The sequence below is a fragment of the Carassius carassius genome, chromosome 43, assembly GCF_963082965.1.
Source record: "Carassius carassius chromosome 43, fCarCar2.1, whole genome shotgun sequence".
NCBI classification, from domain to species: Eukaryota; Metazoa; Chordata; class Actinopteri; order Cypriniformes; family Cyprinidae; genus Carassius; species Carassius carassius.
Genome location: NC_081797.1, coordinates 18,498,484 through 18,642,662, shown reverse-complemented (window position 1 = coordinate 18,642,662; position 144,179 = coordinate 18,498,484). Strand labels below are relative to the sequence as shown.

Sequence of the window (144,179 nt, the reverse complement as noted above, 5' to 3'; positions counted from 1 at the left end):
GAGATGAAGAAAAAATCAGTATGTCATCCAGGTAAACATATATAAACTGATCTACCATGTCTCTCAACACATCATTAACGAGTGCTTGGAAAACCCCTGGCAAGTTGGAGAGCCCGAACGGCATCACCAAATATTAGGGGTGTTAAAGGCGGTTTTCCATTCATCCCCCTTCCTGATGCGGACCAAATGATAAGCGTTACGTAAATCCAAGTTTGTGAATATGGATGCTCCCTGTAACCTCTCGAAAGCTGAAGACATCAATGGTAACGGATAGGTGTTCTTTATCGTGATGTTGTTCAGCTCTCGGTAGTCAATAAAAGATTGCAAATAACCATCCTTCTTACCCACAAAAAAGAATCCTGCCCCCGCTGGAGAAGAGGAAGGGCGGATGAACCTTCAGAAATGTATTTCTCCATGGCCTCCCTCTCCGGAATAGAAAGAGAGTAAAGCTTGCCTTTAGGCGGAGACTTACCTGGCACTTAATCTATAGCACAGTCGTAGGGACGATGCGGAGGAAGAGAAGCAGCATGGGACTTACTGAACACATCCTTCAGGTCCAAGTACTCTGCGGGCATGTTTGATAACACCATGGTCTTTTCCGAAAGACAGAAACAGGCACAACAGGACAAGCAGAAACCAGACAAGACTCATGACAACTTTCACTCCACAAGGTGACTGTGTTGGAACCCCAATCCACTCGTGGATTATGTTTGATTAACCAGGGGTGACCTAAAACAATGGGAGCTACAGGGGAGTCCATGAGGTAAAAGTATATGATTTCAGTGTGGTTGCCTGAGGTGAGCAGAGTTATGGGTTCAGTGTAGTGGGTGACGTGTGGCAGTTCCTGGCCATTGAGTGTGGTGACATGGATGGGAAGAGACACAGGAAGGACTGGAAGGTTCAGGTGATGTGCAAGGAGAGAGTCAATGAAATTACCTTTGGCCCCAGAGTCCGAAGGGCGTGACAGTCGTGAGTGTGGTTCTCCCACCACAGTTTCACTGGAAGGAGAGTCGATGATGTGGTTGAGGACTTCCCGGCGGAGATCCCACCCGATAGTAGCCTCAAACTTACTACCGGGCTGGCTCCTTTTACCGGGCAGGAATGGATGGAATGCTCCGAGCCACCGAAATATAAGCATAATCCTTGGGACCTCCGCCGCTCTCTCTCCCTCCGGGAAAGCCGAGCTCTACCCACCTGCATGGGTTCGTGATCGTAGACGGGACCGACAATGTTCTCTTGACTCGAGCGGCCCCTTTCCGGAGAGACATAATGGCGTGTAGGACTGACTTGTCTACCCAGGCGGTTAATCCGAGCGTCCACCCGGAGTGCCAGGTCGATTAGGCCGTTGAGCGTTGGGGGCAGCTCGGGGAGGTAGATTTCCTTCTGAACAAGGTCGGCCATCCCATGCAGGAATCGATCCCACTGCGCCGCCTCGTTCCACTGGCACGCAGCAACCAGGGTGCGCAACTGAATGGAAAAGTCCGCCACTGATGATTTTCCTTGTTTAAGGTCCGAGAGCTGGTGAGCGGCCTCCCTGCCAGCTGCGGCTCGATCGAAGACCCATTTCATCTCTTTGGAGAGGGAGTGGAACGAGGCGCAACACGGATGTTGATTCTCCCACACCGCCGTCCCCTATAAGGCGGCTCTGCCAGAGAGTAGGGGAAGACCAAACGCAACCTTGGACTCCTCTGTCGCGAAGGTGCGGGGCTGCAATGCAAAATGCATGGAACATTTGTCAAGGAAAGTCTTGCAAAAGTTTGGCTCACCGGAGTAACTCTCTGGCGCCGGAAGTTGCGGCTCTGGCCGGAAGTGGTCCTGGGAGGTCTCCCGGGGGACGGGCGGCGCAGGTGGTGCGGTGGGCGCAGTGGGAGAGGTGAGTTGATGAATCCGCTGGGTGAGCTCGGACACCTGTGTCACCAGCGCTTGGATCGCGCGTCCGGTGTTCACGATGCATGATCCATGCGGTTGACACTGTGGTGAATGAATTCAGACAGTGAAGTGGTGCTCGCTGCTTCCATGTTTGGTGAAAGCATTCTGTAACGACTGGGTGAAGGAGTGGCAGGAAACAAGTGCGAGATTAATGAGATTTAATGAAGACAATGAAACAATACAATACTGAGACACAAATAACGCTGGGAGGAATGCACAGTCCAAGATGGTGGTGATGAATGATGAATCCGGAAGGCGGAGGTGAGTTGGCAGCAGGAGAGGGTGACACAGGAACTGCGGGGAAGCGAGCCGAAGGTAAGTGGTGTTGCTTGGAGGTGGGTTGCGTAGAGTGGATAGGGTTCCGGGGAGACATGGACATCCAACGCAGAAACAACGCTCTCACGAACACAAGACGCTAGTAATGAGTGACAGCTGTTGCTGATGACAATTAACGGAGATGCCCACAAACTAATCAGTGCTGACGCGTAACACACAGACTTCACCCACAAAGTGCAAAACCCAGAGATCACGGTTTACCAAACGTTACACACACACCCGGAGCAGTGGGCAGCCATTTATGCAGCGGCGCCCGGGGAGCAGTTGGGGGTTTGGTGCCTTGCTCAAGTGGCACCTCAGTCATGGTATTGCCGGCCCGAGATTCAAACCCACAAACCTAGGGTTAAGAGTCAAACTCTCTAACCACTAGGCCACAACTTCCCACACAAGAAGACCTTAAACCATAACCAAATGAAACAATAGCTAAGAGATTAATGCCAGAACATGGTGACCCAGGAACTGGATGATCCTATACTGTTACCATTATAAAAGACAGTTAACTTAAGACTGCTCTGGGGATTGTGGTACAGTGTCTTTCCCTGCAGTGTGTTCATTGTACTCCAGAGTTAGAGAAAATGCCTCACAAACATCTCATATACCAGGGTGGGAATTATACCGCGGCCACGCGGCCATGGCCGCCGTTGCCCTACACTTTGGCCTTCATGCCCCGTGAAAAAAAAATCATCGTACGGCCACAATGGCCTGTGTGCCCTGGCCCTGTCCAAGTTCCATGTATAAAGTGCCAGTGCGGCATATTGGGCTTGCTTTGAATTACAGTGAGCCACCCAAGTAGTCTCTGAACTTCAATTAGTTCGTGGATTCGCGCAGGTGCAGTGAGTGTCATAATCACATCGATGATCTCGCGCCTCAAAACAGCAGTGCAAGAAGAAGCATGTAACGTCAGCACTAACAGAAGAACGACAGACACGCAGGTAAACATAAGCAAACAAGCTAAGCCGGTTTGATATGATACGTAACTTATTAATGTGGTAACGTTGGTATTTGACTGAACGTAACACTTAGTATTACCGGTATTTGCCATTTTTTCAAGCTAGCAAGCTACTTAGGACAACAAACATCTCAGGGGGAAAAAGGTCGGCGGCTGCAGCACCATTTAGCATTTAGTTTACTACCTGAGGCTGTGAATGTAACGTTAGCTAACAGTTAGTATTTTTCCTGCTGCCGTATTGATATTATAGCCTACATGACGGACGTATGTGGTGTTAGGTTGAACTGAACAGCTACGTTGAGTTGACTATTTAGAACTATTTGTAATCAACCCTCACTGCTTTTAGCTCAAAAGTGTGCAGATTTGGAGAAATATTGATATATTCTCAGTTAACATCAGATTTCTATTGACAGGAATAATATTTTATTGAATTTATAGCCAGATGCGTCGATGTAATCACTATGAGCGCTGTATACTGATGTGCTGTGTTTTCAATTCATACCAGCAGCCCGAGGGCGCTCTACTGAACATTATAGTCCATATTTAAAAACACATGAAGAAGAGCGTTCGACAATGCAGGAAATCCCAAATCCCCGACCACAAACAGAGCTAACAGATCGCTGTAACATGCAGATTATGTCGTTTTGAATGTCATTTTTGCAATGATATTTGACTTACCTGTGTTCTTCGAGCCATGTCAGGCATTCTCATAATAATAGATTATATGTAACGTATAATGTTATGCTAATCGATAGACTTTATCATCGTTGCATTTTACATAAAATATTATATTTTCTGTCAGATTTTTTTTTTATATGAAGCCAAATCAGATCACAGAAGGTTATTTAGAACACTCGACTTGCGTTATAACGTTTGGAGAACAAACATGGTTTTAATCTCATAAATTGTTGTGTATTGATGGTGTGCTAAGATAATAAATAAAGGCATATGACATGATCTTGAAAAATATTTACCTAAATAGAGAGTTTTAGACATCATCTTCAGATTTTAAGTATAACATGGTCAGACATGTCGCTTTAGCTGCAGTGCATTTCTAGATTGATACAATGCCAACTTCAATTTTATTTCATGAAGATGTTTCATAAAAAAAAATTCTCATAACTTAATTTTTTTTTTAATCTATCTATAACTATTTTTTTCATTTACAATAAACTACCAGGTGTCAGCTTTCAAATGAGATCATACTTCATGAACTGTATCTGTTTCAGTTTGGGTATGCCATTTCTGGGGATTTTTCAAAAGTGGGGTTGCAGCTGTTTTTTTTAATTAAAAAAGCCCTAATCCATGTCTTATTCCAAATTAGGATGTTATGGTATCAATCTGAATGGGAAAACCATCGAATTGTACTCAATGGCCTTTGTGCCCTGTCATATGGCCTTGGTGCCCCTAAAAAAAAGAAAAGGTGGAGGCCAAATGGCCTTGCCCCTAAAATTACATAATTCCCACCCTGTCATGCACTCTTGTACTTTAACACACACTTCCAATGACATAATGGGTACATTTAAAATTAATTGCTGGCCTGCTCCACCTGAGTCTCAACAAGTTAGTTTTGTTTGTGTTCAAACAGAAGTCAATTATGCTTCCACTGTATAATTATGGTAAAACTTTGGACACCTACCCTCAGCCAAACAGGGCATGGATGTCTTTGGAAAACCTTTCATTCATACCTGTAACGAAGACACATTATACACAATGCTGAGATCAAGGTTTTGGAAATATACTTCAAACACACTGAAGCATTGTAATGTCAGGAATATAATTCTGTGGTCATCTTGCTATTTTTATAAGGATTTTTGACTGAAGTTAGCATATCGCCTGTGTGCTGACACTACTTTAATGTGGCATGAATTTGGAAAACTGTGAAACTCCTCTTATCAAACATCAAGAGAGGGATAACGTTTTTGATTTATTTTGTCTATTAATGTATACATACACCACTCACTCAAATATTCTTATCAACTTATCAAGCTATTTATGTAATATTATTACACATTTTAATTTCACATATTTTCTCTGCAAATATGGATATATGTGATCCATTACAATTAATTAGTAGGCATTTAATTTTTATGAAACATGTTTTAAACAATCGAGAGCCCTGTTAAATAGAAAAAAAGTCAGAGTCAAAATCTCTTTTCGACTTTGTCCAATACAGGTCTCATCACATCACATTTGGGAAGATGCGGCCTGGTGGTTAGAGAGTTTGACTCGTAACCCTAAGGTTGTGGGTTTGAGTCTCAGGCTGGCAATACCACGACTTAGGTGCCCTTGAGCAAGGCACTGAACACCCAACTGCTCCCCAGGCACCGCAGCATAAATGGCTGCCCACTGCTCTGGGTGTGTGTTCACAGTGTGTGTGTGTTCACTGCTCTGTGTGTGTGCACTTTGGATGGGATAAATGCAGAGCACGAATTCTGAGTATGGGTCCCCATACTTGGCTGTATGTCACGTCACTCACTCATCACCTCTGGACACTGTAAACTGTTTTAGCTCCCCTATAGATCTCACAGAATGGACGGCTCCGAAATCCCACCAGTTGCTTCCTTGCTGTAAACTTAAGACAATGTATTTGTAAAGATGGATCCATGTAAGGTTATCAGTGTAGTTGCTCTGTTTTGTGTCCCAATGGTAACTATCCAAACATGGAGCTCAATCCTCAACAAACATTCCACCGTGTGACAATAAGTATCAGCATGTATAAACTGAATCCAGGGTATTTTATTAATATCGGCATAAAAAATTTATATGCACATTAGAGATTGACCGATATTTAAGCATTTTACCATAATCGGATATTGGTTTTGTAATATCGGATTTACCTATAAACGCCACCATCTTGTGGGTGTTTGAGACAACAACAACGGCATGCAGGTACTTTATTTGCTGTAGTTAGTAAACTTTATTTAACATAACAGCCAGTTATGCAAAAATTAAATGCATTACAAAAATGACTAATAGGTAGTTTATGCAGCTTGTCTTAAGAAAAATATAGACCAACTCATGGAGTCATGTTAAATAATCTGTCAAGTCCTGTCCCAATAAAGGCGTAAGTTATAAATAAATAATAATTTGCAACCATGAATGAGCCCATGTTTGAAATAAAAGCGCTGAATTTAATTCTCTCTCTGTTGTCTATGCTCATCGTTACTCTTGTGAAGTCGGAGTCACGTAGATAATCTGTCACGATCCTCTCCCAATAAAGACGTAACTTTGCATGAGTTATATAATACATGAATGAGCACGTTGGAAATAAAAGCACTGAATTTAATTCCCTCTCAGTTTTAAATTTGCTCATCAATTTGCTCATCATCACATTCACTCACTAGGTTGATGTGGCTGATGCTCAGGAAATGCTCCAGCACGGCCACCGCATGTAACTTTTAACAAGATTCACTTGTTTAAAACACCCTGAATTATATTAACATTTAATATTACTTTACTTTTACTTTTAACATTTACTAACCATTTTTTTGCTAATAAACATCAAAATAAATATTTATTATCTCTGTGAGCGATTGCAGTTTGAGTATAGTTCTGTGCAAATGCATAGATAAACCGTGCTGTCAGCAGGCATTTCATAATCTAGAAGGACAAAGACATTATTAATAATTTTGATGTAACATTCCAGCTGAGAAATGTTTTGTTTGTTATATTCCAATATTCCAGAAAATATTATTCAGTGAATTGACATTATCCAGTGAATTATTCTTGACTCTGTAGCTATTAAGCAACTTAAAAAAAAACTACTAAAACGGTAGCTTGAAAAAAAAGTTGATATGACTCCTGTTCTTCATTTTCTCCATTTGAAAATTTTAGAAATTCTACATTTATTTTGCTTATCGTTAATATTAGTTGTTGTTGCTGTCGATGCTTTTTATAAATAAAATGTTTTTGTTTTTTTATTGTTGTAATATAGATACAATTTTACATGAAAGACTAATTTTCAACAATTAAAAAAGAAAAGATAACTGAAAAAAGGAAAATCCAAAGTGAAGTATGTTCTTACTTCACTCAGTCATTTATTTACTTTATAACAGTAAATAAATATCGGTTCTGCATATCAGTTATCGGGCACATAAACATGCAAATAACTGATGTCAGTATCAGTTACAAAAAATATTGGTCGATCCCTATCATACATACTATTGGGTTTACGAAACACTCAAGCATGGAATTATTATAATAGAACCAAAGGAAGAATTTCAGACACTGCACCGTATCCTTCCAATTTTTTTTTTTTTTAAAGGAAAGTCCAGTCATTCTAATTCAGTCCCAAAGTTCTTTAGATTGAATGTGTCACTTCTCTCAAGCCATTTGTAGGTTGATTTCCCTGAAAAATGGTAAAAATTATTGCCAGACACAGCAACAGTGGCTTAACAAATGGGCTAAATTTTGGTAGTGGTCTGGTTTTCCGATCAATGGCAGAGCAGAGTGTATGGGAAACAGTTGCTTTTACAGTTTGAATTTTTTTAGTCATTTATATCCAATGTGCCACTCAGTTGTGTAGTCACATATATTTTAGAGTAGGAATTGTTTGAAGTTTGAAAGCTTGGTCAGAATGCATCAAACAACCTTTTGGGTTTGGTTTGACCTATTTTTACATGATTGATTTCAGTGCCTGGCAGTAACAAGCAAAAGAAACATGTTGGATATCCTCATCGTGTGACCTTAAACTTTGGCAGATTGTCTCTGATCTTCAGAGCTTTTGGGATTTCTTAACATTATGTCAAACATCAGCAGGATGAAGAACTTGATAGATGACATTTCTCTGTTTTCTCATAAAGCAGCATAGCCAGGGTGAGTTGCGTCTGTGAGGTCAACAATCTGTTTAGCTTCTGCCAAAAACCAAGATGTCTGACTGAAGCCGTTGCTCTGTGAGCAGGGGTTTGTTTGAAGAAAGCCAGCCTTGAGAGTTTTTTTCTTTCTTTTTTTTTTTCTTCTAGAATTCCAGAGGGGATTTCTAGGAATTCTGGTTGTGGTAAATGTGCCGTCCTTTGGAGGGAGTTTGAAGTCTTTATGTCATTAAATGTAAAAAGACATATATTTCCATGGTTTTTGCCAAAAACATACATCACACTAACCTTAAAAAACAAAACAAAGGGAATGCTGGTTAAAACAGACAGTTTAGTGTAAAATAACGATTTTATAAGCATCAAAGCATACCAATAAAATCAATATGGAAAAAGGTCATTCATAGTAAATATTTGTAAGATTGCATGAAAAAAGTGACCAGCACATTCTTCAGAATGTATCCTTTTGAGTACCACAGAAGAAAGTTCAACCGGTTTGAACTTAGTTTTTGGGTTTAAAGAAATCCCCCACGTATTTTGAACATATTAATGCAGTGCATTTTGAGTTAGAAAATGCTGTTTTATGACTGTCAACCCTTTAAAAAGTTCAATTGCTCTCTTCTGAGCTCCTTTACATCAGTTTTTCCTCAGCGTGATACAAAGGAAGGCTTGTTGCCAGTAAACAGCACACATGAATCATTTACTTCTATTTGTAATGCATGATCTGGACGCTACGGCAGGAGATGCTGGTAGAAATTTGTATGAGTGATTTTTATATTCACAGTAAAGTTATGCTCGACGTGGAGAAAAGCAAACCCATTTGCCAATTCACAATTATATAACTTCACATTTAATGGTGTGCAAAACATTGCTGTGCAGGAAGTACTATTTTACATTGTTTTTGCTCCCATTAAATGTTTAATGTTCTTGTAAAAGTAGGGGGAGAGGGGTTTAAAAGCACTCTCCGATCTGCTTACAAGGGAAAGCTGAATCATCTGACTCCAACCTGAGTCCACATATGACACGTAGATTCAGCACGAGTGTAAAACGTGACACGTGAACAGAAAAGATGACTGCAAGCTTACAAACTGACAGTCAGAGACCTAGTAAAATGCCTTGCTATCTATATAGGCAGCTGTCTTCTAAAGGTGTATCATGTTTTTGCATTAGGTTCAAGCTCGTCAAGAGAATTTGCTGCATTGACCAATAGAAAGCTGCTTGGTGATTTCCCCACTTAGATTATGTATTGCATTCAAGTTGTTTACTCAAATTTGTCACATTGACAGAAAGTTGCTTAGTTTGAAAGTGACTTCTTTTTGAGGATCATCACTGCAATATTGACAATGAATGTTTTTGCCTCCAAAATTTCTACCAGTATCTCCAGCCATAGATTACAGATTATCCATTTAGTCTTGTTTGTGAAATTTTTGCGGGTGACATCTGGTCATTTAAATAGGAATCCAAGCGAACTGGAAATCCGCCTGAGGGATGAAAGGTTTGCAACAGAAAGCTGCTTCATTCATTTGAAATAGTCTTCTTTGTAAGCTGTGCTTTATTCGTCTCTACACCATTAACAAATTATGTTTTTTTGCATGCAAAATGTTTCAGAATTTTCATTTACAGTTGTGGGACAAAAGATTTCCCCACTTAGATTTTGCAATGGGTTTGGGCACAAAAACAAATCAAGAGCTGCCAAAATTTGTCACGTTGACCGACAGAAAGTTGCGTAGTCAACAAGTCATCGACAAAGGACTTTTTTTGTCTGTCAAATTTCACAAATGCAACCCGAAGACAAAATTATAACTGAAATGACTGACTGGGAACATTGTAGATAGTCAGAAACACACTGTGGTACACAAAAAGCGTGTGAAGTTTGTGGCTCGCTAATAATCTCAATAGAATTTGGTGTTAATGTTGCCAAGCTAATGGCGGGTGCAATTATATGCATAACAATACATAGCAGACACAAATCGAGTAGTCCTTTTAATTATTATTAAATTTTTTTTTTTTTTGGTTTTTGTCTTTTACTATGACAGGACAGTAGCTAGACATGAAGCAGGACATGGGAGTGAGAGGGGGATGGGATGAGGAAAGGGCCGCAAACTGGGAATCAAATTTGGGACAGCTGAAGCGCACAGCGCTATATGTTGGCATTCTGCCCACGAGGCTATCAGCAAGGATGTTGTTTTAAATCTAATTAAATAATAAATTTTAATTACAATGAACTATTTTAATGAACATTGTTGTTGCAGTGCATAATGGGAATGCCTTATCAAGTTGTAGTGCAGTGTAGAGACTAAAAATTAATCAGAAGAATGAGGAAATGGTCAGAAAATAAATACTCATAACCCCATAGATTGACAAAATAAAAAAAAGTGATATCATTGTAAGTCAAATACTATTTGTATTAAATCATCATAAATCACTGCTGTAATGCTGATCATCCCCAACCTCCACGTACCCTCAACTGAGGTGAAGGTAAATAGTTTCAGAGGCTAGTCAGGAAAACAACTTTCAGTCAAAACAGATGGATTTGATGTCTGAATGAAGACATCATTGGGATGAAAAAGAAAAACATTTTAATTACAAATAGATTGGCTGCTATGATGTTGTTGTGTGGTCTTTTTGTAAACACCAAAGATTTACTTTGAGACTAGATGAAGCTGTTCCCTTTGTCTGCTCTCCAAAAAAACAGAATTACACAGGACCAGGCCAATGTTTGTACAGAACACCAAACTCAGGACACCCCCAGGGGCAGAAAATGTTTGGTCACATGCCTTGTTCTGGCCTCAGATTAGCGTAGCTAACGTTGTTTTTCCTTTTCTTGTTACTAAGTACAAAAGTCAAGGATTCACTTACAATAACATTAAATAATAGGCCGCTGTTTTTGATCTCACTGGCTTCACAAAAAGAAAAAAAACTTTTAAAAGTCTGACAATAAAAGCGTGAAGCACATTTACAGGATGGGAAGAAGGCCAGCTGAAATCTGCCTAAGAACTTTTTAGATTACAATCTTCTTTCTAAATGCATATAATGCCATAACATTTTGATCATCTCCTGTGTACTTTTTATATCATTAGATTGTGATGTAGCTCATCATCTTGACTTTCCGACCCCTGGAAAGCCTCTATATAAACATCCTCTCTGTTTACAACTCATTGAAGACCTGCTGTTGGTGTTTTTACATTTTCACATTCAAGCTGAAAAATAGGATAGTGGTTGTTTGTTGAGTATTTACTCTTAGAAAATGAAATACAGACATCATATTGCAACAAAATAAATAGTTAAAATAGACAAAATTGCTTGTTCATTTATAGCTCATACAACTTAATGGATTCCAGGTTTTTAATTTAATTTAATTGCATATAATTCTTCTAAAATCCCAAAGAGAAATAACAAAGTCAGAGGTTGAACAATTTTTGCATTTGCATGCATTAAAAGGATAGTCCACCAAACACTTCCTCATAGATTACAATGGATTTAAATAGATTTTTTCATTGTATGGGCAAACAAATTTGCAATCTTATTTTGTGTTCTTTAACTAAGAAAATTGTTGCATTTCGTGAAAGCATTTTTGTGTAAACTAATCAAATAGGAGCAGAATTTTTTTTTTTTTTTTTGAGATATTGTTGAGATCCTCTCAAACTTCTGATTCAGACACACATAAGATTTAGTTGGTGGTTTATTCTCATGAAAACAGTGTTTAAGAAGCATGGGCTTAAGAAATAATCTTAAATTTACTCTCCATTTAATCACATTGATCTCATTGATGGGTTCCTGATACATTGAGGATAATAAAATGGGTTGTACTAAAAAAATCCCCATTTTCCCATAAATTTCTTCAATGCTGTTACATTAGATCACCTTTCCTAATTTATTATGGCTCCTATAGGCCAAGCAGGCCATAGGTGCCGAGCTAGAAAGATGAGTCCTCAGTGTGCCGTCCAAGCCTGACATCTCACTTTGCGTGTGGAGAAGACAATAAATGCGATGGTTTTCATGGAATGTGAGACGGTTCTACAAACGAGAAGCCTATTCACTCCAACGACAACAGACCTGACGCTAACTCCCGGGCACTGTTCGTCTTCACCAGGGACTGCATGGCTTCTCACACCACAAAGTGCCAGCTGAACTAACATAACCTGGATTCAATTCTCCCTGCAACCATTTCCCATCCAGTATCCACTGTGTGCAATTAGTACTGAGGCGTTTCGCCCTGGCCAAGAATTGTGATTTTTTTTTTCTTTATTTTTTTAACCATACCAAACCCTGCAGCCGCCAAAAAAACAGTCCAATTATAAGGAACAATTCATCAAGTTGCAAGCACAAGTCTTGGAATGGCGACAGCTACAGAAAAACAAAAAATTTGCTTCTAACAGTAAGGGGAAATCTGTCTTTACAATCCCAAGCCTTCTCACTGCCAACTTTGTGCTGGCTGTTGGGTGAGCGGAAATGAAAGCGTGCTAGATTCTACCCCCCAGAGAATAACTCTAACCCTGCAAAGCGCAAATCAAACATACAATCGACGTCACAGGAAACCATTTTGAAGCCTAAAACCTCCCAATGGAAGATCCATTTGAGTGCCGCGGGTATGTACGAGCCGCTACGCCTCCCTTTTTCAAGGCTTCAGCCGCAAAATAACCCAAACCATACCACACCACCAGTGCTGAGGACAGGACCTTTCTCTTTCCCTCACTCCCTCCCTATCACAGTCTACTTTCTCGCCATCCCATTTCTCATTCTTGTACTCACTTCATCCAACACACGCAAAACTCCTCTTCTTCTCCCACTCTCTTTTGTCTGCTGCTTATCAACAAACATGTGATTGTTTTGAACAAAAAGGCAATTGTGGATCAAGTTTATGGAGACAAGAGATTGAGAAATGGCAGCTCTTGATTAGAAGCACCAATTTGAATCAAGAGGTCTTTTTTCGAGACTCCCCTGCCCGCAAACCAGGAGTTCTGGAGTCAGTAATGATCTGTATCGCATTGTGTTTAATTATCCAGGATCTGTGTGAGGCCTGGTGCCAAACCCTTGAGCTTTTGCCTTAGAGGACCACATGACCTCCCCTTCCAGGCTGCTTGACATTTGAAAGATCAGCACCCCCCCCCCCCCCCAAGACCCCACTGGCTGGGAAAAGGCTTTGCCATCACCTCGCATGCCTCCTTGAGAAACAAATGTGTCCTTAAAAATCATGGTGAGATGAGGCCACACATTTGGATTGATGCAGGGTAGGTACCAATCTTCACAGCTGAGCTAAAGGAAGTGGATGCAAATGAGAACCAGGACACATCACAAAGTTTCCCTCTGAGCTAAAGGTTGGCTGAGGTTTCCAAAAATGTACAATTCATGCACCGTCCCTACAAAAACACATGAAATTCTCTTGAGGGGGTTTGCATTCCAATCACCTATTGGTCTCGCTTGAATGAGATCAGAGGATGTGTGTGTGTGTGTGTGTATGTGTGTGTGTTTTTTTTAGTGATTAACAATGCTGTGCTGCCTAAACTATTCCAATGACTCTGTTTGGGTAAGGCCAAGGGGGGCGACACATAACCATTAAATAAAAAACCACAGCATTCTCAGACGTTCAAGAATCTCTAAAAGAAATCCTCAAACATTTATTGTATTTCCCACCTGATATCACTTAATCAGAGATGCAATTCAATTATCCTTTCATGGTTCCCCATCTTGCTTGTTGTCCTGGAGTTTAGGTGGGATGTTGAGGATTCCTGGTTTAAAACCCAGAAAAATCAAGCTCGCATTTGGCATAACCTTGCATTAGGAGAACCTACAATAGTAGGGCAAATCATTGCAAAAATAATGAACACTGTCTAAATGATTCTCATCTGCATGATTCCACTGATTATGCATTTAAAGGTGCAGGTTGGGTGGCCACATACTGTCAAGACCAAACCCCTAGTCTAAAACCCCTTTCTGTTACATTCAGAGCATCAAAACAGCCCCACCTCCTGTTTTTTGGGTTTCATTATGATTATTAGCTTGTTTAAAATGCAAATGCATTTCTTGAACAGCTGCTTTTGACAAAGACCACCCAGTGGGTATAAGGCTTTGTTGATTGCAGATAAGCAGTAATGGGGTGCCGGGGGATCTTATTTACTCCTCTAAGGCACACCACTATACAGGAGACTTACAAACACATCACTGGTAAAAAATAAAATGAAATAGTATCCCCATTTGAGTGTAATAACCTGTGTCAAGATTAAACCGATCTAAGGTAAGAAATGTGAACGTGCTGGATCAGACTTTTTTTTCTGTTTTGAAATGTACAACAAATACACACACTTTTGAGATTTGATTGATTACTTGATGTTTGGGATCTGCAAGCTCTTGTTTGAAGGCTTTTTCCAAGAAATAAATCAATGCAGGATGTCTCAAATCAACTGACCACGTATGCACTGCCATTTAATTATCGCTGCATAATTATACTGCTTATTCAAGACTTATTCAAGACTGTTTTTTACTGAAGGGAGAGCCAAACTGTGCAACTAAATTTACATTTAACTTAATAGTATTTAAATAACCAGACTGAACAAGATTCTTTCACCATTTACTCACCCTAATGCCCTTCCAAACCTGCCATGGAATACAAATAACAAATGTACTAGTCATTCTTTTTCACGAAGTTACATTGCATGGCTATCAAAACAGGTAAGCTTCAAAAACACAAAAGCACCATTTGCACTAAATATCAAGGCATACCTTTGTGCCATTATACACTGATTATTAATTTAAGAACTACTAAGAGTTGATTTGAATGAATGAATCATTTTGTGAACCTGATCAACCAATTTGTTGAAAAGATTTGACATTACTTGGCAGGAAATGTTTAAAGTATATGTGGCATAATGGGAAGTTCACATGCTCTGTGCTGGCAAAATTGACTTTCAGCCATTTCCTGAAATCCTGATTGTTTCCTCTCCTTTGTTAATGTAAAAAAAAATTTAAAAAAAAAATGAAAAAAACTGCATCATCTTTAAGTTTGGATAAATGGAGAGCAGATGCTGAAAAAGCATACACATCTGGTTGTCACAAATCATAAGGTCCTTTAGTTTAGTTTTGTTGGTATTGTTTCTTATTTTGATTAAAAAAACGTCTCTAGGTTACGTATGTAACCCTAGTTCCTCGAGGGAACGAGACGCTGCGTCAAATGCGCTTTGGGGAACGCGCTTAGCGTGAGTGACTCTGAATATTGTATGTAATCAGTCCAATGGAAGAGCGTGACGTCACAGGCGGGGTGACGTAAGCGACCAGGAAACTATAAAAGCACGTGCTGCGCAGCTGGCGTCAGCTTCGAGTACCAGCAAGCGCCGACAGGGGTGCCGGGGGTATGGCTCCGAGACACAGCGTCTCGTTCCCTCGAGGAACTAGGGTTACATACGTAACCTAGATACGTTCCTCTTCAGGAACTCGAGCTGCGTCAAATGTGCTTTGGGGAACGAGTACCAAACGCCGCCAGACTACCAAACCCCTGCCTAGTGTGTATCCGAAGAGCACAGCTTAGGACAAGAGGACAGAAGCGCCTGGAGTGACTGGCATATCTAGGCCATAGAATTTAACAAACGTAGAGGGCGTGGACCACCCCGCAGCATTGCAGATGTCCAGCATGGATACACCTGCTAGGAAGGCCTTGCAGGCCGCCATACCCTGATTAGAGTGAGCCTTGGCTCCCGACAGCGGGGGACGACCAGAGGACTCATAGGTGGCGTTGATATCCTCGACTATCCAATGACTAATAGTCTGCTTAGAAGCAGGAGAACCCCTCTTGGGGGGACCGTAGCATACAAACAATTGGTCAGTTTTTCTCCACAGGACAGCTCTGTGGATGTATGCGTCCAGCGCTCGAACTGGACACATACAATTTAGCTTCGTTTGGTCGGGCTCCCGAAAGGGAGGAGGACAGAAGGCCTGCAGCACTACAGGTCGTGGTGTAACAGAGGGAACCTTAGGAACATATCCCGCTCGAGGGTATATGAACGCTTTGGTCATGCCAGGTGCAAACTCGAGATAAGTGGGGGCCACAGAGAGGGCCTGAAGATCTCCTACTCTCCGCAGAGAGGTGATAGCCAACAGAAAGTAGGTTTTAAGCGTAAGATGTCTGTCTGAAATATCTTGAATGGGTTCAAACGGGGGTTTGCACATTGCCTCTAACACCACAACCAAGTCCCACGGGGGAATACGGGACCGTACTGGAGGTCTCAGCCTCAGCGCACCATGGAGGAAACGTGTAACAATGGCCGCCACGTAAACCTTCAGCGTGGAGTGGGTCAACCCTGCAGAGAGCCTGGCCTGTAGAAACTCCAGAACTGTACCAACTGGGCAGTTTGCTGGGTCTAGCTGGCGGTCTCTGCACCATGAGGCGAAGAGTTTCCACCTCAGGGCGTACAGTTTCCTCGTTGAGGGAGCTCTGGACTGGAGGAGGGTCTCAACAACCTCGGTTGAGAGACCAGCTGCTAATAGTTGTGCCCCCTCAGGGGCCACACCCACAGCTTCCACACCTCCGGGCGAGGGTGAATTATCGTGCCCTGCGCCTGTGAGAGTAGGTCTGTCTTGATCGGTATCTCACATGGAGAGCCGTCGAAGAGCGAGACCAGGTCTGCGAACCATACTCTGCCCGGCCAGAACAGGGCTACTAACAACAAACGGACCCCGTCCCGGCGTACTCTCGCCAGAACTACCGGGAACAGAACAATAGGGGGAAAGGCGTACAGACGAAGCCTCGGCCAGGTCTGTACCATAGCGTCCAGTCCCAGAGGAACTGGATGAACTAGAGAGAACCAAAGGGGACATTGAGATGTCTCTTGAGTCACAAAAAGGTCTACTTGAGCCCTGCCAAAAATTCTCCATATCTGCTTCACCACCTCTGGGTGAAGCCTCCATTCCCTGGGCCTCGGCCCCTGCCTCGACAGTATGTCTGCTCCCATATTTAGTTTCCCAGGAATATATACTGCTCTTAATGAGAGGAGTTTGCTCTGGGACCACACCAGGATCTGGTGCGCCAGCTTGTACAAAGGGCGCGAACGCAGACCTCCCTGGTGGTTGATGTAAGAGACCACCGATGTGTTGTCGGTGCGCACCAACACATGGTGACCCCTTAGGTCTGGGAGGAAGTGCTTCAGTGCATGATAAACTGCTAGCATTTCTAGACAATTGATATGCCATGTTAGATGGCGACCGCTCCACAGACCACGAGAAGGGTGGCCACTCATTACTGCACCCCAGCCGGTGAGAGATGCGTCCGTCGCTACTATTACACGGCGACAAGGAGCTCCCAGCACCGGGCCCTGATTCAAGAACCAAGGTTTCTTCCACATGTCTAAGGCACGGAGGCAGCGCCGCATGACCTTGATAGTGCGAAGTAGATTGCCCCTCGGGGAAAATCCCTTGGTCTTGAGCCACCACTGTAGGGGTCTCATGTACAGCAGGCCAAGTGGTATCACGTTGGACGCAGCTGCCATCAGACCCAACAATCTCTGAAATTGTTTGACAGTAAGTGACTGGCCTTCTCTGACTCTCTCGACTGAGATGAGGATGGGCTCGATACGAGCAGGGGACAATCGTGCCTGCATCACGGTCGAATCCCATTCTACGCCTAGATAGGTGGTTCTCTGAATCGGAGAAAGTACACTCTTCTTGGCATTCAGTCTCAAACCCAGCTCCCCCATATGTGCGAGAACAACATCTCAATGCCGAGCCGCAACCTGCTCTGACTGAGCTAAAATCAACCAATCGTCGATATAGTTGAAAATGCGGATGCCCTGCATGCGCAGGGGGATCAGAGCCGCGTCTACACATTTTGTGAACGTGCGGGGTGAGAGTGCAAGGCCGAAGGGAAGTACTCGATAGTGGTAAGCTTCGCCCCCGAAAGCGAACCTCAGAAACTTCCTGTGTTGTGGAAGGATGGATATGTGGAAGTATGCATCTTTGATATCTATTGTGACAAACCAGTCCTCAGACCTGATCTGAGCTACAACATGCTTGATTGTGAGCATTTTGAACTTCAATCTCATAACTGAACGATTTAAGACCCTCAAGTCTATAATCAGACGCAACCCCCCATCCTTCTTTGGAACTATGAAATACCGGCTGTAAAATCCGGACTCCCTGTCTTGAGGAGGGACCACCTCGATGGCCTCCTTCTCTAATGGGGTTTTCACTTCCTGTTCCATAACCAGACCCTGCCTGGGGCCGACTATCGTCGGGATGACCCCGTTGAATATTGGCGGCGCAGAGCCGAACTGAATACGGTAGCCTTTTTCTACTGTGTGCAGGACCCATTGAGATACATTTGGCAGTAGTTTCCACGTTGCTAAATAATCTACTAAGGGAATCAGTCTCTCGAGACTGACCTCAAGAGGTGTAAGAGGCCCCCACAGGGGCGGCGAGCGTCTCAGCCCCGCTACGCGCACGGGCGGAGGATACTGAGACCGATGCTCGCTGGGGACCGCTGCGCCCTGGAACACTGGCAGGGTTGACAGATCGGCCCCCAGAGGGCGCTGAGGCAAGACGGGCACCGTGTACTGCGGTGTGTACCGCTCTACCCCAGCAGAGGCTGCCCTCTGAAACCCTGGGCTTTTGGCGTCAGGGTTTCTTGGCCGAGGACTTCTTAGCTTCTATGACTGCCCTAAGATCTTTAAGCTTAGAAGACCTCGGCCGAGAGCGTCGCTGGGACTCTGGTTCCGACGTGGAGGAGCACGAGAGGCGACGCTCTGTTTCTGGGCCTCGCGATACGAGGAGCTAGGGTGCGGCTGGTGCATCTCCCGCCCAGATGCCCCGAGAGAGCGACGAGGGAGGAACTTATGGAACGCTGCCGCTTGTTTTTGGGCATCCTGAAACCTGTCGTCGACAGAATTGACTGTGTCGCCAAACAGGCCAGTCGGCTGAATCGGGGCGTCCATGAGGCAGACCCTGTCCTCCTCTTTCATATCGGACAGGGTCAACCATAAGTGCCTCTCCGCGGCCACCATAGCTGCCATGGACCGCCCAATCGCTCAGGAGGTCTCCTTGGTAGCGCGGAGGGAGAGATCAGCGGTCCTTCTTAGCTCTGAAATATCATGGGACTTGATCTCCTCTCCCTCATCTAGCTCTTTAAGCAGGTCGGCTTGGTACGCCTGTAACACCGCCATGGTGTGCAGACACGCACCAGCCTGACCTGCAGGCGCATACCCTTTGCCCACCAAAGCTGATGTTGTTCTGAGTGGCTTTGAGGGCAATGCCGGGGCCTTCAGAGACGATGCCGCGCCGGGGGACAGATAGCTCGCGAGCATCTGTTCCACCCAGGGCATCGCTCTATAGCCATGCTCTCCCATCCCCACCACGTTGCCGTAGTAGTCGGACGAGGGGATGTAGAGGCGGGCTGAAAATGGGCGTTTCCATGACCTGGCGATCTCATCATGCAGGTCGGGAAAGAATGGAAGGCCCCGGCTGGGAGGTGCTTGCTTCGCTGCGGTTCGGTTGTTTTTTCGGCGGGCCACTCAATGCTTAGTTGGCCACCGCACGAGTAACCACCTCCAAGAGCTCCTCATATTGCGGCAAATGGGGTGGCGAATCCCTGTCGACAGACTCCACATCGACCTCCTCGGAGGAAGAGAGGCGGAGCGTCGATCCCTCTCCCTGGGTGGAAGGAACCGCAGAGCGTGCTTCCAACTCCAGAGATTGGGTGCCGGATCTGGCGGAAGTGGAAGGAGATAGGGACTGGCCCGTCTCCATTCCCTCCACCAAATCCACTTGCGAACCCCACGAGTGCAGCCGCCGTTCTGCCTCGGCAGAAGCGGGACCAGCACCGCAGGGAACGCTGGCGAAGGCCCCCTCCTCGAAGAGGGCCCTACGGGAACGAAGCAGCTGCACCGACATACGCTCACAGTGCGGACAGTCGGCCCCCTCGAGAGCCGACTCAGCGTGTTTCGCTCCCAGGCAATAGCCTTATACCACGCATAAGCTGTGTGTATCCCCACCCATTATATATCGCGGGCAGGGAGGAACACACAACCTATAACGTGATTTGGAATCACCTTCACTATGTTTTGATTTCACCTTGCTCTTCGGCATGTCTAGGAGCTCTAACTGGACAGACAACAGTAAATAAGACTCACAAGACAAACAAGTGACATTCACACACAGAGCGCTTGCTGAAAGACGCGAAGCTGACGCCAGCTGTGCGGTACGTGCTTTTATAGCTTCCTGGTCGCTTACTTCACCCCGCCTGTGACGTCACGCTCTTCCATTGGACTGATTACACACGATATTCAGAGTCACTCACGCTAAGCGCGTTCCCCAAAGCGCATTTGACGCAGCTCGAGTTCCTGAAGAGGAACAACATTGCACACACTCTTATTCTAACCATCCCCCCCTCTGACGTGACAGTTGTTTACATTAGATACTCTTTATATGAGGGAAGTTCTTTCAGTATTTTTATTTGTAAACTACGGTATATTACTGCACATCTCCTTTAAATTCAGCTGTGCATATGTGCTTTCTGCTGGGCTAAAAACACTGCTGTTTGTGCACTAGGCCAAGACAGAAAATGTGAGGTGACAGAGTGCATTGGCTGAGCTCAAATGAACCAACAGAAACCTGGGGGTGTCAGGAATGTATATGGCTCCTGTCCAAAAATCCTTCTCACTATGGACCGACTCTGGTTGTCTTAGAGAATATCTTTCAGAGACACTAAAATGTGTAGTGCATGAAAAGTTTTTTTTTTTTTTCACAAGATTTGTTTCACAGCTATTTATATGAAGAGTATTTATCAGACCATCCTTTGCTGGAGGTGGCACCATGCCCTGGAACTAAAGGAGCATCAATTTATTTGCTGGTGTTCCTAAAGCTTGCAAAAATCGAACACTTGCCCATTAGCTTTAAGATCAACATTCAATTGAATGTTGTCAGCAAGAAATTCTGCTGGGTTTGAAGCTGTGGAGAGATTATGTTTTTTTTAAAGTTACAGATGTGTCTCTCCAAGGCCCGAGTATTACTGAAAAACAGCCACATCCATGAGTCAAGAATGACAACATATTTTACTATCAGGGGCCGGAGCCCTTATTACTGTATGAAACAGTGGACCACACATTATGATTGCAAAAGCTCACATTTATTAAATGAACAATAACTGTGAAATATTCTTATTGTTGAAAAGGTTAGTTTATCTTTCCTGATAGATCTTATAAATTCTACTTCTCGGAGAGAAACAAACTACAGTTTATAATACATCATCTGAATAGTGCGTATTTGGAGAATGCTAACAAAGATATTCCCTACCAGCTATGCACTTACGTGAAGCCAAAAAAAATGGCTTAAAATTGGCCCATGCACAATTTTATGGCGGAAGGAAAACGGAGTTATCAAACAGATGTATTCAATGAGGGGTTCTGCATGTTGATACAACATATTGTGGATTAAACAGTTAAAAAATCTGAATAAAGCATTGACAATATAATTTTATATTGCGTGATTTAGGTTTAGGGTTAAAATGGGTCATGGATTTATGGAGAAGCGAGCTGACAACATCAGTGACAATCTGATGTAGGCAAGAGTGTAGTGATGGAAGTCAATCTCATGTTACAGCTACTGATGGGAGTGTGCAGAGTTTCAATAACGTCATCTTCTATCTTAAGCCGATGATGTCATGTCAGTTCCAAACTTGGCATAAAAATAGGTTCATGCCCACTTTTCTTACAAGAGCCTGAATGAGAGGCAGAGAGAGTCTGTGTTAAATATTCAACCCTCTTCCATTAGAATGAACTGCGAACATGGCTCACACTGTCAATTTCTTAAGACATTAAAGAATGAAGAAGGCTAGAAAGGAGATTAGATGGGACAAGAGAACGTGTGCATCAGATGGATGGCACATCTAGTTTTTAGATAAGCCATAATGTTAGTAGAGTTTCCATAATTCCTCAGTTCTGTATTCTCTTTCCCGTACCTCTTAAAAATTCTGAGGTCTCATTTTTTTTTATCACCAGTAGGGGAGCATCATTTTAAAACAAAGCAATAATCTTGGAAAGCAACCATATAACTCCTATTACTGCTGCTCTGAGATCAAGGATAAAAGTCTTCCCAAATCCAGAACATTATGGTCAATATCAATGTGTTGGGAACATTATGTTAACAAATCAGGAAATCTGTGCCAGGTGTGTGAGTTCTCAGTTAAATGCATTGTGTTTCAAGGCTTTTATAAGGTTTGGGCAAGAAAGGGGGAGTTGATTGGGTTGTTGAGGAGAAGGATGAAGGGGGCCAACCTTGGCAACCACAACGAGACTTCCCGAATATAACGTATGCTCTCCTCATTCATTCAAGCAATGAGGATACTGGAAAAAAATTAAGGGTTCTTTCTTTGTTGTCCAGCTGGTCCCTTACAAGGCATTTTTTGTCTTAAAATCAAATTGCTTTATTGCAATGCAGGGAGTACTTGAGTACGAGCACAAAACAGTAGGCAAATGTTATCAATATTGACATTCACCCTGGTGAACAACAGGTTGGCTGGGTGAAGTAAACTGCTCTGGTATGTGAGCTGGCAAGTGGTTATCCAACACATTTGTGGGGAATAGCCAAGTTGAAGAAAACACAAAAATAAGTCATGCTGTACTGTTTTATTGGAATTGAAGTATGCAGTTTTTTTTAAAAGAGCTTTCAGGAACAACATTAAGAGTATGATTTTGCACAAAGAACTGGAGAGTCGCTTCATTAGATTGACCATTTTACCGCAAGTAGTTCATGAACTTGAAGATCAGCGAGAGCAAAAAGGAAAACATTGGAGGAACTTTAAAGAAAAGGAAACATGTATGCTCAGGAACTTTACAAGGGAGACCTTTGCTTGAGCAAGTTTCTGAGACCTGTGGGAGGAGAACATAACCTGAAAGACTTCCATGACATGGCAGATGCTCAGGAGTGATCACATGCTATGTAGACATCAGGGTTCATTGATAGAGAAAGCTTGGAAATCCATTACTCCATTAGAATCATGTGCTCTCAGACAATCTCTCTTTCCATCGAGTCAGATCAGATCTCTCCAAATGGCCCTCTATGGATGCTGGTCAGATCACTGTAAATGGCTCTTACTGGACAAATACATAATCTACAATAACCACATTCTTCATTCAGCTGCTGCCTCTCTGAAGTCATTCTTCATTCAACACTTCTCGGTCTAGAGGCCAAACCATTCAGTAACTCCTCCTCTTCTGGGATCTGATTTCTGCCTCTGACGCTCATCCTCCATGAACTTCTCCTGCATCTCCTCAACAGAGCCCTCCTCATGCTTCTTATCCTTCTCAGGAAAGATATCTGGGAACTGGAAGGTTTGCTGCTGAGCCTGTAAGAAAAGCAGCAATTGTTAAAGGTTTGAAGATTGTCTGTCTGTTTGTTATCAACTTTGTCATCCTTACTATGTTCCATTTAGTTTTTGTGAAACAGCAGTTTTGAAGAATGCTTTATGCTTCCTTCTAAAAGTAATAAATATCTACACTTGTAAAATCTTTAATGCTTAATGTTACAGACAGAAATTGTTCATTAAGCTCACTTCACCATTTTCTGGAGCTCTGCTCTCCAATGCGGTCTCTGAAAAACTTGCTGAAATAAATAGATCACCATATCTCAGGGGCCTAGCCCTTCTAAAACACTGTCAATATTTTTGGCAGACAGGAAGGGAGAATAGGCCTTGTGCATGATGACAGAGAGACAATGTGCTAATGCTACTGGTACGTCTCCATACCAGAGACCATCAATATTGTTCCAAAGATAAAACAAGGTATGGCAACAGCAGGAGAAAACAGAGACTGCTTGAGTTAACAGCTAAGAAAAAGCAGTGCCTTTCTGAAACAAATGCTTCTACTGGGATGATCTATTATTTTGGCCGGTTCTTTGTTACAAATGCAGTAACTTTTAAATGAGTAAAATGACCAAAGAATAGTGAAAAAAGAGGGGAAAAAAACAAAAAAACAAAAAAAAACAAGTGAAACTTAAAATCAACAGCTTGGCCTCCAAGGCTCAGCAGTGGCACTCCAACAATACCATCTAGGAATGCGAAACCCCACACTATAAACACAGAGTCCAGCCAAGTGAAAGTACAAGAACCAAGCCTATTAAAAACAGGACCTTAGTAACAGAGTACTAAAATGGATGCCAAAAAATGTCTGTTCCTTCACCTGTAGTACACTTTCCTTGAGAAAAAAAAAAAAAAAAGAAATATTCACTATGACTAAAGACCAGCAGGGGACCCATTCGCATGACAATCTAAGAGTGGAGTTGAAAAGTTTTGAAGCCCTGACAGACAGGATTATTAACAAAAACAAGTCACCATATGACTGTCTACCAAAACATTAATGTACCTTAAACAAGTGCCTTATTGTTGGCTAGCACTAATGTTTAAACATAATGTGTACAAACTCTTGTCTCAGGCTATGGCAAATGCTTCTTCTTCTAATATTACTATTTCAAATGTAAATGCAGCACTAAATGTTCATGTTCATTATGTAATAAAAGTAGTTGTTAGGAATAGCATGTAATACATTATACAGAAAGTGCTGGATGCATCAATTACGCATTGACATGTCTCATTTGACATGTCCCCCCTCACCCCTGTGCGAAAAAAGGAAGACTAAAGCATGGAACAAAAATGTTGTTGTTGGGTTTAACCCAACATCTGTCCCTGTTAGACTAACCGACTCCCCCTCCTCCACCCCTCTATAAGTCAAGCCCTGAACTTACACAATAAACTGTACATTTTACATCGGGGATAGACATGCATTCTGAGCCCTTGTGAGCAAGAGAAGTTTCTAATTATATTAGAAGTTAAATGACTGAAAAAAAACAGTAAATGTCAAAACTGTAAAAGAAAAGAACAGGAAACAATGCATTAATGTTTTAAATTCACTGGTTCATAATGATTTGTGAAGACCAATGTATTATTGCTTTTGGTCTCAAGATATTTCATAAAGTGGGCACATACTCATGTTACAGGAGGAACTTGAGTCATATCTAGCAATCAACATAAATAAACTTGGGGTTGGGGTTGGGCTCGGGCCGTAAGCAACCACCTACTAATGCCCAATAATTACTCAGAACACCATAGCAACTATCAAGCAACATCTAAACAATCATCCTGACATTAGGAACAACTCGGGACACCTATTAGGAAATGGAAGGTTGTCATAGTTTGTAGCATTGCACTGTGGTGGAAAATTTTATATGTAAAGGACCTTTCTGAATAAAAAAAAAAACAAATAAAAGGGGGAGTGTTCAGGAAACATTCCTTATTTTGCCAATTCTGTTTGCTGACGCTAATGTCTGAAATCATAGACTTCACCTTTAGTCTGATGTATATAGCATTTCCTAGCTCACCTTTAAAGATTCTTCGAGTTAGTTTCAATGAACAGAGTCTGCAGTCACTCCAAATCAGTAACCACCCTAACACTAGCACTCTTGGTGAACTCTAGTGACTCACATCCCACAATCACTTCCACGATCAGTCAAACGGGAACAGCTGGCATGAATTGGGCCAGTCTGAAAGCATTAGCAGTAGATGGGGTTTCCGTACATAAAGCACCACACTCTACCCTTTAGTCACTGCCTTATGTCCACTTTTTGCTCTATGACGATAGCTAAACTATAAGACAGAAGCAGAAGCTCCCATTTAAATGTTTCTCATGCTCTTTATATTCCCATAAATGAAGGGGGAAATTAACATTTTTATCTTCAGAAAGAAATGCAAGTACCCAAAGAAAACAGAATGAACTAGTTGGGGAGTATAAATTAAAAGGTTGTACGATTTAAATGTACTAGCAAGTTAACTAGCAAAACCCTTCAAATGAGAGTGAGATCAAGACCTGGTTGTTTGCCGATATCTCCTCAGAGACATTCATTTTTCTTCTCATGCTTATCAAGATTTCCCCTTGACCAATCACTGCTGCAAGAAATGGACCTATGACAAATTTGATTTATTTTGCACCAAGGAGTTAAAGTCAAACAAAATGTATAAATCTGATACATTCTTTGTATGTGACCGCATTTTCAGGACTTTTAATGATGAGTGCATGTTTGGGTAATGTTGAAAGTCTATTAACAAGTTCATTACCAGACAGGAGAGCAGGAAATGCTTGTAAACAGCTCCCTCTGTCAGTCTCACTGGGTGGGCCATACTGCTACTTCCTCTGAGCCCACAGTCTTAACTGACGACCGATACACACAAACCACAGATATTTGGCTGCCCTGAGACACCCCATATCTCTTGACACACACCATACCGAAAATTGAGCCTGAACTGAGCCAAAAGTTGCAACGATGGTGGGATAGTGGGGACAGGCTCCTGATAAAGAGATGATATGTAGCTTTAATGGTTCTTGCCAATCAAAGTGGTAATTCAGGGCAGCTCTATGGCTAGACAGGAATTCCAAGGCTAGTCTCAGTAGCGAGGACCCAGGTTGGGACAAACAAATGGAAAACTCCCAAACTTGACCACAAGGGAGGAGCGGATGGTCTCAATGAGTACATGACCTCTACACCATCTCAATAAACTCGCAAATTTGGTGTGACCTTTAAACCACAGTGACCAACAAAATGCTATGTGGATGGGTTTGTTTATATAAAAGTATAATTGTGTTTAAGTGGAATGCAGCCTATGTACAATCCAAAAAATGTGTAAAAACAATATAGACAATGGGACTATTTGGAACTATTGTAGCATTTCATATTTGATCTCAAGAAACAATAAAAATCATGGCTTTGAAAAAAATTTACTTGAAAATGTAAGTCACTTTGGATAAAACCATCTGCTAAATTTGTAAATTTAACATAAGTGAACAAAAAAAGTTGAGTACTACAACAGGTATGGAATGACATGAATGAGGCAAGTTTATAACATGTCTTTGTATCTGTTTTTGTGAAAAAGAGCACAGACCAATAGTGCTAATGTAAAGCGTTTCAGAGAGAACCAAGGATTTGGCCCATCTGAGGCCTATCTGGGCCTGTGCCAGTCGGTCTGTCTGCTCTGCTTCACTCTGACGCCTTGACTGCCTCCCAGCAGAAGACCAGCGTTTGTGCATAAACACTTCCTTCGGGCATGGGTATAGTGGCCCAGCTGTCAAAACCTGACTGGCCACAGCAGTAGAGAACATGATTCATGCAATGTGTTCCCCATGCCAAGACACAGCTGCCTTGCCAAAAATGTGTGGGGGTCCAGAGTCTTTGTTCCTAAAACCACTCTAACGAATCCTCAATGCCAGGGAAAAGTGTGCAGAGGGAAAAATTAAACAAAACATATTATATTTCCTCAATGAGGACAGCCATGAGCCAGACGTTTTTCTACCCATTACTGTAAAACAGAAGCAGGTTTCCACTGCAACTGGGGAACTGTTTCTCGTAAACACGGGCGTAGACAATCGGCTGGCACACAGTATGGCTTGTTAAATCATTACGGTCAAGCCAAGCGGTCAGTCTAAAGGAAGGGGTGGCAAAGTCTCCATTCAGAGCAGTATCAGCCCTCATGTCATTTTAAGCCACTGAGTCAGTCGTTCCATGTTTGCAGTGATGACAGTTGTGACCGGTTGACTTGTTCAGACTTGCCCAATTGCTGGCTATTTTTTAGTTCCCCAGGATATTGGACCCTGTCAACAGCAATCAAAGATAACCCCTACTTTTGCATGTAGGGTCCTGAACCTCTCCCTCAATCTCCGGTGTACAAAACACACAAAAGAAAAGAGAGGGGGAAAGAAACAGTGAGAGACAGAAGCAGGAAAATTGAGGTGGTACCATAACAGGAAAAGCATTACTAGCTTCTGAGTAATTTATTTTGAAAATGATACAGAAATAAAGCTGGGTGGTGCCTGGACATCGAGAGACTGATAAAACAGTAATGAGGTGGAAAAAGAATGGTGTTTCATGACAATGAGTGTTTGTAGTAATACTAAATGAGAGTGCTTTGAGGGAAATGCAAGAAATACACAGCTCATAAAGGACGTGGAGTGGAGGTGGAGGCAGGGCTTCAATATCATCTCCTTTGCTCACGTCTGCAGGCACTCACAGAGGCTGTCCCGTAGTGGACGTACATTGGGGAGCTGAGTGTGTGTGTGCTTGCTTCAAACAGGATGCCAGAGACCCCGCTGGCCTTTCCATTATTCATGCTGTGCTTCTTTCATCTGAACACAGCCTTACGAAAGTCCTTTTTGGTGGATGAGATATTGTACATTTGCAATTAAAAATGGTAGATAAAAAAAAAAAAATTCTGCCTAAAAATGCCCTGATCACATGCACAACCATACATGAAAAACAGTGTCAATGTTTTATACCTAGTCCGCCATTAAAAAAAAATAAATAAATAAAATGCCGGCAAACTTATTCTCTTAATTCTACAATGACAAAATTAGCTTCCATCTTTTTATCTACAAAGACAAATGTATAACTCGTACCTTTTTTGATGTACAATTTTAAACTTGTACTATATCTTTTCTATAATAACAAACCTAACTAGTTGCTTTTTATTGTACAGTATATTTTTATTTATATACTGACAAACGTAACTTGTACCTTTTCTATAATACAAAGATAAATTTAACTCATACATTTGCTCCAATGATAAACTCACCTCGTACCTTTTCAAGTTAACAAACTTACGTCATAACTTTTTGTTTCTACAGTGCAATGATAAATGAACATCATACCTTTTCTAATTGATGAACTTACCTCGCAACATTTCTGTTACACAAAATTCAATTATAAATGTGCCTCATACCTTTTCTAAATTACAAACTTACCTTGTACCTTCTCTGTTGCACAGTGCAACAATAAACCTAACTTGTGCCTTTTAAAATGACAAACTTACCTTGTACCTTTCTATTCTACTATACAATAACTCAGCTGGTACTTTTTCTAAACTACAAACTTACCTCATACCTTTTCTATTTTACAATTTTAAACTTAACTTTCTCAATGCTTGTGAAATCAGTATTTCAAAACGTGTTTGAAGGCATGAAACACATGAACTACTCAAAGACATTTCAGTTTTCTTCTTTCATTACTTTGGCTTACAGTACTCTGAACTGCAAGGAATACATGACAGCAATTTGTAGGGCCCTACATTCAATTAAGCGCCACTGAAGCCAAACGTTGCCATCTAGTGTTGATAAGATCACAACGAACACGAGCCATCAACTTAAAACAGCAAAAATGGAAAGGGTGTTAATTTGTGCATGGCAATCATTAGGGGAGATGTGTGTAACAGGAAGAAACCCATTTGAATAGAAAAAAATTATAGTATGCCTTAGCATGGTTGAGTTTCACTCGGTTTTGTTGAGTGGTAATTGAGCAGAGTGTGCTCAAAAGTTCAGGTGGAACATTGCGATCTGATCTGAAAGGTAGCCTGGCTACCAGCTGATCCAGACTGAAACACGGCCCCAAAAAACAACGACTCAGCAACAAGCTCTCAAACAACAACAAACATCTATTAGTACCAACAACAGTTGCCTTGTCTTGCCAAATACTGATACTTGCAACAAGACCTTCAGTGAGGTATATAATTAAGCAAAATGGCAATTTATATAACATTACAGATCAGTGAAATTCAGCATAGGGGGTAAGTAATTCTGATAGGAAGAGTCTATACAATAGCATGTGCTATATGTATTATGCCAGCCATCCTGGGAAACTACAGACGCAACATCAACAAACAGAACCTTTATGCCAGGAGCGAACAGGTCATGAACATATCATTTCATTTAACTAGAGCGTTACTTCCAAAGCGGTCGTACATAAAGCCTTGATATTGTCTCAAGATTTTATGTTGCTTAAGATTTCCCTGACCCCTGTCTGGACCTCCCTGTTCTGGCACAGCTCCATGGTGCCCTCGCTCACCTCGCTTCATGTGTCGACTCCATCCGTAACCCCCTCCTCCTCCTTGATGAACTCCTTCTCCTCCCCACCGTGGGGAGGTCTGATGAGAGAGTGGCCGTCAAGGAACTGTACTAACGCACAGCTTTTTCAACAAGCTTGGAGTTTGTACAATCTGGGGGGTTCGGGGGGGGGGGGGGGGGGTTAGTAGAGAGCGTTCCACACTGTACTGCACCTTGAATATTAGCCGATGTAGTGGATTGGTGGGGGGGGGGGGAGGGGGGCTGGCAGGGGGAACCATTTAAGGTATCCAACCACAGAGCACTCCCTCACATGTGGTGTCAATTAGGAACAATCTTGTTTTTACCCACCACTGAAAAGAAAGGAGGGCTTTTCTTGGGCAGTGTTTTTTTCAGACCTGCTAAAGGAGAAGAAAGAGGCCGGAAATTTGGTTTCATATCAGTGTTTTTCGCAGCGGTCTGAGATTTGTTTTAGTTGAAAGATTGGACAACAAGGAAGCAGTTCTCTCCAGAAATATTTAAGCAAATATGGCACTGTATTAGAAAGAAGACAAATGTTAGCAACAGGATGCAGTAATTCTCTGGATCCAAGTCCCTAACTGGGTTTATGAGAAGGTTAAATTGATGGCACAAAACTACACAGGAAGTCATTCAGCTCGTCAAGAGGAAGTTCACCTTTAAATATTAATCTCTTTTGCTTGTGTATCCCATTACAAGTCGCTCTGTTTTGACAAGTTTAATTATTTACCCCTGCCTTGATTGACAGCTGAAAAAAAGAGAGCAAATAATCCAATGCTTCTCTTGAAAACTAAAAACCATAAAGAAACAAAAGCAGCTTTCCCAAATGAATCCAAGGAGATCAGATTAAGGTATTTTCACACCAGCATACTTCAAACACGGTTGGTATCAACAGCCCAGGGCTATGCCCAAAAGCAGGTGTGAACCCAGCAGTGTGATTCGCCACTGGATTGTGACCAATGCTAACGTTCTGATGCCCCAAGAAACAACTCTATCTGCCCATGATAATAACCATAGCTCTCTGAGAACTTTGTACTATAATTCCTACACAAAGTCTGGCATGTAACCAAAAACGACCTCTTGCCTTCTTGGCCAAAGCCAGAACACAAACTGCTGCCTTTCTCAGGAAAGCAGGGGAGAATATGTGGGAGAGACAGAAACTAAACAAGCAGCGATGGGACTCAGGGAGACGAACACAATAAAGTGAGGGTTTCGCATTCAAAGAGTACCAGTGCCTTGGGTTTTCTAAGGGAACATAAGCTGTTTTGGGCCCTCAAAACAAAGAAGAAACAAAAATGCAGTGCTTAAATGTCTAAAAATTCCATTTTTTCAAGGGGCAATGGTTTTGTTTAATAATTTCAACTAAGACAATCCATCTGACCCAAGCACCCATAATCTATAAAGTCATAAAAAGGGATTAAATGGTCCTGTGCTAATGACGGAAGCATTTTCTGATTGGCAGATGTACACACAGGGACTTTAACAATGCATATCAGGCCCTTTCAAATCCAGGCCTCAACAGAATAACACTCACCAGTTGAACGTATGCCACTTTGTAATCTGGCCTCTTCACTCGCTGGTTTGAGTGGTTTCGTTTCTTGTTTGTACCTTGATTGAAGAAAAAAGGAGGTGATGAATATTTAGCTAAAAGATTATTATAATTATTATTCATTTACAATTGCTCATTCTCAATAGCGTAATGCAAAACTTATTTTGAATTTTACTTAGGAATTATGTTTTTAGTAAACAATTATGTTTGGTTGCACTAGAGGAGGCACAAATCGCAGATATAAAGTTAATGAAAAAGACTTGTTTTTACTTGTCTAAAAAAAGCACACTGCAACAAAGCAATACTATCAATGTGTTTGTTTAACAATGAATAAATCAACCAGTAATATCTGATTAATGTTGACTAGTGGTGGTTAAGGAGATGCTATTTAAAATGTAGCTAATTATTATAATTGTAGTAAGACCTCAGGTGATATAAAAAATAACCTCTCCAACTGTATTGCAGCGGAGTATATTTAAATCTTCAGAATTCAAAAAAGATTATTATGTTTTGCAGAATATCTTAGATACCCAATATGTATTTTAGGGTAACAGGGTGTTGGGTTTATCTGTTAAGAAGCCCATGTTTTCAGACATGTTAACTGTGGAATGCATGTTAACCTTTTCCCAGCTGGCCATGATGTAATTGCGCAAAGCCTGCTGGGTGATATTCACAAGAACCCAGAGAAAGAAGTCAAGAAATACATCTGAACCAAATCACTTCCAAAAAACAAGGCAGTGCAAGAAGAGTAAAAAAAGATTCAATCATTAAAAACATATGACAGAACACAGCATTGTTTTACTTTTAAACTTTCTGACTGAATGAACCAAATGTCATGCAGTAAAGATGTTTTAAAGGTAGTTATTATTACGTAGTATTATGTAGTTTTTCATACTACAAGTTCATAGTGACCGTGTCTACTTAGCTCAAAATAAATACATACAAATTAAATTTAAATGTGATCCATATAATCTGTGCTACATTTCAGGTCTTCCGAAGCCATACAATACAGGCCAAAGTTTTGAAGCTTAATAGCAGTATTGTCACAAGGAACTGTTGTTATTCAAAGAAGATTTTTCTTCCACTGACGAAAGATCTCCAATGATATAAAGTCTGAAATGATATGAGAGTGGTATTGTAATGTCAAGATTTTGCAGTGAAATCTCTCCTTATACCCTGCTCAACAGAAGTTTAAATGACGACCTGTGTGATGGGTTTTCTTAAACAGGATTGGCAGTCTTCCTTTACTAGTATAAGGAAACCCTAAACACACAAACACTCCCTCCATTTAGGGTTAAATGAACGGTCAACCCACAAAACAGGTGAGAAGCACTTTTGTTCAAGTATGCGACCTCTGTTTCCATTCCCGTACTCCCACCCAACATTATATAGTATAAATAAATATTCAATCAAGCTCTCTTTTGAGGTTGTGTGTTGGCTGGCTAATATTATGTTACAAATCCCAGGCCTGAGGGGTAGTTATAGAAACCCCTTCCAAAATACTCTGTAGGAAAAATAATAGACGCCTTGAGCCCGAGGGTTCGACCCGAGCCCCCCTTTTCTCCATACCCTTTAAACCATCAGCAGAGTGGAGCCCATGACGCAGAGTGGGAAACCTTCTCTGACGTGGTCTATTTCACCTAATGGTTGTTCCGCATTTTTTTTCCGCCTTTACGTTGTGGCTGTAAAAATGGCCACTTTGCTTATTGGCCCTCTCCAGCGTTGGTGTAGAAACCGCACGGAAAAATCCCAGTGGCTTAAACCCAACTGGCAGCTCGTAAAAGTGGTTCCCTCTGCGTTAACCAGACGGTAAAGCCTATAATAACCCCGGCATTATTTACGTACCCTTAGGTATTATTGTTTATGTTATATTGCCGTAACCTTTATGCTTTTAAAGGAATGGTTCCATGTTTTAAATTATGTAATTTAGTCACCCTAATGTTGTTCCAAACCCATAAAACCTATTTTTATATGAAAACTAGATAAAAAAATAAATAAAAAATTCAATCTTTTCCATACCATGACAGCTCAAAGTGGCCACAGCTGTTAAACATATATATGTATATATGTATATGTATATATATATATATATATATATATATATATATATATAAAATTTTAAATGCACCATTACAAGTAGTCTATACAACCTAAGTACTGGATTCAATGTTTTCTGAATAGATATTTAAATCGATTATTTTTATATTTATGTGAGGAACAGACCTAAATTCTATTCACTGATAATCTTCTCCACAGTTAAATGTTAACTTTTGGAACCAGCGAAAATATCACTGATTTCAGAACTTAGACTTGTGGATGAACTGTTTGTCCGATTTGCCAACCAGATCAACCAGTTCACTGAAAAGAAAAAGCTCAAAACCGATAATGCCTAAATCTGTGTGTAATGATTTGGTGTAATTATAAAACATCATGAATGTTTCTATCCACTGGTTGTTGGTTGGACGGAGGCAGATCTGAATGCGAGTTTGCAGTCTATAGAGCACAATAGTCTCATTTTGGAAGTAAAAACAGCTTTGTCCCTGGTGAAAAACTACATTAATAATCAGCATCTTACAGATGTGATACATTATGAACTGTCATTATATGAAAAAGAGATGTTTGTGAATATTTAAAAACAAAATCTCCATTGTACATTGTAATGGCATGATAGTATATAAATGCCGAAAGTTTCTGGTTTGGATGAATTCCTCCTATAATAATGACGCTTTTATTATATATATATATAAATTAAAAAAACACGGTTGTGTAAGACTTCTGGCAAACTTTGTGAAGAAATAAACAGGGCAGGGCATCCTAGGACAACTGTTGATTGGAACACTACAGCCATGGATGGAGAGATAAGCAGCTGTGAGTGGAATCACGCAAACCACTCCTTCTTTCACTTCCCTCTCCTTTCCTCCCTCAGTGTCTCCCACTTGATTCGAATTCCGCAATACACAGTTCCCTGAATTAGCCATATGTTTATACATAAACTTCAGTAAACTCCCGCTCGGCTGTCAAGTATCTCCAAAACATCTTGTCAGTATTGATCATTCTCATTGACTAACACTCATATTACCCCTATCTAGGTGACCGACCACCCCAGGAGCGCTAACACAAGTGATAAACATAGAACATTGGCGAGTTGTTGTATAAGGGCTTCATAAAGTTCAGGCCAGTTGATGGCACTGCTGCAGTCAGCTGAGTTTGGCTTGCGATGTTAGTCAAGTCGACAACAAAACAGAATGAGCAGAGGTGCAAAAGAGTGAAGGGAGCTCACAAGACATGCTCTCGCATGCAAAAACAGCTGGCCAGAATGGACTGGAATAGACCAGAATGGAGAGGCCTTGACTCTGCGTTTTATTTTTAATCAAGTATTTAACTATTAGAGCACAGGGTACTAAAAAGATCTGACACTTGATGCAACTGGAAGTTTAACACCATAATGTTTCATTTTCAAATAAAGCTGTGTTATTTAACCCTTGTGGGTTGTTGGGGACGTTTTCGTCCACTAGGGGGTAAAGTTAAGTCTTATTTTGGCCACAACTTTCTCTGTGTTTGAGCTAATGGAATGATTTTTGGTGACAACTCTTATTTTGAAATTTTTCAAAAACTCAACGGTACACTCTGGGAAAATTCACTACCCTCTCGGGATGTTCGTGGATGAAAACATCCACTAAATTAAACTGCTGTAAAAATGTATCAGATAAATATTTTTTTCAATTTTTTTTGCATAAATCTATTAATCAACCTCAGTCCTGATCAAAACTACCAAATTTATAAAAACATTCCAAACATTTTTAACTTTTTAATTACCAAGTTCATAAATGATGTCACTGATTTGGGAAAAAAAACCACAAAATTACATATTTTCAATATAAAAAGTGATTGTGGACTGGATTTTTTTTACCTTTTATCACAGTCTTGGGCATGTCAAAGATTAGTAACAAGATTGGCTTTGATGCATTGTTAGTTTTTGTGCAGCATTAGATTTAAATTTCTTCTCCCTAATTAGCTGTTGGTGGCTGTTTTTGCCCCATTGACTTCCATTATAACGACATTTTTTGATTGCAAAGCCATGACACCATATAATCATGCATTCTTGATTGTTTGTGGTTTTCACTTTTGGGAAGAGGTAAAAAAATGTATTTTTACAGTTGATCACTAGGTGGGACCATTAACCCTTTAAATAGGCCTGTGCAAAAAAAGGCTTGGTTTCTGGCTTGTATATGGAGTTATATGGAGTATAACAGCAAATTATAGTGTTTGTGTGTGTGAGAGATTCTTGATTGTTGGTGGTTTTTCCTGTTGGGAAGAGGTAACATTTGTTATTTTTTACAGTTGATCACTAGGTGGGACCATTAACCCTTTAGATAGGCCTGTGCAAAAAAAGGCATAGTTTCTGGCTTGTATGGAGTTATATGGAGTATAATAGCAAATTATAGTGTGTGTGTGTGTGTGTGTGTGTGTGTGTGTGTGTGTGTGTGATAGAGAGAGAGAGAGAGAAAGAGGGGGTGTGAGAGAGACCTTTGTGCACTTACCTTGATGTACAGTATTTGAAAAAATCAAAATATGCACCTCATGCTCTCAGAACTACATGGAGTAAACAATAAAAAAAGAAGTGTGTTTATGCACCTGCTTCCTTTTGATGGTGAAAAGTACAGATGGCCTATATGTGAAATGCTCCTCTTTTCTTGATGGTAAAGCCAGTTTAAAACCTTAAAATCCTGTAAAAAAAATCTACTTCGCATCAAATTTATGAACAATGTATTATGAACCAAAATGCAATACCAACTTCAAATAAGCTGCAGCTCGCTGGAGGGGTCACGCTACATAATCATTTCTAAAACTTTGGTACAAGTCAAGCCCTTTCTCGTGTTGCTTGCTGCTCTTCTCACTATTAAATATCCAGCACGATGGCATGCAAGTGTTTAAATCCACGTACTTAGCTTTTGTTTAGTCTATTCGCTTATTAAGTCTGACGTCACGTAGCAGCGCTTCCGTGTCCAAACACTCTATCAGTTACCACAAGAAAACAACAAAAGGTGCTAATATAAACTCACAATGTGATAGAATACTAGCGAAAAAGTTATAATATTAACCTTTAACTCCATACCGAAGTACCAGATAGCCAGACAATAAAAATATAAATATAAAAAAAATATCTAAAAATTATTTGTGTTTGGGATGCTGTGAGCACGGAGACTGTAGTGTATATCGTAAGTTTGAAAGCATTTAACTTAAATTATTAATATGAATAAACAGTGCTCATAAACGGCTGCTGAGGTCATATTCTCAAGTGAAGCAAGTCGAGGCCTGGACCCGGAAACAGCGCTTCTTACGTCATCACTTAACAACCGAATACTTTCACCACCATTAAAAGGCAGCAGGTGTATAAATACACTTTTGTTTACTCCATGTAGTTCTAAGAGCTGAGGTGTACATTGTGATTTTCTGAAATACATTAAGGTAAGTGCGCAAAGGTCTCTCTCACACACACTCTCTCTCTCTTTCTCACACACACACACACACACATACACACTCAATATAATATGCTGTTATACTCCATATAGCTTCATATACACGTCAGAAACTAAGCTTTTTTTTTGCACAGGCCTATCTAAATGGTTAATGGTCCCACCTAGTGATCAACTGTAAAAATAACAAATGTTACCTCTTCCCAACAGGGAAAACCACCAACAATCAAGAATCTCACACACACACAAACACTATAATTTGCTGTTATACTCCATATAACTCCATATACAAGCCAGAAACTAAGCCTTTTTTTGCACAGGCCTATCTAAAGGGTTAATGGTCCCACCTAGTGATCAACTGTAAAATTAACAAATTTTACCTCTTCCCAAAAGGGAAAACCACAAACAATCAAGAATGCATGATTACATGGTGTCATGGCTTTGCAATCAAAAAATGTCGTTATAATGGAAGTCAATGGGGCAAAAACAGCCACCAACAACTAATTAGGGAGAAAAGAAATTTAATTTAATGTTGCACAAAAACTAAAAATGCATCAAAGCCAATGTTGCTACTAAACTTTGACATGCCCAAGACTGTTATAAAAAGTAAAATAAAAATCCAGCCACAATTACTTTTATATTGAAAATAAGTCATTTTGTGTGTTTTTTTTCCCACAAATCAGTGACATCATTTATGAACTTGGCAATTAAAGAGTTAAAATCTTGGATTTTTAAAAAACATTTGGTAGTACTGATCAGGACTGAGGTTGATTAACAGATTTATGCAAAAAAAAATTGAAAACAAATATGAATCTGATACATTTTTACAGCAGTTTAATTGAGTGGATGTTTTCATCCCGAACAACTCGAAAGGGAAGTGAATTTGAACAATCCACAAGGGTTAAATTGGTATTACCTATTTACCAACAGAAACACAAATATAATTTAATAAACAAAAATTTCAAAAACAAAATTTAGTAAACAAAATCATAATCACATAATCACAGATGCAGTTTTACACTTTTCAAAACATCAGCCGAGAAATGGCATACATGTAATTGTTTACATATAAATAGGATAAAATATATTTAAAAAATTTTGTAATGTAGTCTAATAAAAACAAACTGCAAAAAACTGCTTTAAAATCTTTCATTAATCACTCTAGATCAAATATAATGACAGAACGTTTTACTCACAGTACTGGATCCTTGTGCGTACAGCTGCAACAGGAACACTGTAGATCTTCTCTAGATAATTTCTGACATCAAACTTGGTCATTCTTGAAGAAAATTGAAATGGATAGAAGTTTAGAGTTGCCATGGAGTAAGAGAACAAAATATGAGAATCTATGGTGTACTGAAGACCTTAAGATTCATGTCATATGGAAGTATTTAAAACAGAGATTCCCAACCTTTTTTTGGTCCACAATCCATCTTTTAAGTTCCAAAATTCTTGTGACCCCACAACCCCATCCCACCCACCTACATAACAAAATTAAAGATGAATGCTTTAGGATCTCACCGGTGGCAAATAACATTCATCTGCATCTCTGGAGACCCTAAGGCTGAGAAACCCACATTTAAATTTAGTTTTTCGAGGACTGTAATGACGTAAAATGCTTTATGTGACATGCTTTCATGAACAAACAAAACAAAATTGTATTATTATGTTTTCAGTTACTGAAAACCCAACGAGAACCATTCAGAAAACATGACGCCGGAGCTAACGGGAAGAACATTATGATCTGCTTTGAAAAACAAGGATGTTTGTTCACAAGTCAGTCCATGTAATTTTTTTCTTTTGTAAAGGAGAGAGTTTCCAAGAAACCCAGCAAACAGATGCTCCTTCGGAAAGAGCATTGTACGCACATCTTTCCGAGTCTGCACCAGCATGTGATGCCCAGATTTCAATAAAGTGGAGTGGAGTTTTGGCAGCTTAATTTATGTGAGAGAGGAGATGCGTACAAAAGCGCGTTTGTCTATGTGAAAGTGAGAGAGTGAGGCGATTCCTAGAGAGCAGAGCACTCGAGCCACAGTGAGACAAATAGCTAGCAGACATAAGTGCTTTCTGAGATCTTGGAGTGGAGATCTTTTTCAGTTCCGGCCTCCTGGTGACCTCGACAGCACTGCCAACAGGAAGGACCTTTGCGTCCCCATCCACGTCTAGTGCTGTATAAAGCTAGAACATCTGATGGTAATGTACAAGTTAAATGACAAGATTAAATTTTCTGTCAGTCTCTTTTTAGGCTTTTTTATGGAGGATTGGGAAAGGATGTGGAGTGGAATCGACCCCACCTGAGCAGCACAGCTCAATGTTTCTGCTAAATGCATTAACCACCACTAGGCCACATATTTGAGGCTTCATATAGGAAACAGAAAAAACATAGCTTGGGAAATGCTGGTTTGAGTTTGACCTGCAACATATTTCAATGATATTTTCTTTCTTTCCATGATAATTTACTGCCATTTTTCAATTTATCTGTTAAATATATACAAAATAATGCAAATATTAAAGGATTTTTTAAACTGGGGATCGTGAACACCTGGGGGTTTGTCAGTTGATGAATTATATAATTAAAAAAATGAAAATATTCCAAATAAAACACTAAAATATGTAATATTTTGTTAGAACAGAAAAAGTTATAACAGAATAAAAAAAAATTGGTCAAAAGGGACAAAGCAAACTGATTGGACTCAAACTCACATGAGCAGCACAGCTCAATGTGTCAGTCTGTAAAATGAATAAAAATCACTAGGCCACATGTTTGACTCTTTGTCTTGGAAAGCAGAAAGACAAAAGAAAAGATTATAATTTTTTGTCATTTTCCACTTCATCTATCATACACAGCAGGGTTTCCCAAACTAGGGTTCGCACCCATGTGGGTTAATGTGGGAACTGCAGGGGGTTTGTAATAATTTATTAAATCATAATATTTTTTTATCTTAAAATGGTTTATTTATTTTTATTATAAAATTAAAATAAATCATTATAGTGTTACTGATTTAGTGAAATATTAAGTTAAAATAAAAAATATTTTAGGTCAGAGGTGTTTGGCCCAAAAACAAAACAAACAAAAACAACTGGGAATCCCAAACACGAGGACATAACAGTGAAGAGTGGGAATTTAATTGCAATTTTAATAATCACTTAATTTATACTGTACATTTTTTATCTGTTTGGACGATGCTTCTTAGTTCTACTCCATAAAATCAATTAAATGAAGCACTGGGTGACACGGTCATGACCTTCAGCTGATGTAAACAGTGCCTTGCGCCTGTGTGGCTTATCTTTTGTAAGTGCTGACGTCTTATAAAGATAGAGACCTCCTCGTTGTTCAATCCTGTCTACTGCGAGTTGCGCCCCACCCTTCACACATAAACAGTCCAAGCTCGTCTCTAAACTTGTGCGCTCAAACAGCCCATTTCAAAGGCTTTCCAAGTAGGTGACTCAGAAGCAGAGAGAAAAAACACTCCACATTTTGAGGAAATCCAAAAAAAGGGGGATCTTTTGTTAGCTGATGACCTTTAGGTTACATTCACACCACTGGGACTATAAAGGCGGCAAGAGAGTGGACAAATAGCTTTAATGAACTAAGAAAAGATCATTAAAATGAAATTGTTCAAAAAAGAAAGTAAATAAAAAGATGAAAGATCAAATGTTGACGATGGACCAGATACTTAAAAGGCCTATAGAACGGTAAATAAACGAGATTAAACAAATCCTGCAAAGACAAACACTTTGTAAAGAGGCCCTCTTTCACAAAAACAAGTGCTTTGAAATTCTTTGGCTCTGATAATCACTATGCAAACCAGGTTGGTTTCAAGCAAAACAACTCCTTGCCAAAGTGAAGGGTATCTTTGAGAAGTAGAAAGTGAAGAGGGGGATGTTTTAATGATACTTCTGTTGCTTTGTCTACTTTCATACTGTTTGCGATGGGACTGTGTCAAATGCAGCTCCAGAGGAGACAAAACAGTTCTTGATGTCCGAGGCGACAGTGGTTCCAAAACAAGAAAAAAAAAACACCTCTTCCTTTGATTGCACAGGCAGGAAATGTTTAGATTCAGGTGACAAAGATGCCTGGTGCGGATTAAGACACTTAAGATCACAAAACAGTCTGTAAAAACAAAGGAGTAAAAGCAGGTAAAAAAGGCTTCCTCTTAGCACTTGCGCAAGTGATAGCATATAGCCCAATTACAAACGTGTGCGGTTTGGAACACATACTGGTGGAATAATAACTAAGGAACAGGGCTCCACCGTCACTGCTTTAGATGTACGCCCTGAGGTTCTCCAGAAAACAAAGCAGACTTTGTCCTCTTTTCTTGTGTGGACTCTGATTAGACCCGTTATTAACGGTCTGACTGCCTGTTTCGTATTACACCGCAGCAATGCATTAATTACGGCTGTATATTTGGTGACGTTTAACAAACGTCATCAATAAAGGAACGAGATGTCGGAGAAGTAGGTGAAAGAGCTGTAAACAAATCTTGAGAGAGGCAAGGAAGCTCCGAGGCATCATCGGCCATGCAACCGCACATGGAAACGTCATCCCGGGTTTTGTTACGAAATGCTGCGTTGCATCTAACCGGTCTGCAATTATAGTTAAGCATCACTTAAGATGCTTTAATTCTTTGTGATCATCGTGCGCAATAAGATTCCCACTCTGCAATTAACAATGCCAAGATTAAATATATTTGTGGGATTTGTCTGCCACCTAGTGGATAATAATGCAACTACATCATTGAAAATTTTCAACCCTAACAGTGACACAATTGGTTTTATTGAATAAATGACATTAAATACTTACTCCATAGGAATGCGAAACTGTACTGTTTCAGGTGGCTGTTCTTTGCCGGGTCTGACCAGGGTTAGATTGAAGGTGGGCCGGAATATTCTCAGCTGTGGGTTACCAAGCTGGTATAAAGGATATCTGAACAAACAGGGAAATTACATAAAATAACATGAAAGGAAATTACCATTCCATGTATTTGTATTCCAAGGTATTATCATAGAACTTGTATAAATATGTAAAGAATATTTTTGTAGTCATGCAATTCAACAATTTATTTTATATTTTTCCAGCTATTTCTAATTAAATGTTCCAATAACTTACAAAATAGTGGAAGACCATAGTAGAGTTTTGCATATTTACCATAACACTAAATGACTGCCATATTCATATACCAAGATTTTTACATGTAACTAATGCGCTTCAAAGAATAACACTTTACTCCCTGTTGAAAAAAAACCCAGCATATGCTGGTTAGGTATGTTTCGATGCTGGGATGCTGGTTTATGCTGATCCTTTTCTGATTTATGCTGATCCTTTGCTGGTTTAAGCCGGTTCTTTGTTGGTTTATGCAGGTCCTTTGCTGGTTTATGCTGATCCTTTGCTGGTTTAAGCCGGTTCTTTGTTGGTTTATGCAGGTCCTTTGCTGGTTTATGCAGGTCCTTTGCTGGTTTAAACCGGTCCTTTGCTGGTTTAAGCCGGTCCTTTGCTGGTTTAAGCCGGTCCTTTGCTGGTTTATGCAGGACCTTTGCTGGTTTAGCAAGGACCTTTGCTGGTTTAGCAAGGACCTTTGCTGGTTTAGCAAGGTCCTTTGCTGGTTTATGCAGGTCCTTTGCTGGTTTATGCAGGTCCTTTGCTGGTTTATGCAGGTCCTTTGCTGGTTTATGCCGGTCCGTTGCTGGTTTATGCCGGTCCGTTGCTGGTTTATGCAGGTCCTTTGCTGGTTTATGCTGGTCCTTTGCTGGTTTATGCCGGTCCGTTGCTGGTTTATGCCGGTCCTTTGCTGGTTTATGCCGGTCCTTTGCTGGTTTATGCCGGTCCTTTGCTGGTTTATGCCGGTCCTTTGCTGGTTTATGCCGGTCCTTTGCTGGTTTATGCAGGTCCTTTGCTGGTTTAAGCCGGTCCTTTGCTGGTTTAAGCAGGTCCTTTGCTGGTTTAAGCCGGTCCTTTGCTGGTTTATGCAGGTCCTTTGCTGGTTTAAGCCGGTCCTTTGCTGGTTTAAGCCGGTCCTTTGCTGGTTTAAGCCGGTCCTTTGCTGGTTTATGCCGGTCCTTTGCTGGTTTATGCCGGTCCTTTGCTGGTTTAAGCCGGTCCTTTGCTGGTTTATGCAGGTCCTTTGCTGGTTTATGCAGGTCCTTTGCTGGTTTAAGCCGGTCCTTTGCTGGTTTAAGCCGGTCCTTTGCTGGTTTATGTCGGTCCTCTGCTGGTTTATGCAGGTCCTTTGTTGGTTTATGCCGGTTATGTGCTGGCAAATGACCGGCATAAACCAGCAAAAGAACCAGCATCCCAGCGCCAGAACATACCTAAACAGCATATGCTGTTTTTTGTTTGTTTGCTTGTTTTTTAGCAGGGCTGTCACATGTATTTACTATAGTATTAGCCAAATTATGTGTTCAAAATAAGTGTAGCATTACCATCCCTGCAAAAAAAAAAAAAAACGACTGAAACCAGCCTAAACTGGTGGATTGGTTTTAGCTGGTCTTTCAGTCTAGTCAAGGCTGGTTAAAGCAGGCTGGTTTTTGAAAGGATTTGTCTTTTGACCATTTCTGTTCAGACTGGTCTAAACAGCTAAAACCAGCTGACCAAGCTGTGAGACCAACTTGACCGTCTTAAACTAGCAAATGCTGGTTTTAGCTGTTTGTTTGTTTATTTGTTTTCTTTTTCCGCTGGGTCATTGGTACAAATACACAAGAACGATAGAATTAGTCTCATACTATGTCGAAATTAGCATGGTATTACCCTGGTATCACGTCAAAAAACATGGTATTGGTAAGCATAGTATTACCTGGATACCATGTCCAAAATATAATATTACTGATGTGAAAGAGAACTACAAGTGTAAGTACATACTGTAAATCTACACAGATTAACGTTAATTTACACATTCGGAAGGACAAAATATAATGTTATCTTCACTACTTTTTATACAACACATTGACTCATGTCTGCATAATTACATACTGTAAACAAACACGAAAACACTCACATTATCCGTTTCGCCATGTCCTGTAAATGTTCTTGATTTCTACAATCACATGTGCTGTTTATATTTTATTTTCATGTGCTCAAGGTCCTAGAAAACTGACTGCTGTGAAAACTGCGCAGACGAGCGTCAAACACTGTTCAAAATAAAAGTCTTTTTGCAAACACTGTTGTCGATTGGATTGCACAGTGCAGTTAAATGTGGAGTATTGTAATAGGATAATTAAATAAATATGTGTTTAATATTTACTATATGGGTTTTGTTTATAAAAATGTGGATATATATATATATTAAAATACTGTTAGAACTTTTATTTTGATTGAAATTTAATGTCACCTGACGTCGTTTGATCGTTCTCCGCTTTGCTGTTTCCTAATGTCACTTTTTTTTTTTACCCTTGTGAGATTTATACAATTTTGCATACATGGTTTAATAAAAATTTGTTGGAATGAAAAAAAAAGTCACATTTGATTTAATATAGTTTCAAATAATTTAATATATTTTTACAGATCTATATGCGTTCGAATATATAACTAGTTTTGGTGTCCTCTCTCTCCGAAAATGTACCCGTTTTTACACTACAAAAGCTCCGACCGTAGCCTACACGTTTCCTGAACACTTGTGTAGTGATTATTTTCACCAGCAGAGGGTGCACGAGAACTACATTGATTATTGCCGCCACCTCAGTCAGGAAGAACAGACCAGTAATCAGAAAAGATTCAAGGTAGTACTGACGTTAAATTAAAGTAATACAGTTTGTTTGTGCTTTATAACAGGGCTTCAACGTGGTATGGGGTTGTTTTTGAACACAATTTTCAAACGTTCCGGACAGTGCTGTCACGAACTAATTCCCACACAACGTTTATATAATAATACAGCGTGAACGCAGCCATATCTTAACTACACCACGTGTTGTATGGTGATCCTTAATATAAATATATAATTGAAAAAGGTAAACTAAACAAATTGGCTAAATAAAAAATGCAACAATAATATTTGCTGAAAGCATACTGTAATCTATAATCTAATATGCAAAATAATAAGGCTATAGAGAATGTAAAGCTAGGTGAAGAGTTGCATGCTGGGGTGACGCCAATCTGGGAGGATTAAAGAGATAGTTCACCCAAAAATGAAAATTGTCAACAATTACTCACCTCATGTCATTTTTTATAAAATCTGAGAGCTTTGACCCAGAAACCGATCGAGCCATCTTGTAGGACATCTTAATTCTCTAACTATACTTTGATTGGATTGAGGATTGAGCAGGTTTCCTGAGGAGTCATGAGTGACACTCGACTTCCTGTCCTGCGTGCTCTGCCCTGTAGTGCTGCAGAGCGCTCCGGCATCCGGCAAAAATAGAAGCTCTGCGTATCTGCTACGGAGGGCTGCGGATCGCCGGAGTCGGAACGCAGCTGTACCGCATTCAGTGGAAATACACTCATTGACTTTAATGGAAACCTATTGACTCCGCCGCCGCGCCGGAGCCGTAACGCAGCCGGTGGAAATTGGGGGTGAGAATACTCAGGTGTATCCTATGCCGAAGGCGGAAAAATTTACACACTTATAAATTCTCCTCCCCCCTTCACATCTGTCGTAATAAATTAAATTTACATTTTACCTTTGCAGTTAAAGTAAACCATATGTCATATATTTCAACAGGGCATCTTGCTTTATTAATATTTATTATGAATTCCTTAAATAACGAACTTTAACAGCATAAGGGCAGATGCGTTTAGGGCAGCTGAAGATGCTTTTAAGTGACATTTGAGTGGTCAAGAACTTTCCGGTGTTTATCCTCTTATTCCTCCATCCTCATTTATTTTCCTTGCATCCTTCCCTCAAATCCTAAAGGGGTGGAGCTAAAATGTGTGGAAAGGAAACATAGATGCACAAATAATGTTTGAAATGAGAAGCACCCACTGTAAACTGAGTAGCTCTTTGAGTGTCCGTACTGTAAAACCATTTCACAACAGAAGAGGGAAATCTTGTCCACTGATCCGCAAACCTGAACCAACATTGACTTTTTATCATTGGCATTTCATCATTGGCATTTTAAGGGTGTTAAAATAACCATCTCCAGACAATGACAAGAATATAATTCTTCACTGTTGTTACTGGAGGACCTGTAATTTCAGCTCTGAATCTTTTATTCAGGGTAAATGCGTGTGATTTTGCGATATTTACCACTGCCAAAAAACGTGTCAGAATTGTCCATTTGGAAATGAGTGTCTAGATCGGTTCTTTTATATTTTATGTCACTTTTGTTAATCTAAAAAATCTTATAATGTTTTTTTTTTTTTTCAGCAGAGACCTGGTCATGAATGTAATTGTTTATCGGGTACCTGAGTGAGATTAGAAAGTGCTCTTGGGGTTTGGACAGTTGGCTGACGCTCTTTGTCTAGGTGCCAATGTTTAGCAAAGGGTGGGTTTGGGTGGGTTAGAGGAGACGCACATATGCAACTTGACTCCTCTCAACCTTCAAGCAAAGGTCTGTTCACACACTGTTTTCCAATGCTGCCATTTATAGATTGGCCCATGCAGTTTGTTTGTGACTGAATCTGATGCCTATTCTGCTGTGGAGTAAAATGTGAAATGATCGATATTACTTCTTAATTAGCTTTAGTACAAAATAAATCTTATTCAGATTAATAAAACCCATAGTGCAAAGAGCTTCAATACCGCTGTCCTAAGGTAAATAATTAGATTACTGATGTCTGTGTAAATGTAGTCACTGTTAAGTTTTAAGTGATTTATTAATGTATTTTTCCCCTTTTTTGTGAGTAATAATTAATAAAAAGTGTAAAACTTTAATCAATTAATTAGTAAATTTCAAAAATAATGTTAAGTTCTGCTACAATTGCACCGCTACTATTTAAAAATCAGTTTCTTTGCATGGAAATTCGGTCAGCAGGGCAATCAGGATTAAAATATGTTTAGATTAAATATATGCACCAGAAAAAAATTAAAATACAATAAAGATTGGGGTTCACTGCGGCAGAGACTCCACGATTGCAGGTGCGAGAAAAGCCATGGAAACTTTCCCAGCTCGGGTTATATTAAAACCAATCCTTCCAAAGGGAAGGGGAAATTGTAAAGTGAAGATCCAGACAGGAAGATGGAAAAGTCTTTTGGCTTAAAGTGAATACTTGTAAAGGTCTGCAGGGTTTTTTTTTTTTTTTTTTTTTTTTACTTTTGTCAAACAATATTAAATATTTCCTTGAGGGACTGCCATGCCACTCATATTTTCTGTTATAGCACTGATTGGTATATTATGTTAAATGAATGTACGTGAAAGTGATCTGCAACTGTAAAAATCAAGGGGGCCAAAACATTACAGAAGACTTGATCCATGATAATAGAAGAAATGGATGCATATGCAGACGCAAAGAGTTGAGCACTTCAGTTTCATCTAAAATTTGTGATCACTATGAAAATAGTCTATCAATCGTTTTTCAATTCATTAATTTAATATTATTTATACAGTGTATATATATATATATATATATATATATATATATATATATATTTATATGCGTGTGTGTGTGTGTGTTTATTCAGATATAAAATAAGGAAATAAATGCAAAAATACATTATTTAATTTCAAATTAAAATGTATATTTACTTTAATAAAAATTTTGTATTTGTTTAAGTGCAAAACTGGGTAATAAGTACAAAAATTTTATGAAAGTTTTTTTTTCTGCTAAAATAATTTCAGATGCAAAACGTATTATTTATTTGTTTGCAATGACAAATTTTTTTATTTATTTATATTTTATTTAAATGCAAAAATGGGAAATGAATGTCAAAAAATTTGCTGCTGATAATTGTAACGAAACAGATAACAGAGATCACAGGTAAGTGAGTTCAGCAGGTTTATTGATGTCGGGATCAGAACAGGAAATTAGGTAAGTTCAGAATTCAACATAACATCATAACTTAACGAAGGAACTGGGAAAGTAAACAGTCTTTATCCACAGGTTGCGTATTTGGCGTGCTGTCCAGGGAGAGGGAGCCCAGGGTACTCCCCCTGTCCAGGGAGAGAGATCCAAACTCGGCGTATAGCCCGGACCCAAGCGGTCCCCAAAAATGCAATTAGTACAGGACAGCAGCCAGATATGTACATTTGCAACCCCCTAAAAAGCAGTAGCGCACACTGCTGCTGCAGTGGAGGAATACAGATAGAGGCTCCTGCGGGAGCGAACACTGCTGCGGCAGTAGAGAAATATAGATAGAAGCTCCTGCGGGAGCGAACACTGCTGCGGCAGTAAAGAAATACAGAAAAGGCTCCTGTGGGAGAACACACTGCTGCGGCAGTGGGGAAATACAGAAAAGGCTCCTGTGGGAGCGCACACCGCTGCTGCAGTGGAGAAATGCAGATAGAGGCTCCTGCGGGAGCGAACACTGCTGCGGCAGTGGGGAAATACAGAAAAGGCTCCTACGGGAGCAGACACTGCTGCGGCAGTAGGGAAATACAGAAAAGGCTGCAGGAGCGGGCACTGCTGTGGCAGTGGGGAAATACGGAAAAGGCTCCTGTGGGAGTGGGTACTGCTGCAGCAATGGAGAGATATGGAAGAGCTCCTACGGTAGCGGGCACTGCTGCAGCAGTGTGGGAAATAGATAAGGCTCCTGCAGGAGCGCGATGCTGCTGGGACGGCTGGAGTGGGGATAGGCCGTTATAGATGGATTAGGGGATGTTAGTTAGCTATGGTGGGTCAGGAGTTTGAGTGAACAGGGATAGACTGGTGTTAAAGGGGTTGGATGGTGAGGGTTCAGTGAGCTTCTTAGTTATGGAATCAGTCTGACCGCACGTAGGTCTTGAAGGCCTCTGCCTTCTGACAAAATCTGTGTCCTGATGTTGCTGGCTACAGGGGGTGGTTCCAAGGCGAGAGTGTTCGGAGGAGTGGGTAGCGGTGTGGTGGAAGATAGAGAGAATTAAGGGCAAGCATGAGAGGAGGAGGAGGAAAGATAGCTGCCAGAACCGCTTACGGAGGCGTGCTCATGCTCTGGACCGCTCCAGGAGTGGAAGAAAGTGGGGGAAAGAGAGAGGGAATGGCAGGCATCGGGGCCTGTGCCATAAGTGGAGGCATGCTCACACTTGGAACTGCTCAGGGAGGGAATGCTGAAGGAAAAAGGTGGGCGGGGAGATGGCGGGCGTCTGGACCTGCGCCATTATTAGAGGCATGCTCACGCTTAGGACAGCTCTGGCAGTGGGAGCGGAATAAAAGTATGGGAAGAGAGGGGGACTGGTGGGCATCAGGGCCTGAGCCATTAGCGGAGATAGCCTTATGCTAGGGTTGGACTGTGGGGCTGCAGGTCATGGGTAGAGGAGGGGGTTGGTAAGAATAGGGGTGTGGATTGGTCTGCGCCACTAGCAGAGACGTGCTCATGCTAACATCTGCTACGGGAGCTGGAGGCCACTGAATAAAAGGGGGTAAGAAGTAGGAGGAAAGTCTGAGATGTGAGGGCCTGTGTTGCAAGCGGAAGCAGCTTCACGCTTGCTTCACATGCTGTAGGCCATGAGAAGGGAGTCCTGAAGACCCTGTGTGCAGCCTGCACTGCTAACGGAGGCAGCCTCGCGCTAGTGTTTGCTATGGGAGCTGTAGCCCACTGAACAGAAAAATGGTTGTTAGTAGCATGAGGGAGTGGAAGAGATGTGGGTATGTGTTACAAATGGAGGCAGCCTCAAGTTTGCTTTAGCTGCTGTAGCTATAGGCCATGGGAAGGGGGGTGGGGTATGTGATGCCCTGAAGAGCCTTTGTAGCATGCACTGCTAGCAGAGGCAGCCTCATGTTAACGTCTGCTATGGGAGCTGGAGGCCACAAAAAAAGGGGGTTAGAAGTAACAGGATGGAAATACAGAGATGTGCGGGCCTGTGTTGCAAGTAGAAGCAGCTTCATGCTTGCTTTGGCTGCTTTAGCTGTAGGCCGAGGGAAAGTGGAAGGGTTAGTGACATTTAACAGGAAAAGCTAAAAATGCCTGGGTAGCCTACATTACATTACATTATTCATTTAGCTGATGCTTTTATCCAAAGCGACTAACAATTGCTATATATGTCAGAGGTCGCACGCCTTTGGAGCCACTATAGGGGTTAAGTGTCTTGCTCAGGGACACATTGGTGTCTCACAGTGGATTCAAACCCGGGTCTCTTACACCAAAGGCATGTGTCTTATCCACTGCGCCATCAACACCCCACTGCTTTGACTGCTGCAGACTGCTTTGATTATTTATAGGGGGTTTCCTCCTGCGCTGATTGGATTGTGATTACTGATGATGAATTGGCCGCGTAAATTATCTGTGTGTGCTCCTCACGAAATTTGTTAATAAAACATCACTTAAAGAGCCATTTTATGTTTTAATGTTCTACTAATAACCGTAAAGTTCAGCTGTCATAAAACCAAAGAGAAAGGCTGCATGGCTAGAAACTGCTGATCAACTGAATGCGCATAGGGCAGCATGGTAAAATGTTTTCAGATATCTTGAAACAAAGTCATTCAATCTTGGGCACAATACAGTAAATACAGTTTTTTGTAGCCTATGTTTTTATTTATTTGATTTTAGTTTATTTATATAGCATATTTCATACACAACAGCAATTTAAACTGCTTTACATGAAAGGAAGTAAAATTATCATAAAAATAAATAAATAAAAACAAGGAATTTAAAAACCTACTGTTAGTGATGTGATCTTAACACAAACAAACATTTTCAAGCTTTGTTCAGCCTCTTCCCCACTAAGTGAAAAATACTCCCAAAATACCTACCTATTCCACTACTTCATCCCCTATTTACTTTGACCATCATAGACCAAACAAATAGAACTCAGAGGTCCTACTTTCAACTGATTAACCAATAAACTTGTCTATCTTTGCCCACATTCTCTTTACCTTCATAGCACTTATTTTAACCTCCTGTTTAAACTTTTAAAATTATTAAAAAATCAATTTAAAATGAATTTATAGAAAATAAAAATTGAAAATGGAAAAAATATTATACATGCAGTGCAATTAGTTCGGACATCGCACAGTGCTCATTCAATAAATGCACAGCTAAACAGATGATTTTTGAGTCTAGATTTAAATGTGGTCTCTTCAATCTCTTCTGGAAGCTGGTCCCAAATGTGGGTGGCATAATAGCTAAAAGCAGACTCCCCTTATTTTGTGTTAACCCTTTGGTATTTCTACCTGACTGGATCCTAATAATCTGAGTGGTCTGTTAACACCAAGATGACTTCAAAGAACTTGCGGTGACAAAGCCGACAGTTTCTTGCCTCGTATTGGCAGCGTCAGACCAAAAAGCTTTGTTGGAACACACTGCACAAACTACAGCCGACGGCAAACTAACATGTGCATTCTGCGCAAGCATGAGAGGAACTAGCTGTTCATAACAGCAGCTATTAATAGTATATATTCTTCATTCAAAAGGAGAACCTGAAATAAAGACATGCGAGATAATCGCAGATATACGAAATGTAAATAGAGCTTGCTTACCATTTCGAATATCACTAACATTAATAACTTTAATAATTTTAAGTGGCTCATGTTTTTATGAAAACATTCACGTATTAGCATGATTGGGAATGATCACATAACATTTAAACAGCCTTCTGTCTGTGCCACCTTCATTCACATGCTTGTTTTCATGATGTTTTATTAACAAGGTTCGGGAGGAACATATCAGATACTTAGCCTAATTAGCACAGGTTCTCCCATTTAGATAATGAGGTCTATACTGGAGATTTTTCGGTTCTCTGCCAAATTTGCTGGCCCAAGGATCGCTCCTCCTCTACCAGACACTGCCGCCGAGCTCCAGACTTTATCGCAGCCGCTGCTCTCTGCATGACCAGCCACAAGCTCTCCACCACACCAAGGCTTAAACCTCGCCAATGTGCTGTTTGGTTAGCTTTTCAATACTTTCTTCTTTTTGTGGTTAAGAGGAAAATCCATGTCTTTTTAACATCTTATAACTTTGAAAAGTTGCAAAAAAAAAAAATTACATTTGTTGCTATGTGCTTGGGAAAACAAGTTGCTAGAGTAGTCTAAGAAATTTAGTCTAAGCAGCAATGGCTGAATTGGTAACACTGCAGGCTACTCAGGCATTTCAGTATTTCCCGTCAAAATGTCACAAACCACCCTTTCCCGTGGCCTACAGTGAAAGAACAAAACTTAACATAATGTATTTTAAACAATATAATGTACATGCGCATTATATCAAAAGCCTTCAAAGGGCACCAACGCCCCGATGATTGTTTTCTACATCAAAAGTTGCCATTTTTCAAAATTTTTCATTACGTTCAGCCATTTCACTGAAACAATCTGTTCAGCTTTCCCCAATAGGCAGTCTGAATTAAACAAGGGTTCATGATCAGCCATTTTGATGCCACGCCTTCTCAGTTTTGCATTAGCCCATTGGAGTGGCTACTTGGAGAATTCTGGGGTAAGAAACTCCTAATCAATCTGTCAGCTCCGCATATCTCGCCGTTTTCAAGCATAATCACCTCGATTGCTCTTGATGTATTCTCTCTCAACTGAAGAACATTGATCATGCAATCAATATAAAGAGAGAGAGAAAGAAAGGAAAAAAAAATTAATGGGTCTTAGCACTTGGCTGTCAAAAGTCCAGATTCATTGCACTTAATTGGGGTACACTGGCACAGGAAATTCAAATTTACCTTTCGAATACAAAGCCTCACCAAGATTTTCTGACATGTTATTCGAAACAACTTATTTGATTTGTTAAACAATTACGCAAAGTAATCCTCATAGCATCTACCCTTTTAGCAACTCAAATTGTTCTGAGTATCGAACTCCCTGTCAGGTGCTGCAAGTGTGCTCTCGGTGGAGCAAATATATTTCTCTTTCAACTACCAGTATTGATCTTCCCTTGGATGCCGCCGAGAGCCTCCCAGCCACACAACCTTACCTTTCTGTCTTACGGTCAGCGAGGCTTACCCGTCCGATGCCGTGAGTATTGAACTCCTGTCGGATGTTGGCGAGAGCCTCCCGGCCAGACAACCTGACTTTTTCTTCTCCAATTCAACCATTCCAGTCCATCTGCGAGTACAATTTCTCAGAGAAATTCTCAGACTAAATTCTCCCACAGACCACTATATTTATTGTCACTCGCATCTAGTTCCAAAACATCTCAAACCCGTCTTTTAATTATCGGCATCCCAGCAGAAAATTTCTCTAGCCACTCTTTCTGCATCGGGGCAGCAACATCAGCAGCCCAAAAAGGCCTCTCAAAACAGCAGATCCAAACTCTAGGAAGATGGTCTTCAGAAGCTTATCAAGGCTACATCAGAACTATCAGTTTCACATTAAAGGAGCCCACTAAACACCCATAGGTCATCAAACCAATTAAAGTAATCACTCCATTAAAAAAAAAAAAAAAATTACACGGTCAGTGAGGCTTACATGTCCAATACCGCGAGTATTCAGCTCCTATCGGATGCTGGCGAGAGCCTCCTGGCCATACAACTTTACCTTTCCGTCTTATGTCCGGAGAGGCTTACCTGTTTGATGTCATGAGCAACTGAGCTCCCATTGAAAATCAGCAAGACCCTCCTGGCTAGACAACCTTACCTTTTCCTTTCTATGGTCGGTGGGGGTTACCTTTTTGATGCTGCGAGTATAAAGCTCCAGTTGGGTGTCGGCGAGAATCTCCCAGCCAGACAACTTTACCTTTTCCATTCTATGGTCAGTGAGGCTTACCTGTCCGATGCCTTGAGTTTTGAGCCCCCATCGAATGCCGGTGAGAGCCTCCCGGCCACACAACCTTACCGTTTCCTTTCTTTGGTCAGTGAGGCTTACCCATCTGGTGGCGTGAGTATTGAGCTCCTGTCGGATGTCGGCGAGAGCCTCCTGGCAACACAACTTTACCTTTCTATCTTATGTCCGAAGAGGCTTACCGATTCGATGCCTTGAGTATTGAGATCCTATCGGACGTCGGTGAGAGTCTCCCGGCTAGACAAACTTACCTTTTCCTTTCTACGGTTGGCGAGACTTACCCGTTCGATGCTGTGAGTATTGAGCTCCTGTCGGACGTCGGCGAGAGTCTCCCGGCCACCTAACTTTACTTTCCTGTTTGACGGTTGGCGAGGCTCAGCCGTCCAATTTCAAGAGTCTCGACCTTCTGCCAAATGCTGTCCAAGCTCTCTCAGGTAAATTTCAAGTCTTTTCCTCCCTCCTGGTGAGGCCTACCTGTTCAATGTCCTGAGTCCTGATCTCCCATCGAATGCTGCTAGAGCCTGTGCAGTCGTGTTTTCCTTTTCCTGCTCCCAGCACGGCGAGGCTTACCCGTCTGATGCAGTGCCTCAACCGAGAGGACCCACACATCCGTCATCCTGACAATTGTACTGCTGATAATATAGTTTAAAATGAAAAATATTGTACTTTTTTTTTCATTAATTTGTATGTGTTAATGTACAAAATAGGGAAATAAATTAATGCAGACATCAATTTTTATTTATTTATTTATTTTTTACTGCTGATAATCTCATTTAAAATAGAAAGTGTTGTTCATTTATTTATTTATTATTTAGGTGCAACAGATGGAAATAAAAAAATTAATAAATAGCAAAAAATATATTTAATATAAAATAATTATTCTGCTGGTAATAAGAGAAGTAGAAGCATTTTTGCTGCTGGTCTCTGTCACTGAACAGATATTCCAATTACTGTACATATGAAAAAAAAAAAATCTAAGTTTAGTGTCATTCGCAGATTTTTTTCACTATATATACGAGTGAAACTCAGTCAGTGGAAAGTAGAGCCAGCTACCAATCTTTCAAGCTGTTATTTATAGCACTTCTCAACGGAGTCATATAGTTGATGTGTAAATTGAGACTCTTCCTTTGGACATGGCCCCAAAGCATGCTCAACTCTGACCCTGAGCCAAGGCCACTGTAAAGTTGAACTTGGCTTAGTCACACACACATAACCTCCCACACACATTTGCAGACAAGTGCAGGAGATGCAACTTGCAACCCTTAGCTGCCACTCTGGAACAGTTTTCTAAGTCCAAATCTAAACATTAATCGAAATTAGAGCAGTAAAAAATGGGGGCAGTCATTAGTCAGCTGATAAGTGAAGCCGTCTAGTGGTTATGTGATTACTGGAGAAGAGTGAACAGCCAAGGTGAGGTTCCCACAGTCTTATCCAGTGACCACAACCCTGCCAGCAGAATCCTGAGGTGCAAAAGGGCTGACTTACAGAATCTGAGCCAGTCACAACTAATCTTCAAGGCATTTAGGCTATTGGCCGCTTCAACATATCAGTGCTTCACTATCAGAAGCCCTTTCTTAGGAATAGATAGATAGATAGATAGATAGATAGATAGATAGATAGATAGATAGATAGATAGATAGATAGATAGATAGATAGATAGATAGATAGATAGATAGATAGACAGACAGACAGACAGACAGACATAGTAAGTAAGCCAAACTCAATGGCTGTTGCTAGATGAAATTCCATTGGTGTCATCTCTGGGCATCCATGTTTTCATGTCATTAATCATGTCATAAGTCATGAGGGGGATTCCTGCTGCTCCTGCTTCATATCTACTGCTCCAAAGAATCGTGCCTTGACACATTCTCCATGTTCAGTGTCAAAAAAAAACAAAAACAAAACAAACATTTTTACAATTCTACAGACTACTGAAGTTATGTGTCTTGTGATGTTAAACATTTCTACATAAAGATTGTTGCTGAAGTTCTCAGTTCCTTTGTTTTGCAGTATGTTGAGTAGATAGTGAAGATGTAACTGATTACATTTAATCTGGAATATGTAACCAGATTCCAAAAACTGAGCACACCTAATTGGATTATATTACATTGTAAAATGCTCATAATCAGATTACTGTTACTTTTGTGTATTAACATGATTACATGATTAACATGCCAGTGAACTAGTCATCATTTATTGATTTTTTTCTTTTCTAAACAATTTAGCTTTGACTATTCACAAATGTTGTGTATATAAATTTGCCAATCATGCTATGCTTTGCCATTAGACCATGCATAAAAACAATACTTATACACGTCACTATAGCTGTGAAATAGCTGTGAAACATATTTCTCAAATCCAGTGACCTTCAGTAATGTATCTGGAAGTCAGGACAAAAACATTTTAAACCTGGAGACTTTGGGCATTTAATGTCAATGTTAATTTAATGTTCTTTGTTCCTGCACGCATTTCCATTTTGTGTGTGTGTATGTGTTTGTCAGCCAAACTCCTAAAATATTGACTTGAAACTTTAAATCCAGTTAGTTAAAAAGTAATCTAAAATTAATTTACTAAATGGTAGTCATAATATATTAACTAAAATGAATAACATACATTATCTGCAATTTTCATAATGTAATCTGTTATCAGTAATAGACATTTTTTTTATATTCTACCAAGCAATAAATGCACTGTATTAATGGGGCATCTATTAAACTGTTCAAAATGACATAAAAAATGCTCATCAAATATGACGCTATACTTAAACACAAATATATATACATGAGTTTAGATTTTTTTTAATAAAAATTACAAATTTGATTATAGAAATTGTTAAATTGTTGGTGTATATTTACAATGCCAGTAATTGTGTATTGTCATTTATATTTCTTCATAAAATATTCAGAAAAGCAGTTTTGTCTGTTTGTATTTAAAAAAAAACATTTGTCCATCAAAGCTATAAGGTGAACGTGACAAGACTATATATATATATATATATATATATATATATATATATATATATATATATATGCAATGATTTTTATTTAAATATATATTTTATATTTTTATTTAAATACTAAAAAAAAATTCATTATGCTTAATTTTTTCAGTTGTCAAGAACAGCATCAATGTTTTTGAATTATACACAAAGAGTAAGATTGTCTGTTTTAAAAGATTTGTTTCCCCTATCATCCCGGAGATTTAAATTATCATTGACCCAAACAAAGACGCACAAAATACAATAAACACACACAATATATAATATACGTGGTATAGTAGGCCTCGTTTAGGAGTAACACAAACGACGCAATGCACAAGAATGATGCGTCATTAGTTGGTGCAATATGCAGCTTTGCAAGTTAAACAGAAATTTCAGCTTGTAATATTAGATCAATATATATAGCTTTTCTGCATTCTGATAGGTTCCATGTTCAGGTTCTTTATAGAACCATCGATGCCAATGAAGAACCTTTATTTTTGAAGAGTGAAGAATGAAGAGCACCTGCTTAAACAGCTACAGGCTGTGCGCAGGGTTGATGCATATATTGCTAGTTGATCGCTCTGCACGCGCATCTCCAATTGCCAAGCGCGTGCACTCAGTGAGAATGGGTGATTCACCGTACACTGCGCGCTGACCGGCTCCTGACCGGGGCCCCCGGGAATCGCAAAGCTCGCCTAATCACTTTCTCTCGTACCTTTCTGAAGAAGTAGTATGGAGTTTCATCACAGCAGCGCGCAAAGGTGCAGTCCAAGCAAATAAGACGCCGATGAGCTATTTGTAGGCATTGCTGCCAAACCCGGGTAAGGCTGCTCACTCTTCGGCGACCAGTGCTTTAAACCTGCTACAGCACTGGAAGCAGCATGCATTCTTTTTTTTCGATTTATTCTGGAATGATTATGTTTGGAGAACTTGACCAGGATCCGTTGATGACCGGCGGCCGCTGAGCGCAACAACGCAATTAGATCCAATTCAAAACTTCACGTTCACAGACATTCGAGCGCGTGAAGGAGCGCAACATGATGACGATTCTGCATGTTTTAGCAGAGAGATTGTTACTTTTTATCATCACGTTTTGATTAGATATTTTTCGTCTTCTTCTTTGTGAAATCATCATGCCACACTCTCGCAACAGGAACCCAAGTCCGATCCCAGAGGTGACATGGGACACGGGATTGAAAGAGATGAACGAGACCTGGAAGGGGGCTATTGCTTGCTTGGGAGTTGCTGTCTTTTTTGTCATGACAATTGGTATCATTTATTGGCAAGTTGTGGATCAGCCCAACAAGAACTGGATCCTGAAGGGGAGCTTTAGTGGGCTTATTTGGGAGAGACGGACGCAAACTCTTGTCATACAGACACTGACTGAGGACAAGACGTTTGCGGAGATAGACGTAGAGAACGTGGGGAACACCGATATTGAGGTTCCGTTCGTGAGGAACATGTGCTGGCTTAACAAAACCGAGTTCTGCTACACTTGGGACTCGGTCGCGGAGGTGAAGATCTCTCTGGAATCATCAGAGGAGGACTCAGAGACCGAGTGTTACAGTGTAACCTGGACTCCAATTCACTGTCATGTGGACCTGAAGGTAAAATGCCATTAGAACTTGTTTGAAACACTTTTGAAAACATGTTCAAAATAGACGAATAAGTGGTTCATAGCCTGACGTCATTGAAGAAATTCCACAAAAATAAACAGTTCTCTCTTTAAAATAACAAATCACTGTGTTTATTTCAAGAGCCTTGTAACATGTATAACCTTTATTCAAATTCTTTCAAGAACCATAGCAAGAACCTGTGTATGGTGTGAACATTTCTCGCACAGAAACCAAATAGTGACAGCACAATTAGCTAAACATCAACTAATATTTATAATATAGAAATCAATAAGTGATAACGTTTGTTTTGTTAGTGACGACCTAACGATAATCGCTATAGTTACCATGATGACCGCTAAGCAAACACGATTTTTGTTCGCTAGGGTTTATTTATCGCTCGATTAAAATACTCGACTTTTTTTCTCTTTTTTTCTCTCTATTTTTTCTCTCTCTCTTTTTTTGTGGTTATTGAGATCTGTGAAATCATAACTGATACATAGCCTAATAAAATACATAGGTTACCTCATATTTTTGTTTCGCTTCCTTTGGGGACTTCAAGTCCTAATTAAGTAGGCTATTTACAAACGATTATTTTAAAGGTTTCTTGTTTCAGAAGGATAAAAAGTTTAACTTTTGAAATCTGAAATCTGAATGGCTCTTTGCTTGCATTTAACTTATCATTAACTTTTCATTATTTAATTAGTGGCTTTTATTTGACTGTAAACCATCATCTTCTTTTTTTTAATATGGTCATATTGTTATTTGTAAAAATTGATTTACTTTGCATTCATACCTGCCAAAAAAGTTCTTAAAGCAGGGTTTAAAGTTCACCAGACTAAAAAGGCTGCAAAGATACATTTCACAGATTTCAACATAAGACAAGGTCTTCTTTGTTCAGTAAGCGCCTAATGCAGTTTGGAAGTTTTCAAGTTTAATCCTTTCATTTCCCAGATTTCCTACCTTCGTAATGCTCTGTCGTGTTTTATTTTAGATTTAAGCACTCTTTGTTCAGTCCAATCCTTTGACTTAAAGGTATTCTGCACCTGTTTTCATGTCTTATGAAAGCCAAAAGCTTCTTAGCTGGATGTCCAGATTGTGGACTAATGAAAACGTTATGCAATCTATATGAAGAAACTAAATCAATGACTGTATAATTAGTCAATAAATGATCTACCTATGGTATAGATGGACAATAACAATACAGTTTGCTGATAGTCATCCTCATTCCCTCTCAGGATTGTTTCTCCATGGTGAATATTTCGTGGTACGGAGGTGCCAGTGTCCATGCACCCAACTGGCCAATAAACGAAGCCAACATTTCCATGCAGCCGTTCACAGTCAGCGACCTTAGGGACAACCCTTCTGGCTTCGGATCAGTTTTAGAACGCTACTTCTTGGGATCCTCAGGTAAGCAAAGAGGAACTCTACATCTCTAAGTATGACCCCCTTAGCCAAATTTGCCCTTACCCTGCCCTTTCACACTTTGTTGACCAGTCCAAACATGCATTCACTTGTGACTATGTACACAATTCTAAACTGCCTCGGGCTTTAGATCACGGGGCTCTACTGTACATAGAGAGCGTAACACAATACGGATGGTTACTTCTGCTTGCTGAAAGATTGCAACACAAAGAACATCAGACTTGAGTCTGAACCCATTAGTATTTGTCAGCAGATGCTTGATGTTTATATCGAGAGTTGATTAAGCAAACAATCTCAGGCAGATTTAAATAACCATTGTGTTTATGTCTGGCTGTTAGTTTAATTCGAGGCACGGTGGGAGATGTTTATGGACAGAAGCGTAGTGGATTCAAACATTATCCAAACCGCTCAAAATGCAGTCTAGACTTGAAGTGGTTATTGTGAAATAAGTCTACAACATGAAAATATTTGCAATCTAATTTTAGATTAGATTGAACCCCCCTGTCACGGCTTATGCTGCTGGAAGGAACACGGAGCCGAGGGATAAACAAAACAAGGATTTATTAAATAAAACATAAACAAGGTAAGTCGTAAATAACAGGTGGCAAGAGGCAAGTGGCAAGTAACAGGTGACAAGTAGATATTTAGACCCGACCAAATAGAACTGAAAGGACAAGGCTTTTATAGAAGGGATAATTGGGGAAACACAGGTGGATGGCATGACTAAATTAACAGGGACATGGAACACATGGGGAAATGACTAGACACACCTGGGAACTAATCAAAACCACACACGGAAGACAGAAAATGGGTCACAGGGGAAAAAACACACAAAATAAGTCCAGGTGTGTGACAGTACTCCCCCCTCCCGGTAGGTGCGTCCTCGCACCGTAGAAACAACAAAGGGAGGCGTGGGTGGGAACTTGGGAGGAGGTTCCGGTGGAGGACAGCCTCCCAGGAGGGGGCCAGCAGACAGGGACTACAGAGGAAGGGGCCAGGGAGGAGATGACGGAGGGAGGAGCCAGGGAGGAGACAGGAAGGATGTGAAGCAGGAGGTACCCAGCAGGACCCAGGCCACAGCCATAACGGCCCAAGGTGGGGCCGACGGTGGAAGGAGCCATGGAGGAGGAATGGTCACTGACTCCAGGGACTCGACCCACGGCAACGGAGCAAGTGGAGGAGGAGCCCGAGGCGGAGACGGAGAGCCGAAGAGCCAGGGTGACGGGGAGGAGCCGGAGGTCCTAGGCGGAACAGATGGCTCTGGTGACTGACGCGGCGATGTGGATCCGGAAGGCCGCGGTGAGGCCAGAGTGACCGAGGACTGAGGTGTAGCCGAGGGGATGAAGGAGCCTGACGGAGCCGGAGGGACAGAGGGATGAGGCGAAGCCGGAGGAGTGGAGTCCCGAGGCATAGGATGGACGACGCCAGACCAAGGCGGAGCCGGAGGGACGAGGGAGCCAGGCAGAGCCTGCGGACTGCCGGGCCACGGCGGAGAGGAAGGAGCTAGGAGCCATGGTGGAGCCGACGGGTCAACGGGCCGAGGCGGAGTCCAGGCCTCAGAGGCTGGAGGCGGAGGTGAGGGAGACGCCGACCAAGGCGTCGCTGGAGGATGGCGGTCCCGCTGAGCTCGCACCACAATGATGGTAGGCTGAGGGCGAGCAGAGGGGCAGCCAGACGACAGCGGAGGAGGAGGCAGGAGTGGGTGGGAGGGTGGGAATTTTGGAGGAGCAGGCATTGGAGTAAGCTCTGGGGCTGGAGCCCGTCCTGGGCTTAACGGAGGATCAGGAGCCCGTCCTGGGCTTAACGGAGGATCAGGAGCCCGTCCTGGGCTTAACGGAGGATCAGGAGCCCGTCCTGGGCTTAACGGAGGATCAGGAGCCCGTCCTGGGCTTAACGGAGGATCAGGAGCCCATCCTGGGCTTAACGGAGGATCAGGAGCCCATCCTGGGCTTAAAGGAGGATCAGGAGCCCGTCCTGGGCTTAACGGGAGAACAGGAGCCCGTCCTGGGCTTAACGGGGAATCAGGAGCCCTTCCTGGGCTTAACAGAGGATCAGGAGCCCGTCCTGGGCTTACAGGAGGATCAGGAGCCCGTCCTGGGCTTAACGGGGGAACAGGAGCCAGTCCTGGGCTTAACGGGGGAACAGGAGCCAGTCCTGGGCTTAACAGGGAATCAGGAGCCCTTCCTGGGCTTAACGGGGAATCAGGAGCCCATCCTGGGCTTACAGGAGGATCAGGAGCCCGTCCTGGGCTTAACGGAAGATCAGGAGCCCTTCCTGGGCTTAACAGAGGATCTGGCATAGGTGAATTGGAACCCCCCTCATTTTGACCCATTTGGCGCTCCATATTTTGCTCCCTCGTGGTGGGCAGTGTCGCCGGCTCTCGCACCTGGTCTGACGGGATCCTCTCTGGCTCTCCGTCATCGGTGGGCTCGGGCTTATGCCTCGTACCGTGGGGAGATTGTAGGCTGGGCTCTGGGTCCAGAGTGGACCTGGCGAGATCCTCCATTGGGCCGACCGTGAGAGGTGACCCATTTCTCACCAGATTCCACTCTATGAATGCGGCGAAATCCTCCCGAGGACCATCTTCGGGCGACAACGCTCTGCACCTGGAGTTCAGGCTGGCGTGATAAAAGGTGCAGAGCGCGTGGTCCGGGTAGCTGGTGGCATTAGCTAGCCAGAGAAACGTCTGGTATGGTCCTCGAGAGACAGTCCCTCCTGCTCCAGCAGGAGGAGGAGGTATTCAGGGCGATAGAGGGGATCCATGAAACACTACGGAAAGAAAAAATACTGTGAAAAAAAACGGAACACAAAACGGAGGGAAAACACGCAGTTTTTAACTTTTTCAGGTCGGGTCTTCTGTCACGGCTTATGCTGCTGGAAGGAACACGGAGCCGAGGGATAAACAAAACAAGGATTTATTAAATAAAACATAAACAAGGTAAGTCGTAAATAACAGGTGGCAAGAGGCAAGTGGCAAGTAACAGGTGACAAGTAGACAAGTTGACATTTAGACGAGTAGACCCGACCAAACAGAACTGAAAGGACAAGGCTTTTATAGAAGGGAGAATTGGGGAAACACAGGTGGATGGCATGACTAAATTAACAGGGACATGGAACACATGGGGAAATGACTAGACACACCTGGGAACTAATCAAAACCACACACGGAAGACAGAAACTGGGTCACAGGGGAAAAAACACACAAAATAAGTCCAGGTGTGTGACACCCCCAGGTTTATAATGTTAATTAACTCAATATATATATATATATATATTAGATCTTTATTTGGCAGATGCACTGATCATGTTTTAAACCCTTATATGTGTTCTGGGTAAGTTTCACCCAAACACTTTTTTGAGTTGTCTGGTAAACCTAGTTTTTACTACCTTTTTATTCAAAGAAATGTACGCTGTGTTGAAATTGTAAATTTTCAAGAAGTTTAAAATGTGCATTATACTGGGACTCAAACCCATGATCTTAGCTAACGCCATGCTGTATTATTTGATGTTTCAGTAAAAAACATTTTTAAAATATATTTAAAATACAAAAAAAAAAAAAGCTGGTTTGAATCAGTTTAACAAATCCTTCACTGAATGAACTCTGAGTGAATTTGTCTCGAAATGCAGCATATTTTAAGTATTTACGTGACGTATTTAAGTATTTAATGAAACCTAAAGCAGTGGTTATTAATCTGAAAATGTACTTCCAGACATATTATTCGACCACACAGCAGAAACCAGAACCGCCTTCGACCTCCAGTATAGCGATGTGTTAATCCCTTTAGCTGGAAAAAGCTATAAAATTCAAGCTTCCCAGATGCATGCATCATTATTTACGTGTGAAGGAAGTTTGAAACCACTGAGACTCTTCCTAGAATTGATCATCTGCTAAATGTGGTATTCTAAGAATCTGGAAGGTCAGGGAGGTGACGAAGACCTTCAGATTACCTGTGTAAAGATGGGTGGTCCTGTTCCAATCCATCACTATAGCACTTCATCAATCAATGAGTTAATGAGTTCACAAACTGCGGTCTGTGAAGTGCTTTGGACCACGAGTTGACCAAAAAAACTAAACCTAACAATTGTAATTGACAAAGAATGTCAACAGTGAGTTGATTAATTAGCAGCTTTGAACAATTAGTTATATGATTCACTCATTAAGGTTAATTAGCCAAAAGTAACAATGTCTACTTTATTTCAGTGAAACAAGCAGCAGTCAAACCTTATTATGGATCTGTAGCTTTAAGACACAATTGGTTAAATGGATGTCAAATGGGACCACCTAATTAGATTTGGAGTAATTGGTGGTCTGTAATTTTTTACTGTTTTAATGTTTAAAAATAGCTCAGATGTGCTGTATTTAGAGCATGAATCGAGGTGCTTATGCTAAATTTTATGTTATTTTTTTAAAGTTATTTAAAATGGCCTCTTTTTGTCCTAACACATCATAATTTGCCAGTAAAAAGGCAGAGGGACCAACAAATTTAATATGATTTATTTATTTTTTTAGCATACATGTCATACCAGATGTACTAGAGCATTTGGTGTATATTTAAATTACACAAGCATTATACAAAGTGTTGTATTATGTGTGAGTATTCTTTTCGCAAATTCCTGATAAACTGCCACCAAATATCACTAAGAAAAAGGTCATTTTCTGCAGTAGAAGAATACACAGTTTTTTTTTTTTTTAATATATAAAAAATCATTTGCGCCTCAGAGCGTGCAGATGACAAACTAGTTCACGTTATCTTGCTTTTGGAAGCCAGTGCCTGCTGTTTGGTAATGCAGTGTATTACTGTGTATGTTCACCAAAATGAGTAACACAACATTGTAACGCATAGTTAAGTTTAACACATTTGACAATAAGCTGCCACTGTTACTCACATTTAAATTGCAAACAAAAGCCTGTTGGACTGACTTTTGCTTTTTATATGTTCAATAAATAGTTAATATATGTTTAATAAAATGAGTAACACAACACTGTAACACATTAATTTTAGTAATTAAGCTTCATAATACATTTAACAATAAGTTGCCACTACTACTCATACTCAGTGTGCAAACGTAGCACTTTCTGGGCCCCCAAAGCATGCCAGACCGTGTTTGACATTTTATATGTTCAGTAAATGATTAATATACTGTACGTTCACCAAAATGAGTAACATTGTAATACATAGTTAGGTGTCTTAACACATTTAGCAATTAGCTGCCACTAGTACTCAAACTCAAAGTGCAAACGTAGCATGTTTTTGGGCCCCAAAAATGTGTTGGACCAGCTTTGACATTTTCAATGTTCAATAAATGTTTAATATGTTCACCAAAGGGACGTTGTGACGACCCCTCGTGCTTCAGACCAGCAGGCGTGCCATGTAACGCTTGTGTGGGTGGGCAGCTGGTCTCTAAACATGGGTACCGCTCAGAGCCGAGACTCTCTCACCCTCTCACAGCACCTTGTCACCCATGCTCAATCCAGCAATTAATAACCGTATTTACTCAACACAGTCACGCTGCTTTTTTTGTATGGCCGCATTGTTTGCACCCGTATTGGTGTCTTCCAAATTTGTGTGAGAGCTTTCGGCAGCTGAAAGGTGAAAGCAGTAATTTGCGTCCCAGACAGCTGAACAGAATTAGATTAAAGCAAAAGGGCATGCCATCAGCTAAGGACATAATATTTGTCATGTGACATAAACAAAGGCCTTTTATGATTTCCTAGACCATTGTTTGGCCCACTGAGTGCTATGTAACTCCATGAGCAGTTTAACCAAAATGATCGCATGTTTTTAATCCCTTTTCCACCTTGCTAAAGAACGGCCTTGGTTTTTTAGAGACCTCTCAAACCCCTCTCTAATTGGCTTACTTTTAAGACAGAAATGTTGAGCTTCCTGCCAACGCAGCTGTCCCAGGTTGCCAAGTAACCACAGACATATCGTGGTTTATAATGCATAGTGTCATAACAATGACAGTCATGTTGGCTCAGATTCATAAGGCAACCCAGCAGCTGGCTGTGGCCATGGATCTTGGCTGCTATTGGTCGGCGGTGTTGATAATGAACATAATTGTTTTCCCTAAGTAGCCGCTGTGCAGCCAAATGGAGTGTTGTTGGGCAGGCCTGTAAAGCGAGCCCCCGGCGACCAGGGGCAAACCCAAAGGTAAACTTTTCAGCACTGTATATTTACATTTAGGCCTTTAAATCGGATAGTGGTTTTAAACAGGTTGGTGATGTGACGCTTCAGTCATGGGACGTCTGTCAAATAGCTTTGTCCACTTTGTTGATGAGAGACATTATTAAAGTATCTAGGCAAGTTGTGTCCTTTACTGGGTTCGTTGACAGTTGACAGTTGACAGTGTCTGGCCCAACACGATGACTGAAAGAAACTTAAAGGGACTGAGACATATTTAGATTTTGATGCTTTCCAAGTAATGATGTCAACCTTTGTCTACGTTAGCTATATGCACCAACAACAGCAAAAAAATAAAAAAATAAAAATAACATAAATAAATAAATAAAAAGAATTCATTAATAAAATGTATATAATTACCAAAGTTTACATAGTCACTGACCATAAAAGCATCAAAGAATATAAATTTAAATTGGTGTGTCAATAAGTTTGTCTTTCCAAAACGATATCAAAGTAAAATTTTATGTAATAAATTAAATTGCTCAAATTTTGTGTACAAAAAAATTATGGACACAGGAGTGTGAACACTTAAAATGTGAGTGATTTATTTATTTATTTATGGTTTGTTTATTTCCTTGTCAGTTGCGTTTCAGTAGCAATGGGTCAGGAAATATGTGTTTTTGTGGTGTTGCATTATCATGACATAATTATTTTGCAGCTCTAAAATAATTAGTTGAATGGAATTTATGCTTCTGGTAAATTATTTAGAATAAAAAAAAACTATTCACATAAACTCATGCCAAAATATTAAAATAACTGATGTCAAAATACAGAAAAAGTCCATGCAACCAGATTTTACCAAAAATACTAAGAATGTTAGATCAACAGTTCTAGTACATCTTTTTTGTAATAATATATTAATGCAATCTTCTATGAAAGCATTCTGAATTGTGCACAGTGAACCAAAATTACACTCATATGTTTAAATTTTGTATGATGGTGCTGTTACAATTTGCTACTGTGGAGGAGAAGAGGACACAAAGGAGCACGGAGAAGAAGGGGATTAACATTCAACACTCTTTATTTATCCAAATACAGGCAGGAACACACATGTAGAATGAGGGGTTTACAAACAATACTGGATGATAGACATGGAAAAACACAGGGCTTAAGTCCTTAGAACTAAAAGAGACACACCTGGAATCAAATTACATCATAAACATAGGAAACACCTGGGAACAATGAACAAAATCAGACCTAGGAGAAACTATGTAACGAGCATGTGGGGAGGGAAAACACAACACAAAACAGTCCATAATCCTGACATTAGGGAGGAGCCATGGTGGAGGAAGGGCTGATGACTCCAGGGGGCCGACCAATGGTGGCGGAGATGGAGAGCCGATGAGTCAGGGCGATGGGGAGGATCCAGATGACCAAGGTCGGAGAAGATGGTGCCCGAGGCGTGAATGAGTCGAATCCACCAAACTACTCTTATAAGCATGAGCCCCGTCAGACTGGTCGTGGCGGAGGTGTTGCAACAATATATAGTGATATTCTCAATGTTACCCAGAAAATGGGATACAGGTTTAACTCATTCGAAATACTTCTGCTAAATGTTACACTGTCAGACATGCAAAAGAAATCTAATGTATCTCTTGCTCTGGCTACTGTGTATAGACCACCAGGGCCGTATACAAAATTCCTAAAAGAATTTGCAGATTTCCTCTCAGACCTTCTGGTTACAGTTGATAAGGCGCTAATCATGGGAGATTTTAATATTCACGTTGATAATACAAATGATGCATTAGGACTTGCGTTTACTAATAACCTATCTAATAAACTCTTTTGGAGTCAAGCTAAATGTCACCAGGCCCACTCATCGTTTTAATCATACACTAGATTTATTTATATCGCATGGAATCGATCTTACTGCTATAGATATCGTTGTTACTATTGTTCCAGTCACCAAAGACAGATTCGCAAATAACCTGCCTGATCTATCTCAACTGCTATTTGTACCCAAAAAATACACATGTATTAGATGAAATAACTGACAACATGGGCACTATTTTCTCTAATACATTAGAAGCTGTTGCCCCCATCAAATTGAAAAAGGTTAGAGAAAAACGTACTGTGCCATGGTATAACAGTAATACTCACTCTCTCAAGAAAGTAACTCGTAGTCTTGAACGCAAAAGGAGAAAAACTAACTTGGAAGTTTTTAGAATTGCATGGAAATACAGTATGTCCAGCTATAGACAGGCTCTAAAAACTGCTAGGGCAGAGCATATCCACAAACTCATAGAAAATAACCAAAACAATCCAAGGTTTTTATTTAGCACAGTGGCTAAATTAACAAATTACCAGACGCCACCTGATTCAAATATTCCACCAACGTTAAATAGTAATGACTTTATGAATTTCTTCACTGATAAAATAGATAACATTAGAAATACAATAGCGAATGTAGATTCAACAGCGTCTAACACTTCAGTTTCATCCATCGCACCCAAAGATAAACTTCAGATCTTTACAAATATAGGACAGGAAGAACTAAATAAACTTATCACTGTATCTAAACCAACAACATGTTTATTAGATCCTGTACCCACTAAATTAATGAAAGAGTTGTTACCTGTAGCCGAAGAACCGCTTCTTAATATTATTAATTCGTCGTTATCTTTAGGTCACATCCCAAAACCATTCAAGCTGGCAGTTATTAAGCCTCTTATTAAGAAACCAAAACTAGATCCTAGTGAACTGGCAAATTATAGGCCTATTTCATATCTTCCATTTATGTCTAAAATTTTAGAAAAAGTTGTGTCTGCTCAATTGAGCACCTTCCTGCACAAAAATGATCTGTATGAAGAATTTCAGCCAGGTTTCAGGCCCCACCATAGCACAGAAACTGCACTTGTTAAAATTACAAATGACCTGCTTCTTGCGTCAGATCAAGGCTGCATCTCATTTCTAGTTTTACTTGATCTTAGTGCTGCGTTTGACACCATAGATCATGGCATACTCATAGATCGATTACAAAACTATAGAGGTATTCAAGGGCAGGCTCTAAGATGGTTTAGATCCTACCTGTCCAATCGCTACCATTTTGTTTACTTAAATGGGGAGTCATCTCATTTATCATCAGTAAAATATGGAGTGCCACAAGGATCCACCCTAGGTCCCCCTCTATTTTCAATATACATGTTGCCCCTTGGTAATATTATTAGAAAATACGGAATTAGCTTCCACTGTTATGCTGATGATACTCAGCTATATATCTCAACAAGACCAGATGAAACCTCTAAATTATCTAAGCTAAAAGAGTGTGTTAAAAATGTAAAAGATTGGATGAACAATAATTTTCTCCAATTAAATTTGGATAAGACAGAGATATTAATTATTGGACCAAAAAACACTACACAGAATCTTGTAGATTACAATCTGCAACTAGACAGATGTACTGTTACTTCTTCTACAGTCAAAAATCTGGGTGTTATATTAGACAGCAACTTGTCTTTTGAAAATCATATTTCCCATGTTACAAAAACTGCATTCTTCCATCTTAGAAACATTGCCAAGCTACGAAATATGTTGTCTGTTTCTGATGCAGAAGAGCTAGTTCATGCATTCATGACCTCTAGACTGGACTATTGTAATGCACTTCTAGGTGGTTGTCCTGCTTCTTCAATAAGAGTCCTTACCAGGTCAAGAAAATATTATCATATTACCCCAATTTTACAGTCTCTGCACTGGCTACCTATTAAGTTCCGTATCAGTTACAAATTATCATTACTTACCTATAAGGCCCTAAATGGTTTAGCTCCTACGTACCTAACTATCCTTCTACCATGCTACAATCCATCACGCTCCCTAAGGTCACAAAATGCTAAAAGCAAAGTCCACTAAAGGAGGTAGAGCTTTTTCACATTTGGCTCCCAAACTCTGGAATAGCCTTCCTGATTATGTTTGGGGTTCAGACACACTCTCTCTGTTTAAATCTAGATTAAAAACGCATCTCTTTCCCCAAGCATTTAAATAATGTATCTTAAATTGTGAGTATAGTTGTATCTGATCAAATGTGCATTCTTATTCTTTAGCTTGGGTTAAACTTATTAATTTTATTTGTTGGAACAGCAGCTATGCAAATGATGTCTCTATTTGTTTCTTTGTTTTGCCACGGGATTTACATCCCATGGTAACTAGGATTTACACAAGCTCCAGTCTGGATCCAGAACACCTGAGAAGTGATGATGCTGACCCTCAGAGGACCCCAGATGATGCTAACCCTGAATCATCAACAGAACTAACAAATATTGCTACAAGTGTGACTGCATCATATAATAATTATTAATTATTAATAATATTAATAATGTTCATCATCTGGCTAACTACGACTTGTATACATTTTTCTACAAATCCTGTCATACGTGCACAAACTGACAGTCACCACTTATAAGCTATTACTAAATATTGTAGAAACATAATTTTCTGTAAAGTTGCTTTGTAACGATTTGTATTGTAAAAAGCGCTATACAAATAAACTTGAATTGAATTGAATTGAATCCGAAAGACAGCGGTGGAGACAGAGGACTGAGGAGGAGCCGACGTGACGAAGGAGCCTGACAGAGCTGGAGAAACTAAGGGACAAGGTGCAGACGGAGGAGTGGAGTCCCAAGGAACAGGATGGTCGACGCCAGACCAAGGCCAGAGACAGAGGGACAAGAGAGCATGGTGGAGCTAGGCGACTGACGGGCAATGGCAGAGACAAGGGAGCTAGGAGCCATCGTGGAGCTGACAGGTCAACGGGTTGAGGTTGAAGGGGAAGTCGTGGCCTAGTGGTTAGAGAGTTTGACTCCTAACCCTAGGGTTGTGGGTTTGAATCTCGGTCCGGCAATACCACGACTGAGGTGCCCTTGAGCAAGGTACCAAACCCCCAACTGCTCCCCGGGCGCTGCAGCATAAATGGCTGCCAACTCAAGTATGAGAGCCCTCTCTGGGCTGGACATGGAAACTGGAGAACTCACTGGGTTGGACTTGGGGACCGGAACTCTCTATGGGCAGGACATGGAAATTGCAGCCTTCACTGGGCTGGACGTGGGAATAAGAGTAATAGAGGGCTCCGCAGCAGGAGGTAGGAAAGGTGCCAGATCAGCATCCCAGTCGATGAGTTCCCCTTCTATAACCTCTCCCTTGATGTCCAGCAGTCACAGATCCATTATCAGCTCACCATCCGTCGTGGTGCATCTTACTCTTGGCACTCTCACTGTCCACGCATTCTCCATGGTGGGCTCTGTTGCTGGCTCTCTTACCTGACGTCACTTCCAGCTCCGCGGCGATCCATTTCTCTGTCAGTCTATGTGGTAACAGCGGCGAGATTGGGCACTTCTGTCAACGGTGGGCTCGGGCTGATGTACCGTGCAGTGGGGAGATGGTGGGCTGGTCTCTGGCTGTGCTCTGGATTGGACGTAGACACTCTCCAGACACTGGATGATCACTTCTCTCCAGCTCAGTCCAGTGGTGTCTGGGAGGTCTACAGGGTGGTAGTAATTAGCTCCGATCCGGCCGATCCATCCGGTCGTCAAACACTGTAACCATGGCAGTTGACTGAACATGACCATACTCCCAACAGGGAAAGATCTCGAGGGCGGTGAACATCAAACAAACAAAAGACAAAACACAGAAACAAAATGGGGGAAAGGGGAGCCGCTTACTTTTTTCGGTTTGGTAGTCTGTCACAATGCGTCTACTGTGGAGGAGACAAAGAAGCGCAGGTTTATAATCCTGACAGGTGCATTGCTGCCGCATACATATGTTTTACCCATTACAATGGCATATGATACAATAAAACAGTTTGAACTTAAAATTTGGCCTGCCTGCCTGCTCCAGTGTTTAAATCTTGACCACACTGCTCAATAATATCATTGATATAATATCATGAAATAATGAGTCTATCATTAAAAAAAAACAACTAAATAAATAAAAAAAAACAAGCAATAGTTATTTTTAGTTTGAAAATGGTACAAAATAGGCCTGAATCTCAAGCTAGAGTTTTATGGGTGGTTGCTACTGTAAACCCTTTTCTAACAAAATTTAAAAGACACCTGTTCAATTATTTAGATATTGTTCAACTTTCTCCTTCAATGTAAGTCATTGGGTATTTGAGTCTCATTTGTTTTCTGCCAAGCCAATGCCGTATCACTAACCTTCAGAATAAGCAATAGTAATAGTGATGCATGGCCTGGAAAACGCCACAACTGAACAGTTGTGTGACACGTGAACCTGAAGTCATGTAGATTGTCAACCAAAGTTCATTAGGGCCCGAGCACCGATGGTGCGAGGACCCTCTTGTATCTGCTTTGTTTATTATTAGGGCCCGAGCACCGATGGTGTGAGGACCCTATTGTATCTGCTCTGTTTCTTATTATTATTCTTCCGCTTCTCCAAAATGAATCGCATTTTTGAGGGCTTAAACATGCTCAAAAATTCATTAAACTTTGCACACGCGTCAAACCTGGTGAAAATTTTCGTCTGATATAGGATTCAGAAGAGGGTGTGGCAAAATGGCTCAACAGCACCACCTATACTAAAAAAATCAACAGCCTTCCAGCTATGTTTCACGTACATGCACAAAATTGGCACACACATGTAACACACCAATACCTACAAAAAAGACTCTTGGAGCAAAATTCTAAACCCAACAGGAAGTCGGTTATTTTTAATATTATGAGCAAATTTTGTGCAATTTTTGTCATTTCCATGCGTTGTATTTTAACGAACTCCTCCTAGAGATTTATTCAGATCAACACCTAATTTGTAACGCCTGATCTAAAGGCCTTTGCGATGTTAAATTGCGAAGATCTTGAATTTCAGTTGAAGGGCGTGTCTGTGGCGGCCTGGCGAATTTTGATGATTCGCCATGAAAAATGAAGTTGCTATAACTCGGACATACAATGTCCAATCTGCCCCAAACTTCACATGTTTGATAAGACTCCGAACCTGAACAGATTGACATGCCATATGACAATGACATGACATATAGTCATAGCGCCAACTATTGGCAACAGGAAGTGACATATTTTACACTGCGAAGAACTACTCCTAGAAATTTTATGACATTCATATCTTTTTTGTGGTCAGTCTAATCTAAAGGCCTGTGCGATGTTCAGTTGTGAAGATCTTGAGTTTTCGTTAAAAGGCGTGTCCATAGCGCCATGACGAAGTTCGATGTCTCGCCATGGGAATAAAACATGTTATAACTCAGGCATAAAATGTCTGATCATCCCCAAACTTCACATGTGTGATAAGAGTCCTGGCATGAACAGATCTGAAGGCCAATATTCCATCGGGTGTGGCAAAATGGCTCGATAGCGCCACCTATATACTTTCAATGGAGTGCGCCTCGAGTTATGTTTCATTTACATGTACAAAAATTGGTATACACATGTAACACATAAATACCTACAAAAAAGTCTCTTGGTACGAAATTCGACTCCCAACAGGAAGTCGGTTATTTTGAATTTTCTTTGCAAAATTGGTGTTGTTTTTGCCATTTTCAGGGGTTTAACAAACTACTCCTAGAAATTTATTCAGATCAACACCAAACTTGGTCAGTGTAATCTAAAGGCCTTTGCGATGTTAATTTGCGAAGATCCTGAGGTTCGTAAAAGGGCATGTCCATGGCGGCCTGACAAATTTCGATGTTTCGCCATGAAAAAGGAAGTTGCTGTAACTCAGACATACAATGTCCAATCTGCCCCAAACTTCACATGTCAGATAAGACTTCTGCCCTTAACTGATCTACATGCCCATATTCAGTTATAGTCATAGCGCCACCTGCTGGCAACAGGAAGTGACATATTTTACGCTGAGACAAACTTCTCCTAAAATATTTTGACATTAATGTATTTTTTGTGGTCAGTCTAATCTAAAGGCCTGTGCAATGTTAAATTGTGTAGATCTTGAGTTTATGTTAAAGGGCGTGTCCATGGCGCCATGACAAAATTGTATGTCTTGCCACAGCAAGAGAAGTTGTTGTAACTTGCATAAAATGTTCAATCTTCCCCAAACTTCACATTTTCGATAAGAGTCCTTGCCTGAACATCTCTGAAGGCCAATATTCCATTATAATGATAGCGCCACCTGCTGGCAACAGAAAGATTGACACATATATGGAATATACTTTGATATATTTCACTTATATTTGTGACTTTAGATGCATATTTCTCACCGTTCACCTTTTTACTAAAGCCACTCGCTGCTGGTGAGCCCGGGTGCGAGGGCCCGTTCATCGCAGCGTGCAGCTTTAATTTTGTTTGTATTCGTCCAGAGTCGGACGATTTGAGTTTCATCCTTCAATCGCTCTGAGGCCCCATTCTTAAGGTGTGTATAACATGGGTTCTGCACAGAGGCGTATAAATAACATAAACATCATTCGCTGACGTTTCGGCAGACTTTCGGCTTGAGTTATGAGCAAGGTGGGTTCTACAGAAGCTGAAAAAGAGGGGGAGCTGTCTATTATTTTTAGAATAATTCCCTACGGTAACTACTACCAGCTTTCCCGAAATATTTTCCACTCTGTCTTTAAAGCAAAGATTAATAACAGCATTCCATCTCACTTTTTTCACTTTATATGGACTGGATGAGAGCAGAGAGTGGAACAATTTTTGAACAATAAATTAATGATTTGCAGAAGTGCTATTTCATATAAATAATAACAGAGTACCACATAACTTGATACAAGGAAAAATATGCAAAGGAGAAAACAATTGAAAACAACTGAAAAGTTGTTCTAAGAGGTTTCAGTCTTTACTTTGTCTTCCAATTGGCTAGTCATTATAAATTCTCTCCTATTTGCGCATTCAAATAAATCTTTTGTATGTTTGGATGGGATTAGTTGAACTGATACTCTTATTTTTCTACTTAAAGTGATAGTCATGATAATTCTGTTATCTTTACATGTCATTCCAAACCCACAGTGTTTCTACTGTTTTTGTCCATTCAGTGCAATGGGGTCCAAATCAACATTAGACTCCTCTGATTTTCATTGTAAGGAAAAACAAAGCACTGACGTATATTTATATATATGCAGGATTGGAATGCCATGACAGGATTTTTTTTTGGCATGAACTGGTTTTACTTATTCATATGTAAAACATATGCATAATCTTATGGTTAACAGTTTGGCTCATTTTATTCACTTGGCAGAGTCTACTGCAGGTGCTAGCCATGACAGCAGCCTTAATTTCTCTCCAAGTCTAATCTGCAGTGATAAATCGAGGGGAACTGGTGAAGTTTGCCAAAGAATCTATCTTATTTAAGAGACGTTTCTCAAAATAAAAGGGAAAAAGAAACTAACGAGACAACGAGAACAACTTTTTTATTTTTTGTCGACTGCATTCATTGTCATCAAACAAACTAATTTTTTACCTTAACTTTTTATAAGTTTACCGACATCTACAAACTTGCATTCATTCCCAAACTAGATTCCCTATATTGAGTTTAGCTGATTTCTAAAATCTATTCTAGAATTTATTCTTTTTAAGAAACTTTGACTACTTAGAGTAATTTTGATATATATATATATATAAATATATATTTGGTATATTTTGGTAATATTTTGCCATGTGTGTGGGGTAGCACGTAGTCTGGGAGAGCAGAAGGTTTACAGGTTTTGAGTTGACACTGTCTGTTTACAAAAAGTCCACAGTAAAATCATCTTTTTCTAATGTTATACAAAATTCCCCACGGTAATTTCAAATGTATATACAATTTGTATACATGCAAAAAATGTGATTTACATAATGCACAGTTTTACATGCTTATGTGTAACTTTTAAGCTGAGGCCTTTAATTTGTCAACATGATCAAAACTTTGTTGTAAAACTCCTAGACAATCTACTACATGCCTTCTGTCATATGAATTATATTTTATACTGTTTCTAGCAAGTAAAAGACCTTTTAATATACTGTAACTTTAAAAAGATCGCCCCTCAGGTCATGTTTTGTCTTTATGCTGTAAAGTCAAAGTCTTTTATATTGTTTAATATTTTAAGATGAACACTTACTGAATTGAAGCAACTTTTAACTTTGAAGTAAGGTTTTCTTGATTATACATACATTAATTTGTAATGAAAATCATGCTAAAATGTGTAAAAGATGATCCATTAGGCTTTTTGAGGAACAATTATTTGTTCATCTCACAATCATCAATGTACTGCACCGTATTAAATGTTTTCAAACTAGAGAGCTTTGATCATAAAACTGAGCATTTAAATATAATCTTACTAAGCCATATTTGTAGATATAGAGTGACAACTGATATTTCTATACATTTTTTGTAAGCATCTGCTATTCTGAAAGATCTCATTGAATTACAAGCTATCAGAATTGCTTCTTATTTTTTGGCCATATAAATATCAGCATGTGCACCAAATAGCATTTTTTCTCAGTTTGGACCTTGGGGTGTTTTATTTTTTATTCTTTTTTTTTTCTCAATTTTGACCTCCATTTTCTCAACTATATCATGCTATGTGAGCCATAAAATCCTGATCAACAAAAACATATGCAAGCTTCTGTTGTTATATTCTGGCTAAAGCTTCACCAAACTAACAGTTTTTGGTCTGTTGTATTGTATGTCATGTTTACAGGGTTAAAGGAATAGTACACCCAAAAATGAAAATTCTTTCATTAATTACTCACCCTCATGTCGTTCCAAACCCATAAGACCTTCGTTCACCATCGAAACACAAATTAATTTTTAATGAAGTCCGAGAGCTTTCTGACCCTCCATAGACAGCAATGCAACTACTATGTTCAAGACCCTAAAAGGTAGTGAGGACATCGTTAAAATAGTCCCAAACATGCATGGCGGTACTCTCATGAATGCATATTGAAGACTGACACAGAAGAGAAGAATTGGTTGAATTAAGTCACTATTTTTGTTTTCTTTGAATTATCGTTCTATTGAGTTATCGTAATCGTTGAATTAAAAGGGGTCATATAATGTAAAAATAACATTATTTTTAATGAAATGTGTTTAAGCGGTTTAAGGTACTTAAACTCATACTTTCCTCATAATTGTTTCTCCTTTATGCCCTGCCTTCCTGAAATGCTTTGTTTTTTACAAAGCTCATCAGTCTGAAAAACAAGGTGTTCTCTGATTGGCCAGCTATCCAGTGCGTTGTGATTGGCTGAATGCCTCAAACGTGTGAGGGAAAGTTACCCCCCTTGCCATATTGTGATGCCGTGTCCCAGTCAGAACACTGGCGCAACAAGACAAAAACAATAAAACCCATTACAAATTAGGCATTTGTTGCATCCAGTGGGGACATAATTACTGATTAAATTGACTTACTGTTTACTGTCTTTTTTTAAGCATTACGTTGCATCACACCACGTAAACATAAAACCATGTCTGCATTTGTGATCAGAGAAATGACAAACAACCAGCGCAACTCTACATTGCTCAAAGTGCGCATTTGAATCATCAGTGGCAAATCTTTTAAATATGTAAACATACTTACAGACTGTGAGTCAGAACAGCCTGGGACTGAACTGTTCTTGAACAGTGTTGTAAATACAACTTAACCACTGATTTCTAGTTGTGTCCTTTTTTGGGAGGCCAAACAAACTGCAGCAAAAATGATACAGCGAGAATCAAAGTTACGCCTTATTTCTTTGCGTGAACATTTGGGCTGCGTTATGCAAATCTTCCTACATAGTGACGTTGACTTAACTTTTATAAAGAATATCTTTTGGATTTGAGAATTTAGTCTTTGCAACTTTAGGGATCTTAGCTATTCACAAACAGCTTGTAACACACCAAGGAGAAAGGAAAACTTATAATTGCATCATATGTCTCCTTTAAAGACAAATAGGCGAATATCAGTACAAATTAAAAAATCAAACTGATTATCAGCCTATTTCTTTTGAACTACATCGTATCTGAATAATAAAATAATTAACCTAACTTCTGAAACAATGCAATGCTTATTGCTGGAAAACATTTGCAAAGATATATTGTTTCATTTTAAAAGCTCATTTTAAAGTCATGCTGTGAGTTTGGTTGAGGTGAGGGGCATTCAGACGGACGGTGCTGTGTACGTCTACACTGGGGTACATTGATATGGTGGTGAAATCCGAGAAGCAGGAGGAATTTCAGGGAGGGCAGCTACATCTGCGCACACCATTATCTGCTTCACATAATCTCAACTTTTCAGGTGCAGAAAGACATCAGAAGCAGCCCTCATATACCACCCACCTTCTCAAGAAGCTTTGAAAATATAAAGATTCAATAATAAATCCCAGTGTTTCCTGTTCCAAACATCCCAGTCTTGGAATTTTCATGAAACAGTACATCAGGCTGTAAAGGCTGCTTTACTGGGGCAGGCCGAAAGATGGATTTGGTTTCATTCATGCTGTGTCTGCCATTCACACAGAGTCACGAATGTAGTTACATGAGTTAACGTCTGATCTGAAATCACCTGACGGCTCAGCAGTGTCCAAGACTTGCATGTCAGCATCACTGACTGAACTGTTCACCTTGTTATTTCCGATTTCAGTTATTTCGTAACAGGAAGACATGCGCTACCATTCAAAGATTTTTTTTTTCTTTTTAAATAAAATTAATACTCTTATTCAGCAAGGCTGCATTAAATTGATCAAAAGTGACATTAAAGACATTTAGGGCCAGATTTGCTAAACATAGCAAATTAGCGTTAGAGCACTAAAATATATAATATGACTAAATATATAATCAAGTGAAACATTATGAAGTTTCAATAACAATATACAATACTATACCATTCAAAAGCTTGATGTAAATAATATAAATGTAACAAATAAATAACTGTAGGCTAACAAATGTAAAAACAATGCTGTTCTTTTAATTTATTCCCCCTAAAAAAACTAAAAAATATTCTCAGCTCTTTTCAACATTAATAATAATAATAATAATGATAATAATAACAACAATAAAGGTTTTTTGGTAGAAAATAAGATTGTTAAAAGGATTTCTGAAGGATTGTGTGACTGGAGTATTGATGCCAAAAAGTTGGTTTGAAAGTCAGCTTTGATTGTTCCTGATAAACTGTTTAACTGCTCCCCCAAGTGAATATTAAAGTATGTTGTGGGATAATTAAATATATTCTAAATAAACTACAAACATAAAATTATATAGATTTATTTTGTTCTCACATTCTTTCTTGTAACTCCTCACTCACAGTGGCACAGATGACTGAGAGGCTCATTATGCAGCTCATTATGCAGCTCATTATGCAGCTCATTATGCAGCTCATTATGCGGGCCTTTGTCTTCTCAGGTGTAAATCACAATGATATTCATGATATTTGACGCCTACTCGCATATGACTTTTACCAACAAAAAGTGTCTTAGAAAATGTAAATCAATATATTGTTTTCTGTGAGTGAGTAAACAAGATGATTTTCACATAATTTAGAAAGAAAAATTCTAGGCTACAAGCTCCAGTTCTCAAAAATCCCGGGAACCAATTTTCTCTATGTGTTTTTTTGCCTTTTTCAAGTGTTTTAACATTTTTAGTTCTTCACTAACCACGCATAATATTTTTTTTCTCAAAAACACAATCATGTACATACATGCATTTTACATATTATTATAGCCCAGTTTGTGCTGTTTACAGTGAGATTAGACTTTACCCATTCAGATATTGATAAGAAACTGAAAAAAAGCACAAATGTCAGGAAATGACAAAACTTCTCCAGGCCCCAAAAATACCCTTAGACTCCAGAGGGTTAAGAAATTAATTGACAAGCGCAAATTTTAGTAAATCGCCTTGCAATTTATTTAAATACTCTCCTCTCATAAATTTACCAATCGAATAGGAAACTCTTACAAATGCTTATTTAGTAAATTGAGTTGCAAAAATAACTGCATTATTTTTAACCTGACAGTCGTTTTTTTAACGCCAAATGAGGGTTTCCGCTGACGCAAGCTGTTAGTAAATCTGATTTTAAATGGATGCTGTTCTTTTGAACTTTCTATTCATAAAAGAACCATAGAAAGCCAATCAGAATTTTAGAATGATTTCTGAAGGATCGTAAGACACAGATGACTGGAGTAATTATACTGAAAATTCAGCTATCAAGCAATAAATTAATTACAATTTTTTTTTTTTTTACTAGGGGTGTAACGGTACACATATTTGTACCATTTATAAAAGCATAAAAAATTCTGCCATTATTAAGCTTGGAAGAACCAAGACATTTTTTAAAACTTACATTGTATTTGTCTGACAGAAGAAAGTCAAGGATGCATTGAAGGTGACTGAGGTTGACATTTCTGTGTGAACTGTCCCCTTAATTTTATGAATTAATTGTCAGTAGATCGACTGCAGAACTTTCCACTCCCATTTATGCTTTTATGGGGTTGTGCTCTTTCGCTAATTTAGCCCTATATCTAATAGAAGTTATTTTTGTCAACTTTTAGATGTACACTAGCATGTAAACGACCTCACAGTTAGCAGACATGGACTAAAAGCCACAAAACTTCAGTTTTGATGTATCTGGGAATTTAAAATGTGCAAAGCTAACCATTAGTAACCCAATGCTGTTGTTTTATTTTTGTTTTTTTTTCAAAGGTGTGTCAGTTCTAGTGGCCCTGAACATCCCGCTTCATGTAGGAATGGAGAGCAGACAGCAGTTCTGTTTGCAGACGCCGCCCAGTATGGAGCGCATGCCGCTGCAGTACACCGTGTGTGTTGGACACAACATTCGAGCTGTCCATCAGGAGTCAATGCAGCAGCTCTCCACAGCCAGACGAGAGCTGCCAAACATGGATGTCTTACGGTACTACAACTTTACAAACCCCTTTTCCTTTTTTATTGTTATTATTCATTGTTATCTTTAACTTTGCATTTATCGGGATGCATAAATTCTTTGTAATTATTAGCGCTTTGTGATTATCAGTACCTGTCCAATATTAGAAGCAGAGGCAAACCTATTTTAAGCATCACTTTTTTTAAGTGTCAAAATAGTTAGAAAGTGATTCATCAATTTTAATGCACATTCAATTTATTTCTGATTTATTCATTTTAATTGCAGATTTGTACCTTCATGTTTTTTATACATACGTCATTGTTGTCAAAACAACGGCCTAATCACACAGACTCACGGAAATTACTAAAAACGCTGTATTATATGCATTTGTAAGACATCATCATTTTAATATTCATCTTTTACAAATACGTTACTGTTTACAAAAGTTTTTAGAGGTTGCGTTAATTTTTTTTTACATCATTTACATAATTTTTTATCAATGACAGAAAAATCTGAATGCCATCCATCACAGTGAGAGATTACAGTGTTGGTGATGTATTGCAATTTATATTTGATCATCAACTCCAAAACAAAAATAAAACTGTCTTTTTTTGCCCTAGAAGGCAAGCCTGCAACCATTAGCCAAAAAAGCTTAATGACTAAAGCTAACGCTTCCGATCTGGCAGTATGTGGGAAAGGAGACCAGAGGCCGTTTTTTAAATGAATGTCAATGGAGGAGAAGCTTCTCTACGCTGAATAAACAGCTTTGTAGAGGATTATTTAATGAATTGACAGCCTATCTGCTAATCTTCAACATGTTTTACACTTAAACAATACTTTTGGATTGAACTATTTTTAGAGTTTACCACAAAAAAATGTCGCTTTATAAGAGAATTCACTGAGTTTTTGCGACTGGTGGGATTCAGTTTACGGCACTTATTCATTCCTATGGTATCAGTAATCTGTGATTGAGGGTCACACAACTCGTTGCGCTTTCTCCAATAGTTAGTAATACAGCGAAAGAGAAGATCAGTTCACGTGCACTGCCACTTCGCTTGTCTACAGCGATCTATCACGCCACATTACAGAGCGCCAAAATGGTATTTATTGAATTGAATTTCCCAATAAAATGGACAGCATTTGAAATCTGAGATTTAAGAATCAACATTGGTTCATAAAAAATTGAATCAATTAAAATCGATTTTTTGTTTTACCGACCCAAGCACATTTTGTTGTTTTAGTGGCCTCCACTGTCACTGTGGTGTGTTGTACATGAAAAGTGAGGCACAGTCTTTGTTCATCTGTTCTCATCATAAATAAATAAATGCATAGGCCTATATGCTCGTCCTGTAGGTTCATTATTAAAAATGAAAATGAGAACAAAAATACAAGCAATTAAATGTGTTATTATGATTAAAATATGAACATTTTAATGACGGGTAATAATAGATTACGACAGAATTATTACAGAAATCTAACGCAACCTCTAATACACACACACACACACACACACACACACACACATATATACTATATATGTATTAATCCCTTACTATTGCATGGTGCATTGTCATTATCACTGTTCCACGCACCCTAAATTTTGTTAATAATTTGAATTATACTGTACTTTCTGTTTTCATTAAAAAAAATTTTTGTTTGTTGTGGTTTTTTTGTTTTTTTTTGTCATTGTTAATCCATATAGTTTGTATAGCTATTACGTATACCATACTTTATTGGTAGCACTTTATTTTACAGTCCTGTTCCTAGTGTACATACTATGTACTTATAGTAATTACAATAACTATGTAATAACTAGGTACTTACCCTGAACCTACCCCTAAAACTAACCCTACCCCATGTAGTTACCTTGTATTACCAGAACTTTCTTAGATAAATACACTGTAAGTACACTATAAGTACATGTTAGTACACGTACTGTAAAATAAAGTGCAACCACTTTATTTTAAGGTGTCCTTGTTACAGTTTAATTATACATTTAAGTACTGATTAATTTTAGTTAATTAATAATACTCAGTACTTAAATGTATAATTACACTGTAACTTACAGTATGGTTAGGGATAGGGTTTAGGTTTGGTTTAGGGTTACTTGCATGTAATTATGCATAATTTATTTTTATTAGAAAACTAAGTACATGTAACAAGGACACCTTAAAAAAAAGTGTTACCGTTTTTTTTTTAGATTATTTAGTTTTAGTTATTTTGGTATAATGAGTTTGAAGACTCTAACAAATGCAATATTTCTCTGAAGGCTGCCTTTCTGGAAGCTTCTAGCAAACGTGGACTCAGGGGCCAAGCTAGAGCGAGAGCTGAGGACCTTCTCAAACCGGCTGAAGCGGCATCACCTCGGGGAGGGGGTCATCAGCCTCGACGAACATTCCACTGCTCTCCTCGCCAACATGGTGGGTCACGCGCTCTAAATCACCCTCTGCCGGCTTCCTGCTACACAATAACACCTGACTCTTCTGTATCAACTGGGGATTCATCATAGATAAATGTGTTTTTAAAACAAGTCTTTTTATGCTCATCAAGGCTACATTTATTTAAACACAAATACACAAAAAAGGATTGTAAAATATTATCGCAATTTCAAATTGAATATATTATCAAATGTATTTATTCCTGTGATGCAAAGCTGACTTTTCAGCATCATTTCTCCATTAGTAATAATAAAATAATAACACAATTATATAAAAGCATCAAATCAAGTAGCTTGTTGTTTTATAAATAATAATAAAACAATTAAGATTGAACCCCAGGTAATAAATAGGTTGTGAGAAAGCTGAAGTCATTCAGTGTCAGAGCGGCTGTGGTGATCTGCAGTGTATTCCCCGTCTCTGACCTTCAGCGTGCTGTTTAATCTCCAGCCGTCAGCGGCTCGGCCTCTGCACCTGTTGTAGTTCCGGGCCTTCAGGCCTTCATTTTCCGCCTCAACACCCCACCGGCTCGCACAGCCCACAGAGCCAACTGCACAGCTTCTTCTGCACATACTGTACATGTTGAAAGTTGTCATCTATCAATTGATTTTCTTATGGTTTATGTTTATATTTATGTATGGTTGCGTACAAATAAGTGCAACAAATCAGTAATAGAGTTATTATGGTTAACTATAACCATAAAAAAAAAACACGTTCATTGATTAAAATTTAAATAAATGTGTTCTGAAAAAAATAAAAAATAAAAAAAATTGTTTAGCTAGTCAACAAAGCAACATTTCTCGTCAAGCTGAAGTACTAATATAACTAAAGAAGCTAAAACTAATTAAAAAAAACAAATACTATAGTCATATTAAAAATGTGATTAATAATTTAAATAAATTAAAAGATAAAAAAAAAGATCATAATGCATAAACATTTTTTTTTAAACAATATATATATACACACACACACACACACACACACACACATTATATATATATATATATATATATATGTGTTAATACATAATAATTATGTTCAAATATAAAAGTGAATCTAAATTAATGAAAACTTTCAAGCGTTGAAGCAGCTTCAGTGTCAGCTAATGTGCACAGCCATGAGTAATTATATAAGTATATTCAAATCTGATTTAGATCCTTCTTATGCATTAGGCACTGTGCATATAGAACATTTTGTACTAAAAAGACTGTTAATTAATCAGATTGTGAACGGTTATTAGCCTTCAACCGAATTATAAAACATAATTCGCCAAACTATTTTGATCCATGCACTTGATGGAAAACCCAGTTTAAACGGACAGTTCACCCAAGAACTGTTTCAGTCGTCAGTAACTCACCCTCATTTTGTACCAAACCTGTATGACTTTCCAAACAAACTACTGACCACTAGTGGTGCATAAATAAGAGACTTCACTGTTAATTTTCATGCGGTTGATGGTGAGGTTTCTGAAGGACTCGTTATAATCACAAACACAGGCCAGGGTCTGGCAGAACACGTTTAGTTTCGATTCAGAGGTACATAACAGACAGAGTTACCTCGGGAACATTGTGTTCAAGCAGAAACGTCTCACGTTAAAAGCCACCAGCTGGCCTGTTAAGTTCATTCTGAGAGAACAAAACAAGTCCGAGCTGCTCAGTGGACATGAAAGGCTTCATTTTTCTAAGAAGAGAGGTCAGGATCTGATCCCCTGAGAGAAAGACACACATCTCTGGTTCACTGAAATACCAACAGTGAACTGGTTTACAATAAGCTGATACTTGCTGTGTTAAGAAGACTGATATGTTGTACTAGTGTGGGCCATCTGTGTTATGTTAGCTTTGTCTTCTTACCACTTTTTATGCATTTCTCAATGCTTTTATCAAGGTTTATAGTGCATTCAAGGTATATGTTTTATTATAACACTTGCTAATGCTAATGCTAATGGGTAATATCAATATATAGTTGGGTTAGTGACAAATAAAGAGTGCTAATGCTGGTTGCTAATGCTTTTATACCTCTTTCAACAAAAGTTTCATTTTAATGAGTCTAAAGATGTCATGTGGTGTAACCAAAAACATTTTCCTTGCACCGTGAATATATCTTTATTTTCAAGAATGTGTTAAAATATACTTTAATTAATTCATTTATTTTACAAATATAATGTATTAATTCATAAATATGACTTGTTTTTTGTCGTACCACATGACATTTTACAACTTGAGACTTACTGATATCATGCTAAAGGCATTTATCGGAGTGTCACATTTATGTTTATATGGTTTCACATGGTTTTGAAAAACTTTAATCTGTCTTTTTATAATAATTTTAATGGGTCTAAAGCTGTCATGCAGTGTAACTATGAAATAAAAAGTAATAACATGTTATCCTATAAAATAAAATTAAAAATATAAAATAAATTATTAATTCATAAATATCATTTGTTTTTGGTGAGCTGCACCGCGTGACATTTTACAAGTGGAACAACTGAGCTTTGCCATAAAAACTCCACATGACATGGAATCAGCGGAAAAGTTTTTCAAATATTAATGATTGCTGAAGCAGTTTTGTGAATATTTTATTAAAGAATCATTATTCATATAATATATCATTATTAATATTAATAATTCATAAATTATTATAGGTTATTATTATATATTAGGACAGTTATCACCCTGATATTTCTTACTTAAAAAAACAACAACAACAAAAATAGACATCTCTGTATCAGCCAGAATATATATTCATATAATATATATTCAATATATTCATTGATTGGGAACTACCGTGTTTTTCTTTCTTCAAATTGAATATATATATATATATGCATTAATATGCATACCTTAGAATTTTCAATTTTAGACGGTCTTGATTTATTGTTTATATTGTTTCTATGAACTCATTATGTTTTATGACACACAGGCTGGTTTAAATTTTTTGTCTAATCAGGGCATTGTTCTTAGGCATGCATGCTTGATTGATCTCAAAGCAGTATAAATTATAGTGAGCGGTTCGTTTCACAGCTGAATTCCTCTACAAAGATCAGAGGCAGGTGAAAGAGAAAAAAAAAAGCTAACTTTCTTCCAAGAAAAGAATGTTCTCTTTGTCTAAAATACTTAAAAGGCTTATCAGAACATTAACGTCAATGTAATGCTGACTACAGCCCTCCTATTACAATAACTCATGACTTTGATTTTACTCTTTTGAATTATTATTATTATTATTTTTTTAAAATTTTGTTCCTTTTTCCATACAACAGATTTTCCCTTCCATTACACTTACATTTTGCTATGTTGCAATAGCTCTATGTATTGAAAATTAGGTTATAGGCTTAAATAAAAAAAGTTTGATTATGCCGTAAAATAACAAAAAACTGGGGACTTCATAACAAAAATATCAGATCACCCACCATGAAGCAGAATTATGTGTGCTATCTAATACATGCACCACACTTTCCCATATCCCAACCGGAATAAAAGTCAAATACCACTAAATTGAAGTGGAAAACCTTCCCTTGTGTGACAGCTATACGAAACTGCAATTGGGAAACAATCCCAATGCCGTTTTTTTCTTTTCTTTACTAGTTTCCATATTAGCTTGAAATAACACAGTCATAAGCAGAACCAACAGCTTGACTTGGAATGAATTTGGTTATAAACACACTTGCCAGTATTCGCTATTTATTGCACAGATTCCTCATAAGCACAGCGTTCAGCATGTCTGTACAATATGATTAATTTAAATGACATTATTGTTATATTTTTTCAGACTCTGTGGCTCTGTTAGCAACTGTCATGGTAAAAACATTAATAGGGGCTGAGGTATTATTTTCAGTGATGGTAAAACAATAATATTTTCCATACTGTTAAAATAATCAACAAAAATAGAATTCTGAGACGTTGACGTTGATGGCTGCCATTGTCTGTAATATCCGACTGCCTACAAAAGCAGACTACAAACTGTGTGTGTTCAAACGGTGAGACATTATGAGTGTTTTAAAGGAACAGTTCACCCATAAAACTGAAATTTGTTCAACAGATCCTCTGCAGTGAATGGGTGCCAAACAGTCCAAACAGCTGATAAAAACATCACAATAATCTACAAGTAATCCACACCACTCCAGTCCAACACAAGTCCATAATTAAGACGTGTTTCACTTCAAACCATTGCTTTCAGCTAAAATATGACTCCTCCATACATAACATTGCTTTCTCCAGTGAAAAACTCATCTCGACCGAATCAGGAGAGAAATATGCACAGATCAAGCGCCTTTTTCAAGCAAAAACAGTCCAAAACGGAGTTGAAACGTCTAAATATTACATTTATTGTAATTAATTATGACGGCACCCATTCACTGCAGAGGATCCACTGGTGAATAAGAGGTGCACAATTTCTAAAAATATCTCATCTATATGGCCTGAGGGTGAGTACAATATAATCCAAATTTCATTGTTGGGTGAACTACTTCTTTAAATAATGTTTTGAATGTTTTTTTTTTCAGTGATGAAACGGGCAAAACAAGATTTTACAGTTTTTCATGTAACCAAAATACCAATAGTAAAGAAAAAAATTGTATGCATAATGCAGAATTATAAACCATGCCAAATTACAGCAGGACTCTGATTTTGAAGTGTATATACTTTACTACTTCCAGCTGCGCATTTAAAAATGTGATATAATATTTGCACTCACACAAACATATTTAATTACAATATACAATTAAGTAAACCTGACCATAATTCATCAACAGTAGATCATAAGCAATCATACACATGCAATATTCATTGATTGGGAACTACCGTGTTTTTCTTTTTTCAAATTGAAGACCTGGCTGCCATTGGTATCAAAAGTTTGAAAATCCCCTGACCTAAAGAATATGTTGTGTATGTTATGTCCAAAATAGTATTTTATTTGACTGAATTAGCCTGAATTAGGTTATACCAATGAAAGTTCATAATTTTTTTTACATTTTTAAAACATCAAGTTTTTCTATTCCTGCGTATGTCAGAAATATCTCACAAGCTTGATTTGTGAGGTTAAATCTATAATTTCTGCACCCAAATGTATGACTTTTTTAAACAGGTGCCATTAGACAAACAAAAAACTGATTATTTGCCGATTATTTTTTTGTCTTTCTAGGACCACAGCTACCTCAATAGCAAGAAAAGGACGTCTAAGAGACAGACGAGGGACCTCCCTTTTGTAAAGCTTCTGAACATTTCCATCACCCTGTCCCCGTACCTGAGTGTGGACTCGCAGCAGTTTCAGACCTCCATTCAAGAAGGCATTGAAGACTTCTGGCTGAGTCTGCCCTCAGGACCACAGGGCCGAGCGGTAAGACTGACCCATTGCTTGTCACTGCGTCTGTCTTTTTAATTTTAAAGTTCTATTTTTCTGTTTAAATCTCTGTAGAGTTTTAAATAATTGTGTTTATTACTTTTAATTTGCATCATTTTAGTTTTTTAGTACTTTAACTTAAAGGGAACATTTACATTTTAGGTTTTATTTGATTTTATATCAAAGTATTGTTATTACGTTTATCTAAACTTTTCCTGAAAATTGTATAAAACTTTCTTCAGAGCCATCTGAAACCAAGAATTTTCACGTTTTGAACTAAAGATTTTTCCTATTCTTTTTCATTGATACTCTGTTTATTCTTGACCCATATGCTTATCTATGCATTATTATTGTTGACTTTTAATTTGTACATAATTTCTCTTAAGGTGCCTCTGTTGACTCAGTGGAAAGGAAAGTACAGTGTGAAGATCAACATCAGCAACCCAAAAGCCACGAATTGGTTTCTGGAAAAAGTTGACAGTTTACATAGCCATTTGGGCATGGAGTATGTCATCCTGGAAGGCGGTGAGGGGAACCCTTTCGAGGAACAGGCCCTGCGCCCCCCTCTGGCATGGGTTGGGGATGAATACATCAGACTTTTGGCTGACCTGGCAGAAAGGATAGGGGAAAATACCATTGTGACCTCAGGAACAAGGTGGTTGAATGTTTTAAATAATCCCAATCAATTACTGTTACTTTGCCAGGTAGCACATGGGCCAACATCCTTGTGAGGTTTTAGGTTAGAGTCAGGGCTGGGACAGGGATTTTTAGGCCGTTTGGTTGAGTTTGTTTAAGGGGAATGTTGTTCAAGGATCCACTGAAGATGACAATCCAAGAATTTACCTCATTTGGCGATCATGACCAACCTACAACTTTGGGAACAATTAACAGACTTTGTTCAGACAGGGAACCAAAAACCAAAATCCATTCTTAGCATGTCCGACAAAAATCTTTCGTCTGAACCTCCAAAAAAATACACCAAATCAGATTTTTTTTTTTTTTGCAAGTCTGATCCAAACCACAGGCATACATGTGATTTAAAATCTATTTAACTCTTTCCCCGCCATTGACGGAATTTTCCATCTTTCCGTGTTTTCACTGTTGCATGGTAGGAGGTGCTATTACACAGCTTCTGATGAGTACTGAACATCTGGATCAAAACACGGTGAAGAAGATGCAGAAACAATTGATTACACATAAAAACAGATGCATATGTAAAATAACGTGGTCATCGAGATTTAAACAGCATATAAATCAAAAAAGTAGACCCCATGGAAGTGGTTTAGAATTGTGAAGTTTTGGTATTTTTAATGAAACTTGCCTACTTTTATGACTGATGTATCATGATAACAGCACTGTGGATATATTGTGTGTAGCAAGAGGCAGTTTTCCATCTTCTCTTTCAACAATGATAGTTACTTGTTGTTGTAGAAGACTGCTTTGTTCTGATTTATCCAGTTTGTCGTTTCCATGGCAAGATACTGATATTGATTATGGTTTGAGCAGTTGGATCCAAAATGTTCAGTAGACAGTCAATCATTTGAAAAACAAACTTCCCCATATGAATATATATATATATTGGATTTGGAAAACAAATTGGAATTGTGTTGTGGGAATTGTTTTTGACCTGGCTGATTTTGTCCGCACAGGTCCAGACACAAAGCGCTCTTCATCCGTATGAGTGCGCTGCAGTCAGACTGGAGTTACTCTGGCCTGAAGGGCATCATTCCATCCCTGCTGCATCACAGTCTCCTGGGATATAATTTCTTCATTCCTGATGCAGTAGGTAATACCTGCCCACACATGCATAATTACACAAAAATTCATAGCATAGATAAAAACAATAAAATTTAATCAACTGTCTTCTTTAATCCTTTACAAAAACGAAAGACCACTGGCACACAGTTGTACAGTACACAGTATGATACGAATAAATCTCATGAAATATGTCCAGAATATTCCCAGGTGGGGGGGTTAGGGGGCTTTTATGCCTGTTAGGACTCTATTAGATTTGTTACTTTGTTGCATAGTTACTCTGACAGTTAAGCACATTTTCCTTACATATTCTTAAAAAAAAAATGTATAATACATCATATGTTATAGTTTATATTTATTAAATATATTGACTTAGCTTTAACAAAAAAATACAGTAGATTTTTTGTAAAAAATCTACCTGAAACTGAACAGTTTATGGATCCTTTAGCAAAAAAAAAAAAAAAAAAAAAAAAAAAAACAGTTTACATACAGTATGTGTGTCATATTTGATAAATCGGGCTTTTATGGCCCGTATAGCATGAAAGACAAAATATGAAGCTCATATTTATTCAGAGGCCCAAACTGAGCAAAAATACACAATTTGGTGAAGATTCTGATAAATGGCCAAAACATAAGGTTAAATTCAATACAGTATTTTCAATTACATGAAAAAGCAATTTACTTAAAAAAAGTATAAACTATCAATCAGACAACAGAAGGCATGTAGTAGATTGTGTACAGCAGGTTTTTCAGTAAGATTTGATCACGTTTATAATTTAGATGCCTTAGAAATATGTGTATCACACATATTTTATTTTATTATATGTGTATAATAAAAGTAATATCACAATGCTAGAAAATCGTTATTGTCCACAAAGGTTTTTTTTTGGGGGGGGGGGGGGGGGGGTTCTTGACATGTGAATGCATTTTTGGGACTGTCAATTGCAGGAGGCTCTCTCTCTGCCGAACTGGTTGCCGATGACGAGCTTTTCGTTCGCTGGCTGGCAATCGCAGCTTTTCTTCCTGTCATCAGCTTTCAGACACCTCCATGGGTCTTTGAGAAGGAATGGGTGAGTGCCACAAGGGCGGGTCCTCGGCCCCATCCGGGTTTTAGCTTTCACTTCAGTTCCTTTCTCGTTGAAGTCAGAAAATAGGGAATAAGATGGAGCCAAGAGGGTCATACAATAAGAAAGACTGAGTTTTCAGGAAGCAAAACTGGGCGCAATATGTTGACCATTGAGAGTTAAATGCCTCATAATTAAAGACGTTTTCTTTTACACTCCTAACATAACATTGGAAACATAATACTCATTCACTCCATGGTGTACCATGAGAATGTTCTCCTGAAAGTACATCCTAAATACACAGCGGAATATTGAGTCCCAAGCACTGATATGTTTGAGCCCTAAGAGCAGGGTTTGAGTTTAGGACCGGCACAGCGCATCCTCCAGGTGGCCGTTTTTCTTGCATTTCATAGTGTAATTGCTTGGCCTTTCCACAACATCACCTGTGGTTAAGGGTCCATCTGGTCTGCATTAGCGTCTCTTTCAAATTTATGGCTCTCAATCTCAACTGCAATGAGAACCGCTGCACCAGGAATGATAATGAATCACTGGATAAGAGGAAAATAATCTTTCCAGAGACAATTACAAGTTTCATTAGTGATTTGACTTTACAGACTAGAATAAGTAATTGTCATGTTTTTTTGTGTGTGTGTGTGTGTGTGTGTGTGAGTGTGTGTGTTTTTAATCCCTGGTAGGAGATCTTTCAATGGATTTCATTGCTAGAAATAGCAAGAAGTAGAGGGAACCTCACCCTCTTCTTCCGTTGAATACAAAGGCCATGTGCAAACTGTAAAGATTCAGGTGCGACAGCCTCACTTAACTGTAGGAGTGGATCCCCTGAATTACAGTTTTGTGTGTGTATGGAACAGAAATCTCGAAACTACGATGCATTTGGTATCTGTAATTTTTAACTAAAGTAATATTACAGTAACCAAAGACTCATTAAATTTGATGATTTTAACTGTAACTTAGCCACCGCCTACAGAGCCATCAGGTTTTTTTTTTTTATGTTTGGAAGGCTATTTTGCAGTGTGTGCTCTTGAAGGGTTGCCATGTTAAATTCATATAAATTATGCGTTTTAAGCATCGTTGTGCTTGTTGTTTAAGCACGGTAAAAAGCGATCCATTTTATGGAGTTAAATAAAATATGCAGTTGCAGCCCAGGAGAGAAAAAAAACACACTTCCAAAATGTACTTAAAGTGCTTTATTTTTACACACTAATTTTCTACTTAATATACTAAAAATATACTAATATTATATAACAAATGCACTTTTTGTTTCTCCTGGGTGATCACAATATCTTCATATGTGGCTTATTTCCAAGATAACGTGTGTGGATTTGAGTTTATTGTGTGATTTGTTCTGGCAACACTAAGGAGTCTGACATACCCTGTGATTTCTAACACTGCACATGCAGAAAAGACTCTGATACACGTTTAAAAACATCATTAACAGCTAGAATTAAGAACTGTAATGTGAATGACCAACAAACTTAGCTGCAGTGTGTCCGTGGCCAAAGTGGGAAAAATTGAAGAAGGCTGAATAAAAAAACAACAACAACATATATTCTAAAAGTAATCTGTTCAACTGAAATTATAAAATAATTTTGATATCTCTCCGACTGCCTATGGAATGTTCATGAGGGAAGTAGTGTTGCCTGATAAAAGAAAGAATCATTCTTTTGAGTCATATCTTTCAACTGAATCAGTTGTTCAGGTCCAAAAAAATGATTCGTTCTCGAAGTCATAACGTTCTCATTTTGTGTTCTGAGGAAAATAGTCTGATGGATTTGGAACGACACGACGGTGAATAAATGAAGACAGAATTTTGGGTGAATTATCCCTTTAATAACTTTAGGACGTCGTGTTTGAACAGTGAGAAAATGGTATTGGAACATTCGTTGGTTTTGATCTTGGCTCATGGATATCATCTGGACAGTCCTAACCCTCTTAAATCATAGTTCATTAGTATTAATAGTAAATGTGTTGATCATACTGAAAGGCTTTACTTGCTGTTATTTTCCATTCTCTTTGGATTATTGCCTTCTGCAGGCTGTGTGTGTGTTTTGTGTGATTACCCAACACCCATTAGAGATCCAGTGACTATGTTGGGTCTAAATAGGAGGAAAAGGGGAATGTTTTCAGGCCTGTTTTCTCCATTCAAAATTAGGCCGAACTCAGGCAGTTATTCAAAATTCATCTCATGAAACTTTTTTTTTCATCTAAAGATTACATTTTTTATGAACGTGGTTTTCCTTTGTTTCCGTCACCAGAGGCTGGCTAGGATGTTAACTGAAGGATATGACCTCTCAAGGAATGTTAGAAACAAACCACAGCAGAACTAGATGAGAACGGTGTTGAACAAAAACGCATATCCTTTTTCATATATGTTTTATTAATTGTTCACTGACAGTTTCACCTTCTTCCTAGGTCCTAAACGTCACCAGATTCTACATAGCCAAACACCATGACTTTGTCATTCCTTTGATACTGAAATACGCAGAGGAATGGCAAGTTACCGGAAACCCCATCTATAGGCCACTGTGGTGGCTCAGTCCAAATGACCCGATCACGTTTACCATTGATGACGAGTTCCTCATTGGAAATGAGGTAAGCTGCTTATAGAACGGTGAGATATGCAAGTCACTATTTTACTAATTGGCCCATTTAGGAGAGGCCTGAGCTTAAGCGCCCTGCTCGAAGACATGGTGACTATGATTTTACCAAGTAGGACATATTGCTGAATCATTTGTTAGTTTTGGAACAATAGAGCCCAAACCTCCAGGCCTAACCTGAAATCAGTAGATTATATGTTTTCAGTGTTGATTTCGACATTTAAAGTTCTGACGAGATGTTAGTTAATGAAGGGTTTTCAAAGCCAGAATTTCAGTGCATGCAATTTTACTTTTTCCCGCAAACTATGTGCTTATAATGAGGAAATTCCCACAACCATTCACTCACTATAGCAATGTGGGTCGATGATTTGAAATCTCTCTCAGACTGTTTGTTTCTTATGCTATTGTGTGTACGGTAAGCTACTTTGCAACGAAAATGACACCATAACACCACCTAGCATCTAAATGCCAAAGTATACTTCTTTTTTATTTTGATAGCTAATTTCCCTTGGAACACTGAACTGGTTTTGTTACAAAGACCTGGCAACCCTGGCGTATACATACAGTTGACATGAAGCCTTTCATAGTATACTCCAACTTGATTGCACAAGTGCAGGCAGTCAACACATGCACTCTAGAAAACTTAAGAAGTTATGAGCGAAAATATTTCTTTGTACTCTTCTAAACTAGCATGGCAGCTCTCTCATAACCTCCTTCGCACAAGCACTTGTCAATGTAGGCGTCTGTTGTTTTTGCAATCTCCACTATTGTGGTGTTGTTGTTGTTGTTGTCCCATTTCTTTAGTTTCATATTTTCCTGTGAAACAACAGCCTGTGTTGCCACCTTGTGGAACTACTGATTAATGCAAAACAAATTCAATTGAAATGTGCAACCTGTGCATACGAAGTATTTGAGTGGTGCATGTAGTATGCATGTACCATTCTGGTGACAATTTTTATCACACATTTATGTAGATATCAGAATATAAACATTATTAAGCACCTCATGTTGTACATTTCTTAAAAAATAAGCGTCGCCATTTAGTTACTGGATCCAAATTCAAATCCTAACCTTCAGGGATTAACAAAGATGCGATGAAGTCCAATTTGGCAAAATTGTGATCACCAAATGGCAAAATAGTCCAGCTAGGCTACATATTCAAAACTGGGCTTTCAAGGTGATTCCTGTTATTGTATACTTGAAGTTTGAAGTTTTTTTCTTCTGCTTTTGTAGGTCCTTGTTGCGCCGGTTACTGAAAAAGGAGCTTTACAAAGAGACATTTACCTCCCGGAGAGTGACTTTCAGTGGCAGAACACTAACAATGCTCAAGTGTTTGATGGAGGAACGTTTCTGGAAAGTTACCCAGTCGGCCTTGGTGACGTGGCGGTTTTTGTACAATGGAGATCCTGAGGCTTATTTACCACTTTTTTCTATTTTTGAAATTTTCACTTGTGCTGGTCTCAAATTGCACTTTTCATAAAGACCATATCTGAGTCTCAAGGAACCTTGAGATTAGTAAGTAGATAAATTGCACTTTAAAAATCAAAGTGGTTTATATTTCTCATGATTTTTAGATCCCTCTTGTTTTCTCCGCTACTTGTTTTAATTCGTAATTTTTTTGTTTTTTGTTTTTTCAGAATGCAGTTTACATTTGATAGATTCTTACAGCCTCTTAAATTGTTATCATGATATGGAGCTAGAGATCAAATTCTTTGCTTGAGAACAATCAATGGAATTTTATGAAGACCAAACAATTGCAAAATCACAAAAATTGCAAAATTGAGAAAGACTTTACAAGGAAAAACCAATGCGCTACATGGATGGAGATGAAAATACGCTAAACATCACTCATCCCAGCGGGGTTTTTACTTGAACTTTGTTGAAAAGTGTAGTTGTGTAATATTTTATCTGTACCTCAAGTATATTTTTCATCATGAACTGTGAGAGAAGCACTTACTGATAGAGTAGACTGAAACTTATGGCTTTTAGAGTGAATAGCACAATTATTTTTGTCTACAAAACAAGAATATTGAAGATCAATCATTAGTAGTTGAATATGAGCCAATGCCAAACAAAATGTTCATAGCTGTACAGTCTTAGTTGAAATGCAACACACAACAAAGGACAAACTGTTATTTCATAATGGTCGTTTTTGAGAGATTTTGATATTATGCTGATTTTAATAATTATTACCAGATTAACCAATATGGTATTTCTAGATCTTAGGACATTTCAGATCAGAATTCATAGGACATTTATTCAAGGTAGAATTAGAGTTTTGTATTTACAGTATATCAATTCAGGCTAAACTTGATCATTCATTGCCTTAACATTAGAAAAACTTTGACGACTGTATTGGCATTTGTACATTTCGTCCCATGAAATCTAGTTGCTTATTGTTAAAAAGCTGAATTCTGCCATTACAAATAATTTGGGATAACAAATGTAGATTTCACAGCTTGAGGGCAACAGTTGTCCTGTAGAGTTGTGGTTTAATCAGTCTGGGCAAAATACAGATGCATTTTATAATAATTTGCTAGAGGTGATGTATGGCAAGCTGTTTTAAGTTTAATCTAAAACATATTAGTGTCTTTTTTCATGCTACTAGTGCTCTTAGCTGCTAGAATCTATTCCATTAGTAATACGTACTAATACGTATTCTTTGGTTTCTAGTGCTTATTCTTTAGGTACTATTACATCATTAAAGATACTAGTACTTAATCATTAGATTCTAGTATTAATTAAAATAAGAGTTTAAGAGTAGTTAAAGTTTTAATTTACTAGTAATATTTTTAATTGAACTCTACAGTGGCCATTCTGACTAGTCATAACATATGATGAGTAAAAAGCAGCTGTGACTAGTGTAAGATTTGTTACTAGTAACCGTTAAAAAGATACTAGTGTCTAATAAATAAGTACTAGTACTTAATGAATAACTAATAGTATATATTAAATAATATTAAATAGGTACTATTATTTAATAAATACTTACTAGTTAAATGTAAAAAAATACTAGTCACTATTGGAATACATACTACTCAGAACTGAATAGTTGATATCTGAATGAGATTGGTACCATTTTGAAATGTGTTTCTAGTAACTGTAGAATAGTAAGTGAAAGTGAAGTGAAAGTGATGTGACATAAAGCCAAGTATGGTGACCCATACTCAGAATTTGTGCTCTGCATTTAACCCATCCAAAGTGAACACACACAGCAGTGAACACACACACACACACCGTGAACACACACCCAGAGCAGTGACTAGTTACTATTAACTAGTTACTAATGAAATACTTACTAGTATCTAATGAATAAAAACTAGTATCTTTAAAATGTTACTAGTACCTAATAAGCACTAGTCAATGGTAAAAGTTTTAATTGCTTTACTAGTAACAGTAAAATACATACTAGTTACGATTGAAATAAGTACTAGTATCTAATGATAAATAAGAACTAATATCTTTAAAAAGATAGATAGTTACCAGTTACGATTGAAATACGTATTAGTATCTAATGAAGACAAACTAGTATCTTTAAAAGGTTACTAGTACCTAATGAATAAGCACTAGTCAATGATTAAAAAATGTAAATGTGTTACTAGTAATAGTAAAATACAAACCAGTTACAATTGAAATAAGTACTAGTATCTAATGATTAAAACCTATTATCTTTCTATAAGTTAACCTATTATCTATCTATAAGTTACTAGTACTTAATGAATTAGCACTAGTCAATGGTAAAAACTTGAAAGGCGTTACTAGTAACAGAAGAATAGTTACTAGTTATGATTGAAATTAGAACTAGTATCTAATGAAGACAAACTATTACTTTAAAAAGGTTACTAACACCTAAAGAATAAGTACTATTAACTAATGAATAGCACTAGTATCTAATGAATAAGCAGTAGTAACTAATGAATAAGCTGTAGTTGTTAATGAATAAGCACTAGTAGCTTATGAATAATCACTAGTAGTTTATGAATAAGCACTAGAAACTTGAAAAGCACTAGTAGCTGAAAAAATAAGTAGTGGTAACTGAAAAAAAAGCTCTAGTAGCTAGTGAATAAGTATTAGTAATTAATGAAATACTAGTAGCTAAAAAAAGTACTAGTAGTATTCAAATAGATGTGTTTTAGGGGGTTAAATGTTAATATGGCTTGCCATAGATGCTGCTACTTCCACTCTCATGCCTTGACAAGGTCCAAACTTGGAGCATTGGTCCCCGTGCTAAAACTCTAAATCACAATCACCTCCGTGTGAATCTACAGTGCAGAGAGAGAACGAGAACTTGATCAGTATCACCTGATACATGTGGCCTACTGGGAATGTCCTCCTAATCCTCACTGTGATTTTGAACGTTAACTGTATCTGCAGGTTTCTCAGGTCAACGATATCAAATCCAAGAGAAAGAAAATGTCTTACACCCCAGCACACTATTGATGTCTTAATCTCTTGATGCTCTTTTCATTTGAGCATTTACAGAGAGACTAATTGTGATGATCTTATGAAGAATGGTGTTTCGGGAGCCTTTTTTGCTTGAATTTTATATTAAAATGCTGCGCTATGAAAACGATATGCTGAAATGTTCCCTGCTGAGCAATCTTTGACTTTTTTGTAAGAATCAGTTGCCACAAGCCAATCAGTAATATGCATATATCATATGACTGCCATTTTCTGTCTTCTGTCAATCTGAAAAATAGAGATGTCAATCTGAAATAAAGTTTACATTTTGTTACTGTAGGATCCCATTGTTTGAAATCTTGCTTGCAGACTAAAATTACAAAAGTAATTTTTTATCAAATTATAAAAATAATATATACAAAGATTTTTACACACAGAATAATGGGAATTAATATCATTAAGATGAATTATGGTACTGATAATGAGCTTAAAGGTTCTGAAAATGTCACAATACAGTCCTAAAACATGCTACATTGCTGAATCAAATGTAATTTATTAATTCTTATTTTGATTTTGGGCTGAAAAGTAACTTAAATCTCAAATGCTTTCTTACTGTTTGCATAATAAAGTCATACAGTATGTGTAGTTCTGCATGGAAATATAAATACATTAATCAATAGATGTGAGCTGTTTGACAGGGTGTTGGAATTCCCACCTTTGTCATTGTAGAAGCAGCCGCCATCTAAGACCCTTCAATAAATTGTAAGCCTATATAGTTTTATTGCTTGTGTGCACAGGGATATGTAAGCGAGAGTCCATGCTCTCACAGTATCAGTTGCTCTGCTGACGATGAAAATCTGCACTAATTCCACTTAAACCCAATAAGAATTATTTATAGTAGCAGAAAGCATGCAAATGGAATCATATGGAAAACATATTCAGGGCCCCCAACCTTACCTTACACTGGCCCTATTCCATTACAGGCTTTTCGGGAACTGTGCAGCCACACACACACACAACACACAAAAAAAAGTTATACTTATTATTTATTTTTATACTTTTATAAAATAGTATATATTGTTTGATTATCATAGTATTGAATGCAGTTATGTCCTTGATTTTTAAAAAAAAATAAAAATTAATATTGGCCTCATTCAGTGTCACAAAGAGGAGAAGTTTTTTTGCCAATAAGGGAAAAACTACATTACCCATGATTATCAGAGTCACAGTGAGTGAAGCTTTCCAAAAGAGATCTTTTGCTCCCACCATTCTCATGAAGCACCCCTATGCTCTCAAACTAGTTCAATATGTGAATATATGCATGACTATTTTCCAATCAAGTGTTTGTGTTTGTGTCTGTTTATAGATACAACCATTATTTTGTATTTCTCCATCACTATGCTTTATGGGGTTGTAGTTCTTTCCCAAATCAAAGCGTTAAGTACACAGTTTTTCATGTTCTGATTCAACTCCTAGCTGGTTGGCTCAAAGATCCTTTTTGAAATGCTTTTTGAAAAAACCATATAAGAAAAAAAAATAAATGGGAAATATACATCTGGAACCTGTGCCAGCAAAAAAAAAAAGTGGGCTTGCACTAATGCACTCTATTAGTCAGTAAACCAGGTAGCCTGTCCCCAAATTCACACCACTGGTTAAGCCAATGCTGCTGTTACACTTTTCAGGGAGATCAATCAGTATATTAATGGCTTATAGTTATTACAGGAAAAATTATTTATATATATAATTTAACCCCTTTAACCCCCTCATTTTTTACAATAGACGTGACAGTGCACTATCCCAACTTAAATTGCTATAATTGATGAACGCTTCGGTACACAGCCCTAAGGTTGGACTCTTTTTTTTATATAGAATTTTTTAAAGACAATATGCAGATTATTGCACAAGTGGAAATATTGCAAAATATGATATTATCAAAAAAATTATAGAAGTTTAAATTTACTGTGAAGAAAATGCACTGTACCAATTTTTGTATTTCATATAAAATAAATATTTTACAAAATATTTCTGAATCCAAAAAAAGTCTTGTGTGTACACAAGTTATATTCCAAATTTGAAGCTGAAAAAGTTTCCTGTGTGATATTATTTAGGGCATTATACCACGAACAGCCACCGTGCCATCCAAACTCCATTGATTTTTTTAAATGCCTTTTTCTGACACAAATGTTAAAATTTCTCTGTCATATTACGTATATCACAAAATAACCACCAAATATGGAACCCTGAGACTCAGACCTTTCCAATGGTCTGCATTTTGTCAAAATTATAAAAAGTTTTTGTCCTAAAAGAACGTAATGCATTTTCTACAATGACACTTTACTCCACCCACTAATGGGGAGGATTCCACTAAAACATTTAAAGTACCATTTCCATGGTAACGCAATGTCCATTTCAAAATGGTTTTCACAGGATGAATTTTTGAAGTTTTATGCTTTCAAATTATATGTTATTTATGATGATTACTAAAATGTATAAACTAGAGGGAAAAAAAGAGTGCCAAGTGGCCTACAGGTGGGCCTGAGACACTTATGGGGTTAAGTAATGGTTAATGAACAACACTAGTGTTTCACATGAAGTTCAATGAGTTCATCAGCTGAGTCACATTCATATACGCCAACTCAATACAAATGTCTTTGGACCTCTCAGCTGCACACAAACCAAAGAAAGGTTTAAAGTGTCTGTTAAAGTGAAAAGTTTTAGTGTGAAAGTGGTATCTGATAATAATTGAGATGTGGTTTGGAAAAACGTTGGTTGTGTTTTGAAAAACAGCATGCAATAGACCAAAGGCTATTCGAGGTAAACCAGATGCGTGTGTGTGTGTGTGTGTGTGTGTGTGTTGATGGTGGTCTTGGCAGACAAGAACACAATATCCGAAATACAAGATGCAGCGGATATGAGTTAGTGAATCCATGTCTTCATTGGGGATCCCTTCATTGGGAAAGGTGTGCGCTTCCTGTTTTGCCCTTCTGATGTTTTGTCACCTTGCAATGGTTTTAAGGGTCTGGCTGATCTGAGGACCAAACAGAATCACTCCCTTCAGGGGTTGTGTAACTCTCTATGCCTTAGGATGTACCATAGTAGGACTACTTGCACACGATTGGCCTTTTGTAACATTTCAAATGTTTATTGACAAATGACAATTGACAATCTCATCTGTAAATTTGATTGCAAATTTTATGGAGGCCTATTATTGTTTGCTTGAGTCTTAACATTTTACTTAGTGTTTAAATTATGTTCTGGGCTCAATATATAGTAAGTCTCAACTTGAATCAAAAAACCTTTCGCTCTTAAAGTTTTTCCAAAGATTAGTTTACTGTTTATAGTCAAGGTTTGGGTTGAAATGCAATGTAATATGTGAAAAATATCACTTTCAAGATTCAAGATATTACCACCTACTAACTTTATAGTAAAAAAAATAATGGCATTTAGGAAAGTGGAAAATGATTTGTGTGTTTCTGTTGGAGTTAAAAATGGGGTATTGCATCAGTTTTAAAAAGCAAAAAACATAGCCTAATTTTGTATGATAGAAAAGAGACTGACACCAAGAAACTCTCCACAGTAAAACCACAGACTGCAATCGAATATGAGCATATTACACGTTAAATAGACGCCATATACTGGAGAAATCAACAACGTGCTTAACAAACTGACAGCTGCAATAAATACATTTTGTATCTACACTTTGAGTGGTCACCACTCAAAACATCAACTTCTGTTCAAAATAAAATGTAGAGAGGGACAAAGACGACAAGATGGCGCATGCTGTTCACATGTGTGCCTCGGCTGAGTGCTCCAACATGACGTCAAACTGTACAACCTTCTCATCACCAGGGGGACATCCAAAGTCAAGCTGATCGACTTCAGATGTGGAGAGATTACGAGGAGGTCACCCTACAAGTCATACTCTGATATGCATTAAATAATCCATTTATGTTAATGGGTACAGAAAAAACACGATGCATTAAAGAAAACTTTCATATCAGACTAAATCTCTTTGGTGGTTCTGTTGTTTGCCATGAGGACATTTCACAAGGGGCTATGATCTGTAAAATGGACTCATTGGTCCAAACGTGGCCTGTAAAAGGGTAAAGGCTTCACAAAAAATAATAAATCAGACACAAGTGGCTTAATAAAAGATGGTCTGTTGGAAAATGACTTCAGATATCGCCTTTGCCACAGGCACCCAAGTATTCCTGTTCTTGCCTCCTCAGAGGCTCCTGTTACTGCCCCAGACAGAACCAGCAAACAAAGCTCCAATCTCAGCCTCACCTCAGTTGATCTATGGCCATTCAAAAACCAGATCTTGCTACGGGGGCTGTCATAGTCGCCCCAGCTCCAAGCTCTTTGTCATGTCAGCTCAATTCAATTCAACTTTATTTCGCCATGTATACAGATACTAGGAATTTGATTTGGTCTTCTTCATGCAGGCAACACAGTAAAAGTGGAAAAACAAAAAAATAACAGTTACAAAAACACAATACAAGGACAAATAGAGACATTATAAGCAATACATTAATATGAATGTAAAAAGTGATGAGTTAAATAATAAATAAAGTGCCATGAATTCCAAGATTTAAGAATCATTTAGGAGGGCTATTGCTTGGGGGAAAAACTGTGGTGGTGGCGTGATGTTTTGGGCAAAAAGGCCCTGTACTGCTTTCCAGAGGGGAGAAGATTAAACAGACTATTGAGAGGGGTCAGCCGCAATCTTCACAGCTCTGTTAATGGACCTGGAGCTGTACAGGTCCATAATAGGGGGGCAGGGGGCAGCCGATGATCCGCTCTGCTGCCCGGACGACTCTTTGTAGCCTGGCCTTTGCGCGGGCTGACGCAGAGGCAAACCAGACCGTGAGGGAGGATGTTAGCACACTCTCAATGACTGCTCTGTAGAATTGTACCATGATGGGGGGACTGAGCCGTAGTCCTTTCAGGTGGCGGAGGAAGAACAGGCGCTGCTGGCCTTTCTTCACTAGTTGGGAGATGTTATTGTCCCATTTGAGTGTGTTAGTGATGGTTGTGCTCAGGAACTTGAAGTGCTCTACCACAGACACAGATGAGTTATTGATGACCAGAGGAAGATGAGTCGGGGGCTTTTTGTGGAAATCCACTATCATCTCAACTGTTTTGTTGATGTTAAGCTCCAAGTTACTGACTGCACACCAGGACACCAGGAGACTGACCTCTTTGCGGTAGGCTGACTCGTCGTTGTTGGAGATGAGTCCTATTATGGTGGTGTCGTCCGCATATTTGATGGTTTTGACAGAAGGGCCTCCAGAGATGCAGTCGTTGGTGTACAGTGAGAATAACAAGGGGGGAAGTACACAACCTTGGGGAGCACCAGTGTTGACTGTGCGGGGCTGTGAGAGATGTGGGCCCAGCCTGACATACTGAGTCCCAGTCGATCCGGTCTTGACCTCAGAAGAGATTCCTCCCACTGCCAGCCCAAAGGTTCTCGTCATGGCCGCTCATAGCTCTCTCTCAACTTCACAAATGTGTAATGTTAGTGTCTTTATAAATTTCAGCCTGTTATTTATCAGTATCAGTAGTATATATTGCCATCTACTGGTGACATGAAAGATTAAGTTTAACACTCGTAGAGGAGTGTCTAGTGTTAGAAAGCAGAGTTTAGCTCCAGCCAGCTCCAAAGTTTCCAATAACCCAGAAGACCTTCATTAGCTGGTTTAGGTTTGTTTAATTAGGTTTGGCACTAAACTATGTAGGATAGTGGCCCTCCAGGAGCTGCCTGAGTATTTGTAATTTTACTTGAATAGTGATATATATATTCATATGAACTTGCTTTATTTCATGAATATACTCCATTTCATATACTCCAGTTCTTTCAATGCCCGTATTGTGAAATATACAGATCAGATCAGTCTTAAAAGTGAACTTTTATTGCGTTGAAATGGGTTTTAAATTATAGTAACAATGCCAACAAGTTCCTATATCACAGCTGTGCTGCAAAAATGAGGTCTACTGTGGAAAATATGATACAAATATAGTTGATACATTGCACAACACATCAAGCTAAGTGGCACTTTCCCTTTAAATTGTATTAATTTGCATTCATTTATGTTTACAATCAAGAATAATTATTATTCATTAAATATATAAGCACACTTTCAGAAATGTTTGATGAGGAACTGATAAATAAGCAGCACACTTTTCTGTCACTAAGAAACAACATATAGAGAAATAAATATTTTTGTCCCTTACACCTGGGAATGATATCCCAATTTCTTCTATTGATAGTGCACTCAGAATCTCCTCGTATGAACACACAGCAAAATTATTATTTGGAGTGTTGTTTGAGTCTTAGTGAGTCATTAAATTAATTAAAATAACCATATATGTGATAAGGTTCACACTGCTGCAATTCATTGACCTTGCTACCTTCCCTGTAACCTGTCACAGTTTTACTCCAACAATTCAAGTCAAAATAAAGTGAATATATTAGATGAAAACCTGACATATTCATCTAAAAAAAGAAAGAAAAAAGAGCCACTTCAATGTTTGAACGCAAAAGCAGAAAAACTGAAAGTCTGAATGTACAGCAGCACAAAAAGGCCACAGGTTTTCCTGGATCTCCTGAAGAACATTTCTCGCCCATTCACATCCGTTCTGGAGATTAAGGCAACAATGCATGAATACATTCCAGCACAAACAAAAAAAATCTCAATATGTGATATAATTATCAATCCAAAATAAAATATCTTCTCTCAACAATGCAATTTTATCAGATGCCAGATAGCATGCTCCATCCTGTTTAAATGACCATTCTTTGAATATTATTTACTCTGTACATGCCTAAGGAGGAACAGCCCTCCGTTTAAAATATTTTCAAATGATTCCCTTCTGAGAAATGAGAAAACAAGAAGAGAAAGATCACTTGTTAGCTTTGTTGTCAAGCTGGAAGAGATCCAGGAGTTCAAGCATTGCCTGTCTAATGTTACTTCCAAAGCGGTGAGAGTCCTATAAGTCACAAAAGAAGGGAATATTTCAATTTTACACATGTAGAGAATTATTACATCATATTATTCATAATTTAAATAATCTTATCAATTTCATTATACACTATCATTCAAAAGTTTAATGTTGCTGAGATTTTTTTTATGTTTCTGCACCACGGCTGCATTTATTTGACCAAAAATACTTTGTACTTTATCATATTTTATATTACTTTTGAGATGTAATAAAGTGAACTCACGGTCTCTGGGCTGGAGTGTTTGCTGGATATGTGGAAGTTGATGAGATCTTCTCCAAGAATAATATATGAGACACCATAACCATCATCAGCAACCTAAAAAACAAAAACATATATATTAATTTATTAATATATTTATTAATATATATATTAATATATTTATATATATATATATATACACACACACACACACACACACAAACACACAGTTGTGCTCATAATTTTAAAAACCCCTTGCAGAATGTGCAAAATGTTAATAATTGAAACAAAATTGCGAATAAGCTATTTCACATAACAGATGTTTACATATACTCAACGAGACAAAATAATAACTGAATTTATAAAAAATGACCCCGTTCAAAAGTTTACATACCCTCGAATCTTAATACTATGTGTAATTTCCTGGATGATCCACGACTATTGTTATATTGTTATATTTTGTGATAGTGTTCCTGTGGCTCAAGTGGTAGAGCGTTGCGTTAGCAGCATAAGGTTGCAGGTTCGATTCTCAGGGAACACATGTTAGGTAAAAATGTTAGCCTGAATTCACTGTAAGTTGTCTTTGGATAAAAGCGTATGATAAATGTATTTAATTTATTTTTTCATGAGTCCCTTGTTGGTCCTGGGCCATTTAACTGCCTGCTGTTCTTCAGAAAAATCCTCCAGCTTAAGCACATTCATTGGTTTTCCAGCATCTTCTGCATATTTTAACCCTTTCCAAAAGTGACTGTATGATTTTGAGATCCATATTTTCACACTGAGGACAATTAAGGGACTCAAACACAACTATTACAAAAGGTGAGAAAATGTACTGATGCTCAAGAAGGCCACACAGTGCATTAAGAGTCGGGGGGTGAAAACTTTTGAACAGGATGATGATGTGTACATTCTTCTCATTTTGTTTAGTGATCATATTTTTTCATATAGTTCTGGGACTTCAGAAGCTACATAAATACTTTCTCAAAAAATGTTTCCCAGAAGATAAAATAAGTATGATTTACCCTGATCATCAAATTAAAAAAAGTTCCAAGAATCTTACCAAAGAATCTTACCACCCCAGAGTTTTACAACACTGTAAACCAAGAGTTGAGTTTTCACTGAATCATGAATGGACAGAGTGCTCGAAACAAAATGTTGAACTTACAGGTCCAAAACCTCCTCCGCTGGTGACGTATTCTGGATGCCTCTTTAAATCAAACAGATCGAGCTGTTGGAGAGGAGTCTGACTGGTGGACAATCTCCAGGGCTCGGACAACACCTGCAACAAACCCAACCAATGTTTTTAGCCAGCAAAAAATATATGGATTTAGCTTTTGCTGCATCTCACACCTCTTTGAGGAAAGCCGAATCTTCTCCGAGGTACTTTGACAACAGGTAGAGGCAGAAAAGATGGCGGTCGATGCCATTTCCCGTCATGGCTAGTCTGTATAAATCCTGGTGCTTTTCTGCTGCCACCTTCAACAGCTTCAACCTCTCTTCTCTCTAAGAAATAAAGAATAAAACATGGTGGAATTATTAGGAATAAGCTAACACACTGAAACGAGCTAGCCATTAAACTAAGTCCCACCGTTGCTTTGTCATTAATCATGGCACGGACAAAATCACAGGTTTGAGTGGTGCAGGAGCGCACGGTCTCAGTGCGGCCCTCTCTGAACAGACGCGTCATGGATGCTTCGTACGTCAGGCAGAACTTGCCTTTATCCTGCGGGAGGAAAATCTGATCATATAACACAGACAACTGAGGAAGAAACCAAAGAACTGCAGAAGAATCGCTCGTACCCTGAAGTGCGCCAGCTGGAGGGCGATCTGAATGAAGCCGTCGGGACTCGTCTTGCATTTCTTGATCAGGCCTTTGCCAAATTCGCTGAAGGGGAAGATGTGCATGTCCACGTCGTCCGCCAGAGCTTTGGCCACTTTCAGAGAGCTGCTGATCACTGCCTGGCACTGTGAAGGAAAGAAAGAGGACACTCCTTGTTAAATTATGAAAGCAAAATATGTTTAAAATGGACAAAACATTTGAAGCGACCTCCTCTGGGATGTCCCACTGCAGTCTCTGGGGTCCCGGCAGGTTGGGATGGGGGTTTCCTTTGCAGTGTCCATCCTCAGTATAGCCCAGTCTCACTGGATCTGACGACAAGACATGCTGCCACAATAGAAACAATAGTAAGGTTGTAGGCTTCAAATGTTTGAACACCGTAAACTTGTCTGATTTTCACAGAAAGCTATATTAACACATGAGGAGACTTGAAGTAAATAATGCAAGAGTCATATCAACCAGTTATACAGTGATTTTGTTATTTTAGGAGCTTGATGGTCTTAATTGTCATCCACTTTCGTTTGTATGAACAAGATAAGCCAGGACATTCTGCTGAATATCTCATTTTGAATATATTTTCAAGAAAGTTGGTAACCATACAGCTGACGGTAGCCACTGGCTTCCATAATATGGACAAAAAAGAATGCTATGTAAGTAAATGGCTACCATTTGGTTACCGACATTCTTCAAAATATCTTCTTTAGTGTTAACAGAAGAAAGAAACTCACAGAAGTTTGGAATGATCTTTCTTGCCAAAACAGTTCATCCATTTCAATATCTCAATAAATTGGTTAATTCACCTCCCATAAATGGCCAACGATGGGCGCATCGGCCCAGGAGTGTTCTGCATTCAATCCCATGGTGCCGTTCTTGAACACAATCAGATTGAAAGACTTGTCAAACCACCTGGAGACAAAAAAAAAAAGTGGACAAAATTTCAACCTTTCAAAATGTTGAGGTCTGTACGGTTTTATTAAAGACATATCTTCTGCTTAACAAGATTGTATTTATTAGGAAACTACAGTAAAACTATAAAAATGTGAAATATTATTACAATTTAAAATTTATTGAGAGTGGAGAGTGCATAACTCTCTAACCATTAGGCCACGACTTCCCCAACATTATTATCAATGTTGAAAAGTTTTTGCCACTTTTATAAACAGGATTCTTTCATGAATAGAAAGTTCTAAATCAAATTAATGAACAGAATTTACATTTCTAAATGCATGAATACTATTAAAGAATATGTTTGTGCTATTTTTTTTAAGAAATCCTACTGACCCCATACTTTAAAAAAATTACATTATATGAGCAGAAATATATTAAACTGCACAATAATCGGGTTTAATGGGTTTAGCTTTTTTATGGGGAAGTCATGGCCTAGTGGTTAGAGCGTATGACTCCTAACCCTAGGGTTGTGGGTTCGAGTCCTGGGCCGGTAATACCGTGACTGAGGTGCCCTTGAGCAAGCCACTGAACCCCCAACTGCTCCATGGGAGCTGCAGCATAAATGGCTGCCCACTGCTCTGGGTGTGTGTTCACTGTGTGTGTGTGTGCACTTGACATGAGTATGGGTCACGTCACTTAATTCTAATCAAGTGAGGTTGTAGTCACCGGTCATAGCATTTTCCGTGGAGCAGAGATTTGCCGTAGCTGTCTAGCGACTGCACTGGATTCTCTGGATCGTAACACTGTTCGCTGTCATCCAGGGTAACGAAGAAAGCCGCCTTCTCCACGGCATCCAGAGACTGCTTGTTCTTCCCTCGACTGAAGAACTGTGAGCGGGCTTTGGCCCAGGGAACTCTGGGTAAGGAGAAACAAAAGCAGAGATAAAATCACCTGGCTTTTAATGGGCTTTGTTTGATCATTTTAGTGAACAGAAAGAGAAGAAACAATGTCTGGTTCATGAATGAAAGCTGCAATTTGTAGATTTCGCAGACACAGACTGTTTCCAGCTCAAGTCCACAGTTAAAAGAAAAAATATGTATTGAAAATAATAATAATAATTAAAAATAAATGAAAAAAAAAAACCTAACTCGCCTATCACCCGCTGTTAAGGCGGCCAGCAGCTCTTCTCCTGGCTGAGGTTCAGACTTGTCGGCTAAGATCCTTTCGATCTGCTGCTCAACTTCTCGAGGCAACAGCAGCCGTCCATCATAAAACATCCAGACTTTGTAAAAGCGTCCCTTGTGATATACGGCGATGTGTCTGCTCTCGTTCATGTGCTGAAGGACGTCTGAAGAAGAATACGGACGAGAGGGTGAAGGTGTGTTAATGTGAATGAAAACAATCATTTAAAATAATTTAACAATTATTCGTATGGTTTAAATGAGGCAAAATGTGTCATATTTAGGCTGTATTTGTTAAGTGTTAAATGATTAATGGTGATCAGTAGACAATGACGAGAAAAGCAAAAGGTGAGGAGAGAAAGGCAAAGTAGATGATGAGAAGAAAGGCCAAACGAAGGCTTGTTTTTCTGCAATGGATTTGCATAAACACATAATAAATAAATGATACATACACTTATTACTATTAACAAAATAATTAAATTAATGCACACTAAATATTAATATAGCTAAAATTATGTAGGAAATTATCTGCCTGCAACATGATTCAGATATACTATAATATATATATCACTGGCCACTTTATTAGGTACACTTTAGTAGTACCGGGTTGGACCTCCTTTCGCCTTCAGAACTGCATTAATTCTTCATGGCATAGATTCAACAAGGTGTTGGAAACATTCCACAGAGATTTTGGTCCATACTGACATGATAGCATCACGCAGTTGCTGCAGATTTGTCGGCTGCACATCCATGATGTGAATCTCCCGTTCCACCACATCCCGAAGCTGCTCTATTTGATTGAGATCTGGTGACTGTGGAGGCAATTTGAGTAAAGTGAACTCATTGCCATGTTCAAGAAACCAGTCTGAGATGATTTGAGCTTTGTGCCGTGGTGCATTATCCTGCTGGAAGTAGCCATCAGACGATGGGTACACTGTAGTCATAAAGTGATGGACATGGTCAGCAACAATACTCAGGTAGGCTGTGGCATTTAAACGATGCTCAATTGGTACTAAGAGGTCCAAAGTGTGCCAAGAAAATATCCCCCACACCATTACACCACCAGCAGCAGCCTGAACCATTGAGACAAGGCAGGATGGATCCATACTTTCATGTTCTTTACACCAAATTCTGACCCATCTGAATGTTGCAGCAGAAATCGAGACTCATCAGACCAGGCAATGTTTTTCCAATCTTCTATTGTCCAATTTTGGTGAGCCTTTGCGAATTGAAGCCTCCATTTCCTGTTCTTATCTGACATGAGCGGCACACATTGTGGTCTTCTGCTGCTGTAGCCCATCTGCTTCAGGGTTTGACGTGTTGTGCATTCAGAGATGGTATTCTGCATACTGTACCTTGGTTGTAACGAGTTACTGTTGCCTTTCTATCATCTCTAACCAGTCTGCCCATTCTCCTCTGACTTCTGACATCAACAAGGTATTTTCATCCACACAACTGCCACTCACAGGATATTTTCTCTTTTTCGGACAATTCCCTGTAAACCTTAGAAATGGTTGCACATGAAAATCCCAGTAGATCAGCAGTTTTTGAAATACTCAGACCAGTCCGTCTGGCACAAACAACCATTCCACATGCAAAGTCACTTAAATCCCCTTTCTTCCCCATTCTGATGCTCGGTTTGAACTTCAGCATGTCGTCTTCACCACATCTAGATGCCTAAATGCAGTTGCTGCCATGTGATTGGCTGATTAGCAATTTCTGTTACCAAGCTATTGAACAGGTGTACCTAATAAAGTGGCCGGTGTGTGTGTGTGTGTGTCTGTGTGTGTGTGTGTGGGTGTATAACTATATATGTTACTTTATTATGATTATTATTAGTGTTATTATTGTTATTCATTAAGAGCATTATTATATATTATTATTGATTATTATAATATTATGATTTTAAATTATTTTAACGATTATCAAATGCAATATAAAATTTATATTATTATCATCAAAATTACTGATTAAACATGTTAATTATGTATTAGTATTGATCATTATTATATTATGTGTTTTATTGTTTTTGGATTTCTGATTTATAGTGCACATGCACTCTCAATTATAGTTCCACATTAATTATAATAATTGTCATCATCATCATCATCATCATTTATAAATGAATTATAATTATTATACTGTTATTGATATATTTTTTTTGTATTAATAGTGTTCATGTATCCTAAACTATAGTTTATTATTATTATTATTATTATTAATAAAATAATTAGTTCGAGTACAAAATTATAAAATAATGATTAGAATGCTTATCATTAGCAAAAATATTATTATTGTTACTAATATTACTAATTAAATGTGTTGATTACATATTATTATTGAATATTATATGTATTTTATTGTTTTTGGTTTTCTGCATTACAAGTATACATTCACTCTAAATTACAGTTCAATATTAATCATTGTTATCTTCTAATAATTATTATTACTATATTGACTTATTTTATTGCGTTTTCATTTTTGCAAGTTATGCAAAATTATTTTAGCTATATTTTAATTAGGGTTGCAAAACGGTGGAAGATTGCCAGTAAATTTGGGAAATATTACAGAAATTTTGGAAACTTTCCAGGATTTTTTTTTTTTTTTTAATTCCAGTGATTTTTGTCAAGTTTCCAGAAATTCACCACAAATGTTCCACCCCTTTGCAACCCTAATTTTAATTCAATAATTATTTATTTTAGTATAATTAAGTAAGAATTATTAACCATATTCCACATATTTCCCCTTTTTTTCTGTGACAGCACATTATCATTATTACGTTATGATATTACATATATCTTCTAAATGATATTACTGTAGATTAAGTCATTGAGTAAAGTATATTTATTAGCTAATAAACTGGAATTAATTCAGTGTTTAAAACCTTTTGAATGTATTACAGTATGTTACAAATTAGTAGCAATAAAACAACAGTAAACTTTGACTGGCACCACTATACGGCCAGACGGGTGTAAAAACATGCTATTTCCTGTTCCCCAATCATCTCCTCTCAGATAACAGGTTAAACAATTAATCGCACAAATAGGTTATCAAGTCAACAATCAGATCAGCACACAAAACTTATTCCACGTTAATTGGCTTTCTCCAGAAAAATACCAGTCAAACATGTAGTTCAGGCTCACAGCAGTCTAAAAGTGGATTGGTTTCGAAGTGAAGAAGGCGAGAGGTGAAGCTCTACCTGTTTCTACACCGGGAACTCGACTGGTGTTGAACATACACTCGTACTGAGATGAGCACAAGGGGATTGTGTTTAACACCATGAGCTGTGAAGCAGAACGGAAGGTCAAACACCAAAACAAGATAGAACCCCAAAATACCTGTAGAGGAAAACTGGAAACTAAAAAGGAAAAAGTGGAAGGAGTGAAGGATGATCAGAAGAGATGAATTCAACATGATGAGCAGCCGCCGGATAACAGCACAGCTGCAAATTGCCAAAAAAAGCCTTCTAAAAAATGATTTCAAAACCGATATAACAGTCAGACAGATACAGTATATGATATCTGATATTTTAGGATTTTTTGATAGTGGCCGTCTGATGTGCGCTTTCCAGTGGTTCAGGCAACTTTGAAGAGTGTGGAGTGACTGATGAACAACATATAGAAAAAAAAAACCTTATGCTGTGAATGAATGAATAACACTTCAAAAATATTTATAAATTACATGAAATTATACAATTATATAAAATGTATTATATGAATAAGGGCTGAATTTCTAATTGTGATTACAATTATGGATGCCACAATTACGTAATAGTTAAAAAGCGGCAATTAATCGTTCAAAGTCCAATTATGTTATTCTGAGTGCTTAAGATGTGTTTTTTTCTTTCTTACATGTTATATTAAGGGTTTTCCTCTTTATTTTAATTTTAGTATATGATTATAATACCATTCATATTTTTACTTTTTTGTAATTTAAAAAGGAAACCAATCCGATGTATATTTGACATTTGAGGCTTAAAACTATAGAAAAGCACTAAAGGTTTTTTTCAGTTAGTGCTTTCAGCTTGTTTATTCTCATATAAAAATATGGCATGCAGTTGCATCAAGCAATGGTATAAACATCATCCAATGTAAATTGTTTGTACAATTTCAAGGGAATAATCGACAATTATGGTTTGTCATAATAAGCCCTAATTTGAATGATACAGAATTTAAATATACAACAGATATATTATTAATAATATAAATAATATATTAATATTAAGATGATTATTATTATAATTAATTATTATTAGGTCTGTCAGTTTAACACGTTAACTTAATTATTAATGGGAAAAAAATCACTCAATTTAAATATTTAATGCAGTTGACACACTGGCCCCACCCCCAAACATGTAACATCTTACATTTCATATAGTTGACTGTTGACGAACATGATGCAGGGCAGCAACTCCATAAATGCAGTTATGCCCTAAAATTCAATATATTGTGGCAAAAAAAAAAATTTTTTCATATGACATCACACGGGCAGAAAAAGCTATATCACATGAGGGTTGTTTTTGTCCTGAATATGACGAGTTTAAATGTGATAAAACAGTTCAGTAAATAAGAAGTTAATATTGTGTTATATTTTAAACAAAATAATGTCTGTTTTTGCTCAATTTTGCAGAGAAATGACCTTTAAAGCCGCAGCAGAATTGCGTGTCTCCGAGCAACACAACAGTGATTTGTTTCTGAATGAATCCATGTTTTGAGCAAATCGTGTGAACCAATGATTCAAAGGTGCATTCGTAAAAAGAGAGCCATTTACTTTATTCCTGAAGGAATCAGCCGTTTGAATGAATCAAATGAATGAATGACTCATACAGACATTGACCGCCACCTGCTGGCAGTTTTAGTTTCTTATTTCTTATATTTAATAATAGTAAAAACAACATTAAAGGGGTAGTTCACCCACAAATTTTAATTCTGTATGACTTTCTTACGTACAAGTATTTTGGAGACTGTTGGTAAACTAGATTGTTTTAGTTACCAGTGACTTTCATAGCACGAACAAAGAATACTGAGATGTTTCTCAGATTATCTTCTTTTATGTTCCCTAGTTTATGTTGGGCGGTCGTAGCCTAAAAAATTATGTGTAATACATTTTATGTTAAATCAAATCAAATATTTATTTCTAAAGCTACTGTTTGTAATATCTACATGATACTTTCTCATTTAACACAATGACGGCTTTAAATTATCTTTTGTGGGTAATTTCACAGCCAAGTCTAATTTGTGATTAATCGACACACTGTGTAATTAATTAGATTAAAAATGTCAATCGACTGATAGACCTAAGTATTAACTATTTATATATTTGGCCAATATATTGATATATCACTATTATTGATATTTGTATATCGTATATTTTATTGTATATTTTATATATAAAAGTTACGAGATATAGATATATCATAATTATACAGAAAATCTTGTACCAAAATTCTAATAATGGGAGTCATGCAGGTTGTCAGTGGCATTAGAGTGACTAAAATGAAAAATGCTTTCTAAAATTCTACTAAAATTGTAATTATACTATTTAAAAACTTCTTACAATTAAATAATGTTATTATAAATATTATAATATATTATTATATGATTAATATAGTAAAAAGAAAAAATATATATAATATTAATTCTAAATTCAAATAATAATAATAACAACATATAAAATATATGATTTATTATAATAATATATAATTAATTATCAGGATTTTTTTTTACTGTTTACCTGTTTCTATAATTGGCTGTTATATTGGTGTATCACTATTACTAGTATTGGATATTATAGTTATCATCTGGTACTGGTAGTTGTGTCCAAGAGAGATTTGGTGTCATTAAATTGTATGATATCATATAAATCATAATAATATCCACCATCATCCACCCTGCTCTCTAGAAATCACCCAATGAAAAGCCTTTATCAGTCGACCACTGAGTCGGTAAGCTCTGTATTCTCCTGTCCGCTGTGCTGTTGTCCTGAGGCTGAGTCTGATGTGGCCGCTGCTGGAGCTGATGAAGGGTGTGGGTCAGATGTGGCTCGGGATGGACGAGCCCCTCCTCTTACCTGTCTCCAGCCCGGGAATACGGGACGTGTTAAACATCCGCTCCCACTGTGCCGAGCACAGCGGCACTCGCTTCTCCAGCAAGTACAACTGTGTGTGTGGTGTGTGAGCGTGTACAGCAAACACAGACACGTCCGGGAGCGAGGAACAAAACACAAGATCGTTTATGAGGGGGATGCTTTCACAGCCATGCACACACAGAGTTTGGGGGGTTAGAGAGAAAGACAGGCATGTTATGACATGACAAACAGCCTTTTTTCAACATGTGTCTACTGATTTAATCATTATAAAGTATATAAAAAATAAAAATAAAAAAGATTCAAACATGCACTGAAAAACATTTGATATAAAGTAGGATGTAAGAGACCAGAAGAGAACATATATATATATATATATATATATATATATATATATATATATATATACACACATGCACACATATACATTGTCATATAATAAACACCTTGTGATAGTTAAAGCTCAGTTTTCAGAAGTAGTTAATGTTTCATCTGCATTTCTGAATAGTGCTTACTGCCACTGACCCATACATTACCTAGACCTATGACACATTAATAATTACACTTAAGGGTATAGTTCACCCAAAAGTGCATTTCATTACCTTTTACTTACCTCTGTGTCATTTCTAACCTCTATGACAATATCTTGTGTAACACAGAAGAAGATATTTAGCATGATGCTGCTTATATTAAAATGAACGTAATTTGAAAGCATTTTTGGCCTGTTCCTCACAAAAAGCTGTCATATTATTTCAGAAGACTTTGTATACATACAAGTCATGAGTTATACCGGCTACTATTATGTTATTTGTTGTGGTTGTTTTACAACCTTGACAATTTGTTGTATGGAAAAGAGCTGCTTGACATCCTGCAAAATATCTTCCATGAAAAAGAGCAAACCATGCAGGTTACATGATAACAAAACATTTTACGTTTAGGGGAACTTATTCCTTTGAGTCTAAGACATATTACGTAGGCTTAATTTCAAGAAGACACTTTGAAGTGTTTGATTTTCTTCAGCAGTGGTAAAATGAATACATTATCCTTTCATAGAACGAAGGAATACAAATCATGAATTGCATTCAGTTAAGTACATATTAATGATTATGTTTGCTGTGGAATCTACACTCACTGGTTTGATCTGCGCTCTGTCCAGTTTTCTTCTGTACATCATGATGGCGTGGATGGAATTACCAGCACGAGCAGCTTGACGTGTAGTGGGGATCACATAGAGGAAGTCCTGATAAACACAAAGATACTGCCATTGAACAGTGCTATGAACTTATTATACAATAAAGGTAAAAATAATAAAGGTGAAAAATAATGTTTTTTTTGTTTGTTTTTTAACCCATGTTAGACTGCACCCCATAAACACAAACAAGATTAGATAAAAGCAGTCAACCACCATTTTAACGTAAACTTACATCACAAAATTGGTGCCGTGACCCATGTGGAATATTTATTTTTAATACAATTTGCTATTTGTTAATTTCATATTTTGATTAAATACTTTTTATATTTTACTCTCTTGATTATTTATTTATTTATTTATTTATTTGTGATAATTTGACTTTCTTTTCAACAAAATCCAGATTAGCCATTGGATATCAGCCTTACCATTGCATAGTAGTTGCTGTTGACCATGATTGGTCCTCGACCTCTGAGGTAAATATACTCCTCCCACCAGTCGCTGACCTGAGAGGATTACAGTAGAATAAAGTCGATTGTAGAATCGATTTTCCATGTCTAAAAAAAGAGACGTTTCCATTTTCAACTGCGAATAACAGACGAACGTAAAGAGAGCGCTGGATACGCACAAGTCAGCAATATTTCTTATTTATTGGCATGAAGTTTCTTGCTGAATAACAAACAGCTATAGGAGTGCAACATTCTCAAAAAAAAATATATGCAGAGTGGACTGCTGCCATAAACATGAATGAAAAACATTACTGCAGGCTTCAACCCGGCTGCATTCATGTCTCTACAAACGAACTTTGCGAGCTTAAGAGTTTATAGACTCTTTCGGTGCAGCATTTAGAGGTGCAGACGGGGGGAAAAAAGTTAGTCAGTTTTGGCTGTTTAGCAGGTGGCTCTTCCCGCTCTAGGTCTTTATATTCATCTGGATGATGAAGCTGCATATGCCCCCTCATAGCTGTAGTGCTGCTGTGATATGGGAACTCACGATCGCACATTTTGCTTACCAGTTTGTCCTTCTTCATATTTTGACTTTCAGTCCAAAACCCGAAGTGCTTCCATATCGAACTCCTCAAGTTATTCGGGGTCGTCACTTGTCTCTCGTGTTGCACAGGTTTATTGCCGTTGTTCTCCATTTTCTTTGCAAAACACTAGATGCAGCGATTGAAACCGTGAAACTATAGGCGCGTAAAATTGCTGGGTATTTTCTGTGTAGCTTTCGCAACACCTACTGCACTTTCTGAATTCTTTTTCTGCTTGTTTGTGAGTTTTGTTAAATCTATATTTTTTAATTGTTTAATTCTTTTAAAATTAATAGTGTCCATATTTGGTTAAAATCGATTCCCTATTTTCGTTTTCGAAACTTTTTTTGGTTGGTCCGATCGATTGTGCAATCGGTTTTTCGAACGAAAAGTGACAGCCCTAGTGTGCACGTCAAAACAAAAAAAAACCCGATTTGAAGCTTGTGACGTATAAACGCGCACATCAACCCAATTACTTTATTTAGCGTTCATGTAAACAATAAGGGTCACAAGACACAAACCAACCAATGGCAAACAATGCACATGACTAAAGCAACCAATCACAACATGACACGAGTAGAACTTGACATAATCACATGACAGAAACATGAAACAAGGCAAAATATCAAAACAAAAGACCAGAAAACCTAAACAAGAAACAAAACCCAAACCCCACGCTACAGTATGACAAATAAAGGTAACTTACGGTTCATTATTTAAGGAACTTACATAATTGGAGGCCCACCAGGATTTGAGCTTCAGGTACCATTGCAGTCTGGGGCCCATGTTCTTCTCAAAGTCCTTTGCCAACCCCTCCATACGTTTGTACTGTTCATCTTCCATCAGAGGACGAGCTGACTCAAGATACTGAAAGAAATAAAATAAAAGGGTGCTTAAAAAGAATTCATTGACCTATTAATAAATTAGATCTTTTTAAAATGCTATAAAATGCTTTGCTTACTCTTCTAACTGTGTCTTTTATAGGAGGCACTGGTAACCGTGGTAGTGAACTCTGGAAGCTGTACAGCATTGGCTTTTGCCCCGAAAATAACTTTACCAACACCTGTGTGAATAGCATTAATACTGGGTCAAGAGTCAAACATGAGACACGCATGATTCTTTCAATAATAAATCTAGACAAGTTCTAGTGAACATCTATATAGCAAAAGCTGACACAATGATGCAGAGAAAACTTCAAAAGAAATATGCAATTATCAGAACAGTGCTGAAATTATGTTATAAAACAAACTTCTTAGACTTTGGACTCTCTCTGAATATACTCTAGGAAATATTTACAAAGCTGGGTGTGTTAAAGGTATAGTTTACCTGAAAACCAAAACTCTGGGTCATGTGGACTACAAAAATGGCCAATAATTCTATAATATTGCATATTATGTGGGTGAATTATTCTTTCAAGTGATCGATTCTCCATCAAGGCCACACTCACCAACCAAATTTTAGTTTTTAAGTTCAAAGATCCATGGCGATTGAACATCCAGCCGTGCCAGGACAGCAAGTACTTGAGGACATTCCTCATTACGAAAGTCACAGCAATCCACAATCCGGTCCCAATCAGCACACCACCAACAACACGCTGCCCTTCTTCTGTTACGTACTTACTGCAGGGAAACACAGCTGTTAAGTTAGAAATTAACTGCAGCGCCCTTTCTGAAACACTGTAATCATTAGTTATTAGTTTACTAATCATTTTTTTAATTATTAAAATATTTAGCCAGCATAGATCACTACTTCAACACTAGTTAAGGAATGCTAAGTAATGATTTGTTATTATCAGCATTGTATAGGTGTAATAGGATTTTCAGACACATGGAATTGTTGTTATGACTACTCATAAAATATACTGGTGAACTACGTGTGACATACAGTGGTAATAAAACACATTTCTTGTATAACATTGTAATCTGTTTGGAAGATCTTAGATTGAAAGGACTACAAAGAGAAACATCTGATGCTTTCATTAGCGACGGATTTCAAGTTCTAAGTTTCAAAGACTCCTGCTACAATTACAAAATAAAGTTATGAAAACAACACGACAAACACAAAACAAACAGATGCAAAACAAAACAATAAAAGTACTAGTTAAACTACAAAGCAAATAATCAGATGTCAGAACAAAACAAAAAACAAAGCAAGAGTCAGACCTTTGTGTTTGCACACATTTTTGGACTTTGAACAGCTATACTTTTTAAACAACAACAACAAAGCAAAACAAAACTAGATTAAACTACAAAGCAAAGAATCAGACTTTCATGTTTGCATATGACTTTGAATTTTGGCCAGCTTTACTTTTTCCTATTAACAACTTCTGGCAAGATTTCGATGTTATTGACTTATTTACAGGGTATCTTCCAAATGTATCATAATAAATTGCTAATAACTAATGACAAAAAAGTGATTGTTGTTCAGTGGTTTACCTGATCGGTAGGTGTTTTGACAGTTTAGTGAACATCCCTAGGGAAGGGTCTATTTTGGCATATTTGGTGGTGGACATGTAACCCACCAAAACAACCAGGAGCCCCGAGGGACTTCCTGGATAGACTCCAGTCATGACACCATTCTACGGAAACACAAAATAATCTATTATTACACAAATATTAATCTAATAAGACATAGTTCTATTCAAATGGGCTTTGCAATCATTTTCAAAGCACAAACTATGCTGAAAAAAATCAATTAAACATTGATATTTCAAAGTGACACTCAGAGCTGATTATATAATGTTACTCATGTACAGTAACTCTTTAATCAGTTGGATAAGGAAGTCAGTTGTGAGGTCACCTTGAATCTGATGAACCTCTTCTTCCAGGAGTGGAGCCCAGAGAGGTAGATCTGGCGCAGGGCCTCATGACACAGATGCAGGTCGATTCCATCAGGAGTGACGGTGAACTGGAAGGCCACTGCCTGATGTGCTTCTGCCATGCTGACTGTACACTCACACTATGACAGAGAACAGTCATAATCAACATAGGTAATATACTGTACATGACTCACAGTTCTGAGGACTGTGCTGGAACTTTCTAAATGGTTACTATGATAATGTGAAGAAAAACAAAAAACTGATGGTTTCATGTAGTAATATTCGAGACCAGTAGTGGAAATGGTATTTATTTAATACAACATTTTATTACAAATTACATTAGCATATACGTTTTTCACAATTTGAATGGTAGAAGTAAAATGAAATAAAAGAACAAGTCACCAACAAATTTGCAGAAAATCTACTCGCCCTCAGGCCATGCAAGTTGTAGATGAGTTTGTTTCTTCATCTGAACAGATTTGGAGAAATATTTAATTGCATCACTTGCTCACTAATGGGTCCTCTGCAGTGAATGGGTGCCATCAGGTTGAGATCCAAACATCTGATAAAAACATCACAATAATACACAAGTTAACCACACTATTTCAGGCCATCAATTAATGCCTTGTGATGTGAAAAGCTGCTTATTTGTAAGAAACAAGTCTTAATATATAATTTTTCTGTATTTCTTATTATGAACACATGTTTATTCACGGGTTATTCTTCACAAAATTGTGGGGGGGGGGGCATTAATACGCTCTCCTCATTTGGTTCTGTCACATCTGCCACGCCTCCCTACTCAGCGAGGTTCAGTCTGCAGTAATTGTTCAGTCTCACTCTCTTTTGACGTGGGGGATCGGAGATGTGCCAGGCTTTCAGTTCAGTTCTGCCGCAACTCCACCCCAAACCAGCCCCCCCCCAGCTTGAGCAGCGCTTCAGAGGAGTCTGTGCTACAGCAGGAGCTATCTACCCTCCTCCACAAGGGGGTGATAGAGGAGGTTAAGTAGAAAGCGGCGTTCTCAGTCGCTGTTTTCTCATTCATAAGAAAGATGGCAACCTATGCCTGATCCTAGTCTGTTGAGCGTGGAAGGCTATTATGTCAGAGAATTCATGCAGGAGACTGTTGTCACTGTTGACCTGAAGGATGCCTATTTTCATATTCAGGTCACTTGGCAGCACAGAAAGTTCATTAGATTTTCTTTTTTTTAGGTTCTTCCCTTTAGCCTGGCCTTGACACCAAGGACATTCAAAAAGTACATGGATGCTGCTCTGGCCCCATTGAGGCTCAAGGGCATCCATTTTAATTAAATGTATTGTAATTGCTTTATTGTTATGTAAATATGTAATTTTACTTTCTTTTAGGGTGACTATTACCATCTGCCTAGGAACTGGAGGTGAAAAATAGCCTTCTGGCTAACTCTGGCATATTGACAGAAATGTTTATTAATATGCATTGTCCTTGTAATAATAAATAAATAAATAAAATAAATCCGTCTACTCAATTACCTGGACAACTGGCTCATTTTAGCCCACTTCATGGAATTAGTGAGTTACCACAGGGATGTTTTCCTTTGACACATTCTGTTTCTTGGCCAAAGAAAAGAATGCCAGAAAAATAATGTTCTGACTAGAGGTGTCCCCGACTAAGGATTTTCATATTCGAATTGGAATTTTTAATATTGCCGATATTCGACTGATCGAATCATATGATTTGGGGGCGGGGCAAAATACATTAACAAGAGTCAAGTCAGACATTCGACAGCCATAATTACTGACATTAACTCAGGGAAAATGTGTAACTAACGCCTCCCCAATACAAACGGGGTAAATATTGTTTTTTGATTTGATTAAAAGATAGTTAACATTAAATGTCAGCGAAACCCTAAGAATTCACAACATTTTTTACAATATTGATCTCATTATAACGTTATGTACGTGACAGTAGTTAATAATGTTCTGCATTTCTGTTTTGACGCGCTGATGATGACCGCTAGAATGAAGCATTAGGTTTTTAATCAGTTGGATTTAACTCATCATTTATCTCATATAGAATACGGTTTGTTATTTATACAAATACGACTTTTAGGCTATGTGCATAAAATGTGCAGAAACACGGCTACTTAACTCTAAAATTTCACAGTGTTTTATAATAATAGTGTTCTCATTAAGGTTATGTATATGACAGTCCCAGTCATAGTTATTAATATTCTGCCTTGTTGTTTGTCCTGCTCGTGCTGAAGATAAAATCACCGTATTACTACAATGAAGTGCTTTACTGCAGTGTAACACAAGCAAATGCATCTTATACAAGATAAATAATAATGAAATATATAAACCGGCTGAAATGTTTTGAAATCACTTGTACCCTACCTGGTCGAATAAATCCAGTCTTTCACTCTGCCTGTGTGAATCTGAGCCTTGTCAAAGTTTTAAATCCCTGCCGCCAAGATGCTGCTCTGTTGGTCACGGACTACACAAATTGAAACTTAAATCAATCAACTTAATATATAATAATATTTATTAAATATTTCTTTGAAGTTTCTTACATACAGCATTATTTTAAAAGACTGTATATTAACTTATTGTGAGAAAACCAGTAGATCTATGTAGGGCTGGGCGATATATCGAATATTAGCGATAATATCGGAATAATTTTGACGACGATGTACAATTTGAATATATCGGGAATATCGAATATTTCAAATTCAAGCATACTTTCCCAAAAGAACGCGCCGAATGTCCAAAAAAGGAACCTGTAACTGCTGACTGCTCTACGCCCCTCTACTACGAGAGCTGTAATGATAGCGGTTGCCAGATAACAAGAGTTTAAATCTCCGAGTCAGAGCTCCACTGTTACAAGGATACATTTTCTGCCCGGTGTTTGCTTATTTTAAGCAATCTGGCAACCATGCGCACGTGCTCACTCCTCATTGCGGAAGAGCCGCTGACGATAATCTGAAAACACTAACAAGCTGGAATTGAGCGATCTAATGAAAGCGTCTTTCAGCCGGTCTGTGTTCTGTCGTGAGATCTCAACTGTATTGTTTGCATTTGTGATCGCAAAATAAATGCACTTACTCGACCGCTGATGTTTGAATAGAGAAACATAGGCTATGGCCATTTGGAATTACTATAGAGGGTTTTCACCTACGTCACGATTTGGTCAGTTACCCGGATGCGCGGCCATATTGGAGGTACTCGGATGTAAACAACGGCATGGATTGCACTGTTTATGTACTACTGAACACATTGTTACACTAATTTCTGATGTCTAAACCACGGGAACAACACATGGAAGCTGCAAAATCTTATAGAGAAGGACTTAAAGCAGGAAAGAGCTCAACATTTTGACAAACTTAAGGTAATATGTGGTAAAGATCTGAACGAGCTAGCTTCTCTAACTAGTCCTTACTTTTATTTCATATCCCGACATTGACTAACTTACGTTCAGATTGTCAGTCCAAAAAAAAGCACATGAAATCCGTTTCAAGCTATACATCCATATGTGGTTTAATATCCTATTCAAATCACATATCAGGAAATCCACCAGTCTGAACGCTCTTTCGCGTGGTTTATGTGACTTTTTCACACCACGTAAAATGTAAACATCAGACGTTGTTATAGGGAACATGCTGAAAGTCGCTGCCGAAACAAGGCTGTGTTGTTGCAAAGTGCCGGACGAGCAGAAAATTATAATTTTTTGAAAAGTATTTTGAAACCGGCGCGGAAAAAGAGTTGTGCAAACAGTAACTTACCAGCCTCCTACAGTTCTGCAGCTCGAGACGCAGTAACTTAGTCCAGCGCGGCCAGAGCCGCCTTAACCACTGTCCGTGTGTTGAAAAAACAGCGGACTTTTGCCGCTGTAATGGACAGGACACGCACTGAAAGGTGCGTTCAGACCGGACGCGAATAGCGCTTCAGGCGCGAGTGATTTCAATGTTAAGTCAATGCAAAGACGCGTCAAATTTAAATAAGAAAACATTTATATTGCAAATGCAATACCCCTCCATCAACGCAACATCATTGCCGTGTTGTCAAAGAGCTGCGTGGACACACAAATCGGACCTGAACAGTTGCAATACAGCGTGGACATCATTTTAGATAATATTCCAAACGGATACAAAGATAATCGGATTGACAGTGTGTATGTACCCATAGTTAACTATTTTACGTCAAAAATGTAGCCATAGATAATGCTTCATTTACACATGTGGCTGATGCTGTGCCTCTCTCTACCTCAAACGCCATCTTTCATCAGTTTTTTGCACTCTTCTCTTTAACTTTCGGCAGTCTATAGAACTAGAAATGTTTTTTCTCGGTGCGACCAATGACTACGGACCAAAACTTGACCATTTTTCAGAAGCAATAATCAGCCAAATTTGCGAGTCCATTCAGTTCAATGGCACTGTTTACGTTCAGTGCCTCCAAAATGGCCGACTTCCGGGTTGATGACGCGTCGTGAAAACCCTCTATTGGGGAATTTCACTGATATGTTTACCAGTTTCGATAGAGAAAGTGCAAAAGTCTTTGGTATTCATTTATATATATTTATATATAAGAAATAGCTATGTGCTTCAGCAACTAGCTCCCCATCTAAGAGGGTTTTTAGTGTCAGTAGGAACAGTTTCATGCCACAGAGCTTCTCTTAAAACCACAGACAGTTGATAGACTTGTGTTCTTAGCTTAAAAACTTGTTAAAAAAATTAAAATAAAATACTTATCCCAGTTGCATAGTTTAAATTGTGAATTGCATGCACTAAAAAGTTGACAGAATGCACTTTCTGTAACTGTTACTTAATTTGCACTGCTTCAGTTACATATAGGCCTACATGTATTCATTTAATAAAAAGCAGTAAGTGATCACTTGATCAAGATTTTTTAACTGCTTAAATTAGCTGTTTAATCTAAATGTTTTTTTTTTTTTTTTTTATGGGCAAAAGAAAATCATGTTTTATTTTTCATTATTTAAATGCAAATGCAAACATATCGAGATATATATCGAATATCGTAAAAAATTTGACAATATCGAGATATAATTTTTTTTTGTATATCGCCCAGCCCTAGTTCTATGTAAAATTAGTCATTTGAGCACCCCATATAGTCAAAATGGCATGATCATAACACCCCACCAATATTCAACTGTGACATTTGTAGTCAAATCGGGCTCCTCCTATCAAAGCATCCTATCTAGTTTTGACTGTTTTCTTGAGGGTTCACTTGGATTCCGTTCAGATGCAGGCCTGGCTGGCTCCTGCCTGGATTTTCAGCCTTAACACATGCTTGGCCCACTTCAAGCTAGGCCATCATGTTTCAATGAACACTTCTTGGCCTCAGAATGAACGGCAAAAATAATGTTCTCATCCCCTCACAACAGACGGTTTTCTTGGGGGTTCACTTCGATTCCATTTAGATGCAGGCCCGTCTGGCTGCTGCCAGGATTTTCAGCCTCAACACATGCTTGGCCTGCTTCAAGCTAGGCCATCATGCTTCGGTTAACACTTGTCGCAGGCTCTTGGGCCTCATGACTAGCCTTCCCAGTGCTACCCCTGGGTCTGGTTTAGGGCTGCACGATGTGTCGTTTAAGCATCGATATCGCGATGTACGAATCCACGATAGTCACATCGCAGGATGTGCGATGTAGGCTGTCGTAGTTGATCCGTTATTCATTAATTGTACGGGCCAGCAGCTCCCTGGCCCTTGATGAATGTGATTCGCGGATTAATTGCACAGCTTAACCATCATAGAGTGAAAGTTTATCATGTGCATGTGTTTTTTTAAGTCCTGTCAGTTTAACAGGGCAGAGAGAGAGAGAGCGCGCGCGAGAGAGAGAGAGAGAGAGAGAACGGGAGAGAGAGAGAGAGAGAGAGAGAGCAAGCGAGCGAGCCCTGGCCGCACGCTCACCGTCTTCAAACAACACGAGCGCTGTCTTGCTCTCTCTCCCTCGCGCATATTAATCAATTGACACGATGGTGTCGATGTTTAAATCATTTAAAATGAGAATGTAAGTGTGCTCACCCCATTTTTGTTTGTAAGAAAATTAGATTAGATTTCATATCGCAATATATATCGCAAAAAAAAAAATATTGCAATGTCATTTTTTCCCAATATCGTGCAGCCCTAGGCTGGTTCATGAGAGTCCATCCCTTTGGTGGATGAAACATTTAAGGAGCCGCTTGACAGGACCAGCCTTTCACTTATTAAAGGTGTCATGCAGTATCTTCCATGCTCTTTCAATGGTTACGACGGACACTTCTCTCACGGGCTGGGACACTGTTTACGAGGACGGACCAGCTTGCAGAGTTTGGACAGGAGAATTCCTCTCTTGGCACATAAACAGCCTGGAGCTGAGAGCTGTCTCTCTGGCACAAATACACTTTCTTCCCTCACTACAGGGGGTGTCACATGATTTTCAGGATGGACAACATGGTGGTGGTACCTTAGAAATTCAGATCAGGGGGATGGATGCTGAAAGACCCAGATCTTTAACCTGGCTTACACATAACACACTAACACATTTCTAATATTCAAATAAGTTAACAGATTTTAAGGCTGCATTAAATAGGAAAACCGGACCCGCGAAAACTTCCCATAACACCTGATGTACTTGCTACATCATTAGAAGAATGGCATCTACGCTAATATTAGTCTGTTTCTCTCTTATTCCGAAGTCACCGTAGCCTCCAGATCCAGTCTGTATCCAGATCAGAGGGTCACTGCAGTCACCTGGATCCTGTACATACTGTATCCAGACCAGATGGTGGATCAGCATCTAGAGAGGACCTCTACAGACCTAAATATCAGCAGAGACCAGGACAACTAGATGAGCCCCAGAGACAGATCAACAGTCAAGACCTTGTCTCCTAGACGGCCACCGGGACAAGACCACAGGAAACTGATTGCTCTTCTGCATAATCTGACTTTGCTGCAGCCTGGAATTGAACTGCTGGTTTCGTCTGGTCAGAGAAGAACTGGTACTCGACTGAGTCTGGTTTCTCCCAAGGTTTTTTCTCCATTCTGTCACAGATGGAGTTTTATTTCCTTTCCGCTGTCACCTCTGGCTTGCTTAGTTGGAGACACTAAATTTATAGCAATTTCGTTGACTTGATTGCCCAGATACTATTTAAACTGAACTGAGCTGGACGATGGCACCACTGAATTCAATGATGAACTGCCTTTTTGCATTATTGATACACTATTTTTCTATTTAATTCTATTCAGTTGCTTTCTCACAATCTGTATTGTTAAAAGCGCTATATAAATAAAGGTGACTTGACTTTAGCTTGGCGTGTTTGGTATATCGTTCCCATTGCGTCATAGCTACGCAGCATCGAGTGAACCAATGAAAGAGAATATCTTGGGGTACTTGCATAACCAATGTTCTCTGAGCAGGGAACGGGATGCTGCGTCTGCTGCCAAGCTGCTAGTGCTGCTTAAAATTAACCTTTTTCGGCAGAAAAATCTGAGGAGCAGATGGCATGTTCACCAGTATAAGGATGGCGATGTAAAAGCATCAAGGCAACGCCCACGCCATCTACCAATGTATTGTCATGATTCCTTAAGGGCTTCAGATAATCGACACTCCCATTGGGCTTTCCCATTGCATCATACAGCAACACAGCATCTCATTCTCTACTCAGTGAACATGGGTTACATTGCTCTGCATATTTTCCATGTCGCTTTATCGCTTTGTTAACACACCTGATTCAGATTACCAGCTCATTAGAAGTGAGATCCATGCATGAACTGAGTTCCCATTGACATGTCCCTACACAGTGTTCATTGCTCCGAAACCTGGAGTAATGATGCTGAAAATTCTGCTTTGTTACCACAGAAATACAATTCTGGTTTAAAGTATATTAAAAAGATAACAATCACTTTATCATAATATTACTGTTTTTACTGTAGTTCTGATCAAATAAATGCAGCCTTGATGAGCAGAAGAGGCTTTAACAAACTTTTTTTTATTTTTTATTATTGATGCTAAACTTTTGAATGGCAGTGTATTAAATATGAAAAAATGCAGCAGTTTTAAATTCTAATTCAAAAACAAGTATTATAGAATGGTTAGGGTTAAATTGAAGGAGAACATCTTTATGGAAAAAAGAAAAATATATTGTGAACCATCCTTTTAGGAATGAGCGAATTTGGAAAAACTTTAGATGTTCACACTTGGGTATACTCTTTACCAGAACCAACTCTTTCAGAAGCCATAAAGAAAAAAATCCACTCGAGTTATCAAAGACTACATTCCCACTGTCAATGACTATTAAATAATAATTATTAGATAATGATATGATTATTACATAAAATATTAAATAAAATAAGAAACATTATTTTGTAATAATGTATTGTAAATAAATTTTTAATAATAAAACTAAAATTACAATACTAATATTAGCCTAATGTCTTCTTTGTTTTCTAACATTACACTATTAAGTATATATTTTTGTGGAAAACCACAGGGTACCCTTTAAACTGCTTCTTTGCTCACAACAATATAATATTCTATATTCACAAAACCTTTTATGTTGCCACTAAGAGTTCTCCTTAACAGCAGTAAAAGTCTTTAGGTACAAGTTTTCTCATAAAACCTATTCATAAAACAGCTGAGACAGAATTTTACTAAGGAATGGGGAGAAATCTTAAGCTAAGAGAAAGAGTGAGGATGACCTTTTTGGTATGGATGATGTCAGCATGATTACTAACTACACCCACAGTGATTGGCTGATAGGGGATGTGTCTCTGTCAGTCATTTTATAATAGAAATATTGTAGAATGAGATATCATGTTGCCATAATCAAATAAAGATTTCAAAATAAAAATGTTGCAATATTCAAATAAAGTTTTTAAAATATAGGCTGCTAAGTGTCACTAATTAAACAAGCATATGCTCAGCTAATTGTCAGCCTCAACATGTCTGCATCTTATAATTAATTGTTATATGTATAAGCAGTCTTTTAATTAACAGACTGGAATTATTATGGCTGATATGACAGTAAGATTTAGTACAAAGGTAAAATAAAACAAAACTGGATTGCTGTGGAAACAGCCATTTTAGGATTGTTTATGATTTGGTCTTTGTGATTTAGGTGTCCTCTTGACTACCACTAACTTTTCACAGATTTAAGAGCTGATTTTTACATAAAAACACTTTGTGAAGTACTCTAAGAACAAAAATTTAGGAGTCCTAAAGATGAGGAGTTAGGAGCAACATTTAGTCTTAAAATATTTTGTAAAAATGGCCCCTGGTGTTTTTACCCTATGTTATATAGTTTTAAAGCACTGCAAAATAATTTATGCCAATATTATCTAATTTATTTTCTACATCAAATATTATTTGTTTGACTATACCACATACTTAATATGCCTATTATCATTACCGAAATCACGAACCTCATTTTCGTAACCTATGTATCATTACCGCAACATGTGTTCTTTTAATATTTATTTAAGAAATTGAAAAATAGTCTGCTTTTAAATGTATGTGCAGAATCTATACATTATGTTCTTTCAGGTTTGCCAAATCATTTTGAAAATATTTCAGTTTTTAATGAAAAAAAAAAAAAATTGGCTGCAAAATGCAGAAGGTGTTGCGGTAATGAGAGAAATCATTGAAAATCACATAAAAATGTTATTATAAAAATATATTTTATTTCAGACTTTCAAGTAACTGTGCATGACTGTTAATAAACCATTTTAAAAAATGTGAAAATTTATTAGTTTTCCCCATGGCACTGGCCATTCAGAGTGTTACGGTAATATGATTTTTAAGGACATGTTTTGGAAAATATGTTCAAAAAGTTGTTAAATTGTCAGTAAAACTCTAAGTTTATGGTCACCGACACTTCAGACCTGGCTCTTAATGCTTAAAAAAAAATTTGTTGATACAAACATTTTTAAAAATGTCATATATTAAATCTTTGAAACTATGATTTCGTGAGAATCACCCAAATGTGATGTTTTTATCAGCTGTTTGGACTCTCATTCTGACGGCATCCATTCACTGCAGAAGATCCATTGATAAGTGACGTGACATTCAGTCAAGTATGGTGACCCATACTCAGAATTCGTGCTTTGCGTTTAACCCATCCAAAGTGCACACACACACCGTGAACACACACCCGGAGCAGTTGGCAGCCCTTTATGCTGCAACGCCCGGGGAGCAACTGGGGGTTTGATGCCTTGCTCAAGGGCATCTCAGTATTGCCAGCCTGAGATTCATACCCACAACCCTAGGGTTAGGAGTCAAACTCTCTAACCACTAGGCCACGACTTCCCATAAGCAAGTGATGGAATAAGAATAAGAAGTGATGAAGAAACAAACTCATATATATATATATATATATATATATAGACATATATATATATATATATATATATATATATATATATATATATATATATATATATATATATATATATATATATATATATATATATATATATATATATATATATATATATATATATGTATTTATATATACGTCTTGGATTGGGTTAACTATTCATTTAAAAAGTTACATGAACAAACTTTGTTATACGTAACACAAAGTATGTACATTTCAAAATATGTTGTAAAAAACAGCTGTCATCTAATCACATTTGTTCTATAATAAATATAATGTCTGAAATCACTGACAACTTTACATATAATGCTTAAATGGCATTATGAAGTGTGTATTTAGAGTTTATGTCCTTGTCACTTTTTGTTTTTAGAAACAAAGTTGTATTCACTTCCCTTATGTTAAAATGTGATAAACTGGTTTGTCAGACCGAAACAGGCAGACTGAACTCTACTCTAAACCAGCTATACTTCATTCAGTTGCTGAATTACATGAACAATGCTTAAACTACAAACAACTGATTTACTTCAAACACAACCGTACTACTACACACTTGTGAAAAAGAAGTCTGCTTAATTGTATTTAATGTGCACTTGTAGTGCACTTTGAATCTTGAAATATAATGCGGTTAATGCGATTAAATTAAAGGCCACTTAAGTGTTCTTGAGGAGAGTTCACTGACTGTCTCTTTACACAATTAAGTACACTTTTAAAAAAGTGCATTTTTCAATCATGTAAAATCAAAAGTTTTAAAGTACATTTTAAATCATTAAATTTAATAATATTTTAAGTAAAATAAAGAATGATAGTTTTTTAACTGTAATATTACTAATAACAGTTAAAAAAACTATAATTCTGTATTTAAAATAATATATTTTAAATGACAAAATTATACCATTATTACAAATATATTATATATAAAGTTTTAGAAATTACATAAAAATATATATTAGTGTAAATCGGGACATATTTCATTTTCATATTTCGGGACATATACATATTTCAATGACAGTAGAAGTGATAATAATATAATAAATTGTTGTTGTTTTTGTTGTTATTATTATAAATTAATAATGCATTACAATGTATTACAACTACACAGCCTTTCTTGTTCAACGACCACTCAAACCTTTCTAATTTGCGGCAAATATAATGACATTATCATAAGATGGTAATAATTATATAACAGTGATATTATCATCGTCTAGCGCAGATCTAATAATAATAATAATAATAATAATAATAATAATAATAATAATACTATGAAGGTCATGTTTTGTGAAAGGACGCTACGCTATGTATTAGCAAGTCAAATGTGACCCCCAGCAGCGCTGGTCACGTGACACGCCGGTGCAGACGGAAACTAGGCGAAAGGTCACGGGACTATGTTGATGTTACCGCCATTATGGCTCTATATGTGTTGAGCTCTAATGAGCTGATATTAAATATTCCGCAACGTGTATCGAGTTAATAGAAAAAAGGAACACATGTTTGTATATTTTGAATAGTTCCTGCTCTACGAGCGAAATATTAAATTAAAAGGACAGCTCACCAAAATATGAAAACTTATCGTTAGCTCATACTAACGCTATCCCAAGACTGTAAGACTATTTCTATTCTGTTGAACAAAAAATTACACGTTAACTAGAATTTAAGGAATTGCATTCACTTTTACTGCATGTTTTTACCTCCCAGTGAAAGTGAATGGTGTGATATATCACGAGGGTTAGTAAATAAATAATGTAATTATACATTTTGGATTTTCTATTACTGAGTTACATCGATAACACACGGGTTATTAATATCTCCAAATGTAACAAATTGGGATGTGCGCAAAGCTATTTGATTTGATTTATTACGTCATTCAAAATTAATTTTAATTAAACGTACTTGACCCCGAAACAATTCGAAACTGTGTAGAAATATGACAAACACTTTGACAGGTTCCCTGAATACACTGCAATAAATAACTTAAATCAAACACATTCCAACACACATAGCAACAGTAAATAAGTGAACGTCCTTCTCGTCCTGCAACATTCCCCAGGTGCATGCATTTATATACATAAAAACATAAATGACATATTTTCTTGTTTATTCAGAGAACAAACTGCGTTGCCGTCCGGAATCACCTTGTGTTCTCGGTGTCATGCCGAGGACTGCGCTCGTGCACTTTCACCTACTTCACCGGTGCACGAGCGCCACGTTCAGTCTCACGCTGCTGCTGAAAATACAGCTGATTCACTCTGGATTCTTACCTCTGCGTTTCTTCCTGAGATATGGACGGTGTGGACTACTGTTTGCCTTCAGGAGACGCACCGTTTATCCGCTGCCTGGCACTTTTCAAGTGTAAGATATGAATGTAATAAGGGTAATGCACTAGCCCCGCCCCTCACTGTGACGCCACGCCGCAGAGATAGCGGCTCGTACATGTGACATCAAAGAATTATGATTTTTTTTGGATATGTAATTATAAACAGCGGGAAAAAAAAAAAAAAACAAAAAAAAAAAAAAATATATATATATATATATATATATATATATATATATATATATATATATATATATATACAGTATATGTAGTCTACAGCTTATGTATATCGATAGATAGATAGATAGATCTCTCGTATATAATTAACAGGGGAACAACTAAATATCCGGGAAGTTTAGATTTGTGACTCGTAGAACTTCTAGATTTCTTCTATTGTGAATAATAAAATATAACTTTCTTTTTTAGATCAAATTATTAAGCCATGTATAAGCAATACGCTATAGAGAGAGATATATATATACACACATACACAGCTTAAACATATTTTTGCAATATAGATAAATAGTTAAAATATATTTAATAAAATTATATAAAATACATAAAACTTATATTGCAAGCTATATATATAGATGTTTAATATATATACGATTAATCACATCCAAAATAAAAGTTTTTGTGTACATAATATATGGGTGTGAACTGTGTATATTATATTACTATGTATATATTTAAGAAGCATATGCTATTTTTATATATTAAATGCAATAATGTAAATGTATATGTATATACATGTAAACATTATCAAAATATATACTGTATGTGTGTGTATTTATAATAATAATAATTCCTTACATTTATATAGCTCTTATCTGGGCACTCGAAGCGGTAATCTCCTCAACCACCAACATTATGTGTATATACATAATAAATAAACATAATACATATATTATGAAAACCAAAAACTTGTATTAATTATTAATTAATTATATAGACACACACACAGGACAACTTTACATAACTTTTACCATTGAGTTATGTTTTCTAAAAACATGGGTCGCTATACAGTGGTTTGACTTCTGACCCAAGACACAAGAGAAGCCGAAGAAGGTTTTTTATTTATCTTTTTTTTTTCTTTTCTTTTTTTAATTTATTTATTTTTTTCTGGTGAGCGTAACGCGGAGCAAGAGAAGAAGCAAATTTGACATTTAACGTTACTTTTCCTTTTTTTAGAGGAAAGGATCAGGATCCGCAGTTCTACTGAATCACTCCGTTGTCATCAGTAAATAATTAGCACCGCTTTACATGACACCAGTACACTTAATAACTGTGTAATCACTGAATTAGCGTTTTTAAAATTGTTACGTCTGTAGTTATATTGTGCGCACTGCAACAAGCGCTCTTCTGAGAGTGTCGCAGCCAATGAAGTCTCACAATACAGAGGCGCGGCTCTGATTGGCCAGTCCACGTGACCCGTGACAAGCAGTCGTCCAATGAGAGTGGAGGATGATGCGACACGCCATCGCACTTCTCCGTCCGACAGCAGCGTGAGGACGGTGTGGAGCGTAACGCGGCGGTAAGTCACAGAACACGATGTTGTTTTTGTTGAGATTAAACCGGGGGGACTTGTATGTCGTGGTTTGGAAATGATATATATGGGTTTAAAAAGCTTTAGTGACTCAATCGCAGTGTTTTGTGAGTTTTAGAGCAGTACTAGTCAAGGTGTTGACAGATACATGCGCTGCACATGTGCATGATGGGACATTTAACAGCCTTGAACACTTCTGACAGCCGTCAGACATCAATCAGACACACAGTCAGTGTATTACTGGTGATCAGGCTTCTGTTTTCATCAGGGCTTCTCTAGAGGTTGTGTTTCTCAAAAAACACAACAATGAACCAGAAAGACAGTTACTCTTATATAATATAATATAATATAATATAATATAATAAAGTGTGATGATCTTATTTTCACATTTTAATAAGAAATGGACAGAGACATACGTGATTATAAAATTTCTTAAATAATTCATTAGCTGTTTTTCACTGTTATGCACACACTGAGTGTCAGATGAGTAATAGCTGTGACTGACAGGTCCTTTTGTTTTATAAACTACTCATATCAGTATGATCCTCATCACCTGTTTGGTAATTAAAGCCATGCTGGGGTCAGGATCAAGTATGACACATTTTGATCTGAACATGATGACATTCACTTGTCCTGGTTTTGTGTCTTAGCAGAATAGCTGAGGTGTGGAAATGGATAGAAAAGATGAGAAGAGTGAAGCCAAAGGTATGTTTTTGTGTCATTTATTTCCTGTATTACTTACATTATATATTGTATAAGCTCATTTTTATCTTTTATTATATATATACAGTACAGAACAAACGTTTGGACACACCTTCTCATTCAAAGAGTTTTCTTTATTTTCATGACTATGAAAATTGTAGATTCACACTGAAGGCATCAAAACTATGAATTAACACATGTGGAATTATTTATGGAATTATATACATAACAAAAAAGTGTGAAACAACTGAAAATATGTCATATTGTAGGTTCTTCAAAGTAGCCACCTTTTGCTTTGATTACTGCTTTGCACACTCTTGGCATTCTCTTGATGAGCTTCAAGAGGTAGTCACCTGAAATGGTCTTCCAACAGTCTTGAAGGAGTTCCCCGAGAGATGCTTAGCACTTGTTGGCCCTTTTGCCTTCAGTCTGCGGTCCAGCTCACCCCTAAACCATCTCGATTGGGTTCAGGTACGGTGACTGTGGAGGCCAGGTCATCTGGCGCAGCACCCCATCACTCTCCTTCTTGGTCAAATAGCCCTTGATGCCTTCAGTGTGACTCTACAATTTTCATAGTCATGAAAATAAAGAAAACTCTTTGAATGAGAAGGTGTGTCTGTACTGTATATATATATATATACTAGTGTATTTATAAAAAAAGAAGTTGCAATGTTGTAATAGGGTTTTAAGCAGTACTTTTCCCCAAAAAAGTACACTTGGTGAAAATGCATATGCTAAAAATAACATTGGGACTTTCAAAAGTAATTGCTTTCATTTTCCCTCAAGGCAAAGGAGGAAATAAACCTTTTCAGTCCGACAAACCTGAGGGCTTTTTACAAGTAGAAAGGTATGAGACAAATTTACATGCATGACTGTAGAAAACCAAGAAAATCACAGACTTCATATCTTTAACGTTTTGTACAATTTCTTTGAAGCTTCAGATCTTGTTCTTTGTAAACATTTGTAAAGTTGACTAAACGTTCTGTAAACTATCTATAAAGTTGTCGTAATGCTGTTACAGTCTTGTTTTGTAAACATCTACCTGTAAAGTGACTGAAATAAAGCTTGTTGTTTTAGTAAACACCTGTTTAATAAATTTGATTCGTAAACGTGTCAAATTGAGCTATGTTACGTTTTGTAAACATCTAAACTGTTATAGTGTTATGAACTTACTTTTCTTCTCTTAAGTACGTGATGGAGATTTACTACTAATCACAGAACCGCGTCACTAACGAGATGCGCATAATCATCGCGTTCGATTATTTGCACAGCCCTTCTTGTTGCTTCGTAAACATCTGTAAAGTGTCATAAACTAAGGTATGCTAAAGGTTATGTTTATGAAACAAGTTTACGAAACTTTGCAGTCATTTACCAAAAATAAATAGATGAAACTCAAGTTTATGTCACTTTACAGATGTTTTCAAAACATGAGATTCATCTGTAAAGTTGTGTAACTTGCTGTTTTAGGAAACGTCTGTAGTGTTGTGGATGTCAAGTTAAACAAACATTTGTTTTGTAAGCATCTGTAAATGTTTCATCTGTAAAGAGTTTGATCTGTTAAGCTCTGTGACTTGTTTTCGTAAACATCTGTAATGCGTTTCATAAACATCTGCTAGGTTTGTTTTGAACTTGTAATAATGTTGTGACTGACTGACTTTTGTCTGTCTAGAACCCTGAATGTCCATCTCCTGCCTAAGACTGTGAAGAGAAGAGTCTACGCCCTGAAGAGGCTCCAGCTCCAGAGCGCCAACATCGAGGCCAAGTTCTATGAAGAAGTCCACGAGCTCGAGAGGAAGTACGCTGGCCTCTACCAGCCCATCTTTGACAAGGTATGCAAATGTCTCTCTGTGATAGCATTCATTCTGTTCAAACACGCTCGGTGTTAGGTCGGAAATATTTAACCCCTCACAAACCTGAAACGCTTCCTCAAGCATGAGAGTTGACTTTCAGGCCTTGCTGTTTGCCTGAACATTACACATATGTGACTCTAGACCACAGAACATAAGGGTCCGTTTTTTGAAATTGAGATTTATACATCATCTTGAAACAGAAAATCTGGAATCTGAGGGTGCAAAAAAAATCAAAACATTGAGAAAATCGCCTTTAAAGCTGTCTAAATGATGTTCTTAGCAATGCATATTACTAATCAAAAATTAAGTTTTGATATATTTCTGGTAGGAAATTTACCAAATATCTTCATGGAGCAAAAATCAATCATTTGCAATCTATTGTTTGCTATTGCTACAAATATACCTGTGCCGCTTAAGACTGGTTTTGTAATCCAGGGTCACATATACGTGCTAAAATCAGTCCAACAGAACTGCTCTCATTCAAGCCCGGCCATTGTCTGAACACAAGATAGTAGTTCAACTTTTACCCACAATGCATTTAAAGGGAAGCCAGCCTTCTTGATACAGGCCCGTCCAAAGGTCCAAAGAATTAATTGCTTTGGTTTTATGTTACACACTTGTTTACAAAATGAATGCTATTACTGTTATGCCCTTGAAATGGTGATGTCATGGATATGAGCTGATGATGTCACATAGCACAATGCTCCTTTGTTCAGAGACGGGACGTTGTGGCCGGCGCCGTTGAACCCACAGATGAGGAATGCGAATGGCAAAGCGACAGGGAGGAGGAAGATCTTGCTGTAAGTGGATACTTGTAAGAATACAGAAAAAAACTGTATCATATCAATTGCAAATTCCAATTTTCAGGCAGTCTGCTTTCTTGGCAAGGCTTTTTTTTTTTGCTGGAAGCCCTGAGTTGCTGAAAAGTCCAATTTGAGGATGAAATGAATGGTGTATTTAACTAAATGTTTTTGACCCACAGGAAGATTTGCAGAAAAAAGCTGCTCTGGAGGAGAAGCAGGCAGATCCAGCCGGCGCTGAAGACCCGAGAGGAGTCCCTGAGTTCTGGCTCACCATCTTCAAACGTGTGGATATGCTGGCGGAGATGCTGCAGGTCGCTTCACTTCTCCTTCATTTACATCTTCACTAAAAACTAGGGCTACGGCCGATCGTTAATGCGCATCTCGTCAGTAAAGCCGGATCTCTAATCAGCGGTTAATTCCCTCAGGTGCGTGATTTCACACAGAGCAGCTGTTACTACACGGAGCCATTGTTAACTGAGAAGATGCGCAAATCCACTTCATTTTCAGCGTTTATTTGCGCATCTTCTCAGTTAACAACGGCTCTGTGTAGTAACAGCTGCTCCATGTGAAATCACGCACCTGATGGAATTTACATATATACATTTCTTTTTTAATTTGGTGTGTAATTATATAAATAATAAAACCGTAATCTTGCATTATAGTGAATTTGCCATGATTTATGGCTGTTATTATGCACAAATATAAACCATTGACCAATAATAATAAATAATAATAATTATTATTATTATTATTATTATTATATTTTAATATAGATTTTCTAATAATAATAGCAACCTCAAATTTGGGTTTTAATTATAATTTAAACTAGAATTTAACAGTAATTTGGTGAAATAATAAATCAGTATTTACAGTGAATAATTACCATGATCACACTGAATTTGCTGTGGTTTATTATTATTATAATATGTTTATAAGTAGAAGAATAATCAGCTGTAGACAGATGAGTCTGTGTAATAGGAGCTGTTTTACTGCTATACATTTTATAATGAAACACATTGCATGAAACAATGCATAAAACAAATGACTGCTTTGACCTTTCGCATTAAGAGTTGATGTGGATTACACAGGATGTGGTTCTTGTGACAGGAAGCTTATAGAGGATATGCGATTTTGTATTGGTGCATGCAGAATTCACACGCAGTCTGATCATATCGATCTTTAATGTATAATTATCTTGAAGTTTCTTGTGCATACATAAGTGATCAGTAGGTCGGCATGAAGTTGAGTCCATGCTGCCTTGGTTTAACCATTCTGGGATCTTTCTGTTTCCTGTAGGATCATGATGAGCCGATCCTGAAACACCTGCAGGACATCACTGTGAAGTTTTCAGAGCCTGGACAGCCCATGGTTTGTCAAAACAACTGAACAAGCTTCTGGTTACTTCTGACATTTGAACAAATAGAAACAGGTTTTTAATACTGTTCAACTGTTTGTCCAAACAGAGTTTCACATTAGAGTTCTACTTCGAGCCCAACAGCTACTTCAGTAACACGGTCCTCACTAAAGTCTACAAGATGAAGTCAGAGCCGGACGCTGAGGATCCGTTCTCATTCGAGGGGCCGGAGATCATCGACTGTGAAGGGTACGATGGAGAAATAGCCTATTGTCTATATATATATAAATAAATACAGTGAAAAGTTTGGACTGATTAAGATATTTTAAGGTTTTTGAATGAACGTGCGACAAGGCTGCGTTTATTGGATCAAACACTATAATACACAATATTATTAGGGTTTCAAATAAGTGTTTTCCGTTTGAATATATGTTAAACCGTAATTTATTCCTGAGATGTAAAGCTAAATTTTCAGCATCTTTATTCATTTCTGATTATTATCAATGTTGAAAACAGTCGTGCTGCTTAATGTTTTCTTTTAAATCATGATATACTATCATGTAAAATTTTAGGGTACTTAAAAAAAATTAAATTAGAATAATAATAATTCATAAGACAAGAATAATTAGAAAAAAATTCTGTTCTTTTGAAAAACAAATACATTAAGCAGCAGAATGTTTACAAGATTAACAATAACTATTATAATAATCGAGCACCAATAATAAGTGATAAGTATGTAGCAAGTCAGCATATTAGACTGATTTCTGGAGGATCATGTAATGATGTTGAAAATTCAGCTTTGAATCAGAGACATAAATTACATTTTTCTATTATATTCAAATAGAAAAAAGTTATTTTTAATTGCAAGATTTCCTTGCACAATATTACTATTTTAACTGCATTTTTAATCAAACAAATGTAGCCTCGGTGAACATGAAAAAAAAAAAATCCTAATTATTGCAAATTTTGAACAGTAATCACATTTTTTCTAAAAATGTGTGCTGCTCAGATTTTGCATAAGGCACGTTCATGACGAGAGGACAACACTCTGCATTTACATTTGATTCGGTTCTCACCTGAATCTGGATTACCAGCGTTTCTAATTGCTGCGTTTTCATTGTTTTTCAGCTGTAAGATTGACTGGCACAAAGGCAAAGACGTGACCGTCAGACTCATTAAGAAGAAGCAGAAGCACAAAGGCAGAGGCACGGTTCGGACCGTCACTAAAGAGCTTCCACAGGATTCCTTCTTCAACTTCTTCAATCCGGTTAAAGGTGAGAGAACGTGTGTTTTCCCAGGCAGAAGACGACTACACCTCGTCTCAGTTTACTACTGAGTTATGTCATCCTCTTTGTATGATCTAATTTGACTGAAATCTTGGGATTAAGATAATTGAGCGAGTTTTCAAATGCTTTCACATCCTTTCTTGCATCATGCAAAGGCTTTTATTGTTATGATCTATGTCAGTAAGTCCTTGAATAGGTTTGTCGGTTTGGCCAAATATCTCTTATTACCAGTTAGTGGTTAATTCATCATGTTTACTGATGGAAATATATCAACCAGGCACAATTCATTCTGTTATTTGAGCAGCTGACTTGAAGTGTGAGGACTGTCTGTCATGAGGAGTATCAACAATATCACTTCCTTTTGAAATTGTGTTTTTCAGTGGATGTGTGTGTTGAAGTATAGTATAGTTGTGTGCAAATGTTCTTTTGTGTCTTGTGGACAGCAGGGGGCACCACACAAGGGTTTTTGGCTGAATAGATGGAGCAAACATCCACTACATACTATTTGTATGTAATTCAAAAGTCTTCCTCCAGGGGGCGCTTTAGAACTGAATCTCCCATTAAGCTCCATTCAAATCTGTCTTACTGGAGACATTTGGACAGTGAATAGAAGGATCATTTGAATCTATTAATTCTACAGATTTGAATCGGCAGACAACAGCTCTTTTTTATACAATGATTTTTAAAAATCAATCGAATTTTATTTGTCTGTCTTGACCCTCGCTGAGAAAAGTATCGGGGTCGATCTGTGTGCATCTTCAGCAGAGATGCATCTGAATATGACATTTTTAATAATTATTGTGTTGAACTATCTATTATGTGACCAATTAAGGACAACATAATAATAAAACCGTAGTGTCTCACGCAGTAATTTTCTCAAAAATCTAGTTTTTGTCCTAGCTTAATCATAGTTCATTGTTGATTTAAAGGCAGGGTAGGTAATACATGTATAAACAACTTTCTTCCAAATTTGTTTAAACTTTCTATATATATCAATGCATAATTAAAATTTAAGTACTCTGATAAAAAGAGTATAAAAATCGAGTGACTCTAGACCGTTTAATCTGTATTAAACACAGCTCATTATTTCCATTTCGGGACGAAACATAGGATTGGCTTAGGCGACTGTCACTCTCTCGCAACCATGGCAACCACCCTTTTGCCACACATGACCTGCCCACTTGCGAAGTTGCGCGTGCACGTTTGATTTAAGAAATTCAACAGGCACGGATCCTAGGAATACCAAAACAATGGCAGAGAAACAGCAAGCAAATTTCACAGTACAAGCCTATGCAGTTAGTGAAGGCAAACCAGGCAAAAAAAGCAAGACAGTAACAGTACAAGAAAAGGCAATGAACAAAAAGTATTTGGATAAACAAAGAAATAAAATGCGAGTTAATATCGGCGTGGCTTTCCAGCGATGGCGAGAACTGAGGGAACTCAAGGGGCTGAAAAGTGACTCCTTGATGGCTTTATTTCTGCTGGACAGGTAAATCTTTCTTTTTGTATTTTAATCATACATATTTTTTTCATGAAGCATGTGTCATTAGCACACGTAGCTGCGTAATATAGCTAACATAACATTACTTAGCGAGCCGTAGTAGAGGCTTTGGAAGGAGCCCAGAAGGGAGGGGGTGGAGTGAATGGAAATAATGAGCTGTCTTTAAAACAGTCGTGAGAGGTCTACAGTCACTTGATTTTTATACTTTCTTTTTCAGAGTACTTACATTTTAATTATGTATTGATATATAAATAAAGTTTAAACAAATTTGGAAAAAAAGTTTTTTATACATTTTTTTTTTTTTTTACCTACCCTGCCTTTAAGCTGATGCGTGTTAGTGAAGACAGTGTTTGCTGGTGGAACTGTCAGAAATGTATAGGTTTTGCATGCGTTGGCATGAATATATGTTTTTTTCAATGGGGAAACTCAGGAGGTGACGGCGGAGAACAAATAAGGGTATGTCACCTGCGTTGTGATTGGCTGATTTTAGGAGGAGTGTGGTTAAAGCCCCAACAGCCCCCCCCCCCCCCTTTTTTTTTTTTTTTTTTTTTTTTTGAAAGAAATTAGTACTTTTTATTTAGCAAAGATATGTTAAATTGATCAAAAATAGTAGCAGAGACTAAAGTTGTCATAAAAGATCTCTATTTGGAATAAATGCTGTTCTTTTTAACTTTTTATGAATCAAAGAATCCTTAAAACAAGTATCACAGGTTCCAAAAAATATTAAGGAGCACATTTGTTATCAATACTACTAATAATAGTACATCATATTAGACTGATTTCTGAAGGATCATGTGACACTGAAGACTGAAGTATCATCATAGGAATAAATAACATTTGAAAATATATTAAAACATCTATTTGAAATTGCACTAATATTTCTTGATATTACTGATTTTACTGTAGTTTTGATCAAATAAATGAACATAAGAGACTTCTTAAAATCATAAATTTTTAAATCTTACTGATCCCAACCGTACATAACCGAAAAGCTTAGATTTCTGAAACCGTACTAATAAACTGAATGTGTTTTTAATACACACACAAAAACAGGTTTACTGTTCCACAGCCAGCCATATTTTAACAACATTCAACAATGCATTCACTTTTAGACACCGATGAGTTGAAACTTTCATATGAACTGCTTTATGTTCCATTCGTCCAGTTTTTGAATTTGTGACTGTGCTAGCTTCTTCAGTTTTTAATAGCCAAACACAGTCTCATATAAACGTATCCCGCCCATCTATTTTTAATTTTCATCCCTCTTCCCGTCTCCCAGCAAAGGAATGCCAGTTGAATTTGTATCTTCAACCGCCATGACATTGTTGCTCTTCATTCACCTCGGTCACCCGTTCCAAAAATGCTAAGAATTGAATGCTTTGCATTTTAAGCAGCATATTTCCCGTCAGCGCCTCTGATGGAGCGGCAGGTAAAGAATGCCGCCCGTCCTGCACACGGACTGTGGGAAAGCGACGCTCTTACCGTCAGTCACCGCGCCGCCGGATGTGTGCAGTTGATCTGTTTCTGAGGGGATTTCCTCAACATTCCCGTCTGAGGTGCGGCTGGAACTGGATGAAGAAATGCTTTCAGGGCTTGATGGGTTTCCCGAAAGACCCTCTTCTTCAGGCCAGACTTTGATCAGCTCCTTCTCAAAAAATGACTTGCATTTGCATGTTTGGATCTCACAAAACCTGTCAGGAACAAGTCTGAGTCCCATTTTACCTTAAATAGAAAGAAAATGAAGCCTGTTTTTGGACCGTTTTGCATTACGACCTAAATGTAATTACAAATAAATATTTTCACCGAAATATAAAGATTTATTGAAATAAATATATACACACTACCAAAAATTATTACTGTATTTTTTTTTATAAATAAGGACAAATATGATAATACAAAACTGAGAATGTGTGTGTATATGTGCAAAGACTGCACAATTATTTGATCAAAAATGCAATAAAAAAAACATTCCTGTGTTGCATTATGGAATTTTGAGCATTTCTTATAATTGACAATATTTTTGTGGAAACTGTGATGCATTTTTTTCAGGACCCTTTGCTCATAGAAAGTGAAGGGAAAAAAAAAAAAAAAA

At 38.2% G+C, this 144,179-nt stretch overlaps 4 protein-coding genes across 8 annotated transcripts in view; 2 read left to right on the top strand and 2 right to left on the bottom strand.

Moving 5' to 3' along the window:
* Positions 1–23,008: 23,008 nt before the first annotated feature.
* LOC132125406 (large ribosomal subunit protein uL23m-like) lies at positions 23,009–45,184 on the bottom strand. Of its 2 annotated transcripts, none has more exons than XM_059536789.1 (5): positions 45,061–45,184; positions 41,722–41,844; positions 38,114–38,196; positions 31,426–31,499; positions 23,009–23,347 (listed from the first exon to the last, which is right to left on the bottom strand). In XM_059536789.1, exons 1-5 carry the CDS (start codon positions 45,126–45,128, stop codon positions 23,183–23,185), a joined length of 513 nt encoding a protein of 170 aa, XP_059392772.1. In that variant the 5' UTR covers positions 45,129–45,184; the 3' UTR covers positions 23,009–23,182. The 2 variants fall into 2 exon arrangements, with proteins under 2 accessions (XP_059392772.1, XP_059392774.1); XM_059536791.1 differs by lacking the exon at positions 45,061–45,184 and adding an exon at positions 43,910–44,067.
* Positions 45,185–57,203: 12,019 nt separating this feature from the next.
* Positions 57,204–97,186, top strand: LOC132125280 (SITS-binding protein-like). 2 transcript variants are annotated; one of them, XM_059536606.1, is made up of 10 exons: positions 57,204–58,218; positions 59,463–59,634; positions 80,385–80,592; positions 82,832–82,982; positions 88,134–88,328; positions 88,718–88,986; positions 89,981–90,117; positions 91,035–91,156; positions 93,581–93,760; positions 94,999–97,186. In XM_059536606.1, the coding sequence occupies exons 1-10, from the start codon at positions 57,745–57,747 to the stop codon at positions 95,173–95,175; spliced, it is 2,085 nt and encodes a 694-aa protein (XP_059392589.1). In that variant the 5' UTR covers positions 57,204–57,744; the 3' UTR covers positions 95,176–97,186. The 2 variants fall into 2 exon arrangements, with proteins under 2 accessions (XP_059392589.1, XP_059392591.1); XM_059536608.1 differs by lacking the exon at positions 94,999–97,186 and having other exon boundaries at positions 89,981–90,113; positions 93,581–93,718.
* Positions 97,187–104,940: 7,754 nt separating this feature from the next.
* Positions 104,941–133,123, bottom strand: LOC132125407 (carnitine O-palmitoyltransferase 1, liver isoform-like). The gene is made up of 19 exons (XM_059536792.1): positions 132,993–133,123; positions 120,373–120,531; positions 120,009–120,151; positions 119,021–119,192; positions 118,535–118,636; positions 118,303–118,440; positions 116,975–117,052; positions 116,490–116,597; positions 115,343–115,430; positions 109,245–109,440; positions 108,819–109,007; positions 108,005–108,110; positions 107,415–107,531; positions 107,168–107,332; positions 106,956–107,090; positions 106,718–106,870; positions 106,533–106,646; positions 105,392–105,484; positions 104,941–105,156 (listed from the first exon to the last, which is right to left on the bottom strand). The coding sequence occupies exons 2-19, from the start codon at positions 120,511–120,513 to the stop codon at positions 105,070–105,072; spliced, it is 2,325 nt and encodes a 774-aa protein (XP_059392775.1). The 5' UTR covers positions 120,514–120,531; positions 132,993–133,123; the 3' UTR covers positions 104,941–105,069.
* A 1,360-nt stretch (positions 133,124–134,483) lies between these two features.
* Positions 134,484–144,179, top strand: part of LOC132124567 (nucleosome assembly protein 1-like 4) — a 16,832-nt gene continuing 7,136 nt past the window's right edge. For 2 of the 3 annotated variants that reach the window (XM_059535634.1, XM_059535636.1), the window contains exons 1-9: positions 134,490–134,579; positions 135,242–135,296; positions 136,080–136,140; positions 136,963–137,122; positions 137,860–137,943; positions 138,126–138,257; positions 139,243–139,314; positions 139,410–139,549; positions 140,429–140,574. In XM_059535634.1, the coding sequence (XP_059391617.1) occupies positions 135,263–135,296; positions 136,080–136,140; positions 136,963–137,122; positions 137,860–137,943; positions 138,126–138,257; positions 139,243–139,314; positions 139,410–139,549; positions 140,429–140,574 (829 nt within the window). In that variant the 5' untranslated portion in view covers positions 134,490–134,579; positions 135,242–135,262. Of the gene's footprint in view, positions 134,580–135,241; positions 135,297–136,079; positions 136,141–136,962; positions 137,123–137,859; positions 137,944–138,125; positions 138,258–139,242; positions 139,315–139,409; positions 139,550–140,428; positions 140,575–144,179 lie in introns of all 3 variants that reach the window. The other variant, XM_059535635.1, reaches the window with a different exon arrangement.

Bases quoted from the DNA above. Each gene is read 5' to 3' on its own strand.
- LOC132125407 (XM_059536792.1), bottom strand. From the start codon at position 120,513: ATGGCAGAAGCACATCAGGCAGTGGCCTTCCAGTTCACCGTCACTCCT. The intron at 118,441-118,534 runs GTAAGCAAAGCA...TATTTCTTTCAG, and splicing joins TAAAAGACACAGTTAGAAGA to TATCTTGAGTCAGCTCGTCC. The intron at 105,157-105,391 runs GTGAGTTCACTT...TGTGACTTATAG, and splicing joins AACACTCCAGCCCAGAGACC to GACTCTCACCGCTTTGGAAG.
- LOC132125280 (XM_059536606.1), top strand. From the start codon at position 57,745: ATGCCACACTCTCGCAACAGGAACCCAAGTCCGATCCCAGAGGTGACA. The intron at 80,593-82,831 runs GTACTACAACTT...ATTTCTCTGAAG, and splicing joins CCAAACATGGATGTCTTACG to GCTGCCTTTCTGGAAGCTTC. The intron at 93,761-94,998 runs GTAAGCTGCTTA...CTGCTTTTGTAG, and splicing joins AGTTCCTCATTGGAAATGAG to GTCCTTGTTGCGCCGGTTAC.
- LOC132125406 (XM_059536789.1), bottom strand. From the start codon at position 45,128: ATGTCCTACAAGATGGCTCGATCGGTTTCTGGGTCAAAGCTCTCAGAT. The intron at 38,197-41,721 runs GTAAGTATTTAA...ATTTTCTTCAAG, and splicing joins CAGTTTCGCATTCCTATGGA to AATGACCAAGTTTGATGTCA. The intron at 31,500-38,113 runs GTGAGTAAAACG...TCTTCAATCAAG, and splicing joins ACGCACAAGGATCCAGTACT to GTACAAACAAGAAACGAAAC.